This window comes from Procambarus clarkii, chromosome 22 (genome assembly GCF_040958095.1).
Source record: "Procambarus clarkii isolate CNS0578487 chromosome 22, FALCON_Pclarkii_2.0, whole genome shotgun sequence".
Lineage (NCBI taxonomy): Eukaryota > Metazoa > Arthropoda > Malacostraca > Decapoda > Cambaridae > Procambarus > Procambarus clarkii.
Genome location: NC_091171.1, coordinates 45,964,366 through 46,108,544, shown reverse-complemented (window position 1 = coordinate 46,108,544; position 144,179 = coordinate 45,964,366). Strand labels below are relative to the sequence as shown.

Genomic DNA, 144,179 nt, shown 5'->3' with positions numbered 1-144,179 from the left:
GTAGTGACGGACCACTAGAGAGTTAACTTTCGTATTATTGAATTTAGACAAATCAGAAACTTTTTTGTTAACAGGAACATAAATATAAGACCTAATCTTATACTGTACTAAGGTACATTGCTCTCATAGCAATCCTAAGCCTAACGCACACTATCTTAGGCCAAATATAGTACATAGTATTGCAAGACCTTGCATGTGGGGCATAGCAACTCGTGCCACAACTACCAAATTAATAACATTCCATTACAGGAGATTGATGAAAAAAAGGACCTTGGAGTCAATATCCACCACTCACTAAAAGTTGCACAACAGGTGGGGGCAGCAGTCAGAAAAATTAACCAAACCCTTGAAATAATCAAGCGTACCTTTGATTTTAAGGAAATGAAGGTGGCGATTCCATTGTATAAATCTCTGGTGCGGTCCCATTTGGATTACTGTATCCAAGCATGGAGACCTCATCTTCAGAAGGACATAGCTGCTCTGGAGAAGGTGCAACACCGGCCAAGAAAAATAATTCCAGAGCTATCTCTCGTACCATGAACGGTTGAGGACCACTGGGACTAACAACACTTACAAACCAGGCATGAGGGTAGATATTGAAACTTAAAATATTGAATAATTTGGTGGATGTTGGATCTGGAAAATGTCTTCATAAGGTCTAATGTGACACAGACAAGTGTAACAGTTTCAAGCTCGACAACCCGCAATAAAGGACTGAGAACAGGAGATACTTTTTCACCCACAGGGTTATAAACACATGGAATCGCCCTCCCGCCGAAGCCGTAAATGCCAAAACTCTGTTGAATTTCAAAATCAAGCTGGAATAGACAAGCCGCCGGCCTCCTGTCCTCGTCGAGGTCACTAGTGTATATCCACTCACCCTCATATTCACGGCCTCCTAGGTAAATTAGTTAAATATACTGTAATATGCTATACTTAGGTCTGGAATATTTGAAAGTTTTTAGCTTTATTTTTCCCCTAGACTATCAAACTAACTAGTACGAAAAGTGATTTAGTGATGGTTCATCCCCACATATTGGTACTTCCACCAAATAGTTACTGTAAGTACTATTGTTTATGGAGGATGAATTCACCCTTGACAGAGGCACTGGGCGTTGCTTGTCATTAATGTGAAGGTAAACTGCAGAGTCTACCACCATCACAGTCTACAAACCACGGATGGAGAACCAGGCAGTCTCTCCAGTAATTATTAAGGATCAGAAACAATACTCAACCTTTCACCAAGGCACAAGCAAGATCTATTTTACAAAAACAACATATACAAAGACAAAAATGTATGAAACGAGGAAACGGGCCGAATCTATTCTCTAAGAAATATTAAATTAAGTTAAAAATCCAGCTCACTTCGTAATTACGGTGACTTTTTGCCAAAGTTCGGGATATTTACAAGATGATTGAAAAGGTATGACAACTCTTTAGTCTTCAAACTTCCATTCATTAGATTTTCACCAATTCTCAGTGTACTCATTCCCAGCTTCATGTATGTGGGATCTGTCGCTGTGCTGTGAACTGTGCGAGAACTGTGTTCTCTCCTCATTCTTATCCTGTTGTTCACCGGTGACCTGTCTTCCTCCCAGGTACAATTCGTCCCTTCCAGCCTCAGTCATTCCCGCTCTTTATAGTCTCGTCCGTTTGTCTCTCATCTTAACTCCCTTTCCTGTTGTGGCACTTATAATTTATTTACTTTTTTACAATAAAGCCTAGTTTTTGGAAATTACATTAAATAGCAAACTACAGTCGATTTCAGCCTTTCAGGCTTCAGGCAAAGGACTTCAGGAGGTAAAATGTTTACAATTGCTAATGTGGATATCCTCAACACTTTCCTTTCGCAATGTGGTTTGTCTTACCTTAGTATCCCTCTCAATGAGTCAACATAATTAACCCCCTTGTCACCTAGTGCGGGCTAGGTATCCTAAGTCTGTCTCTTTGTTACACTTTTTTAAATGAAATTTTAATTTAATTTTTATTAGTCATTTATTGGACTTAATTAATTGAGTGCATTAATATTTTCTTTAGTTCTTACTAATTATAGGATCATAACTAAACTATCTATAGTTAATAATCATTAGATTAAATTTGCCTATGTTTATTATTCACCTTTTTCCTTGCTTTCATTTATTAGCTAGGTTGCCTAGCCTCGCCATACTCCCTTACTCCATTGTACCTCTGGCTTTGCCTGTGTCTCAAAATGCAAATTATTACTTACAGTGTACCTGAGAGTACTTGTAAGCAATCTACCTCATTTTTTTTGTGTTGTTCATTTTGTGTTTGTCTTGTATAGTCTTGTTTACATTTGTATTATTTCCCCTCTTTTATATCAAAATGTTATTTTGTAATTGCCATTCTTGCCTTGTTTTCCTACAACCAGCCTTCTTATGCAAACAAGTATAGACCCAGAACTAAATCTCTTATCCACTATCTATGACAATCATCACTTTAATGATCGAAATTGCAGATATTACACAATTTGCGTGTCTTTCAAAAATCGCTGCTTTATTTTCCACGACACAGACATGGTGAAGAACTGTCCACCACCCTGTGCTTCCTCCGACACCTTTGTCTCCAGTCTTTAAGCAACTGCATGGAGTTTGTTCTTGACCCGACTTACTGCTTTATTCCCGAGATAATGCACTTTCTGCAATGTTTACACTTGACATGAACCTATTCTAATAAATACAACATAGAGATAAAAAGCAGGAAGGAGGAGGGGCCCTGGTGTGGGGACTGACGGTGGGGTCGAGGTAGAGTGTCTCTCCGGAGTGAGTGGTGACGGCGGTGACCTTGACGTGGAGGGTGTCCCAGGAGTGTACCATCATGTCCCAGCTATACCCGTATGGTCCCTCCGTCCACGTGTTGTAGCCCTGCCGACATAAACAACACCACCATGCAGTCGTCACCCTCAACTCCCCCACGTGTCCAGACTGTATCACTGTGTAAACCATTTATTGTATCACAGTATATCATTTATTTAATCGATGTGTAAATCATTTATTGTATCACTGTAAATCATTTATTGTATCACTGTGTAAACCTTTCGCTGTCCCACTGTGTAAACTGTATCACTAGTTTTGCTTCATTAACAAGTGTTGATAAAAAGGCTCCAGTTTCTAGAAACACAACGAACCCAAGTTCCGACTCTTGTGGTACTCCACTTGAAGTACCAGTAATGTCGACCTTCGTGGTACTCCACTTGAAGTACCAGTAATGTCGACCTTCGTGGTACTCCACTTGAAGTACCAGTAATGTCGACCTTCGTGGTACTCCACTTGAAGTACCAGTAATGTCGACCTTCGTGGTACTCCACTTGAAGTACCAGTAATGTCGACCTTCGTGGTACTCCACTTGAAGTACCAGTAATGTCGACCTTCGTGGTACTCCATTTGAAGTACCAGTAATGTCGACCTTCGTGGTACTCCACTTGAAGTACCAGTAATGTCGACCTTCGTGGTACTCCACTTGAAGTACCAGTAATGTCGACCTTCGTGGTACTCCACTTGAAGTACCAGTAATGTCGACCTTCGTGGTACTCCATTTGAAGTACCAGTAATGTCGACCTTCGTGGTACTCCATTTGAAGTACCAGTAATGTCGACCTTCGTGGTACTCCACTTGAAGTACCAGTAATGTCGACCTTCGTGGTACTCCACTTGAAGTACCAGTAATGTCGACCTTCGTGGTACTCCATTTGAAGTACCAGTAATGTCGACCTTCGTGGTACTCCACTTGAAGTACCAGTGATTATAACAATTTGCTTCTTTCGTGAGTGGTACTGCGTATCTGGCTTCACTGAGCGTCTCCTGTGTGGGACAGTATCACATGTTCTAACACTCGAAGGATATACAGTTATCCCTATCCATTTCTTGTTTGATTTGCATCATCTTGTAGAATTCAAATGTTTGCCTAGGAGGATTTTCCTCGCAAAACCCGTGCTGGTGACTGGAGACAACGCTTAACTCTTCAAGCTGTTTTAAGAGACTGTTTAGGAACAGTCTGACAACTCGCAGGGATGCTTGTTAGTGATGCTGGTCTGTAGTTTAGTGAATCTTGTCTTCTGCCTTTTGTTATAGTGTGTACCCACCTACTTGTGCCTGCAGGATCGAGCATTAGCTCATGGACCCCGCCTTTCTAGCTGTATTTGGTTAATGTTATGACCCCGGTCCTATTTCCCTATCATATCTAATTTAAAACTATGAATAGAGTTTATTTCCACAACCTGCGTCTTTAATTTATTCCATTTTCCCACTACTCTCACACCAAATGAAACCTTTCTAACATCTTTATGATTCACCCGAGTTTCAAGCTTCCAATCATGCCCACCTTGATCTGTTGGTGTTCAGTGTGAACATTTCATTTATTTCCACTCTGTCAATCCCCTTAAGTAGTTCATACGTTTCTATTATTTCTCCCCATTCTCTCCTTTTTTTTAGTGTCGTCAGGTTCAGTTCTTTCAGTCGCTCTTCATCCCATCCCTCGCATCTGTGGGATGGGTCTCGTCGCTAACTTCTGAACCTTTTCCAATTTCCTATTGTGTGTCTTCAAATGGGGGTTCTATGATGGGGCGGCATACTCTAAGACTATTCTCATGCAGGTAGTGTAAAGTGTTTTAAATGCCTCCTTACTTAGTTCCTGAATGATGTTCTAACTTTTGTTAGCGTAGAGTACGCTGCTGACGTTATCCTATTTGTGTGTGCCTCAGGAGGTAGACTTGGTGTTACGTCCACTCCCAGGTCTCTTTCTCGAGTCGTCACAGATAGGTCGCTCCCTTCATTGTGTACTGTCCCTTTTTCCAATTTTTATCACTTTACACTTGCTCATGTTGATCTTCAGTAGCTATTTCTCTGACTATCTCTGCAACTTATTCAAGTCCTCTTGGAGGATCCTACAATCCTCATCTGTCACAACTCGTCTCATTAATTTTGCATCTGTAAACATCGACATATAGGACTTTATTTATGTAGACATGTCATTTACGTATGTCAGAAATAACACAGGTCTCAGCACCGATCCTTGAGGTGCTCGTTACTGTTCTCCAGTTTGACTTCTCGCCCCTAACTGTTACTCTGGCTACTGCCTGTTAGGCAATTCCTTACGTATGTATGTGTGTGTGTGTGTGTGTATGTGTGTGTGTGTGTGTGTGTGTGTGTGTGTGTGTGTGTGTGTGTGTGTGTGTGTGTGTGTGTGTGTGTGTGTGTGTGTGTGTGTGCGCGTGTGTGTGTGTGTGTGTGTGTGTGTGTGTGTGTGTGTGTGTGTGTGTGTGTGCGTGCGTGTGTGTGTGTGTGTGTGTGTGTGTGTGTGTGTGTGTGTGTGTGTGTGTGTGTGCGTATGTGTGTGTGTGTGTGTGTGTGTGTGTGTGTGTGTGTGTGTGTGTGTGTGTGTGTGTGTGTGTGTGTGTGTGTGTGTGTGTGTGCGCGCGCGCGTGATAGACGCGGGGAGCCTCACCTTGGTGATGAAGTGAGAGAAGGGGAGGCAGAGCTGGAGACACAGGTAGACGAGCACCGCCACCGTCGTCGCCTTCTGCTGGCCCGTCACACACCCGTCCTCTCCTGCAACACATACATCTCAAGCGTGTAGTAACCTAACACACACATCCCCAGCGTGTAGTAACTCAACACACACATCCCCAGCGTGTAGTAACCCAACACACACATCTCCCGCGTGTAGTAACCCAACACACACACATCCTCGAGTGCCCCGGGGCACCCGACACACAGGGCATGTTGGCAGGTGCCCCGACACACAGGGCATGTACGCAGGTGCCCCGACACACACGTATCCTCACCTGGATAATAACAGCTAGGATTCCTTTTCAGCGTTCGGAGTATATCCTGGTCGGCAACCGTTTTCCCTGCTTCAGTAAACTTGGGCGCTATTGGCTGTGTTGCGTCAGGTGAGGCTTCCGCTCCTGCCTCCAGGAGTTTCCCCTCACTGTTATCACCTCCCACTGCTTCCCCTTGCCTTTGGGCGTGTGCTTGTTCTCCTGCAGCGGAGGAAGGGCCGTCATTCCCCGGTGTTAGCCCGGATGTGCTGACTGGGTTAGGAAGTGTGTGGCTTGCAGGCAGCAAGGAGCTGAAGGCTTCGAGGAAGGGGCGAGGCCAGGAGGTGCTGCAGAAGATGGGCAGCGTCACCAGACACACCCAGGGGAACATTCCTGTGTGGAAGGTGTAGGTTACACAGGTGTGTAGTGTGGTATAATTTGTGTTTGTGGGGCTTCGATGGTGGTTGTAGGGATAGGGGGTTGAGGGTGGGGGTGGGGGGGTGGGAGCGTGTGTGTAAAATTATATGTAGGTGAAAACATATGTGACTTGAAGCACAAGAATTATTCATTATATTATAAGACCCATATCGGTTTTGACATGATCAGTACCAGCGTAGAGTCCAAACCCGTCACACAAGAGAACCTGAGAAAATCCAGAGATTTTCCACCAGACTTGTTCCCGAGAATAAGGATGAGTTTCGATAACAAGATTGAAGATTTCGCAAAACCAGAGGATCGAGGACACAGAGGCAACAGTTTCATATTATACAAGATACTAAGACGTTTCAACAAGATGGAGACAAACTGAAGGAGGAAGTACAGGATGTAAACTCAATTCACAGATTTCAAATGTTAATTATATGACACATGGAGTTGGGTAGACTTCAATCGGGTGATTCAAGGTCAAGAAGCGGGACCCGTGAGTTATAGGTCAACCCCCTGAAACAGAAATGCGCGCGCGCGCCGGTAACTGACCTATGGAGAAGATTTGAGCATTCATGAGGTGGAACGCTGCCCCGAGGACGAGCCCCACCGGCCTGCTGGCGTCGAAGAAGAGGAGGAAGCCGAGGGAGGAGTCCAGGGCGAAGCCTCCCAGGTGGACGACGAAGAAGTCGATGTTGTCGTCTGTCAGGAAGACTCTGTAGAGGAACACGAAGCCTTAGAATCTATACCAAGGTAATCCCCTGGGAACACTAACTGTTAAATCCTGTCTAGAGATATGAGGTCAGAAAAGAAGGCACTTCGGTCCTCTCAGAGAAAGAGAGAGCAGTAGGATTACCTGAAGGGGGTGAAGACCCAGTGTTGAGCGAGGCGTTGCATGGAGTACCCGCTCAGCCAGTCGAGGTCGACCTTCTTCACTCCTGCCAAGAAGTACAACAGGAACAGCTGGGCCCTCAGGAGGGTGTAGTTCCAGAGGGGGACATGACTTGCCCCCGACAACCCATCTCCCCCTACCTCTGCCGACCTGGAGAGAAGGAGCGGGTGAGTGAGGTAGAGGAGAGGAATTGACTAGACTATTTCTGCAACGATGCTGAAAACCAGAATAAACTAACCTCGAGAATAAATGCAGAAAGCCTAAGCATTCTATTGTATGTAATAACTATTAGAATTCCCCGCTTGGGGGGTACTTTTTTACCATGGGATAGCAGACAGTCTTAAGTGAGTTTCATCGTCCTCAGGAGATAAGCATTCTGCTCCTGTTTGTCCACAGAGCCCTAGCCCTTCCTGATTCCTTTTATTTTACGTTTTGATTTCTTATGCTGTATAGTATTAGGAAGTCTGGTCTCGAAGGCCTTGATTTTCAAGATTATCATTCGTGAGTCTTAACGTCAAGCCTCTACTGCCAGGGGAGCCACTGAGGAGCGGCTGTGTGTATTCATCTATATGTATTCTTTTGGTTCTATATGTAGATCTTTTCATCTATATATATTCGGGGGACATTCGACAAACTGCTGGCTTCCTGTCCTGGTCGAGGTAACTAGAGTTAGTGTCCCCTCAGGTAAAGCAGGTTTCTGCAGGATCAAGCTTTTTTTTTTAACTCTTCCATCCCGCTTGTCCAACTGCCGGCTGTAAACACTAGACCAACTACTGACAATCTCCAGGATGCAACACGCAACATCAGTTTTTGGTCCTAGGTAAAGTATACGTCAAAATGTGACGTGTTATTAGAAGGATTGAGCGAGGGGAAGGTAGAAAAGACGAGGCAAGAATGACATACTTTGGAGTTTTCAGTAGCGTTTTCATTGTACAATGAACCAGCAGAAGATGGAAAGAGATAGGGCTCCCGTACCTGCCCATTGTCAAGTTTGAAACAATACTTGAGTGGTGTACGTACTGACACAATAAAGTGAAGAGGCACTTCATTGCATAAGTAAGAACCTCGTAAGTTTGTTGTGATCAGTGAGCCGTGACCCCAACACCTACCAGCACCTATGGGGGTCGCTAACAAGGAGGATGGAAGCGAGGAGGCCGTAGAGGTAGGAGTGGTTGTTCCAGGTGGTCTTGTCCAGGAGGAAGACGTACCAGTAGCAGGCGACGAAGGTGGTGCAGACCGCCCGCCACCGCCACCCTACCACCATCAGGGCCGCACCTGACCACATACACACGTAAACATTATTCATTATTTATAGTACTTATACTCTTATAGTAACTATTAGTCAAATATACAAAAATGGACTGTTATTATTGGATTACACCAAACAGCAAACCAAAAGGTAGAACAGTTAACTATATATAATCTACCCAAACATTTCCTAGACCTAATATAATATAGACCTGGCATATAATAAGGACTCCTAGTCTTAATATATGCCATCTTATCCCTTATTGTGTACATATATGTGCTATACTACGTCCAGGAAAGTTTAGTTGTTGTCATTCTCGTGCCCTCTACAAGAGTACGACATGTAGATTGTATCGAACAATTGGGAGTAACAGAAGGACGACTCTGGTAATCTCATTAGGAATCATCTTATGGAGAGAAAGTGAGATAGCTAACATCCTCCAGTACGCCGTAGAATGAAATGGGACTTGATTAAAGCGAAAAAAGGTGATAATGCTTAACTAGATGGATATTGTTCTAAATACATAAATCCAAATAAGAACACGGAAAAATCGAGTAACACGAGAAATTTAGGTTATAATACGAACGTAATAGTTGTTTCGGAAATATGGCTACAGATCTATGGAACAATTTACCAAGCAGCATCATAGAAGCAACTCGCTGAAATGTGTCCAGCATAGGCTACCTACACGAGTGGGAGAGCGAGGAAACAAGGGGGTGCAGCCTAGCATCAGCCAAAAGGCTTTCTGCTGTTTCCACCATTCCAACGTATTTTTTTCCGTTATCCTGCCTTTATGTGTCAGGTAGTAACTAAGGTACGTACACAGGAGCAGGAGCCCGTAGAGCAGCACCATGTACGGCAGGGGCGGGGGGGTTAGGAAGGACAGGAGGGGGAAGCGGCAGGTGTTGGGGTCACCCCACTTCACGTCGGCCACCCCAAGACCCCTCTCCTGCGGCACGTCCAGCACCATCAGCACACCTGTAGGGGAAAGTGGGACATATGTTGTTATTGATTCAGCTACTCGGAACAAGTTCCAAATAGCACGGGCTATGGTGAGCCCGTGGCTTACCTGGCAGAGGAGCGGGGCAAGTAGCATGGGTTACAGTGAGTCCGTAGTGGACTCAGCACAGGAGCGGTGCTGTGTGGTGAGGCATAATTATACCTGTATAGTGAAAGGTGGGCCATAATTTCACCAGTATAGTGGGAGCATAATTACACCTTTTTAGTGGGAGCATAATTACACCTGTACAGCGGGAGCATAATTACATCTGATTAGGGGGAGCATAATTACACCTGTGTAGTAGAAGGTGGCAGCATAATTACACCTGTATAGTAGGAAGTGGGATCATAATTACACCTGTATAGTGGGAGGTGAGGACAAACGACTCGTATCTTAGAAGCATTTGCCATGTTATTTTACTAACGTGTTACTCAGTGACTCGTTGCGTACTGATTCAAAGCCTACTCACTGACTCATGTTGTAGGCTAGTGATGTATGAGAAAATAATACGTGTGACTGGGGCCTCACCAAACATGACTCTGGTAGCGGCGAGGGCGGCAGGGTCGCAGGGACGGTGCAGCAGGCGTGCCAGAGCGGTCAGGCTCAACAGCTCCCTGGGTTTGAACCCCAGCACCTCTGTACATTTCTGAAGGGATGAGAAACTACTTAAACATCGCGCAAACGTATGCCAGATAAAATATTATGCATTTATTTTTTCAAAGTAATCCGCCGGTGAATTTGACAAGGAATCATCTGATGTTTTGTTTAATATGGGTCTTTAACGGAGAGAGAAGAGTGTGGTGTCACAATGTTGGTGTGGCGGCGAATCCGTCTCTCCTACCCCCTGATGTCTTGAACACTTACTGAACCGCATGCAGCACTCCTGGAGTCCCGGGGCTCCTCGGCACGATCCTGCGGCTCTCCTGCATTACTCTGACACTCCCCAGCAGGATCCTGGGTCATTACTCCAGGAATCCCGGCCTGGTGTATAGGACGCAGCTTTTTCGCTGTGGAGCCTCCCGCTGCTGGCCCGTGACGTGGCCACTCCATCCGCCTGGAGGGTCACACACCAGTCAATATACTGTGTACAGTACTGACTTTGGATGTGTACTGTACTCATCTTTGTTGTGTACAGTACTCACTTTGTTTAATGGGTTAGCACTTAAAATTAAATGAGAAGTAACTTATCATAATTTAATTGTCAAAAAGATTTACTAAATGATTGATAATTTTTAAGTGAAATTTATATACTGCCGTTTTTAACAACTGCGTAAATATAGTATTTATAATAATAATAATAATAATAATAATAATAATAATAATAATAATAATAATTTTTATTTAGGCAAAGGTACATACATAAAGAGATTTTACAAAGTTTGTTGGCTTTATAGATAAGAGCTAGTACATACAATGCCTAAAGCCACTATTACGCAAAGCGTTTCGGGCAGGAAAAAACACTACTGACTAAAGCTTAAAACTAATGGGTAAAAAGAAAAAAATGCGTTGAGTACAAATAAAAATAGAGGTAAAAGAGGGGGGAACATTGTTGAAAAAACAGCACAAATACAATTACAAATTATTACAGAAAATTACATTAAAACAGCGTTGAATTGTAAAAAAAAAAAAAAAAAAAGAAAAAACATACATGGGTTGACAATAGAGAGGTAAGGTAGGTTACAGGGAATTTATTAGGTATAGCTTCGTTTTTAACTTAAACTGGTTGAGAGAGGTACTGTCTTTAACATGGTTGGGAAGGCCATTCCACATCCTGGGCCCCTTGATTTGTAGAGCATTTCTGGTTTGATTAAGTCGTACTCTAGGAATATCAAAACTGTATTTATTTCTGGTGTGGTGCTCATGGGTTCTGTTACAACCTTCTATGAAGCTTTTGAGATCAGGATTGGCATTACAATTTAGCGTTTTGTATATGTATAGTACACATGAGAGAATGTGCAGTGACTTAATGTCTAACATATTCAGGGATTTGAATAGGGGTACCGAGTGATGTCTGGGGCCAGAATTGGATATTGTCCTAATAGCAGCTTTGTGTTGAGTAATTAGAGGACGTAAGTGATTTTGGGTAGTAGAGCCCCAAGCACAAATACCATAGTTGAGATATGGATAGATAAGGGAGTAATAGAGAGTCACCAGGGCAGGGCGTGGTACATAATATCTGATCTTAGAAAGAATGCCCACAGTCTTTGAAACTTTTTTTGATATGTTTAGAATGTGTCCCTGGAAATTCAGCTTGTGGTCAATGAGAATGCCAAGGAATTTGCCATCTAATTTGTTACAAATTTGGGTATTGTTTATTTTGAGATTTATTTGATTAGAGGATTTATTGCCAAACAGAATATAGAAAGTTTTGTCAATGTTAAGGGTGAGTTTGTTGGCAGTTAGCCACAGATGGACTTTATTTAGCTCAGTATTTACTGTGGCATTTAGAGCAAGGGGATCAGGACTGGAGTAAATGAAGGTTGTGTCGTCAGCAAATAGGATTGGTTTGAGGCGTTGGGAGGCATTTGGAAGGTCAGTAATGTAGATGAGAAAGAGGAGAGGGCCAAGTATGCTGCCCTGGGGAACACCAATGTTGATGGGTAGGGTGGGCGAAATTGTATTATTCACAGAAACACATTGGAGCCTGTCAGTAAGGTAGGATTTGAGGTATTGTAGGGAGTGTCCTCTGACACCATAATGATGTAATTTAAGAAGAAGGTTTTGGTGGTTGACAGTATCGAAAGCTTTACGCAGGTCCACAAATAACCCAACAGGGAACTCATTTTTATCAAGAGCTGTATGAATCGAGTTAAGCATACTAATAAGTGCATCGTTAGTGCTTTTTTTGGGCCTGAAGCCATATTGGCAAGGACTAAGTATATTGAGTTTGGCTAGATATGAGTAAAGCTGCTTATAGATTAGTTTTTCAAAAATTTTTGACAAGTTTGGCAGGATTGATATAGGTTTGTAGTTGTTAACATCTGTGAGATCACCACATTTGTGGACAGGCGTTACTCTCGCTTTTTTTAGAATATCTGGAAAGGTTTGGAGTTCAAGTGACTTGTTGAAGAGCAAAGCAATAGCAGGGGCTAAAGATCTGGAGGCTTTTTTTGTAGATTAAAGTTGGTATCTCCTCAAGGGCACCAGACTTGGTTTTAAGGGAAAGGATTATCTCATTGACGTCAATGGAATTAATAGGCTTTAGGTACAGAGACTGGGGATAGTTCCCTGTAAGATAGTCCTTAATGTCAGTACTGGAAGATGGAATATCATTAGCAAGGGATGAACCAATGGAAGAGAAGAACCTATTGAACTCAATAGCAGAATCAGAGGCTGAAAGCTGACCATCGTTATTAGACAGGAGAGTCGGTTTGTTATTTAAAGCCTTTTTTGATCCCAATATTTGTGAAATTGTTCTCCATGTTTGTTTAATGTTGCTCTTTATTTGGGTAAATTTATCTTCGTAGTATTTAGTTTTGGCTCGTCTAATTATCTTAGATAGCAATAATGAGTAATTCTTTGAGAATTCTTTGGAGACAATCCCTAACCTATACTTTTTCTCAAGGTCATGTTTTTTATTAATAGATTTAAGTATTCCCTTTGTAAGCCAGGGATTGTTAAGCCTTTTGGTTGTGACTTGTTTTGTAAGCATAGGACAGTGGGTATTATAAAGGCTAAGAGTTATTTGAAGAAAAGATTGAACTGCTAGGTTGATGTCCTCTATGTTACCTAACTCGGACTCCCAGTTGACATTATCAGTAGCAGTTATAAAATTGTCTATAGCAGTTTCATTGTGTAATCTAAAACGTATCTCTCTTGACTCAAGAGGTGGTTTGCTAATGTTAGTTAAGAGAAATGTGGGGTAATGGTCTGTAGTGCTATCGGTGATTATACCTGAAGTAAGCGGAGAGGTTATATTTGTCCAGATGTGATCAAGAGTCGTGGCAGTGCTATCAGTGATTCTAGTAGGTCTAGTGATTAAGGGTATGAGGAAGCAGGAATTCATACAGTTGAGGAAGCTAACAGCAGTAGGGTGTTCTGGCTCGCAGAGGTCAATATTAAAGTCCCCTGCGATAATTAGGTGGTTTTTGTTCAGTCTGTTATCAAGTATTAGATTTCTAAGGTTTGAGTTGAATTTAATGAATTTAATGAATTTAATTTGAATTTAATGTTGACAATAACACCAAAACGCAGGTGTACATGTAGGGTGAGGAAAGGGGATTAAAATTGGTTACATGATAATTAAGTATATCTTAGTTTCTTAAACTGGTTGGAAGAAGTTTTTTAATCTCATTTGGGAGGTCATTCCGTAGTTTAGGACGCCTTAAATTATAAAGCAATTCTTTTTTGGTTGTCACACTCTTGGAATATCAAAAGGATATTTGTTTGCCGTAGTTCCCATGGAGTTTGTTACACCCTCTCTAGGAAGTGTTTCAGGTTAGAATTAGTATAGCAGTTCAGAGATTTATAGATATAGAGCACACTAGAGTGTGTCTTTAGTGACGATATTTAACATATTCGAAGATTTCAGTAAGGGTGCTGAATGCTATCTGGGACGAGTTTGTTATTGTTCTAATTGCTTATTTACGTTAAGTAGTTAAGGAAGGGGGAAGGGTCAAAGATAATTTTGGGTTGCAAAACCACAGGCACAGATACCGTAGATAACCGTAGATACCGTAGAATGAATATTAAAAGTGACTCCAAGGCAGAGCGAGATTCGTAGTATCGCATTTATGGGAGAAAGCCTACTGTTTTAGAAACTTTTTTTTTGTTTAGAAACTTTTGTTTTTTGCATATGATAATTATCTATAGCATCATACATAAAGACAGGAATGCATGCATGCACACATGTATACCTGTTTTACCTGAGGGCCACTAACACTAGTGGCCTCGACGAGGATAGGAAGCCGCCGGCTTGTCGAAGGTCCCCCCCAGTTGCCTTGATAAATCTATGTGTTTTTGATGATGCATACATACACAGAAATGTAAACAATGTTAGACCAAAAGAATCAACATAAGAGAAGCAGTACAGTCAGCCCAAGGTGAAGTCTCACTCCACCGCCCGTCAACTGACGGAACAATGGCAAGTGTGTTTGCTAATGAGGGCAAAGGTCAACTAGATTGACCATTAAGGTGCAGAGGGCGAATGGGTGAAGATGTTAATAATAATAATTCATTGTGTCGGGGGACAAGCCGCCAGTATATATGTATATATATGATCATACATGTTATGTATGAACACATGTTATGCTTACATTGAGGTGCCACCCCTCCAGGGTAGAATTACAGACCCTCCCCAGGATGCAACCCCGCAACAAGCTAACTCCTAGATACTATTTACTGCTAGTGAACAGGAGCATTAGGTCATAGGGAACACGCCTAATCATTTCTGCTCCACCCGGGACTCGAACCCGAAACCACTTCCGGGAGTGTATAATATACAGTGATAATTACAACATGGAACAATGAAATTATTTCATTGCGCATTTGAATGCATCATTAAAATATTGACATACAGTATTTCAATCATTGTGCATTCATTTAATAATGCACAATAATGTGCACCATAATTAAAATTATTGTGCATTTCACGCTTCTGGTGAAATGCACAATGAAATCACATTACCGTGATAGAGGACTCAGTGAAATCCTAAGTTCCTGTGATTTGACCAGATCGTGGTGTGGTGGTCTAGGGCGTTTGCTTGGGAGTATCAAGTGAGCGGGTTCGAATCCTCCTCATGGCTCCTAATAATTAATATACAATAATTAATACACACCACATACACAGGAAGTTTCAGAACACGATCTACAAAGGGACCAAATCGGGACTACAAGGGGATCGATCGGGACCAAAGAGCCAGAGCTCAACCCCCGCAAGCACAATTAGGTGAGTACAGAGTCTAGACAAACAAGTAAGACACGTTCCAAATGTAGCATATATTGTAGGAATCAGGCGGGACCCAAGAGCCAGCTCTCGCTCGTGGTAGGCTCTGGGAGGTAAATATAGAGCTCGGAGGCGTAAGACAGGCAGCTCCAGGCTAAGCTGCCAGATCCCCGCCCCCCCACGCCTCGCTGGAGTGTGATGTTGTCATAGTAACCTGGAGAGAGAGGTGGCCGAGTCTGTGTGTTGTTCTGACAGGTTGGCTACACTCTCCTGCAACACTACGACTCCATAAGAACACCTCAGTATAACACCCCCCAGAACACCTCGGTACAACACCACCAGATCACCTTAGTACAATTCCCTAGAATACCTCAACACGACATCTCAAAATACCTTAGAACACTACACCATGAACACCACAACAGCATTACATCACAGCAACAGTACACTACCACAACAACACTGCACCATCAGCACCACAGCAACACTGCACCATCAGCACCACAGCAACACTACACCAACACCATACTCCCAGACATAAGGGGAGACATGATCACCACCTATAAAATTCACAGAGGAATTGACAGTGTGGACAAAGACAAATTATTTAGCATTAGTAGAACACGAACAAGGAGACACAGGTGGAAACTTAGTACCCAAATGAGCCCCATAGACATTATAAATATTTTTTTAAGTGTCAGAGTAGTCGCATGCATTAGGCAGTGATGTGGTGGAGGCAGATTCCATACACAGTTTCAAATGTAGATATAGTATAAACCAATAGACTTAGACATCTGCACACCAGTAGAGTGACGGTTGAGAGGCGGGATCAAAGAGCTAATCGCTCAACCCCCGTAAGCACAACTAGGTGAGTACTAAGACTACACCATCAACACCACACTAACACTACACCATCAACGTCACAGCAACACTACATTAACCGCACAACAGCAAGTAATACACAACAGCAACACTACACTAGAAGATCGCGAGGAAAAGGCTTGTAGAACATCTGGAGAGAAGTAGCTTTGTAACACACCGCCAGCATGGGTTCAGGGATGGTAAATCGTGCCTCGCAGGCTTAATAGAATTCTATAACCAGGCAACAAAAATTAGGCAAGAATGATTAGGTGGGCAGACTGCAATTCTTGGACTGTCAGAAAGCCTTTGACACAGTGCCCTATAAACAGCTGTTACTAAAATTGGAGAAACAGGCAGGTGTAAAATGTAAGGTGCTCCAGTGGATAAGGGAGTATCTAAGCAACAAGAAACAGCGAGAAACTGTGAGGGGGAAGACATCAAAGTGGCGAGATGTCACCAGCGGAGTCCCACAGGGCTCTGTACTTGGACCTATCCAGTTTCTGATATATGTAAACTTATCTTCCAGAGGTTATAGACTAATTCCTCTCAATGTTTGCTGATGGTGCAAAAATTATGAGAATAATCAAGACAGATGAAGATAAACAGACTACAGGATGACCTAAAAGGGAAGGGAACTATCAGGGGAAAGCGCCAAACCACAACAACTATATAGCACTGGGAAGGGGTCAGGATAAGGATATGGGATGGGACGGGAGGAAGGAATGGTGCCCAACCACTTGGATGGTCGGGGATCGAACGCCGACCTGCATGAAGCGAGACCGTCGGTTGGGTCTCTATAAGTCAAAGTTTTTTTTTTCAAAGTGGTTGGGCAGGATGACCTGGAGAAGCTGGAGGAATGGTCTAGAAAATAGCTACTAAAGTTTGACTCAGGAAAGTGTAAAGTAATATAAATTACCATCCACACTTCCGTGGAAATAAACATACCCTTCACCTGGACTGTTTGGGTCTCGAGCCGTAATACAGGTGGTAATAACACCGTAATAATGAGAGAGCTCCGGCCTCACACGCCTGGGGGCCACGGTTTTGCAACCCGCTCTCGCACAAGATAGTACATATATGACTTATGGCTAATAGTCACTATTTGTCTGATTAATAAGTAAATATGTGGTATATGCCAAGTTATATTTTGTTTTTTAGGTACAAACTCTTCCTGTATATTTGCTAAAGACCAGTTTTAATATTTGCGGTTCGAGACCCATACAGTCTAGAAATATGGAATGTAAAATAATGAAATTAGGTGACGGGAGCAGGAGACTGAACATAAGGTACAATCTGGGAGATGATATCCTGCAAGAGTTAAATAGAGAGAAAGATCTGGGGGTTGATATCACACCGAACCTGTCCCCAGAAGACCACATCAAAAGGATATCATCAACGCCATATGCTAGACTGGCCAACATAAGAACTGCCTTTAGAAACTTGTGTAAGGAATCGTTCAGGACCTTGTATACCACTTATGTCAGACCAATCCTGGAGTATGCGGCTCCAGCCTGGAGTCCATACCTAGTTAAACACAAAGACAAAGTTAGAAAAGATTCAGAGGCATGCCACCTGACTAGTCCCAGAACTAAAAGGTATGAGCTACGAGGAAAGGCTACAGGAGCTAAACCTCACGTCCCTGAAAGACAGAAGAGTAAGGGGTGACATGATAACCACCTATAAAATTCTCAGGGGAATTGACAGGGTGGACAAAGATAAACTATTTAGCATGGGTGGAACACCCACAAGGGGACACAGGTGGAAACTTAGTACCCAGATGAGCCATAAAGATATTAGACGGAATTTTTTCAGTGTCAAAGTAGTTAACAAATGGAATGCATTAGACAGAGATGTGGTGGAGGCTGACTCCATACAGTTTCAAGTGTAGCTTTGATGGAGCCCAACAGACTCCAGAATCTGTACACCAGTTAGGCAAGGGGGGAAGGGGGTCAGTTGAGAGGCGGGACCAAAGAGCCAAAGCTCAACCTCCCGCAAGCACATCTAGGTGAGGACTAACACTACACCATCAACGTCACAGCAACACCACATCAATACTACACCACCAACACCACAGCAACACTACACCACGGCAGCACTACACCAACACCACATCAATACTACACCACCAACACCACAGCAACACTTCACCACGGCAGCACTACACCAACACCACAGCAACACTACACCACGGCAGCACTACACCAACACCACAGCAACACTACACCACGGCAGCACTACACCAACACCACAGCAACACTACACCACGGCAGCACTACACCAACACCACAGCAACACTACACCACGGCAGCACTACACCAACACCACAGCAACACTTCACCACGGCAGCACTACACCAACACCACAGCAACACTTCACCACGGCAGCACTACACCAACACCACAGCAACACTACACCACGGCAGCACAGCAACACTACACCACGGCAGCACTACACCAACACCACAGCAACACTTCACCACGGCAACACAGCAACACTACACCACGGCAGCACTACACCAACACCACAGCAACACTACACCACGGCAGCACTACACCAACACCACAGCAACACTTCACCACGGCAACACAGCAACACTACACCACAGCAGCACTACACCAACACCACAGCAACACTACACCACGGCAGCACAGCAACACTACACCACGGCAGCACTACACCAACACCACAGCAACACTTCACCACGGCAACACAGCAACACTACACCACGGCAGCACTACACCAACACCACAGCAACACTACACCACGGCAGCACTACACCAACACCACAGCAACACTACACCACGGCAACACTACACCAACACCACAGCAACACTTCACCACGGCAGCACTACACCAACACCACAGCAACACTACACCACGGCAACACTACACCAACACCACAGCAACACTTCACCACGGCAGCACTACACCAACACCACAGCAACACTACACCACGGCAACACAGCAACACTACACCACGGCAGCACTACACCAACACCACAGCAACACTACACCACGGCAGCACAGCAACACTACACCACGGCAGCACTACACCAACACCACAGCAACACTTCACCACGGCAGCACTACACCAACACCACAGCAACACTACACCACGGCAGCACTACACCAACACCACAGCAACACTTCACCACGGCAGCACTACACCAACACCACAGCAACACTACACCACGGCAGCACAGCAACACTACACCACGGCAGCACTACACCAACACCACAGCAACACTTCACCACGGCAGCACAGCAACACTGCACCACGGCAGCACAGCAACACTACACCACGGCAGCACTACACCAACACCACAGCAACACTTCACCACGGCAACACAGCAACACTACACCACGGCAGCACTACACCAACACCACAGCAACACTACACCACGGCAGCACTACACCAACACCACAGCAACACTACACCACGGCAACACTACACCAACACCACAGCAACACTTCACCACGGCAGCACTACACCAACACCACAGCAACACTTCACCACGGCAGCACTACACCAACACCACAGCAACACTACACCACGGCAACACTACACCAACACCACAGCAACACTACACCACGGCAGCACTACACCAACACCACAGCAACACTTCACCACGGCAGCACAGCAACACTACACCACGGCAGCACAGCAACACTACACCACGGCAGCACTACACCAACACCACAGCAACACTTCACCACGGCAACACAGCAACACTACACCACGGCAGCACTACACCAACACCACAGCAACACTACACCACGGCAGCACTACACCAACACCACAGCAACACTACACCACGGCAGCACTACACCAACACCACAGCAACACTACACCACGGCAACACTACACCAACACCACAGCAACACTTCACCACGGCAGCACTACACCAACACCACAGCAACACTACACCACGGCAGCACTACACCAACACCACAGCAACACTACACCACGGCAGCACTACACCAACACCACAGCAACACTACACCACGGCAGCACTACACCAACACCACAGCAACACTACACCACGGCAACACTACACCAACACCACAGCAACACTACACCACGGCAGCACTACACCAACACCACAGCAACACTACACCACGGCAGCACTACACCAACACCACAGCAACACTACACCACGGCAACACAGCAACACTACACCACGGCAGCACTACACCAACACCACAGCAACACTACACCACGGCAACACAGCAACACTACACCACGGCAGCACTACACCAACACCACAGCAACACTACACCACGGCAGCACTACACCAGCACCACAGCAACACTTCACCACGGCAACACAGCAACACTACACCACGGCAGCACTACACCAACACCACAGCAACACTACACCACGGCAGCACTACACCAACACCACAGCAACACTACACCACGGCAACACAGCAACACTACACCACGGCAGCACTACACCAACACCACAGCAACACTACACCACGGCAGCACTACACCAACACCACAGCAACACTACACCACGGTAACACAGCAACACTACACCACGGCAGCACTACACCAACACCACAGCAACACTACACCACGGCAGCACTACACCAACACCACAGCAACACTACACCACGGCAACACAGCAACACTACACCACGGCAGCACTACACCAACACCACAGCAACACTTCACCACGGCAGCACAGCAACACTACACCACGGCAGCACTACACCAACACCACAGCAACACTACACCACGGCAACACTACACCAACACCACAGCAACACTACACCACGGCAGCACTACACCAACACCACAGCAACACTACACCACGGCAACACTACACCAACACCACAGCAACACTTCACCACGGCAGCACTACACCAACACCACAGCAACACTACACCACGGCAACACTACACCAACACCACAGCAACACTTCACCACGGCAGCACTACACCAACACCACAGCAACACTACACCACGGCAACACAGCAACACTACACCACGGCAGCACTACACCAACACCACAGCAACACTACACCACGGCAGCACAGCAACACTACACCACGGCAGCACTACACCAACACCACAGCAACACTACACCACGGCAGCACTACACCAACACCACAGCAACACTACACCACGGCAGCACTACACCAACACCACAGCAACACTACACCACGGCAGCACTACACCAACACCACAGCAACACTTCACCACGGCAGCACTACACCAACACCACAGCAACACTACACCACGGCAGCACTACACCAACACCACAGCAACACTACACCACGGCAGCACTACACCAACACCACAGCAACACTACACCACGGCAGCACAGCAACACTACACCACGGCAGCACTACACCAACACCACAGCAACACTTCACCACGGCAGCACTACACCAACACCACAGCAACACTTCACCACGGCAGCACAGCAACACTACACCACGGCAGCACTACACCAACACCACAGCAACACTTCACCACGGCAGCACTACACCAACACCACAGCAACACTACACCACGGCAACACTACACCAACACCACAGCAACACTTCACCACGGCAGCACTACACCAACACCACAGCAACACTTCACCACGGCAGCACAGCAACACTACACCACGGCAGCACTACACCAACACCACAGCAACACTACACCACGGCAGCACTACACCAACACCACAGCAACACTACACCACGGCAGCACTACACCAACACCACAGCAACACTACACCACGGCAGCACTACACCAACACCACAGCAACACTACACCACGGCAGCACTACACCAACACCACAGCAACACTACACCACGGCAGCACTACACCAACACCACAGCAACACTACACCACGGCAGCACAGCAATACTACACCACGGCAGCACTACACCAACACCACAGCAACACTTCACCACGGCAGCACAGCAACACTACACCACGGCAGCACAGCAACACTACACCACGGCAGCACAGCAACACTACACCACGGCAGCACTACACCAACACCACAGCAACACTACACCACGGCAGCACAGCAACACTACACCACGGCAGCACTACACCAACACCACAGCAACACTACACCACGGCAGCACTACACCAACACCACAGCAACACTACACCACGGCAGCACTACACCAACACCACAAGGGTACCTGAGAGCAGTAGAGGGGAGAGGTGCAGGGAGACGGTGGAGCGCCTCACACAACAGGTGGTGAGAGAGTGGTGGAGGCGGCGCCCAGCTCCCCTCCCTCACACGCGCCGCCTCACTAACAACCCTCATTAGTAAGGTATTATGGCCACTGATCACAGGAAAAAGCAGGCAGCGGTAACACCAGGCGGCCTACCGCTTCAAGCACCAACATGAATCCAGTATTATCAGCAGAGGTGGAGTGCTAAGTGCACCTCACAGTACACGTCACCACCAGCACAGTACTATGTTCATTACTCAATATGCTCATTAGAAAGAGTATCTTAATTATATTAAATATATCAGCCTTACTGAAGAATTAACTCATGTTAACCCCCCTCTCTCTCATGTTGACTCCCCCTCTCTCTCATGTTGACTCCCCCTCTCTCTCAAGTTGACCCCCCCTCTCTCTCATGCTGACCCCACTCTCTCTCATGTTGACCCCCCCTCTCTCAAGTTGACTCCCCCTCTCTCTCATGTTGACCCCGTCTCAAGTTGACCCCACTCTCTCTCAAGTTGACCCCCATCTCTCTCATGCTGACCCCCCTCTCTCATGTTGACCCCCCTCTCTCATGTTGACCCCCCCTCTCTCATGTTGACCCCCCCTCTCTCTCATGTTGACCCCCCTCTCTCATGTTGACCCCCCCTCTCTCTCATGTTGACCCCCCCTCTCTCAAGTTGAACCCCCCCTCTCTCATGTTGACCCCCCTCTCTCATGTTGACCCCCCTCTCTCATGTTGACCCCCCTCTCTCATGTTGACCCCTCCTCTCTCATGTTGACCCCTCCTCTCTCATGTTGACCCCCCTCTCTCATGTTGACCCCCCCTCTCTCTCATGTTGACCCCCCCTCTCTCAAGTTGAACCCCCCCCCCCCTCTCTCATGTTGACCCCCCTCTCTCATGTTGACCCCCCTCTCTCATGTTGACCCCCCTCTCTCATGCTGACCCTCCTCTCTCTCATGTTGACTCCCCCTCTCTCTCATGTTGACTCCCCCTCTCTCTCATGTTGACCCCCCTCTCTCATGTTGACTCCCCCTCTCTCTCATGTTGACCCCCCTCTCTCATGTTGACCCCTCCTCTCTCATGTTGACCCACCTCTCTCTCATGTTGACTCCCCCTCTCTCTCATGTTGACTCCCCCTCTCTCATGTTGACTCCCCCTCTCTCTCATGTTGACTCCCCCTCTCTCTCATGTTGACTCCCCCTCTCTCTCATGTTGACACCCCCTCTCTCTCATGTTGACTCCCCCTCTCTCTCATGTTGACCCCTCCTCTCCCATGTTGACCCCCCTCTCTCATGTTGACTCCCCCTCTCTCTCATGTTGACTCCCCCTCTCTCTCATGTTGACCCCCCCTCTCTCATGTTGACCCCTCCTCTCTCATGTTGACCCCCTTCTCTCATGTTGACTCCCCCTCTCTCTCATGTTGACCCCCCTCTCTCTCATGTTGACCCCCCCTCTCTCATCTCTCATATTGACTCCCCCTCTCTCTCATGTTGACTCCCCCTCTCTCTCATGTTGACTCCCCCTCTCTCTCATGTTGACCCCCCTCTCTCTCATGTTGACCCCCCTCTCTCATGTTGACCCCTCCTCTCTCATGTTGACCCCCTTCTCTCATGTTGACTCCCCCTCTCTCTCATGTTGACCCCCCTCTCTCTCATGTTGACCCCCCCTCTCTCATCTCTCATATTGACTCCCCCTCTCTCTCATGTTGACTCCCCCTCTCTCTCATGTTGACTCCCCCTCTCTCTCTCATGTTGACCCCCCTCTCTCATGTTGACTCCCCCTCTCTCTCATGTTGACTCCCCCTCTCTCATGTTGACTCCCCCTCTCTCTCATGTCGACTCCCCCTCTCTCTCATGTTGACCCCTCCTCTCTCATGTTGACCCCCCCTCTCTCTCATGTTGACCCCCTCTCTCTCATGTTGACTCCCCCTCTCTCTCATGTTGACCCCCCCTCTCTCTCATGTTGACCCCCCTCTCTCTCATGTTGACCCCCCCCTCTCTCTCATGTTGACCCCCCCTCTCTCTCATGTTGACCCCCCTCTCTCATGTTGACCCCTCCTCTCTCATGTTGACTCCCCCTCTCTCTCAAGTTGACTCCCCCTCTCTCTCAAGTTGACTCCCCCTCTCTCTCAAGTTGACTCCCCCTCTCTCTCAAGTTGACTCCCCCTCTCTCTCAAGTTGACTCCCCCTCTCTCTCAAGTTGACTCCCCCTCTCTCTCATGTTGACTCCCCCTCTCTCTCAAGTTGACTCCCCCTCTCTCTCATGTTGACTCCCCCTCTCTCTCAAGTTGACTCCCCCTCTCTCTCAAGTTGACTCCCCCTCTCTCTCAAGTTGACTCCCCCTCTCTCTCATGTTGACTCCCCCTCTCTCTCAAGTTGACTCCCCCTCTCTCTCATGTTGACTCCCCCTCTCTCTCAAGTTGACTCCCCCTCTCTCTCATGTTGACCCCCCTCTCTCATGTTGACTCCCCCTCTCTCATGTTGACTCCCCCTCTCTCTCATGTTGACCCCCCTCTCTCTCAAGTTGACAACCCCCCTCCCTCAAGTTGAAGTAAGTAATTATCAAAAGAAGACACCAAACCGGTAAGGCTATGTAGCACCACCAAATGTGCAGAGTAATCGAGGGCGCTAAATATCACCAAGGATGCCAATACGAGAAGAGAAACGCATAAAGCGAATGATATCAAAAGTATTCGATTCACCAAGAATTCTACCGAGGGACAATTGACCGCAAGGGACGGTCTGAAAACAAGACACATGTTCATCCTGGAAATCAAGACATTCAACAAGGATGTGCATGACCGTAAGAGGGAAAATGCAATTTGGACAATAAGGAGCAGAGCAGCGCACCATTAAGTGAGTGTGAGTTAAACGAGTATGGCTAATACGTAACCTAGCCAGAGTCGTTTCCCACCGCCGGTTATGGTGGTAGGAGGAAGGCCACTGGGACACACGACTCTTAAGAGTACGCAGTTTGTTACCAATAACAGAAGACCAACAACTCTGCCCCCTCTCTCTCAAGTTGACCCTCCTCTCTCTCAAGTTGACCCTCCTCTCTCTCAAGTTGACCCCCCTCTCTCAAGTTGATCCCCCTCTCTCATGTTGATCCCCCTCTCTCATGTTGATCCCCCTCTCTCATGTTGATCCCCCTCTCTCATGTTGATCCCTCTCTCTCATGTTGACCCCCCTCACTCATGTTGGCTCCCCTCTCTCATATTGACTCCCTTCTCTCTCATATTGACTCCCTTCTCTCATGTTGACCTCCCTCATTCTCACATTGACCCCCCCCTCTCTCTCTTATGTTGACCCCCTCCCCTCTCTCTTATTTGTCCTAGCTCTTTTTATAGCTATAAAGATCAATTATGTGCATACATTTCAATCTTTTTCTATAATGTTTATTTTTAATAATACATGAGAAATGTTGAAATGTTCATAACCATCCTTAAATTGGTACAGACATACTCTATTATTTACACACTTTTTCTGCACCAGCAGTACACTCCAATGAACTGATTTGCAAAACTGCTGACATTAAAATCAGTCATATCTCCAAAAATAAATAAGAAAACGCAAAATGATTATACGCATTTTTACTGTGCCGTATCTTGAGAAGGAAGATCTGATTATGTCCCAGCAGGCAGTGACAGGCCAGACAGCAGAAAGTTCTATAATTTTATTATAGCACCTCTTGTTTATAGATTCTATAATTTTTCATCTATCCTCCCGTTCCACTGGTCTTCCACCTACTCTACACATTCTAACGTGCCTGATTATGATTTTAGGGCCAGCTGACTTAGCAATGGGGTTACTGAGAAGCTGGCTGTTCAGAGTGGACACATTTGTCACATTTAAATACATGAACCCAGTACAGTATTAGGCCTGAATAATGTTTCTGACTCTATCCTCTGAGCTCAGAGATGATTTCTCTGATTTCTTTGTCTGTGAGACATAAGACTCAAAATTATCAAATGTAGCATAATTGGGTTCACAGTACAGTATTTTCTAACAAAAGTTTCAGTGCTCTCATTATGTTCTAAGTTCTCGATAGAATATGGCTGTGTCCATTGATTCAGGTTCTCCATGTTGGTGTTATGTGATAGGTGTGTAAACTGGTCTGGGGTTGTCCTAGGACTGTTCATTGCCTACTACCTCATGGAGCAAGTCATGGTATACCAATTGAAGTCCTCTTTATTTCGAGGTTCTATACTTCACTATTACAGAGTATCATTCATATACACACAAAAAATGCCCACATTTGATCAAGCTCCAGACCTTTGGGTGGTAAAGGTGCTTTACAAACCACACACGATTATTCTAGATTAGTAATGTAAACTTTTTACCCCACCTTCCACACCCATGACAAGGCAGTGACTATGGGAACATTGTGTGTTGAAGTGTGGACCGACACTGAATAACAGCTAGGCATTCCAAGAGCCATTTAGGGGTGCTAGCCTTTATGGGTGCTAGCTAGCCATTATGAGTGCTAGCCATTTAGGGGTGCTAGCCATTAAGAGTGCTAGCCATTAAGAGTGCTAGCCATTATGGATGCTAGCCATTAAGAGTGCTAGCCATTAAGAGTGCTAGCCATTATGGATGCTAGCCATTAAGAGTGCTAGCCATTAAGTGCGCTAGCCATTAAGAGTGCTAGCCATTATGGGTGCTAGCCATTAAGAGTTAGTTTAGTTAAGTTCATTTATTATGCACCCCATACCCATCTTGCGGGCGGTAGTGGAAAGGGTTACAGAGGCACATAATGGGCTCAGGAACTGAACCCCACAATTCATTTAGCTAGGCAAGTTACAATCTAGATGAGCTAGTTACAAAATTCAGTATAAGTCATCACATCAACAATGGGTTCGAGATCGATCATAAGTACAGTTTCTAAATTAAGCAACTGACATATGTGGAGAGCTAGTGTCACAATTGATATGTTTGTCCTGCACACCGCCCCCATCCAGTTGGCAGCGGTGGATAGGTTACAATCACTCTTAGTTACTACCCACAGTTAGCAAACTGAGGATATTTGGCTAAAATTTCTGGTAGCAGATCATTTTGGATGAAATATTGACACATTGTTGGTACATTGGTTATAGAATTGTCTCTGAATTCACGTATCTTTTCGCACTCCATCACATAGTGACGGAGGGTGTGCGAATAATTTTGTTGACACAGTTTACATTTGGTCAGGTCTACATCAGCAGATAATGAGAATTCCCAGAGATACTTGTAACCGAGTCTAAGCCGAGCAGTAGTAGCATCTAGAAGTCTGCTGATTTTATTGGATGATCCATAGATGTGTGGCTCCTCTTGCATGATAGTATGATGATAGATGGAATTACTGGTGTCGATTTCACTTTGCCTCAGATCTACAAGATCTTGTTGAAGTTCTCGGTGTACTGCTGCTCTCAGATTGCTCATTGACAATCCAAGGTTACACTCAACGGCTCCTTTAAAGGCAGATTCTTTGGCTAACTTATCACCTCTATCATTCATTCGGAGGCCAACATGAGATGGAGACCACATGAAATGGACTCTTGTTACCATCCTTAATAATTTTGTTGTAATTGTGTCTAGCTTCGGACACAAGCATGTTACAGTTATGTCTTAAAGAGTTGAGAGCAATTAAGGATGATAAGCAGTCACTTACACTAAGAGTGCTAGCCATTAAGAGCGCTAGCCATTATGGGTGTTAACCATTAAGAGCGCTAGCCATTATGGGTGCTAGCAATTAAGAGTGCTAGCCTTTATGGGTGCTAGCAATTAAGAGTGCTAGCCATTATGAGTGCTAGCCATTAAGAGTGCTAGCCATTAAGAGTGCTAGCCATTATGAGTACTAGCCATTATGAGTGCTAGCCATTAAGAGTGCTAGCCATTATGAGTGCTAGCCATTATGAGTGCTAGCCATTATGAGTGCTAGCCATTATGAGTGTTGGCCATTATGAGTGCTAGCCATTATGAGTGCTAGCCATTAAGAGTGCCAGCCATTAAGAGTGCTAGCCATTATGAGTGCTAGCCATTATGAGTGCCAGCCATTATGAGTGCTAGCCATTATGAGTGCTAGCCATTAAGAGTGCTAGCCATTAAGAGTGCTAGCCATTATGAGTGCTAGCCATTAAGAGTGCTAGCCATTAAGAGTGCTAGCCATTTAGGGGTGCTAGCCATTTAGGGGTGCTAGCCATTAAGAGTGCTAACCATTATGGGTGCACCCATAATGGTTAGCACTAGTGTAACCTAATGGCTAGCACCCATAATGGCCAGTCATTATGCTGGCCATTATGGGTGCTAGCCATTATGGGTGCTAGCCATTAGGGTGCTAGCCATTAAGAGTACAAAAGCTATTATGGATGCTAGCCATTAAGGATGATCGACGCAAGTACAGTATGGTATATTGACTTACCAAAATATACTCTGCACAAAGCAATACAATGGTATAAAATAAGAACACAGGCATTTTTTGGTTGTTCAATCGAGTCAAAACTATGTAAGGACCAATCTTTACTTATACAACATTTGTTGTAACAAAATATAAGAATAAATAAAATGCATACAATTATGACTGGCCCTATTGAGGATTTTAAAGCTAGCAAATATATAGAAGTGTTTACAGTGTATAATATTTTTACCTTATTACACAGAAGAAAATAACAAAAATATAAATTATTTGCATAAACAAAATTTTTATACATTCCTTATGAATTACAGTAATTAAGTTTTTCATGGGTTTCTAATGAAAGCAACAAGCATAAATAATGAACATAAAATACTATACATATATACAATGCTGAAATAAATACCATGTTTAAATATATACAATGGTTAAATATACTGTGTACAATGTTTTAAAAATCCTCCTAAGTAACATTTTAACACTTTCGCTGGTCCGACGGGCAGCCTGCTGGGCACCACAAGGTAGGCCAAGCATTACCCATGAGCTCACCACCACACTCTAATGTTTATATACTCTTTTTCAGCTTTCCCACCTCAATTTTTTGTGCTATGTCGTTCAGTTTGGTATCAAATTTGGAACGGGAAGACATTGGTGCACATTTTAAAACAAGTCCCATATTATTCGGATAATAAATTTATTATTTACAAATTTTTAAGTTAATGACACCGTTTGCGTCATCACTCACTCTCGCATGTTTTGGTTTTATGCAACATAAGGCATCATCAAGGAGCCAAAGTGTTAACACTTTAGTACTTTTAAGAATCTAATACCTACAGCCTCACAATCAATCATTCTTACTCTCTATATTCTCAATTTGAATAAAATATGAAATTATCCTCCTCCTTATTTTATCTGAAGAATTGGCTGTAAAATTAGTTTTCACATGAACACCATCACATAAAATATTTGTGAAAGATTTAAGAGCTCTTACTCTCTTAGATCTTAAATAATTTTTCAAATCAATAAATGGAATATTATGTATTTTCATGAATTTAACAAATTTTTTATTAAATTCATTATATATATTATTATGAGCTTTTATACTCTGCACATAAGAAAACATATTTAAATTGCAATCATGCATCTCAAGACGCTTACTTAAAGCTAAACTATTGTTATATGACAAAAACTCAATTGGATACAAAGAACCCCAAAGAACATACAGATTGGGATAGAGTGCCTTGAGGTTTGTATTTACTTCCTCTACCCTTTTCAAGAGAAACTCAGGTGAGCATGGCATCATGGTTAAATATTCATATGGATTCTTGCAACCACATACTTGCTTCTGAAAAAAAAAAATATTAACAGATGTTAATATTACGGCTTCACTATAATAAAATGATACGGCTTAACTTAGCCTGTAACCAAATTATTTTCATGTACAACTTTATATGGGGCCTTAGTGCCTCTTCTTACCAGATCCAATCCCGAGTCATAGGAAAGTTATTAAGAACTGGCAGTAATAGTCAATCCAACAAGAATGCGGGTAAATAACACCAAACAAAACCATCACACATGTACTTTTTAACCACATATACAGATATGTACAGCACATAACACCGCAGGTGTCACTTTCACACAGGACACTAACAAAAGAAATTCTGCAATCTTCTTTTCCGGCAACAGGGAACAGACATCAAACTCCAGACACGAAGATCGGACACACATGTACTTTTTAACCACATATACAGATATGTACAGCACATAACACCGCAGGTGTCACTTTCACACAGGACACTAACAAAAGAAATTCTGCAATCTTCTTTTCCGGCAACAGGGAACAGACATCAAACTCCAGACACGAAGATCGGAGAAGGTGAATCCAGCAAGGTACACCACTGGACCAATGTTCTGAAAGAGGTGGAAGCACGGGAAAACAGCCAAGTTTGGACACCAAACAAGTAGCACCTGAAACCAAGGCTGGGCTGGTTACTAGGGAGCCAGAAGGGTTACCCTCCTCCCCTTCCTCATGTAAGACTCCAAAGCTTGCTCTAGGAGCAAGAGCTGGACTGGGAAGAAGAGGTACAGAAACCTCCACCTCAACCAGGCCATCCAAAAGGCATTATCTGCGAGAGCCTCGCAATCAGGGAATGGTGTCACAAAAAGAGGAAGGTGCCGGGGAGCCTCCAGGTCTCATCCAGAAAATGGCGTTTCATTTCATTCAACGCTGGTTTTCTGGGGAGTGGGGGCCCTATGGCTCCCCAGAGCTAACTACCCGCAGAGGAAAAAATAGGGACTTACCCGGGAGGAGGTTGCCGTTCACACCTTAACTCGAAGTCGAGACAACTGGCTGCATCCGCCGACCTAAAACGACACAGGCCTGATTGGACCCAGGGACATTAACAAGGTAACAAGCAGCCAGGACCTTGTTTGACCGCCAAAATCCCCGCGGCCGAATGTCAGTCCAAGACATATTTCCAAAGACAGCGGGAAGAGCCGCGAACTTGCGAACATCATGGGCACGGGAATAGACCGCAGGCTGGCTAGCCTTAATAACCCTGCGGACGACCTGGAAGACCTGCAGGGTCTTCCAGGTGCGGGTCCAGGTGCAGGTCCAGGTGCGGGTCTTCCAGGACGACCTGGAAGACCCGCATCCGCGAACAGGGAAGGAGGGAAACCGGATCAACCCAAAGCACGTCCACGGACGTAGAGGCCGTGACTTGCAAATAACGGTGGAGAGCCGCAACCAGACACAAAACATGATGCACCCCCAGCCTAACCAACCAAGCATCAACAACCCAGGGGGGGGGGCCCCTCCGGAAAGCAGCAGTCTCATTCCTCGCCAGAAAAGAAGGAGAAGGCTGCAGACGAACAAACCGATCGCCCTGACCGAAGGAGCAGAAACCCCTACGCCGGAGGAGAGCATGAAGCTCACTAACCCGACCCCCAGAAGCTAATGCCAACAGAAAAAGAGCCTTGGAGAAACAATCTGGAACTGAAGGGGGCCACAACAAACCGAGGAGAAGAAAGAAAAGAGAGCACTCTGTCCAATGACCAGGACGGCTCAGGCGGTGCATGAGCAGGCCGGAGGTGAAACAAAGTCCGAGACAGCTTGCGTAACGGTGCAGAAGTAACATCAATACCGAAAGCAAGCTGAAGCGGCTCCACCAGTGCTGCACGAGACGAGGCGACAGTGTTAGTCATAAGGTGACGGTCCTGGAACAACCAAGAGAGAAAGGGCAAAACCACCCTAACAGAAAGAGAAGCACAGCGACAAAGACGCAAAAAGAAACAGAAGAACCGTCAGGAGACTTCATACCGCCGCCAAGAAGAAGCCCTCAGGTGGAACACTAACAAGGAAGCCACCTGACCACCGTAGAGATGATGATAAACACGAGTCAAAAAGACCATACTCGAAGATTCGAGGAGAAGATCGAACCAGCCATGTGACGCATTGGGGCGATCTGTTGGAAGAGTCGGAGCCGCGGGAAAATCTCCGGGTTCGGACACCATGCAAGTAGCGCCTGAAACCATGGCTGGGGCGGCCACCATGGGGCCAAGAGGACTACTCTCACCCCTGGTGGGTCTCCAAGCGAGTCAGGACCTGGAGCAACAGCGGAACCGGGGGAAAGAGGTAAAGGAACCCTCACCTCGACCAGTCCTGCCAAAAGACATCGACCCCAACTGCCTCGCAATCGGGGAAGGGCGCCAAATACTGGGAAAGGCGCCGTGACCACGCCGGCGCGAAGAGGTTCACCTCAGAGCGCACAAAAGTCTGGCAGAGCTAACAAAACGAGTCGTCGTCGACCGTCCATTCCGTGGAGAGGGGAATGAAACGGGACAGACCGTCCACCAGGACGTCGATACTCCCCGCACATGAACTGCCAGGAGAGCCAAACCCCGAGAACTCAGCAGACGAGTCACATGACGCGACCAGCACCAAAGAGCCAAGGACCACATCGAACCTCCCCGGTTCAGGCAATGAACCGTTGGGGAGCAGTCCAAATGGAGCTGGATTGTCAACCCGTGGGCGACTCGAAGCCTCCGAAGAGCAAACCACACTGCCGCGTACTCCCACACAGTGCTGTGGGCTCAACGGAAGGACGGACCCCACCATCCCTGGCCAGCCTGGTGAGAACTGGTCACAAAGCCCCAGCCGAGAGATGACGCGTCTGTGAACACATCGAGCGAGGGTTCAGGTAGGCGCCAAGGCACTGAACCCCGAAAAACTCGAAGAGGAAGCCAGCGATGCAGCAACCGACGCAAAGCCCCCGAGGTCTGAACCCAGCGATCACGAGATAGGCGGAAGGGATGTCCCCAAAGGAACCAGAACAGCCGACGAAGCCAAACCCGACCTGACGGGTAGACCAGCATCGCAAAATTCAGGCTCCAGCACAGACCCTCGAGCAACCGCCGGGTGACCCGGGAGCCCCCTAGAAACAGGCGCATACAGGACCGCAGCTGCAGGAGAGACTCCGGAGGAAGAGACAAGGAAGCGGTCCGAGAGTTCCACACATGACCCAGGCAGGTCCGAACCTGGGAGGGAACCAGATGGGACTTCCTCCAGTTCACCAAGAACCCGAACCCTGCAAGCTGAGAAAGAACCAAATCCCTGGTCAGCAGACAAGAGGACCAGCTGGGAGCCCAAACCAGCCAGTAATCGAGGTAGGCCAACACCCGAACACCTAGCAGACGCAGACGGGCCACCATGACCCGCGTAAGGGGTGTGAACACGCGAGGTGCCAGATTCAACCCGAACGGGAGACAACGAAAGCAGTAAGCACAAAGCCCCACAACAAAACCGAGCCAGTCCCTGAACCCCAGATGAATTGGGATGTACCAATAAGCGTCCCGAAGGTCCAGGAACACCATCCAAGCACCCGGCTCAAACAGGAGCCAAATCTGGGATAGCAGTCATCTGAAAGGAGGGGCAATGAACCCAAGGGTTCAGACGGGACAAGTCCAGAATAAACCGCAGGTCCGCACAGTCCTGTTTCGGGACCGGAAACAGACGGGAAACCCATCTGAGGGACGTTGTCGTTTCAACCATGCCCAAGCGAACCCACTCCAAGATGATCCAACAGAGCGCAGGGGAAGAAGCCTGCCCCTAACCCCCCGAAGGGGGCAGGGCCACCCAACGCCACCAGAGACAGCACGAAACAAACCAAAACGCCCACGAATCATGGGACTAGGCGTGGGCGAATAGTGCAAGTCCCCCCCCATCGCCCCGTCAATGGGGCGAATCGCAAAAGGGCCAGCGTCCCGTACGAGACCCAGAACCTCGCACAGAGCGAACACCGCGTTGACCAGACAAAAGCTGGGTCCGAAGGAGGGGCCGAACCTGAACCAGACACCAGTGGCCTACCACGACGAGAGGAGCCTTGGCACGACCCTTCTGGGAAGGCCCACAGGACCCCCGGAGAACCAGCAAGTCCGACATAGGACAGCAAGAAGCCGAAGCAGCCTGAAAATACTGCACAACGGCGGAAGCCTCAAACAAGAGAGGACAAAAAGGCAAAGACATCCTCAGAGCCAAGGCCCAAGCAGATTCCACAGAAGAAGCAAGCAACGTCTACGGACATGCGAGCCAGGAAGCATAAAACAGAGCAACCGCATCCAGCAAGATCGGCGCGAAAAGCTTCAGCAAGGTAGCTAACGAGCGAGCAGCCAAGGCCAAGGCACCTGAACCAGGAACGGCCCCAAGCACCCCCACATCCTTCGTGAGCCAGTCCGATGACAGTTCCAGGAGGGAAAAGAAACATAAGGTCAAAGCCAAAAGGCCTTGGGCGCGCAAATCCTCAGCGACCTGCGCCGTCGAAAGGGAGGGAACCTGCACATGGAGCTGAACGACACCAACATCCCGGGAAAGGGCAGGAGCAAACAAGCACTCATTGAGGTGCTCAAGGTCGCCCCCCAGGAAAACCTGCAGCACCATCGAAGCCACAGTGCCACAGTGGAAACCAAAACCCCAGCAAGAGAAGCACTGCTGAGAGCCCCAACGTCCGCTGGGAGCCAATCCAAATGCAGCTCCAGAAGGTTCAAGAAGCACAGGACAACACCCAGGTGCAAACGAGTGCAAAGGTTTTCAGCAACCAGCATAGCCGACAACTGATTAACCTGAACATGGAGATGAAATATCCCAACATACCTTAGGAGAATGGAAGCAAACAGGCAGACACTGAGAAGCACAAAGGAAGCAGGCCCCTTCCCCACAAACACCTGTAACACTGATGAAGCCTCACACCACTGAAACAAGCTGGACCGACAGAAACTGCATCAAACCCCCAGTGAAAACAAAAGGGTTGTCTGCTGGCCAGTACAACTCCAGAACATCATAATACATCCAATAAAGAGAAGAACCGTGGTGTAGTCTCTGTGGTGTAGTGGTAAGACACTCGCCTGGCGTTCCGCGAGCGCTATGTCATGGGTTCGTATCCTAGCCGAGGAGGATTTACTGGGCGCAATTCCTTAACTGTAGCCTCTGTTTAACGCACCAGTAAAATGTGTACTTGGATGAAAAAACGATTCTTTGCGGCAGGGGATCGTATTCCAGGGACCTGCCCAAAATGCTACATGTACTAGTGGCTGTACAAGAATGTAACAACTCTTGTATATATCTCAAAAAAAAAAAAAAAAAAAAAAAAAAAAAAAAAAAAAAAAAGAACTCAAAGAGGCTGGGTCCATCACCGAGGCGAAATCTGAGTCGTGCAGGAGGTACGCACAGAGAGACCCCCAAGCCTCTGCCAGGGAAAGTCGAGAAGTTGGAAATCTCTAGAAGGATGAATCCGAGGAACCAATGGGCACCTGGAGATGAACCTTGGGAAGAGCCGCACCCATAACAAACTCATACAGGGAAAGGGGATACGAGAACCCCGTACATTGCAACAGAAGACCCTCTACAGAAGGAACAAGAGTCCACAAAGTATCAAACAGGACTCAAGGGCCCAATCCCTAAAGACCAACTGGGGCAGCTCTGGGGCATCCAACCAGGCACATGACCTAGATGCTGTAAAACAGAAAACCTGAAGTGTAAAGCAGTCACTGACAAAATCCTGAACATCACAAGGGTTTGTTAGATGAGAAACATGCAGAGAACAATTCCCACATGACTCGGGGGTCGAAGGTGTCACCGATCCAGTAGGCAGCATGGTGGAGGCAGAAGGTATGAGCACTGCCAAGTGGCACAGATGATGCACAACCCTTGAACTCCCACGTGATGAGAGCAAGTTCAGCAGAGAGATCCATTGGACCACCAAACATGCAGGGGTTTTCCAGGGTCTGCCAATAATGGCCCTGTAGGAATTCCAGGCAGAGGGATCACTATGCTGGAACCCCAATTAGAAAACAGCCATCCCCCCCCCCCCCACCACCTCACCCTGTAATAAAGAAGGGAAGTCTCTATATAAGGAAAGACGAATGAAATAAAGTTGTATGGAAACTAGAACAGGCATAATTTGGCCAACCCAACTCACCGGAAGCTGAGAAGGCTGACCTCGGTGTGCCTTGGTTAGGTCACGCACAACCCTAGTGTGTGCCAGAAGCAAAAATTTGCTCCTGATCCCAGGGAAGACCAAATGCCAAAAATAAATGGACTTACCCAGCACAAGGACTATTACATGCAAGGAAGCCCTCTAAGAGAGTGAACCCCAAACCCTCCATAGAATCCTGACAGTGCAAGGGCAGTGCAAGGGCAGTGCTAGGGGGGGAAAAAAAACCTGTGCACATGCAGCTCGAAGCCCCCTATAGTTTGAGCTCCAAGTTTGTGCTTGCTTGCAGCACAAACTTAGTGTTGAAACAGCCACAAAAGGTCAAAAACAACCACTTAGCTGAAGGAGGAAACAGGAGCCAGAGTGATAGAGCAGTAATATTTTACTGCTAATTTTTACTGATAGCAGGGCACTAGTTATCATCGGGAAGAATTGAGGTGACCTGGCCTGCCTCCTTCCTCCCCCCAAACGAGGGGGTGGGAAGTGTGGCAAACGAGCTTGTGCTAGTTTAACACATTTTGTCTCATTTTTGTTACAAAATGAGTTCTTGAGTTTTTGAGTTCTTTTGACAATTTTAAGGTACCAATCTTTCCTTATAACCAGTAGGGAATGTACTTTTTTGGCTGACTTTGTGGGTGCTTTCCTAGTGGTGGTTGACATAATTAACATTCACTAACAATTTTATCATAATGCCATTACTCTCTGTGCCTCTTTAGAGGGGATCAGGTTCTGGCTCATGATCCTTGGTGAAAGATCAGAAGGGGAAGAAGCTTGCCCCACCACCCCCGAACCCCTCAAAGGAGGAGCTGCTGCCCAACATTACCACAAGCCGGAAGACACAACTGGAAACGCCCACGAATTGTGGGACCAAGAGTGGGCAAACAGAGCCAGCCTCCCTCTCCGCATCCTATCAACAGGGTGACTCGCAAAACGGCCGGTGCCTCTTACGAGATGCTTACGACGTGCAGAGCGAGCAGTGGGCTGACCAGACGACAATGGCTCAGAAGGATGTGCCGACTCAGAAACTGGCACCAAGGGCCCACCTCGACCAGAAGAAACCCTAGCCCTGGCATGACCCTTCCGAGAGGCATGAGAATGGCCACCTCAAAGAACAAAAAAATCTGAAAGAAGACGGTAACTAGCTGAGACTGCTTGCAAAAACTGAGTAACAGCCCCATCCATAAACAACAATGGACAGAAGGGCAACGAAAATCTAAGAGCCAGGGCCCAAGCGGATTCTAAGGAGGGAGCATGAGAGGCAAAAAAACAGAGACACCGCCTCCCGGATTATCGGTGCAAACAACTTCAACAGCACAGCCAAAGCCCTGACAGCCGAGGCCAGCATCTCAGACAATGGCCTGGCACTAAATGCCTCCACATCCTCCACAAGCTAGTCTGAGGACAACTTGAGAAGGGAAAAGAAGTGGAAGATTGAGGCCAAATGCCCGCTGGTGTGAAAATCCTCAGCCACCAAAGCAGCTGAAAGGGTGGGATCCTGCATGTGCAAACTGTAGAAGGCTAACACCACAAGGAAACACAGGGGCAAAAAGGCATGCATTAAGGCACTCAAATTCCCCCCCCCCCCTTTCCAAGTAAACCTGCAGAACAGCAGCAGCAGCCTCTCGCTATTGAAGCGTACAGGTCCAACAAAACCCATACCACGCTCCCTGAGAAAAGAAAGAGTAGTTTGCCAGCCAGGAAGACTCTGGAACCTCATAACGCATCCAATACGAGGAAATAGAAGAAGAATCGAACTCAAACAAGGTTTGATCTATCACAGAGGAAAAATCCGGGTCACACAGGAGGTAATCAGCAAAAGCCTCCCGAACCTCCATGGGTGAGGGTGGGAGGCGGAAAACCTTCAGAAAGAAGGAGCCGAGCAACCCAAGGGAACTCGGAACCGAACTGGGGGATGAGTCGACCCCAATTCAAATTCATACAGGGAAAGGGGATACGAACCCCCCCCCCTTCCCTGCAAACAACAAACCCTGCGATGAGGGTGCCAAAATCCAAGCAGGATCAAAAGGGGACCAAGACCCCCCAGGCTGACTTCCCCCCAGCCCCCAGGAGCCCCGAACCGGGGCAGAGCCATCCTCAATGCCCTCCACCCCCTGAAGGAAAGGCAGAGTCCGTGGGAAAGGCAGCAAAGACTGGGGCCTGCTGGGAAGACCCAGAAGCCTCGGCAGGAGGCTCAGGCTGATGACGTTTGCTTGTTTCCTTGTTTCTTTCGAGGGGGTTGTTCTGGCTCCCTGTTTGGTCTTAGGTTGCAATTTTCTACCAAGTGGGGATCTATTTTGGGATGCCTACCTTTCTGGGTGCCTAACCCTGGTCGATGGCAGATATGGAATGCTCCCAAACACAAGAGGATTTCCTTAAACCATTGCTCCCTGTGCCTCTCTGAGAGGGCCAGGGTTCTGGCTTGCGGTCCCCGGTAGGCAGAACTCCATTGATTGAAGCCTCAAACTAATAAAACTAATATCAATCCGATAGCTCCAGGGAGCTGAAGGGATTCCCCACTGAAAATATGGAAATGTAGACATTTGATTGGTCTGTATACAGTAACTGCCCACATTATTCTCACATATATATCCAGAGTTTCATCATTAAAGGGATGAATTTAAGGTGATGAGTGGCAAGCTTTCTCTCCTCCCCACAATGAAGGGGGGGGGGGGGAAGGTGAAGTTAACTAGCAGAGGGCTAGTTTAATGAAGTTTTGGTTGTTTGTTTTCTTGCTGGGGAGAGTTCTTTTGACATTTTGAGGTCACTGATATCATTCTTCAACCATGCAGTAGTCCGTTTTTATTTGCCTACCTTTCTGGGTGCTTCCCTGGTTGATGGCAAAATGACAAACTTTAAATGTAAAGTGTTCATGGGCCATTGCTCCCTGTGCCTCTCTGAGGGGCCCGTTTCTGGCTTGTGGTCCCCGATAGGCATACAAAAAACTCTGCAACTGATAACACTCAAGTAGTATGGCCCTTAATCAGTAAGATAAGGCCAGGGAGTCAAAAAGGCTCCCCACAAAAAAAAAAAAATAATAAAAAAAAAAAAAATAAAAGATGATTAGCATACTCATATTTTTAGTTATGCTGGGATTCCATCCCTCAAAGTGCACAGGGGCTGAGTGAGCTGGAGCACTGTTCATAAATGTCTGTAGTACTTTTACATTTGTTCTCATGTTTAACACACTAACATTGGACAACATTTCTTATCAAGATGGTCACCAGGAAGCTGCTTCACTCAATAATAATAATAATAATAATAATAATAATAATAATAATAATAAAAATAATCATAATAAGCATAATAATCATAATAATAAAAATAATAGTAATGTGAATGATATTTAGCCAATGTAAAATTGCATCAAGTAAAAGCCAAGTCATTGTGACTTTCTGAAGTTATCTCCCTGAAACATGCCAGCCGTAAAAAGTAAGAATAAAAGCTAAGCATTGCAAAACCCGTAAAGGTTTTCTGGCTTTGATTCCAAATAAAATAACATAACAAACAATGCAAAATGTAGCAATACAGTACCAGGGAAGTAATGTCAGCGTGTCCCACCATGATAAACACTGCATTATACGTCTCAACAGTCATTTCTTTAAAGATGATGCTCAAGGCCTCTAAAACTTCCAGGCGAGGAATGCACACAACTTTCTTCGTACTATCTTTGAGAGCCATAGTCTTGGCAAAATTTTCCAACCTGCTGTCTCCAACTAAGAGAACCTTTAGGCGATTCCACACATCCCGGTTCTAAGAATGAAAAATTAAATTGTTAGGAAGCAATCATTCTGCCCAGCAAGCAAAACTCCTGTAACAACAGAGGAAAGGTAATGGGGGTGATGGTCACCCTCTTATGAAATACAAGACAGACAGCCACGTGCTTTGCAAACGCCATGTATACAAAACTTCCAGTTTCCCGATTGGGGCTGGTTTGGATACTCAAGTTCGGGAAGCGCGAGGTTCGCATAAAATAGTTTGGGTATCTTATCGGGCAAGCAGTCCGCCAGGCCTCGCGGCCCGGGGTCGTGGGGAATGGTTGCGTGGGAGATGGGCCTAGTTTGCCCAGTGACATTGACGGGTGCCTCTCTAGAGCCTTCTACCCTGTGATGTCACAGATTCACGGTCCATTGTTCCCACTGTTTTGATTTGTCATGGACTGAAGTGTTCATTCAGTGACTTTGTTGGATATATTGTCAAAATCTATGAACATCAGTGCACCATGTCAGCTCCAAATGCACCCATTAAGTCAGTGAATACGTAAAAGAATGAGGTCAGTGATGACATTTGAGAAGAAAGTTGAAATAATTAAGGTGGAGAGCAGAGTCCCGAGAAATGTTGTGTGTGCTGAATATGGTATTAGTAAGAGTACTAGTTTTGATCATCTTAAGGAGCCGGATGCACAAAAATATTCCTCTCAATATGACAGTGAAAACTGTTAAAACAAATCTCACAGCATTTGGCATCAGCGTCGTGAAAATTTCATTCCAATATGTTAAGAAATAGATTTTATATTAAAAAAAATGCATAACCAGTACTGGTGATAACAATAACACCTAGTTGGTGGAACTCATGGATAATGCAGTGATAGAGAGATGCAAGCACCTCTCCGACGCACAAAGAATAATAATAATAGTAGTAAGGAGGGTCCACAAAGAAATACGCAACTGGTGCCTTCTAGGATGGCCAATTGCCACCTGGTGGGCACAATTTCACACAAATAATAATGAGTAAGTATGTTATGTTGTGTATTTTATTATATATCATATAAATACATTGCCCAATGCCAATATTTCTTATGTCCGCCAATTTTTATATTTTAGGGATTTTGTTTTTTTTCTCCTTTATTTCTCATCTGATTTTGTTGTGGTTTCTACTTCTGGAGAATGCATATCTGACCACTAAGTATGTGAAGTTTTTACGAAATTGGTCAACATGTAATTCAGCCACAGGTGGCAGAACTTGTGACTTGATTTTTTTTGGCCGAGTTATTCACAGATTTCAAAGTATTTTCTGCCTATTTTCTTGGGTTGTTTTTGCTGAATGGGGAGCAGATGAGGGACTTTATCACTTATATAAAACCAGCAATGAATGTAATGAAACGCCATTTTCTGGGCGAGACCCGGAGGCACCACAGGAGCTTACTAGACTAATATGCTAATGTCAGACTTTGGCATCAGTCATGTGTATGGAGTTCTGTGGGCCTACCGGGGACCTCGAGCTAGAACCTGGACCCCTCAGAAGGGCATGAGGGGCAATGGCCTATAGAATGCTTCCTATAGCCTATAGAATGCTTCCCCATGTGGTTGGAAGCATTCCATGTCTGCCATCGACCAGGTTAGGCACCCAGAAAGGTAAGAATCCCAAAACAAACCCCTATTCTGGTGAAATTATTGCTAGCAAAAGCAGAACTCCCCTAAAAGAAACGAGCAAACAAGCATGACGTCATACGTCGCCGCATTGCTGTCTGCACAGCTTCCCCCTCCCCCGGGAGGAAGAGACAAGGAAGCGGTCTGAGAGTCCCACACAAAACCCAGCCACGAACCGAACCTTGGAAGGAACCAGATGGGACTTCCTCCAGTTCACCAAGAACCCGAACCTGGCGAGCTGGGAAAGAGCCAAATCCCAGGCTAGCTGACAACAGGACCAGCCAGTCGTTGAGGTAGGCCACCACCCAAACACCCTAAAAGATGCAGACGGGTCACGACAACCCGCATAAGGCATGCATGTGAACACGCGAGATGCCAGATTCAACCCGAACGGGAGATAACGAAAAGCGGTAACCTTGACGCCCTACAACAAAACCGAGCCAGTCCCTGAACCCAGGATGAATCAGGACGTGCTAATAAGCGTCCCAGAGGTCCAGAGACACAATCCAAGAACCCAGCTCCAACAGGAGCCGAACTTAAGACAGCGTAGTCATCCGAAATGAGGGGCAATGAACACAGGGATTCAGACGGGACAAGTCCAGAATGAACCTCAGGTTCACACAGTCCCATTTCGGCACTGGAAACAAACAGGAAATCCATCTGAGGGACGATGTCGTTTCGACGACACCCAAGAGAACCCACTCCAAGATGACTCGACGGAGTGCAGGAGAAGAGGCCTGCCCCGCCAGTCCAAGTCAGACATAGGACGGCAACTGGCCGAAGCAGCCTTACTTATACTGCGCCACGGCCAAAGGAGCAAAAAGCAGTGGACGAAAGGGCGAAGACATCCTATGAGCCAGGGCCCAGGCCGATTCCAGAGTGGAGGCAAGAACCACCTGCCGACATGCGAGTCAGGAAGAGTAAAACGGGGAAACCGCATCCCTCAAGATCGGCGCAAACAGCTTCAACAAGGCAGCCGACAAGCGAACCGCCAAGCCCAAGGCACCGGACCCAGGAGCGGCCCCAAGCGTCCCCACGTCCACCTCGAGCCAGTCCGAAGACAGCTCCAGGAGGGAAAAGAAATGTAAGGCCGAAGCCAAGAGACCCGGGCGCATGTCCTCAGCAACCTGTGTAGCCAAAAGGGAGGAAACCTACACATGGAGCTGCACAGTGCCAACATCCCGGGGAAGGGCAGAGGCAAACAAGCACTCATTGATGTGCTTAAGGTCACCCCCCCATCCTCCCAGGAAAACCTGAACCACCATCGACGCCTCGCGCCGCTCAAGCGTGCGGGAACGACAGAAGGAATGCCAAGCCTCCAAGGCAAACACAGGACAGTCCGTCAGCCAGGACGACTCCGGAACCTCGTAACGAACCCAGAAAGGGAACGAAGCCCCAAACCTGAATGAGGACGGTCCCATCACCGAGGCATAATCCAGGTCACGCAGGAGGATAGCTGCAGGGGCTGCACGTACTGCAGACGGTTGGATGCAGGGAGCCGAAAACCTCCGGAAAGACGGAACCGACGCACCCAGGGGAACACGGAACCGAACCCAGGGAGGGGCAGACACTAAAGCCAACTCGTACGCAGAGGGGGAAAAAGAGAACCCCACTCCTTGTAACAACAAGCCCTGCTCAAAGGGTAGAAAAACCCAGGCGGGGTCCAGCGGGACGCAAGGCCCCCAAGTCAGCCCCAGGATCCTCCTCCGCAGGACCCAGGGCTGAATCATCCCCCAAAACACCCTAAAGAAAAGGCTGGCGCAGTCGAGTAAGCCGGACAGAAGGAGGCCCACTGGTCAGACCCATTGGCTTCGGCAGGGAGAACCTCAGGGACATGTACACTCATGGGGGCCTAGCAGGGGGCACCACCAGAAGAGAACCGTGCATAGGTCAGGCACAAAGGGGTAAGCAAGGTAGACTCCCCCACAAGACAAAAACAAAAAGAAAAACAAAACCCCGCAAGAGGACAACTTACCCCAAGGAACAAAGCCAGCCACTGTGAATGGTGAAAACAAGCTGCACAGTACCCTGCGCCCCGCACCAGTGCAAACTGCCTCTTACCCTAAGGTAAACAAGGAAGACAAAACCCCAAAGCACCCAAAGGGCAGCCAAAAAACCGAGTAGTAATACGGCCTAGCAGAGGCAGGCCCCGAGGAACTTGTGGAAGGTGGCCCCAAGCTCCAAGGGTAGTACTTACAGGGCACCTAGGGACGATAACCCTAGGTGCATGCAGCCCGAGCACTGTACTGTAGAATAACTCCTGGCTCTTGCACCCCTGGAAGACAGCCACCACACTCAAAGCACAGTGCTGGAATCGCAAGAGCCAGAACACACAACCTCCGCCTCTAGCATCAGCCTGAGAACTGAAGGGTGGATAGCCGGCACGAGGGATCTGGGGCAACCCCCAGTTGTGCAGACAGTGGCGTGGCGATGTGTGACGTCATGCTCACTTGCTCGTTTCTTTTAGAGGAGTTCTATTCACTTGTTCGGCTTTTGGTACTGTAGCAATAATTTCACCAGAATAGGGGTTTGTTTTGGGATGCTTACCTTTCAGGGTGCCTGACCCGGTCGATGGCAGACATAGAATGCTTCCAACCACACGGGGGTTTCCCCTGGCCATTGCTCCCCATGCCTCTCTACTGTTAAATTTATGCTACGAACTTGGTGATTTGTTCCCCTAGATTTATATTCCACTTTTATGAGCACAACAGGTTAACCGATGGGTCTCAGCCCCGAGGGGGTTTGCAAAGAACGTGGTTGTTTGTACTAGGAATACATAAGGAAGTAAAATTATTGAATGACAACAAAATACTGTAGATGCATTATATTAACAAAATACTACACACATTAATTACTTAACATGATATATGATGGGTTAAGAAAAAGTGCAGTTACTCACTATCTTTTTTCTAGCATTTTTTTCACTAGCTGTAAGAAATTTAGGTTTAGAAGCAGCAGTTACACAAGTCTCCTTAACAGCTTGAGCCTTTGTTTCAAGAACTACATCTCCCTCAGGTTCAGAGGCAGCAGGTTTACAAGCCTCAACAGCAGCTTCAGCAATGTGAGCAGCCACAGCCACCTGTGATAGCTGCTCAGGTTCAGGTCTCCAGAAAGAGAGGTCGAAGATAAGGGTGGCTACTCCTACGAGAGAATAAACATGAATTTGCTTTAGTCCAAGCATTAATAATATTTTTCTTAATCAAGATTCAAATATTAAATTTGATATCTGTACTGCATTTGTATACGCCTTATTTTGCAGTACTGTATATACATTATTAATGCATAATATGAAAAATGCAGAAAAATATTTAGCACAATAAATACACAGTACAAGTAGAATACAAAATATTTCTTTTGCTTTAACTAAATACTGTACAATGAAAGCACATACTTGGATCTGGTCAAAGACTGTGGTGTCATCTCATCTGTTATTGATACATTTTCATCAGAAGATGGTGACAACAGGAAATCTAGGGTTGATGGCAGTTCCAGGAGGATATTTTTCTCATTCTGGCAGGAAGAACTTCTGACAAAAAATAAATTAACACATGAACAATAGTTTATAAAGAATAAATCAAAACTAGATACTGTAGTGTATATTTAGATGTATTGCTGTCACTCAAGAGGATAAAAAGAGGGTAATGCAGTGATTACAGGAAAGCGTTGGATATTGACAACAGGGTGTTGTAAATACCAAGTATGAGGAGCATAAGCAGTTAAAAGAATAACAACTAGAGGGAGGTGTAGTGGAGGGTGGTGGTGTTGGATGACTAGTGAATAGTGGTGGCAGTGGTGACTGAAGTGGATGTGGTGATGGCGGGGGTGACTGTAGTGGATGTGGTGGTGGTGACTGTAGTGTATGTGGTGGTGGTGGTGACTGTAGTGGATATGGTGGTGGTGGTGGTGACTGTAGTGGATATGGTGATGGTGGTAGTGACTGTAGTGGATATGGTGGTGATGGTGGTGACTGTAGTGGATATGGTGGTGGTGGTGGTGACTGTAGTGGATATGGTGGTGGTGGTGGTGGTGACTGTAGTGGATATGGTGGTGGTGGTGGTGGTGACTGTAGTGGATATGGTGGTGGTGGTGGTGGTGGTGACTGTAGTGGATATGGTGGTGGTGGTGGTGGTGGTGACTGTAGTGGATATGGTGGTGGTGGTGGTGGTGACTGTAGTGGATATGGTGGTGGTGGTGGTGGTGACTGTAGTGGATATGGTGGTGGTGGTGACTGTAGTGGATATGGTGGTGGTGGTGGTGGTGACTGTAGTGGATATGGTGGTGGTGACTGTAGTGGATATGGTGGTGGTGGTGGTGACTGTAATGGATATGGTGGTGGTGGTGGTGGTGACTGTAATGGATATGGTGGTGGTGGTGGTGACTTTAATGGACATGGTGGTGGTGACTGTAATGGATATGGTGGTGGTGGTGGTGGTGACTGTAATGGACATGGTGGTGGTGGTGACTGTAATGGATATGGTGGTGGTGGTGGTGACTGTAATGGATATGGTGGTGGTGGTGGTGACTGTAATGGATATGGTGGTGGTGGTGGTGACTGTAATGGATATGGTGGTGGTGGTGGTGACTGTAATGGATGTGGTGGTGGTGACTGTAGTGGATGTGGTGGTGGTGGTGGTGACCGTAGTGGATGTGGTGGTGGTGGTGACTGTAGTGGATGTGGTGGTGACTGTAGTGGATGTGGTGGTGACTGTAGTGGATGTGGTGATTGTAGTGGTGACTGTACAGTAGTTAATATAGTGGATTTGTATTGCTGTGATGCTTATACTAGTGGTTGTGGCAATAACTGTTGTTGTGGCTGCAGTGGTGGCTGTTGTTGAATAGGTGGCTGTTGTTGTACAGTATTTTGATTGTATGCGTGGTGGTAATAATGTTTGTCTTGTATTTTGTGGTTGTAGTTGAAGCAGTGGATGTGGTGGTGCTTGCATTGTTTGTATTGGTGATTGTAGTGGTTATGGCAGTTGTACTTGTGGCATTTGTAGTCACCGTTCATCACTATTTATAGTTATAGGTGGCGATAGTTGTATTTGTGGTCACTGTATTAATGGTTATAGGAGATGGTGGTTGTATTTGTGGTCACTGTATTAAAAGTTGTAAGGTGGTGGTGGTGGTGGTTGTATTTGTAATCATTGTATTTAGAGTGATGGTAGTTGTGGATAAAGAGATGGTTGTACTTGAATTTTTCATGTGGTGATTGTATTTGTGGGGGTGGTAGTTTCATGTACAGCGGAACCTCAGGTGATGAGCAGCCCCATCTACAAGCATTTCTGGTAACGAGCGAGCCACTTGCAGAAAATTTGTCTCGATTGACGAGCTTCCGCTTGGTCAACAAGAAAACCATGTGGTGCTTCCTAGCTTTCCCATTCTGGTTCTCGCAAATTCTCGGACACCTTCGACGACGGTGTACATCATAAAATTTCAATTGATATTAGGGGGTGGTGTCAGTGGTAGGGGATGGTGTCAGAAGTCTGGTGGTAGCAGTGGTGGGGGATGGTGCATCTCGACTCACATGCCCGACACTCCCTAAAAATGTTGACTGGGGTAGGGGCTAGCAGTTTTCCTACCCACCATAATACATTCCCCTCACCACTGACACTCCCATTTATTATGAATTCTTCATTTTGACTATGGGATATGATAGAGTGATGTGTTACAAACAACTGAAATGGTAACATTTTCTCAGTTAATTTATTGAGAAGCAGGCAGTGAGTGAAGCATTGAGGCACTAGACACGTGTTGCCAATTTGATGATAACTCACGTCCAGAGCACACCTCCACCGACACCACCTGCCTTCCCTGACCACTTCCACCACCAGCTTCCCTTGACCCTACTATCACTCCCTGCCTTCCCTGACAACTTCCACCACTGACACCACTTGCCTTCCATGACAACTTCCTACTACAGTTTTTTCGTTTCCAAGAGTTTTTCGGGGGTGGAACGGATTCATTGTACAGTATTTCCATTATTTTAAATGGGGAAATTCGTTTCGCAAGACGAGCGTTTCACATGACGAGCTCGGTGCCAGAATGGATTAAATTCATTAACCGAGTCTCCTCTGACCTGCCTCATGACTCCGTACATGCATGCACGAGTAACCACTGAGACATTACATAGCTGTGGTAATACTCCCACATAACTCCGGTCTCTTTCTATCAGGTAGCCGAAGCCTTTTAAGCTTAATGAGGTCTCCAATGACTAACCTTTCCCCAAGACACACCTCCCAACAGTTACCTACTCTTGGATACCTATTTACTGCTAGGGAAACATAGGTATCAGGTTTAAAGAAACATGCTCAAATGTCTCACCCTGCCTGGGAACCAACCTTGGGTTCAGTCAGTTGCGAGCCAACTGTGTTAACCACTGCATTATAGGTTACTCAAGCCAACATAAAGCAGCACACAAGCTTTATGGTGGCTTTTTACAGTAGATACTGTTGCATCTGGCTATAAAATTATAAAATGTCCAAAGTTTACATCTGACAAGATTAGTAGCAGAAGGTAGAGGATGTGAATATAGCAACAGACAAAAGCATATAGACTTGAATCCTATAGCAACTGTTATGGATGCTGTTGCTGAGAAAAATGACCCATTGCTCAATAGTCCCTCTACAGTCTACAGTTTCTGTGCCAGTTGTAAAAGATAGACGACTGATGATGAAAATGGGAACAAGAATACAAACTACACTATCGGTAATAATGATAACAGAAATTTGCACCAAAGAAAAAGTAAGGAAATAAGAAAGGACCTTGGCAATGCAAGACGAATATCTGTCTTGAAAGAGGAATTTCTTCAGAGAGCTGCTAAAGTAAACTGGTGCAGATTATGTAGTACTGTATGTCCTTTCCCTCAATTGTTAGCTATGTGGACCATCTAGCTACCTTGGAACACTCGCAAAGACAGGTACATGAAGTAGCAGTGGTTGTATGGTTATTTGTACACGAGTGGAAGTATCAGTGGTTAGATGGTTATTTGTACATGAGTAGAAGTAGCAGTGATTAGATGGTTATTTGTACATGGAGTGGAAGTAGTAATGGTTGGGTGGTTATTTGTACATGAAGTAGAAGTAGCAGTGGTTGTATAGTTATTTGTACATGGAGTGGAAGTAGCAGTGGTTGGATGGTTATTTGTACACAAGCAGGAAACTGGTTTTACTAGGCAGTTATTTCACATGTGATGGACTCTGATCTACTTTTATTTAGCTCTATTGAGATCTACTTCATTTGAAAGATAAATTTAAAAACAATAGGACTCTGCTGCTGCTTTTTAAACAACAATAAAAAAAATTATTTACCATTTTGCCTAACAACTTTTATTTCCTTAAACACAATCTGTGTTTAAGGAAATTCAGGCTCCTATTCAGTTTTTACCTTATGACTACTTCAAGGAAAAAGGAAGGACTTACAAATTATTAGACTCAGATTCCTCTTCAGAGTGAAGATGGCAACTGTTGTGGTCTGAAGTGCCCTGGTTTAGTCTTTGCAATTCTTGATAATTTTTTTTCAGGATGTTTTCTACCTTTTTATTATTTGCTTTCCGATATTCACCCAAGGCAGATCTAAATCCCTTGGATAATTTACTTTTGAAGTTTTTAGAACCAGATATTCGCTTTCGATACTCGCTCAAAGAAATTCTGGGTCGTTTTAAGGGAGAAGTGTTCACGTTCTCGTGGTGACAAGGGTCATTGTTTGGCCCATTCTTTTCTGTGTGTATTTTTTGTGATATAACACTACTTGTCTTTTCAGTGTGTGTGTTTTGCGATACATCACTACTTGTCTTTTCTGTATTTGTGTTTTGTGACGTATCACTACTTGTCTTTACTGTACGATGACACACTGCAGAAGGGTCAGCATTTTGGATATTGTGGGTAGAGCCACAAGTGACCAAATTATCAGGTTGAACTCTCTTTGCTAATCTCAAATTACCACTAATTGCAACTGGCTGATGAGATAACTGTATGGCCCCTGAACGTTTTAGAGTGTCAAGATAAGAATGATTTGGTTTATCTTCTGTCTCTGCATTACTTATCAGTTCTTCAACATCACTTCTTTCAGCAGTTTTATTTTTGCTTGTGCTACTTACATTATCACACTTGTAAGCAACTGACAGTGTATCCAAGTTTTTCTTCGGGGTCACTAAAGTCTCAACCAGCTTACTGACTGGCAAAGCCTCAATATTATTGACCATTGAAACCTTAACCTTACTGACTGGAAAATTGGCATTATTTTCAGTAGTGTCTACTGAATGTGCATAAATGTTGCCTTCACTACAAATGGCATTAGTTATGGTAATAGTTTTTGATGTAGGTGGAGTGACCTTGGCCGACTGACATTCTGCTCTTTTGATAATCACTGAACTGGAAGGTGCCTTCAATTGGTTTAATGACACTTCACATGAAGGTGTCTTAGAAGCACTTTTTATTATTTGTATAAATTTACACGTTGCTTTGGAGGAAATCTTATTTTTGTCTGCATCTGCTTTCTCTGCTGAATTTGACAACCTTTCTAGTGCTTCCACATTTTGCCTAATAGGTTGAAGGGAATGAGCAGTGCTGGATTTTTCCGGTGAAAGTATCTCAGGTTTAACATTTTCACAAACCAAACGTAGATCATCTTCAAATCTAATGAACTTTTTAGATTTTCTGTAAGGTTTTCCCAAAACCCTTAATATTCTAATATTCTCACAACCCTCATTGTTAGGCCGTCTTACACTAACACTGGATGTAACCAAGGAATCTTTTGGCAATTTGGAAGCTTGCAACACTTGAGAATTCTCTGCAGTTGACATTAAATTTCTTAAACTTTCCATATCCTCTTCAACCCTGGTATCTCTAGGTTGAAAAGAAAAATGAGTACTGGGCTCAGTGTGCAGCACCCTCTTTATTCTTTGAACCTTTTTCCTTTTCATTGCATTTATTGAAGTGCTAGAAACTCTATTAATCTCTGCTGAAGCAGGAAGAGTGTTCTCTTCATCTTCTGAACCTTTACATGGCTCTATGTTTACTACAGTACCTTTTGCCTTGCTATTACCACTTCCAACCTTTTCCAAACTGTTACTAGCAATGATATGAGAATCAAGCTCATTTTTTAATACTATATTATTTCCAAAATTAGGAATGCAAGATATAGAATCTTCTTCATTAGTAGTCACATCGCTGGTTGCTCTAATAGCAGTTGTCTCCTCCTTGACTACTACCACACCTTCGGAAAAATTATCTGTTTGTACTGAATCCATTTGGTCCTCAGGCTGATACATTTCATCTTTAACAACTTCAGTAACTGGTGTTGAAACTGTTAAAGTATTTTCAGATTTTAATACCTCTTCAACACTGTCATGGCTAACTGAAGAATATGAAACAGTATTTTCCTCAGTGCTTTCAACTAATTCTAATTTGTCTGAATCACTTAAATTAGAGTTAAATGTATCCCCTTCATATTTTACCACTTCTCTTAGGCTTGGTACAGGACAAAGGGTACCTCTTGTGGAATATACACTGGAGACGTTGTCATTGCCAGGAAGGGAACATGTTGTAACAATAGTTTCATGAGGCTTCACAATCAGATTTTTCTTTGCTAGTGCTGAAGAGTCTACTTCCTTGTTTAAATTACAAACAAAAGTATTTGCTAGTGGTAACATTCTTTCAGTGAAACTTTGGGAGGTACATTCATGAGATATTACAGGATTTGTTATGTCTCCCACAGAGGATGAGCCAAGTCTTGTATCGACTTTATTATTAGTTGCATCTTTTGTCAAACAAGACAAACTTTGGGTTATACTTTCATCAGCCTCCTCAGGTCTTTTCATATCTGTTGCGATGACAGAAATGTCTGATCTGTTGAGCACATTGGCTGAAGGCAAACACACTGCAGCTGTGTATTCTTTAGCCTCAGCTGCACTCTCTTTAATGCCGACTTGAAAACTAGCCGCGTTTGTGTTGACGTCAGTTCTACCAATTGTTTCAGTTGCTATAGACACAGCTTTGGGGACTGTTCCTTTATCCTTTAATGGTCTAAGAAATTCTGCTTCTGAAGTTCTTATGACATTTTGATTAAGTGATGAACTTAATGTATTTGCAGTAATAAAGCTGTCAGATCCAAGATGATGCTCTGGGGGTATCTCATTTTCTTTGTTAGTTGCATCACTTTCCAATTCTTGTTCTTCACAATAATTCTTATATGCAGCAGTCTTTCTCTGGAAGAAGTTTAATTCACGCTGAACATTTTCTGACACATGCCTCTGTAAACAAAATACGTTTTATAGTAATTTTCATGAAGTATAACTAATCACATTTATGCTACAGCAAACAATGAACTATGCAAAGACAGGGATTATGTACATGAGTTGCGGCAAGCAACCCCTGATACAAACTCCTAGGCTTACAGGTGAATAAGGATGAAATAAAAGTATGAGTTCCCAAAACAAAACTTGCCAGTTGTACACAATTTCTTAACACATATTTTTGAATAACAAGGCTATATGAAATATGGTACAGACTTAATAACACTGTTTCTAGGTAAGCAGAATCCTATAATGCCTTCATCACAATCAGATGAAATGTTGGTGTGTGTCCAATACCTTGAAAATTGCCAATAATTTTGTGTTTCACCGGTGGCAATTTTAATGTAATCTTTTCATATCATGTTACTAAACTCATTAGCAATGAAGTAATCACAACCTTCAATTGGATTGTAAACTGACAATTTCAAAGTTGTTTCTAAAATTGTAGGGATATTTATTGTCATCAGCAGGTGTAGAATATTTGCCTAATTTTAAATTTAAAAACTATGACAATCCACTGTGGGAAATGCTTGTCCAATTTTACTCAAGTTGCCTAATGCCTTTGACCTTAATTAAAGGCAAATAAAATGACAAATATCTAGCACTAACCTTGAAGTTCTCCACATGCTGTGAGCAGCTGGGATGAAACATCACTTCTTCTCTGTCCCAGATGAACACCTCACAAAGGTTACAGAAGAACAGAGGAACACAGTCAAGATACTCAACACCTGAAATGGGACATCACATTTTTTTTATTACAATGTTTAATATGAAATGCAAATACCTGTATAAAATTCTATTAGTGTTGAGGGTTTTAAACATTTATTTTTACATTTTGTAGTTTTGCGAATATTGTACTGTATAATATTTTGCAAATACCATTATACTTATTTACAGATTTTTTGCAATTATGAATAGTCGATACATAATTATTGTTAAATAATTGTTTTTGATGTATAAAAAATATAATTACAAAAATAACAACATAAGTGTTTGAAAACACTTTTTTTTAGAGTGGGCCATTTGGTTGCTTCCCTCAGCAATGTCTTGCTCTCCCAAAGAGGTTCATACAACAGCCATGCTAAATCAATAATTACTTACTGATGTAACAAGGATATTTTCGGACTTCCCATTCCCCAAAGTCATTAGTTGAAGGGAGACACTGGAGATCTCTCTATTCAGCATGGGATGACTAGAAAACTCAGTCATTCACACTCAAAACGCCCTCCAAGCGAGTCTCAAACCTCTTAATACACCTCATGCATCTGCTAATTGCTAGCTGGCCTGCCTGAATTCTATCCCAGATCCCAGCCAGATAGTAGCACTTATATTAACAGTACAATATTAAGCAGCTGCCACCCTCATATTTAACCTAAATCAAATGCCAGAGAGCACAGCCCAGGGAAAATTGTGACCAACTGAGTGGCCTATTCAAGAAGCCCTTCAACTACACTCAAAGCATGTGGGCAAATGGGGGGACCTTTGACAAGCTGCTGGCTTCCTGTCCTCGTCAAGGCTACTAGTGTTAGTGGCTCTTGGGTAAAATCAGGTAAATTGGGTAAAAAGCCTTATTTCTGAACTATACCACTTGGTTGATTCCTTAAGCAAGAAGAGCCATGGAAATATAAACTAGAGTGATTGGAGCCAGAAGCTTTGGGGATGAGCACTGTGACCCTGGAGAGACATCCAGGTACACAGATCCCAACCTAGATGGACAAGCATCAGGAAGGCAGATATCAAAGTGCCAAACACAGAGTGCACCTTCTCTTCCTCACATTTATAGGGTCAAGAAAGTGTGTGGATGTCTAGAAGCACAATTGTTTACTGGTTTGAAAACCATTTAGTCTCAAAAGGTAAAAGAGCACAACTCTTTCACTGCACAAATAGATTTTAGGGGTATCTTTCATTCTATATAGTGTACTCTTCTACTCTGGATGCAAGAGTAACCCTTACAGAAAAGCTTGAATATACAGTAATAAGTTCCGAGTCATAAAATGTACACTTCATTAATAATCGTGGAGAAAATTATTGCTGTGAAATTTAATGGAATCCTTTGTTTTAAGGATAGTTTGCATGCATAACCAACTTGTCAACAGCTATATTATATAAAATATATCTTGTCAACAGCTAGATTATATAAAAAGAAAAATTAAACGGTTACAAAATATTTAAATTTCAATGGCATTCATATTTTTGGGTTCAATCACCAGCATTTTTAAGTTTCAGATCAATACGATGGATAATTTTCAATACTATAACAAACCTAAAGACCAAGAATTGAGAACAAATATGATTAGACTTGAGAAAAGTATACCTAAGGATACCTAATGTGGAAAAGTAACTTATTATAAGATGCATTATCCTCAGGATTTAAAATAATGATATTTCCATTTAAAATGAATTCTGTATTCAGAATAAAAAATAAACTTTCTGGATGATCTTGAGCAGAAAAGCTACAGTATATGGAGCCACAGACCACCATGTTAACAGTCTTCAACAGCAACAGTTATAAGCAGGAACTTTGACATTAATATTTCATTCCTAAATTTTGTGAAAAATAAGTTTACTGAACAACTGTCACAACATTTTATTTATTATCCTCAGCTAAAGTGTAAAGAAAATTTAAATGAATGCTTCAACACAGCTTAAATTCAAAGCAATTTTTATTTAGACTTTATAATACAAATGTTTACATAAACATACCATACACATCCTGTGGCTCTTCTTGCTTAATATGTTTTGATTCCACTTGAGGAACCTTTCTTAGCCAGCTTCCATCATTTATCTGTCACAAGTAAAAGGATGAAAGAAATATTTAACAGACAGTATTGATTTTATAAACATGAGTAATTGTAGTCATAAGTACATACTGTATACCAAATCTCACTAAACTAATGCCTTAAAACACTCTCCCAGTGTGCATACATACAAAACCCACAGCATCTGTAAATTCAGGCAAATTCTTAAAGCACATAAGAGCAACTCTGAACTAAATTCCTTTCAATTACTGTATTAAATCCAAGACAGTAAATACAGTAATTACAACAAGTATTTAACACACCCGGGTTGCCCTTTACATCCTAACACCTACATACAGTACTGTAACTGCTCGTTCAAGTATATAGCATACATTACCTTTCTTCTTTGCAAGTGTTCCAAGGTAGCTAGATGGTCCACATAGCTAACAATTGAGGGAAAGAACATATTACACAGTCTGCACCAGTTTACTTGAGCAGCTCTCTGAAGAAATTCCTCTTTCAAAACAGGCGTTCGTCTTGCATTGCCAAGATCCTTTCTTATTTTCTTACTTCGTCTTTCATGCAAGTTTCCAATATTATCATTAACAACTGTGTAGTCGGTATTCATGTTAGCACTTTCATCATCAGTCCACTTTCTTTTACAATTAGGACGGAAAAAGTAACTTCTTGGGATGAGCTCTACTGTAGAGGAACTCTTGAGCAATGGGTCATTTCTCTCAGCAACATTATCCCTAACAGTTGCTACAGGATGCAAATCCATATGCCTTTGACTGTTACTGAATTCAAATCCTCTACCTCCTGCTATTATTCTTGTATTAGATGCAAATTTTGGACATTTTACAGTTTTATAATCAGATGCAACAGTATCTGGTCTGCCCTCCAGACTGAGCCTTTTATTCAGTTTTATTAATTTATTATTAATTTCAGACATTTTTTCTTTCATTTCTGTTTTCAGCAATTCATTTACTTCCAAAAGCTTAGAGCAGTTACCACTGTCACCTGAAAAACTGCAGAGAATATTGAGTCTTTGAAGTTCAATGCACTCACTCTGTTCAAGAAGCACTCTCTTCTCACGCTCCAAGTATTCTTTCTGTATCAATACTTCTACAGGTGGAAAAGTTTCTTCATTTAGGTGTTTTTGAGTGCACATTTTATTTTGTACAGAGTATTCTTGCACATTATTAATTTTCACTAAAGGCCTGACTGAAGATGGAATACCTGAAGATACTGGTAAAGTAATAGACAACCTTGAAGTTTCACCTGACAGTAATGCCTCAGAATCTGAGTGGATTGTGGCTGCACAATTATTTGAGAATGCATTAATATTCTCAGATTTAAAATCATGACATTCACTATCAAAATCATCTTGTTGACATCCTTCATTTGCACCCAAATAATGGTTATCATTATTTTGTTCTGATGTTGGGCTGTTGTTGAACTGAATGTTGGGCATTCTCTCTCTAAGAGTGTTGCTGTACAAATCTTTATCAATTCCATTCTCATCAGTATAATTATATAAAATCTCTTTTTTAATTTCAACTCCACCTTCCTGCATACACTGCATTTGCAGATTCTGAGAACCTGAATGGCACTGAAAGATCTGATGTGGCCTTGTGGGAGATGCCAAACCCTGGGCCAAGTCTAATTTTGCCAAAAGAGAGATGTCCGAGTCTTCATTAGATGCCGAGAGAAATTTCACACAATTTTGCCCTCCATGGCAAGCTGATGGTCCTACTGAAGATGTAGAAGCTAATTCTTCTCCATTTTTGTTATCATTCCTGAAAAAATCAAACATTTCATATACCCAGTATACATATGCATACTCTACTACATACTGGTATATAAAATTAATTTCTGACTTTTTAAGAGAGTAATTCCTTATAAGACAAAACTTAATGTTTACAAAAGGTTTAATGCAAGTTTCAAAACAGTTCTCAAACCATACAAATACAAGAATTTATATGTATAGTACTTACCTATTTACTAGTGATCCCTTTGCTGTATTTGAAATTTCTTGAAGTGAAGAGAGTGCAGACCAAACTGCAGATTTTGTAGCCTGGCCTTCCAGTTCTTCACTACAACCATTTCCCTGTGTGAGATGGCTATATTTCTTCGCATACAAAGAAAATGTACTATCTCTATGCAGTTCATGGTTGACTGCCTTCCTTTTTTGAGAAGCATCTTCAAGATTATCAAACAATGTTGGCGATTGACAAGACGTACGTGTGGATGGACCTCCCTCTACACCATCGCCACCACTATCGTGATGGGAAGAATTACCCTGCTTGCTGCATTTCTCAGGTTCAATTGATCTGTCTGTTACAGAACTCATCCCAATCTGAAATTTAATATTTTCTGATGCTCTGTAACATTAGTAATACTTAATAAATTAGTTTAAGTATTTTTATCTTAAAAATAATAAACATTAAATTATCTTAAGAAAGAACACTGATTAAAGGATCAGGAGGCAGGACTTGGCAGAAATATTCATTAACATACAGTACATAACAAAATGGCAGGCAGACTCCTAGCAAATTGGTTAATAAACACAGCTAACAAGATCATAACCTTGTTAGCTGTCTTGACCTATAAATGACTTTACTGTTATGGGCTCAGCTTGGTGTCTTATGCTTCCATCGAGATTGAAAATGTTATCCAGACTAGTAATCTGGGTTAAATTTTGAGCTGTCAGAAATTATTATGCAATAATAAAAAATTATAACTAAGTACTACACAGCAGCCAAAACATGCAGTGTCTGCCAATAGGGTCATTATGCTATTTCGGTACTGGCCCATGGGGCAAGGTGCTATACAGTACAATATTTGCAACTGTATCCAGGCCAACCAGACATTGCACTAGTACAGCATTTAAGCATTTTGCATGATAATGTAACAACTTCACACTGTACTGTGCATTCAGAATGAAAATAGTACAAAAAATTAAGTACACTACCATTATAGTACAGTACTAAGATTCTAAACACAATACTGTACTGTACATCTGTGTGATGCAGATCAAGTGCACACTAAAATGCCTGACTGAATGTAAATGACTAACTGGTTGCAACTAACTGTGAATGCCTGACTGGCTGTGACTGGCTGACTGGCTGTATTCACTTGGACGTGCTTGCAGAGTCAAGCTAGGCTTCTAGCCCCGCCTTCCAAATGTTTTTAGATTAATGCAATGAATCATTTCTCATGCTTTTATCATATTTACATTTAAAATTTTGAATCGAATTAACTTCAACGACTTCTGGATTTAACCTATTCCCTTTATTGACAAGTGATGTCTGCATGACTCACTTGCATCTCCAGTTTCCATCTACTGTGCCTGTGACTGGCTCTGGCTGCCTGTGACTGGCTATGACTGTCTGGCTGTGACAGCCTGTTACATAACAGAGGCAGCAAAATCTGATTTTTTTTTTTAACATATTTAGGCACATCTGCATTTATGCACCTACCATGGACTATATAAAGGGGGAATACAGTGTATCAAGAGCTAGCTACATAAATGTTAAAAGATCCCATCATATAGGGCCATGTGATCGGTAATCTGCACTGGCAAACTTTGGATACATTATGAGGATATTACAAGAACACCAGAGTGAATGAAGTTGCAATGATACTGAAAGTCCCTCTTTTGCAGGACTGTTAATTCTACAATAGCCTGCACTAGCAAATTTTGGTTGCATTATAACGATATCCTCAAGAATATGAGAATTAATAAAGTGATTGCAGTGCTCGAGGTACCTTATGCTGGGAGGTACCTGGAGCTTTGTAATCACTTTATTAATCACACTACATTATTGAATGCCCAGTCATTAGACCTTACTGAAAGGTCTAATAACTGGACAGTCAATAATGTAGTGTGTGAGATCATAACACAGTTACTGGTCACTGAGTTTGCACCTGGAGTGCTCAGGATTGGGATGTTCGTCACCAGTAGCCACCTGTCACAGGTGACGGTAACCCAACCTGATCCTGGCAACCACACTTTCTGGTGCACATTTTGTGCTGCTCATATACATAGGTTTCAAATCTAAATAAGTCATAGCTTTTTATAATGGTGCTTTCAGGCCCTCGAAAGTTAGTAATTTCTCTATTAGACCCGAATGCTTGGAACAATATACTGTAGGTGTACTGTTGTCTTAACAAAAAAAAGATGGATACCTAGGTTTAATATAACTTCATCTTTGTTGCCTGCTAATTTGGCCAAATTGTCTGTGTTATTATGATGAGTTATATTTAAGTGAGATGGTACAGTATCCATACAAAAGATTTTAAACTCTTTATTCTGCAGTGAGCACATTATTTAAATTGTTATTATAAGGTTCTTGCTGTCAATCTTCAAGTGTTTGAAGAACAGACTTGGAATCACTGAAAATTATGTTTTTGGATTGGGTAGGAACTGGATAGATGACCCACACAGTCCATACATGCAGGCATGGTATAGTACTATCTGAACCAGCTTATAAAAACCTAGCAGTTTATCTTAACTCATTGTGTACTCCCATTTGTACAAAATAAATTCCTTTAAAATGTCAGTTGAATCCGAAGCTATTTCTTGTGTTGCAAAATACGAGCACCAATATGTGCAGCATGCATTTTTTTTTGTTTTTTGACCAAAATGGGCTGGCATTTATTTTTTATCATAGCTTAAGATTTGCATTGACAATATATACTAGCTACAATAAAAATACTGTAGTTATTACTGTACGTACCATATACAGTACTTTATAGATTTAATCAAAGAGGGTGAAAACTAATCTATGTTTTAAAATCTTACTTATGAAAATACAGTGTAGGTAGAATTTTATGAAGTGTCATCATTGTGCCTCATTAGCCTATATTCAATACACTCACAATCAATAGGCTCAGTAGGGATAAACCAATCTAGGTTTGCACTTCACTCTGTAATGAAGTAAATTTGTTTTCCCTTTTTGATGTGGTTTATCACTGCAAATGACACAATCTCTACAAATTGTCTCCATACAGATGTCTCTCCATGGTGATTTGTATATGGAAATTCAGTTACCACCCTAGAGTAAATACACCTGTACAGTATATCAAACATACCAAATCAGAAAAAGCAAAGTACGGCAAAAGTAGAAACATCATTTGAATAATGAACTTTTTAAGATACGAGTTCATAGATTGCAGCATCTCATTGACCCATATCTAACATGGCCTTACTCACCGAGTTAGGTAAAGGATCATTATTTAGCAGAATCTTTCGTAACTCCAGAGTTTACAAGTTTCCTTAAAACACCATGTAAGATTCTTTTATGTTTCACTCCCAAACGTGCACAGAACAGTGGCACTCTTCTTCAGATATTATTCGGGTCACTTCATACAACTGATGATTTGGATATAGCTTTTTAAATATACTGTAGTCCTAACCTAACCCATGAAATACATTAGTAATGTATGGGGCATAGTCTGTATGGCTCAACTAAGTTATCAAATAAGGAGTCTTTAAAATGATAACTTATGGACAAAGCAATCAACTTGCAAGTCACTGGTTTGTTAATGGCTGTATCCCACAACTTTCTGCCCACAGATAGACTACCGGAATTTGGTTTCTACACAAGTTTAACAAAACAAAATTATTTGCTGTTTAAAAATTGTCATTAACCCATTTTGAAGAGCACAAAATAATAACAGAATTGGCCAGTCATCCTAGCACTAGTTGAAGGTTTGCAGGCTTACCCAAGTCTACTTAAAATGATGTAAATAAATAGCTAAATTAAACATAATACTGTACTATGCACCTCTGAAACTGGAAATTTATGTATATAGTATTGCAATAAAATGTAATTTTTACTCAGAAATAAGGAGATTTTATAACAAATTAAAACATAAATAGGTGATGCATTAAATCAACAATGCAAACAGCTCAGTCTTCATTTTATGTTAGTTTAGTTCATTAATTATGCACCCCATACCCATCTTGTGGGCGGTAGTGGAAAGGGTTACAGAGGCACATAATGGGCTCAGGGACTGAACCCCACAATTCATTTAGCTAAGCAAGTTACAATCTTGATAAACTAGTTACAAAATTCAGTACAGTACAGCATATTTATGTATAACCTGGCTTAACATTTTGCATAACCTGGCTTCACATCACATAAAAGTTCACTTATACAGAGGTCCCCCAGCCCAAGGTCGAATTATATAATAACACTACAGTATCCAGTTTACCAAGGTGCACTTTGCTAAAGCTGCCCATGCAGTCACCCATCCAGTTACTAGTCAGCCCCTAGGGTGCCTTACCTCCCTGAGCGAGTGAGGTGCACGTCCCCCCGACATTGTGGCACTAGTCTGGCTAATGGACATGGCTCTCATAGCACAGTTGGCGACTTACACTCCTGGATACCGGATTAAATTCCCGTGCGGGACAGAAATGATTGGACATGTTTCTTTAACCTAATGCCTCTATTCACCTAGCGGTAAATGAGTTTCCAAAAGACAGTCAACTGTTGTGGGGTTGCATCCTGGGAAAGGCTTCCAGATTGACCTCGGGAAAACCTCGAATGAACCTCTATGTGTACATAAACATACAGGCTTTGAGGAAAAAAGAATTATGAAGGTAACTTACTCCCGCCAAACTTGCACCCAGCTGGCTGTTGTGTACCTTGTCCTGACCCCTGCACGCGGCTCCGGCCTCCGCCATTCACTACTCTCCCTCACTAATTAAAAAATTAACTTCCTTTGCCGCAGTATTTGTATCAAACTGCAAACACTTTTCTGTTTACACACACACACACCTACCCACAGGTCCTACCTATGGTTATCACAGTGACTGAGGTTGTGGTGGATGCATCAACACCTGTTGTTGTTGTTGACGTCACACAAGTATGAATGTGCAGGTTATTACAGGTAACAGTTTACAGGTGTTAATGTATGGGTGGAGGATACCGTGTACCGGGGAGGGAGACCGGTACAGGGTGCGAGGCTCTCCCGGGGCCACTAGCTGTGGCCTAGATATAATTGTCTGCATGGTCACCCATCCAGTTATTGACCGTAGTAAGCATTGCTTAACGTGACTGAGTGGGAGACGCGAGCTTTGCTGAGATCAACGCCGAGGATCTGTTAACAGTAACTGGTGGTAAACTATCCGGGTCTTCAACTCCACCAGGATTCATTATTTAGGTCACCAACAATAGTTTGAATAATTAAAAGTAGGATCCCTTGATTGTTTCAAGCGTAGGTTAGACATGTGTGTGTATGAGATTGGGTGGATATAAATATGAACTGCCTCGTATGGGCTAATTGGCCTTCTGCAGTTACCTTCATTCTTATGTTCTAATTAACGATGTTTTTATCTATTTATTTATATTTTTATTTATTGATTTATATATACAAGAGTTCTTACATTCTCGGCAAGTCCTTAATCCTAATTTTCCCCGGAATGCGACTCACGAAGTCTTTACCAATTTCTGAGGTTGGAAGAAAACGCGCTCAGAGTGGGGACTTGTTTATTTTATAATAGTAAATAATAAATTAATAATAAATTAATAAATAATTATTATTATATAATAATAATAATATAATAATAATAAATAGTATAATGATAAGCAATAATTTTAATGTATCAAATAGCTAATTAGGGTGAATGATAAATAATTAGTGACTGTAATGCATAACAATAAAGTAGTAAAGAATAATTATAATGAATAATCATTATAATGATAGAGTATTAAATCAATTACAATTAATAGTTACATCTATAGTTAGTAATTGAAAGTGAAGCAGCTGCGTCCGTGGCGGGAACAGGGACCCGCCAGACGTTGTTGTTGTTGTTGTTAATTTAGCTACTCAGGACGAAGTGTACATGTAGCACGGGCTATGGTGAGCCCGTAAACCCACCAGACCGCGGGCATAGCTTATATAAACACTGGCTGTTGCGCGCGCAGGTTGGGCGGTTAGACGCATCTCCACAGACCTACATTTTCTTCCATCAGAAAACCCACCGCTTTGGAAAGCAGTGTTCTTTTACTATTGGGTAAGCATCAAGGCAGAACACGAAACAATGGGTGTAAATTGGATAAGTTTAGATTTAGGAAAGACCTGGGTAAATACTGGTTCGGTAACAGGGTTGTTAATTTATGAAACCAATTACTGCATAACGTAGTGGAAGTGGGGTTCTTTGATTGTTTCAAAAGTGGGTTGGACATGTATATGAATGGGATAGGATGGTTATAAATAGGAGCTGTCTCGTATGGGCCAATTGGCCTTCTGCAGTTACCTTTGTTCTTATGGTATTATCAAGTCATTGACGTATATAAAAAATAGGAAAGGGCCTAAAATGTTGTCTTGTGGCACTCCTGTGGTTAATGATAGAGTGGGAGCGGTTATTATCATTGATGGCTGGGTATTGGTGTCAGTTGTTGAAATATGATCGGATATAGTTCAGATTGTTGTTGTGTTGATTTAGGGGCGACGACGATCGTGGGATCGGATGCGCCCATAGTTCAGATTAAAGCCTTACATGTGAAGCAAAATCAACATCACAACAGCAAAATTAACAACATTACCTTGCAGCGTTAGTATGAAAAGGACCTTGGAGTCAGAATCCATAATTCATTGAAAGATTCACAACGTGGGAACTAATTAAAAAAAAGATAACCAATCCCTAGAAATAGTCTAGCAAACCTTTGACTTCAAGGAAAAGAAGGTAGTTGTTATTCAACTGGGATGAGTCTCCCCCCCCCCTCCCCACTTGGATTATTGTATCCAAGCGTGGAAACCTCATATTCAGAAGGACATAGCTGTTTCTATGGCTATGCTATGCCATAGCTGGCATAGCATAGTTGTTCAGAAGTTTCTTTATAGGCTCAACATCGGGTAACAAAACTTATCCCACGACTAAGTCGACTCTCATACTAGGAACGGTTGAGGGCCACAGGACTAACAACACTGCAGACCACACATGACGGCTGATCGCATCGAGACTTAAAATACTGAACAATTTTTATTATATTGATCTAGATGACCTCTTCAAAAGGTCAAACGTAATACAAACAAGGAACAACGGCTTCAAGCTTAAGCCACAATGTAAGCCAGAAAACAGAAGATGCTTTTTCACCTATAGGGAAACCCCTGGAATCGCCTACCCACCGACGCCGTAAATGCCAAAACCCTTTTGGATTTTAAGAGCCAGCTCGATAAAATCATCAAGACAAATGGGGACTGAAGGTGAAAGCTGAAAACAAATAAGAGTAACATTTGCATATTTTCAATCTAGGGGAACTAGCCCTTGATCCAGAGATTTTCTGAAAATGAGTTTCAGTGGTAGGTATAGATCATCTGCCACAGGACCTTTATTTATTTTATATATTTTTTTACTTTATGACTTTAGACTGAATTCCGTCACACCTGGAACTTTTGAGTCTTTTAGTTTGTCAATGTTCTTCCTGATTATATCTCACGTTATAGAAATATATCTTCATTCATTCTCTTCACCAGTTTCAAACCTTTGTATGGGGGATTGGGTTGTTGCCTAAATTCTCTAATATGAACACTGATGTAAAATATTCAGAGTGTTGGCTGCCCTTTTGTTGTCTATTAATTGTAATTTGGTCTCATCTTTTCAGTGTCCTATTGAGTCTTTTGTTTTGCTTTTGCTTCTTATTTACTATATGTATAAAAATATTTTGTATTTTTTTAAGTTTTCTTTCGTAGTTTCTTTTGGCTTTTCTGGGTGGCCGAAGTTAACGCCCTTCTGTACGTCACATAATCTATGTTGTTCTTCCTGGATTTATTCCTCCTCCAGAAGTACCGCTTAGTTTTAAGTCTTTAATTTGTCTATTTTGGTACATATTTTTGAACAAATTGTGATGACCTTCTTGAAGTTTCCCCCATGATGCTTCCGAGTCTTGATCTATTAACTTCCTCCAGAAGGTGTCTTACAGTTCCTCTCCTCCCTTGATGGTCTCCTCAAGGGTAGTCTAAAGTCATCATCCAAGACCTTTACATGGGTTTGTATAACTTTAAACCATCTTAGAATATTGTGATCACACGGGGGGGGGGGGAGGACTTTCCCCTACCTGCATTTGATCCTTCATGCTCTCCTCTGATGTTAGATCTAGAATGTTGTTACCTCGGGAAGACGCTGCCACATGCTGTACTAAGGTCACTTAATTGGCTTAGATCAATAAGTGACGTGTCAATAGTCACTTTGATTTAATTGTTCACCGTCTGCGTGTGATGTTAGATTTACCCAATATATTGCCTCGTGGTTAAAGTCACCCGCGGTTGTTTTCTCTGCCGCATTGATCGTATTATGCAGATTAGCAACTTCCTCTGCTGTTGCCGCGTCAGTCCTCTAGCGTACTCCCACTGTCAGTTTGCTACCATTTTCAGTTACTGTTACATCATATAGATTTTGAGGATCCCATTGTGTTTTTATTCCACATTGCTGTGCGTTCAATTTCTCCTCTATACAGAGAGAATTTGAACATCACCTGCTCTTGTTCTTCAGTCCCTTCTGAATGGTGGATGCTAGGCTGGAAAATGGAAGTTCCGTCAATAATATTCTCTCGTCTCCATGTGTCACTGATGCCAATGACGTGATTCTCAGCCTCAGCGTATGCATACAATCCATCAAACTTATTTACTAGGCTTCTGTCATTTGTGTAGAAGCAATATAAAGTCCTGACGGCGTTCCTAGTGGGCTAAGAGATTGTTACTGCATTCTGCACATTAATTATTGGTTGCCCCTCTTGGTATACGGTTGTCGTGTTGGGGTAGATGTTGTGCACCTCACTTGACCAGTCAGGTTAAAGGTGGGTATTGGGAGTGACCACCACCTGCAGGGTGCGTGACCAACTGGACAGTCTGGCCCTTGTATAAACTGACCTTGATATGCCTAACAGGCTTCCTGTCCCCGACAATGGTGTAGACTTTCCGGTATAATTTATGTTACATGTGGACATTTGCTAATGTTTGCAAGTTTACCTAATGTTTACCTTAACAAATGTACAGTTTACCTTAACTAATGTACAGTTTACCTTAGTTTACCTTAACTAATGTACAGTACATTATACATTTGTAAATTAAAATAATTAGAGCGTGTTCTTTATCTTGCTTAGCATTGCTGTTTTATTTAAAAGTTGTACAGGCGAAGATCATGTCGATCATTGGTAGTCACGAGAGGAAGGAAGTAGACAAAAGCATGTCAATTACCAGGAAACCCGTGTTGAGTGGGTTCTGATCCAAACTAAATTGGGGTTCTCCGGTTCCCATCATTCCCCGGGCCATCATGGAGGCTGGACACCCTCCGAGCCCTAAAGTCTGTCTGCACTCCTTGAGCTAAATGATTAGTTTCACAGTACTGCCTAACGAGCAGTACTGATAATTTACTCTTAAACTTAAACTGTGCCGCTGTCTGATAATTTACTTTTAAATTTGCCGCCTTCTGATAACTTACTGAGAAGTAATAGGCCCTTGGACACAGACTCCCAACATTTTAACACTGCTTCTTGCTCAACACCTGTGCACCCACTACACTCAAAGGTAATGATATTCTTAACTGTGTCTTCAACTTCTATTTGTGTAAACTATTTTTCCTAAGCGTTTGTTTCAACATTTTCCCCACACTGGGTTGAACACTGCCGTCACTGGTGGATAGTTCATTTTCCTGAGACTTTTCCACCCGTGATACGCCATCTTCCTCCTTACTTTCTTCCCCTCCGTTTCACTCCCCACTACACTTCATATGTTTCCTACAGCTAACTTTTGTAGAGCTTCAGTCCTCTTGTCCAACTTTTTGAGGTATTCCAAGGTCTGTGTACCAACCCTAAAATTCACGACGCTGTCCTGCACCTCATTATCATAAGGGTGCACTTTTTCAGCTTTGTTTTCTACTGCCACTAGGCTAGCCTTAATCGTCGCCGTTCCTTTCTCCCAAATGTTGGCCACAGAGGCTATCTTTGTCTCTCCACTGTTTCTTCCTAGGTTAAACATCCCAAAAGGAATCCACAGGAAAATAGCAGTTCGGTTATATACACTACGTCTAGGTTACAAATGCAACTGGGAGATTGGTGAACCCCGACAGATGGGTTATCTTGAGATGATTTCAGGGCTTTAATGTCCTCGCAGCCCGGTCCTCGACCAGGCCTCCACCCCCAGGAAGCAGCCTGTGACAGCTGACTAACTCCCAGGCACCTATTTTACTGTTAGATAACAGGGGCATCAGGGTGAAAGAAACTCTGCCCATTGTTTCTCGCCGGCGCCCGGGATCGAACCCTGGACCACAGGTCCAGTGTTCTGTCCGCTCAGCTGCCGTCTCCCGCTCCCAATGGAAGGCATCTTCTGCTAAACAGTCACAGAAAAGTCACTACTTCACTATCTCCTGGAATGTCAAGCAACCAACAACCTTCATCCTTAGAAAAACTTTAAGAGTCCCTGAATCTTGCAGTAACCACCCTGCTGTTTCGGTCGAAGGTCGGCCGAGCAGACAGCACGCTGGACTTGTGATCCTGTGGTCCCGTGTTCGATCCCGGGCGCCGGCGAGAAACAATTTGCAGAGTTTCTCTCACCCTATGCCCCTGTTACCTAGCAGTAAAATAGGTACCTGGGTGTTAGTCAGCTGTCCACCCCCAGGGCTGCTTCCTGGGGGTGGAGGCCTGGTCGAGGACCGGGCCGCGGTGACACTAAAGCCCCGAAATCATCTCAAGATAAGATAGGTATGGGGCGCATAATAACTGAACTAAACTAAACTAGCTAACTCATGTAGACCTCCTCCGCCATATCCTGGGCACACATTTACACTGGATCACAAATTCACAATTCTCTAGAGAGCTCCAACACGCACCCGTCCTCCTCCAAGGCCGGGATAGAACTGAAGTGCTGTCCTGTTTCTGATATTTGTAAACGATCTCCCACAGGGAATAGACTCGTTCCTCTCAATGTTTTTTGCTGATGATACAAAAATTATGAGGAAGATTTAGACCGAAGAAGATAGGAAGAGGATACAAGATAAACTAAAGGAATGGTCCATCAAGTGGCTACTAGAGTTTAACCCAAGTACATGTAAAGTAATGAAGCTAGGTAGAGGAAATAGGAGGCCAATCACAAGGTACCAAATAAGAGACGAAATCCTCCATGAAACGGACAGAGAGAAGGATATATTTACATGCCAAACCTGTCTCCTAAAGCCCATATAAAAAGAATATTATCAGCTGCGTATGCGAGGCTGGCTAACGTCAGAACTGCCTTCATAAATTTATGTAGGAAATCATTTAGAATCTTGTATACCACATATATCAGACCAATGCTGAAATATGCGGCTCCGGCTTGGAGCCCGTATCTTGTCAAACATAAGACAAGTTGGAGAAAGACAAAGGTATGCCACTGGACTAGTTCCAAAACTATGAGGTATGAGTTGCGAGGAAAAGCTACGTGAATTGCACCTCACATCGCTGGAAGAAAGACGAGTTAGGGGAGACATGATTACCACATACAAAATTTTCAGGGGCATTGACAGGGGTAGATAAAGACAACTAATTTAAAACGAGTGGTACTCGCGCGAGGGGGCACAGGTGGAAACCCAAATGAGCCACAGAGAGGCTTGAAACATTTATTTTCAGTGGCAGAGTAATTAATAAATGGATTGAATTAGGATTGATGTCGTTGAGGCAGACTTCATGCACATTTATTTATTTATTTATTTATTTATTTATTTATTTATTTATTTATTTATTTATTTATTTATTTATTTATTTATTTATTTATTTATCTATTTATACAGAAGAGTTCTTACTTTCTTGTACAGCCACTTTGTATAGCGTTTCTGGCAAGTCCTTAATCCTAATATTCCCCGGAGTACGACCTGCCAAATCGTTTAACAGCCAGGTACCCATTCTATTGTTGAGTAAACAGAGGCTACAGTTAAGGAATGGCGCTCAGTAAATTCTCCCCGGCCAGGATTCGAACACAGGCCACAGAGTCAGCTCGACTCTGGCCTCGCGCCTGGTAAGTACTAGGTAAGGTACACACACACACACGAAAAACAATGGGCAGAGTTTCTTTCACCCTATGCCCCTGTTACCTAGCAGTAAATAGGTACCTGGTAGTTAGTCAGCTGTCACGAGCTGCTTCCTGGTGTGTGTGTGTGTGTGTGTGTGTGTGTGTGTATGTGTGTGTGTGTGTGTGTGTGTGTGTGGTGTGGAGAAAAAAAATAGTAGTTAGTAACAGTTGATTGACAGTTGAGAGACGGGCCGAAAGAGCAGAACTCAACCCCCGCAAACACAACTAGGTGAATACACACACACAAGCACACACACAAGCACAATTGTGACATTGTCACAATTAGGTGAGTACACACACACAAGCACAATTAGGTGAGTACACACACAAGCACAATTAGGTGAGTACACACACACACAAGCACAATTAGGTGAGTACACACACAAGCACAATTAGGTGAGTACACACGCACAAGCACAATTAGGCAGTACACACACACACACAAGCACAATTAGGTCAGTACACACACACCAGGAAGCTGCCCGTAGCAGCTGTCTAACTACCTATTTACTGCTAGGCAACAGGGGCATCAGGGTGAAATAAACTCTGACCATTTGTTTCCGCCTCCGCCGGGCATCAAACCCGGAACCTCAGGATTACGAATCTGAAGAGCTGTCCACTCAGCTGTCAGGGCCGCTAATATAAAATATAGAATATAGAATACAGTATAGAGACGCTTTCAAGCATCTCTATGGCTCATTTGGGTTTCCATCTGTGCCCCCTTGCGCGAGCACCTGTTGTTGTTGTTTTAAATTCAGTTACTCAGAACAAAAGTTCCGAGTAGCACGGGGTATGGTGAGCCCGTAGTGGACTTACCTGGCACAGGAGCGGGGGAAGTAGCACGGGCTATGGTGAGCCCACAGTGGACATACCTGGCACAGGAGCGGGGGAAGTAGCACAGGCTATGGTGAGCCCGTAGTGGACTTACCTGGCACAGGAGCGGGGGGAGTAGCACGGGCTATGGTGAGCCCGTAGTGGACTGACCTGGCACAAGAGCGGTGCTGTGGAGGAGCGGGGCTGCGAGCCCCTAAAATAGGCCCCTAATATAGGATATGATAGAACCCAATTGGCTCAGGAACCAATGAGCCGAAGCTCTATCCCCGAGCAAACACAATTAGCTGAGTGCAATTATTTATTTATTTATTTATTTATTTATTTATTTATTTATTTATTTATTTATATATATACAAGAGGTTGCATTTGGTGTTCTTACATTCTTGCGAAGCTACTAATACGCATTCTGTTTTGGGCACCAGCGATTGCGATATTTATCATAATTGTTTGTATTATTTGTTATATACGAGTGTTCTGTTTAAGCGATATTAATTAGCATGCCGTCAACAACTTGGGCGAGTCGCGTTGACTATAATTTGGAATCACAGGAGAGCAGCAGCAGGATGCGGCGATGAATTTATGGTGACGTATGGCAGTTATGTGTGAGTCATGGGCTAAGAATGCCAGTCGTGCATTTTATCTCGTAATGCCGATTGATTTTATCTCTTAAAAATCGTTAAATTGGTTATTAATATGGTCTTAAGATTTCTAAGAATGTGATTATTAAAGTTATTATGACGCATCTGACACTGGTAACTTGTGGTATAATATTCACGAAAAAAAGGCGAGTTGGCAACAGTCTGGCGGATGCTGGACGATGTAAACAGAGCGGCAGAGTGCCCCGGTGGACGGGGAGGCGTACATGCTCTGCCCCGTCCCCTCACCCTGCCATCCATGCTCTGCCATCCTGTCCATTTGACCGCCCATGCTCCACCACCCCGTCCCACATGACCTCCCATGCTCCACCACCCCGTCCCACTTGACCGCCCATGCTCCACTACCTCATCCCACTTGACCGCCCATGCTCCACCACCCCGTCCCACTTGACCGCCCATGTTCCACCACCCCGTCCCACTTGACCGCCCATGTTCCACCACCCCGTCCCACTTGACCGCCCATGCTCCACCACCCCGTCCCACATGACCTCCCATGCTCCACCACCCCGTCCCACATGACCTCCCATGCTCCACCACCCCGTCCCACATGACCTCCCATGCTCCACCACCCCGTCCCACATGACCTCCCATGCTCCACCACCCCGTCCCACATGACCTCCCATGCTCCACTACCCCGTCCCAATTTCAGACTATGAAATATGCAGTTAGGAGCGTACCAGCTTTCTAAGCTGACTAGCTAGTTGTCTATATATATCCTGTAGACTGTCACCACTGTTCCCTGGACGTCCCCCAGTTTCCGGTTATGTTTCCTTAGAACTGTTTGGTGTTCCTGTGAACGAAGAGCGGTTTGTGATAACCGAATGCCTGAAGAAATAACTGATCCTGTTAGCTGGATGGGTGATGTGATTCTTCTATGACAAGTTGTAAGTCATTCACTAGGACAGGCAGTATGTCGCAGTGAATTTGAAGATTGACAAATTAGGATACGTTTTGAACATTTCCTCTCTATACAATTGAACGTACCATGGTCAGAATTTTTCAGATCCCATAAATCACAATAATTTGTGATTAGGAAACTAACTGACTTATTTCCCCTCCTTCCTTGTCTCAATCTCCCTCCTCCTTATTCACAAGGAAGTCACAATAATGTGATATTTCTGTGAGAAAATCCTTTGACCAGGACGGGGATCGAACCAGCGTCCTGGGTAACCCTAGACACGGTCCTGCTCCAGTGATATTTCCCTCCTTCCTATTCTTCCCTTCTTTCCCTCCTTTTCTTGTCTTAATTTTCTCCTTCTTATTGATCAGGGGCATAAAATCCACTTACAAGATGTCTTTCGACTTTAAGTTCTCTGATGTCCTCAAACAAGCTGACTGACGTGACCTTAATGGGAGAACATGATCTGGATATTTGTCAGTAAATTACAGTAGTCTATATGACTAGTAGATTTAACTTAAGAGTTGGCTAATATGTCTCTTATTAAAAATAATTACAACACATTTAGCAGGGTTGTAGGAGAGGTTATACCTGGCATTGTATCTTTCACACATTACAACACAGTTAATTTGTCCGTAGTATCTTTGGTAAATGTTATTAGAATTATAGATCATCGGCAAAAAAATATCTCCTCAGTATTTCCTAGACGACATCTAGCGCTACTTAATCTTATCTTGTATCAAAGAACCATTAAGGTAGCCAGCAAACAACACAGCGCCTGGCTTGACCCGGGTAACCACTCTAGGACACTCCAGGAAGGATATTATTCCATCTCACAGTGACTGTAGACCAGGTAGAGCAAATGTGGATATCTAACAAGTACTGGTTATGCGCTTGTGTCTGCCAGCTGTAAAACAGCTTAGTGTTCAACGTAGCACGTGCTTAGGAAGCACTGAGAGACACTGTTAGAGCTGCCGTGTGTGGGACTGTGTAGCTTCCTTAAATATCCTGTTTTGTATGCAAATTACACGTAAATTTGTCCCACGTTATCATCTATGGCGGTCAGAGCGACACTGAGTCCAGCCAGCCAGATCCATAGATCTAGGGGCACCGTCTTTACCTGTCAAACTTATTCAATTTATTTAGTTACTTTTAAGATTTCTTCTTTTGTTTCCAGTTAATCTGTAAGGACATCACAGCATGAATTGAAGTAACCATCGGTGTGGTCAATCCTTATCCCCTGGCGCTGTGCCTGGACGCTGCCGGGAGACTAAAATAGATCTCCCTCCATCCACCACCTGTTTCACACCAGCCACGGACGCCACTAGGCTTCCATCCCTTCACACCATACACACCACAGTCTGTCATGTAGGGTTATATTACCCTCGCTGTTTCAGGTCACACACAAGCCACGGAGTATCATACTGGGTTATATTCTCGCCTTGTTCCCAATCACATCCAATATGAACTAGGGTGTTTGTTTCAGAGCACACAGTCATGGGTAATTATACATGGCAGTATTCTTGTTTCAGAGCACACAATCATGGGGTAATTATAAAGGATTATATTGATTTTTCACGCTACACGGTCATAGGTAATTATATAGGGATGCAGTCATATTTCAACCTGTCCTTAGGGAGGAGGTACCCGGGGCGTAATCACTTCAAAACAGCTATGTAATTAGTGCTATTATCTGCTCCATATCCATGGTTAAATTAGGTTAAGGTTACGTTAGGTTAGGTTAGGTTTGGTTTGGTTACGTTAATATGATGTATTATTCTCAAACATGTGAAATATGAAATTCGAAAACTATTTGAAAATCCCCTAGAATGCCCTTTACAAAACCATATTCTTCAGACCATTTCAAAGAAAACGAGTTAGGCATAGACCTTTTATAATTTAAACCAACTATTTATAATACAATAAAGTTAGAACTTAAGGATATGCTGTGTTTAGGACAAAGGATCACTTGCCAGTTTACAAGTAGACTATTATTATTATTGGTACTGCAATATCCTTTCAGACTATCACAAATATCTAAATAGCTATCCAGTTGGTGTGTGAATGGGTTTGGTGTCTCGTGGTAATCACTTTACCCTGAGGGGAGGTACATTTCAGGCCACACCAGCCATGAACGATCACATTGGTTTACACTTCCTCTTGTTACGCCACCCAGCAGTAAATAGGTCCCCAGGAGTTACTCAGCTCGTTATGGGGTTGCATCCTGTGGAGGAGATAATACAAGAGTTGGACCTGGGGGGGGGGGACCTCGATATAAGCCTAACATATACATGTACATACACTGGCTGCCTGTCTCCCGACACAATAGATTATTATTATGAATTATTTCCAACCATCGTATGTATACTTGTATGGCAAAAACTGGCACTCAAGAAGGCTCAGACGGCACTTGCCTCAACACTTCCTGTGACTTTTGTGGGCCAATGGGAAAGGATGAAATCAGGGTTAATTTTGATTGGTTGAGAGCTGGAAATCCTATCAACGCGCCTTGAAGTAATATTTTAGAATTTGTCTGCATGATTTATGAGTGAGGATCATTTGCTTTCAAACTGCCATGGAGGAAGCACGCTCAGTCCAACGCTCTGTTGCTCACAGCCGAGGTCACTTTTAATGATGGTACGCAGGCCTGCACATTTGAAATTGAGCAATAGTGACTCGGGATATTTAGCAGAGACTGGAGCTACCATCTGCAGCAAATTTCGTCACTCGTGCGGAATTTGATCCTCAGTAACAGCCCTTGTAGTACTGCGGTTACCATGAGTAACGTAAGGCAGCAGTACTTGGGCCACCAAGAGTGTCTCAGTGGCTTGCATGGTCTCAGGCCCCAGCAGGAAACAGAGAGAGAGAGAGAGAGAGAGAGAGAGAGAGAGAGAGAGAGAGAGAGAGAGAGAGAGAGAGAGAGAGAGAGAGAGAGAGAGAGAGAGAGAGAGAGAGAGAGAGAGAGAGAGAGAGAGAGAGAGAGAGAGAGAGAGAGAGAGAGAGAGAGAGAGAGAGAGAGAGAGAGAGAGAGAGAGAGAGAGAGAGAGAGAGAGAGAGAGAGAGAGAGAGAGAGAGAGAGAGAGAGAGAGAGAGAGAGAGAGAGAGAGAGAGAGAGAGAGAGAGAGAGAGAGAGAGAGAGAGAGAGAGAGAGAGAGAGAGAGAGAGAGAGAGAGAGAGAGAGAGAGAGAGAGAGAGAGAGAGAGAGAGAGAGAGAGAGAGAGAGAGAGAGAGAGAGAGAGAGAGAGAGAGAGAGAGAGAGAGAGAGAGAGAGAGAGAGAGAGAGAGAGAGAGAGAGAGAGAGAGAGAGAGAGAGAGAGAGAGAGAGAGAGAGAGAGAGAGAGAGAGAGAGAGAGAGAGAGAGAGAGAGAGAGAGAGAGAGAGAGAGAGAGAGAGAGAGAGAGAGAGAGAGAGAGAGAGAGAGAGAGAGAGAGAGAGAGAGAGAGAGAGAGAGAGAGAGAGAGAGAGAGAGAGAGAGAGAGAGAGAGAGAGAGAGAGAGAGAGAGAGAGAGAGAGAGAGAGAGAGAGAGAGAGAGAGAGAGAGAGAGAGAGAGAGAGAGAGAGAGAGAGAGAGAGAGAGAGAGAGAGAGAGAGAGAGAGAGAGAGAGAGAGAGAGAGAGAGAGAGAGAGAGAGAGAGAGAGAGAGAGAGAGAGAGAGAGAGAGAGAGAGAGAGAGAGAGAGAGAGAGAGAGAGAGAGAGAGAGAGAGAGAGAGAGAGAGAGAGAGAGAGAGAGAGAGAGAGAGAGAGAGAGAGAGAGAGAGAGAGAGAGAGAGAGAGAGAGAGAGAGAGAGAGAGAGAGAGAGAGAGAGAGAGAGAGAGAGAGAGAGAGAGAGAGAGAGAGAGAGAGAGAGAGAGAGAGAGAGAGAGAGAGAGAGAGAGAGAGAGAGAGAGAGAGAGAGAGAGAGAGAGAGAGAGAGAGAGAGAGAGAGAGAGAGAGAGAGAGAGAGAGAGAGAGAGAGAGAGAGAGAGAGAGAGAGAGAGAGAGAGAGAGAGAGAGAGAGAGAGAGAGAGAGAGAGAGAGAGAGAGAGAGAGAGAGAGAGAGAGAGAGAGAGAGAGAGAGAGAGAGAGAGAGAGAGAGAGAGAGAGAGAGAGAGAGAGAGAGAGAGAGAGATCAGGTAGAAAGAGGATGACCATGATCCAGCCTCCTTAACTGGACAAGACAGGTCATGAAGAATGACCAGCCCCATGAAGTGAGCCTGGGAGAGACGCCTGGTAATGCTCATGTCCTACCGGGTAATTATTCACGCACGCCGCCGTGTGACCTACATTATAAGTATATTTCTGAGTACAGCCAATATCTCATGGCCGGAAATAACTGGCAAAGTTGCCGATGCTGCCGTGACCTGGCAGCAAGGGCGGAAGGAAGGTCGGGGAGAATGAGGAAGACAGGTAGGAACATCTTGCCATAGGGATCCATAGGTCTGATGTTTAGTCATGCTTTGTACTCACATAGTTGTACTTCCGGGGAGGGGGGGTTGAACCTCGGCTCTTTGGTCCCGCCAAATTATTCATTGACTCATTATGTCGATAATTAATACTTCATTGTGTCGCGGGACAGGCAGCCAGTATGGCTGCCTGTCATGCGGGACATGACAGTACGCGGTACATGCATACAGTACATGTTAAGCTTATATCGAGGTCCTCCCCCCCACATTCGAATTACTGACCCCCTTTCCAAGATGCAGCCCCACAACAAGCTGACTAACTGCTGGATACCTATTTACTGCTAGGTGGACAGGGGGCATTAGGTGATAGGAAACGTGCCCAACCATTTCTGTCCCGCCCGGGATTCGAATCCCGAATTCTCAATTGTGGGTAGAGAGCAAACCCAACTGTACTACCAGGACTGGTGTAATACTGGGACTAATCTGCTGGTGTATAGATTCACGAGCCTACTGGGCTCTTATATCTACATTTGAATCTGTATATGGAGTCTGCCGCCACCACATCACTGCCTAGTGCATTCCATTTAATAACTACTCTGACACTGAAAAGTTATTTCTAGTGTCTCTGTGGCTCATTAGGGTACTGAGTTTCCACCTGTGTCCCCTTGTACGAGTGCCATCCGTGTTTAACAGTTTATCTATCTACCCTGTCAATTTCCGCCTGATAATTTTGTATGTGGTGATCATGTCTCTCCGGAAGGCACTACGGGCTCACCATAGCCCGTGCTACTTGGTACTTTGTTCCAGGTAGCGAATCTTTAACAACAACAACAACAACAGTCTCTCCGGACTCTTCTGTCGTCCAGTGACGTGAAGTGTTTGTGTATGGTATTTGTGGTGACGCATGTTGGCAGTGTATTGTGACAACAGTGTACTGTTGGAGTGGGCGGTGTGGTATGGGTGGGGGCAACGGGGCGGTGTTGTGTTTGTTTCAGGGCGGGTAATTTTGGGGTGGGCGGAGGTGTGGTGTAGTGATGAGTGAGCGGCAGGGGTGGTGTTGTGTGGGCGGGGGCGGGGCAGGCCGAGGTGGGCGGCGAGGCGAGGCAAGAGGAGGTGGGCGGCGGGGCGGGGCAGGGCGGGGTGAGAGGGGCCGCCAGTAAAGGTTCAGTCAGCCACCGTCACCCACCGCACACAGGCGTCCGGGAGCTCTTGCCAACCACTGCTGAGTTACGTTCATCTGTGCCACTGTGGTAAGTGTGGAAGGAGTGTTTGTGGGTAGTGACGGAGGGTGGACGTGGAGGCGAGCCGTGGGGGTGCCACAAGAGTGCCAACCACCACCAAACAGCGTCATACGGAGGAGGCGACGCTGCCTGTATCAGACACCCCAGCAGTGTTGTCAACGCCGCGCCCACCACGCTCCTCGGGGAGAACACCTGCGGCGCCACTCTCTCCTTAGTCGTACCCTGGCGTCAGCAGGTGTTTGTTGAGCTCCAGACTCGTGTGGGACATTGTATTCTCGACACGTGTTATGTATTGAATGGTGAGACTTGAAGAGAGACGAGTGTCAGTGGATTAATTGTAGTGGCGGGGGTGGCCGCCGGGGGCCAGGCTGGGAGCCAGGCTGAGGGCCAGGCTGAGGGCCAGGCCGGGGGCCAGGCTGGGAGCCAGGCCAGGAGCCAGGCCGGGAAGCAGGCTGGGAGCCAGACCGTCATAGGCGGTTATATAGAAAAAAACGATAAGAGATAAATGATAAAACCAAGGAATATATTCACGGAGAGATGTCCTCGCTTCTCGGCGTGTATACACTAAGAGGCGACTTTAGACGCAGGTGGGGCGGCCAACCACAGGGAAATAGCAAAATCAGTCAAATACAGGCGATTGAAAGGTCAATACACCTTTGTTCCCATAGCGTCTGAGACGCATGGCCCCTGGGGCAAGAGTGCCTTGAGATTTCTCAAGGAATTGGGCTCCAAGCTCATTGATGCCACCAGGGACCCAAGAGCTGCCAGTCTTTTGTTTCAGCGCCTCAGTGTGGCGATCCAGAGGGGAAACGCCTGCTGGATCCTCGGTTCCCGTCCTGAAGCGGATGAGCTTCTAGAGATCCATAACCTTTAAGCACTCATTGTATCAACCAATGTATATCTTGTAACCTTTATATATATATATATATATATATATATATATATATATATATATATATATATATATATATATATATATATATATATATATACACACACACACACACACATATGTATGTATATATACTCACAACACACCTCACTTGTTCGGACATATGGCTACAATGACTTTCCAAGTTGGGGAAATTCGTCGTCAACTCTTGGGATTTCCCAAAGAACTGTAAGGTGGTGTGGCCTCGTTGACGCCAGTTCTCCACGAAGCTAAAACAAATCACATACACTAGTTAACATGTATTTCATACTATGGACAGTATCGTTCGTCCGACCATCAGGGTAGAGGTGGTCTTGGTCACTGTCAACCAGGTACAGCGTACTGAATGTTAAACGATGCACGTCCGGCTTCGTAATTATCAAAATATTTTTATAGACAAAAAGGTTATGAATAAAGCTTCATTGTGAATCGAGTCTTAGCGAGAAGTTACAACTTGGAGCACATGGAGACAGCAGGAGCCAGTGCGCGGGCTAGGAGTGGCAGGATGATGACCTCATGCACAGGCATCATCACCCACAACATCAAACTGAACTTAGAAACTATTAATAAATGGTTGTACATTATAACCGACTGCACTCACGATGACCACAGGTACCATCACCCGCTAGTAACAACTATTGGTCTTGACATCAGGCGTCCTCAACCACTTGGAACTATGTAGTTTCAGCTAGGAACTACACTAAGATCAACCACTATGCATTAGGCAGTGATGTGGTGGAGGCTGGCTCCATACACAGTTTCAAATGTAGATATGATAGAGCCCAGTAGGCTCAGGAATCTGTACACCAGTTGATTGACGGTTGAGGGGCGGGACCAAACAGCCAGAGCTCAACCCCCGCAAGCACAACTAGGCGAGTACAAATGACATCACTGTACTGACCTTTGTTTATGGGCAGTACACTCGAACCAGCCCCCAGACAATGTCGTGCATACTAGTAATATCATGGTGCAGCTGGCTTGCCCTCTAGCTAGTGTGGTTATCATCTTGATCTTATCATGACCTTTGATATGCTTCAAGAACAGATTAAGAATAGATTCTGCCCGAAACGCTATGCGTGCTAGTGGCTTTACAAGAATGTAAAGCTTCAAGTCTCTTTACTCTAATAAACCCAATGTACCTTCTTGTATGTAAATAAATAAATCAATAAATTAGGTTGAAACAAGTACAAATAATGAAGTGTAAATAGGAGGTCCGTCGCATGGGACAAGACTGATGCCGCCAAGTGCACTTGAGCCAGTAATGACAGCCAGATGACAGCATCACCAACAGTAGTTGTCAGCCAGGAAAAGCGATGACGAAGCGTTGTCATGGAGACGAGGCTTGAGTGAGCATGTGGCCGTGTAAGGAAGCCTCACATCGCCAAAGCATCCTCAGATCGCACGATTTTTTTTACGTCTGATATTTATCTTTGTTTCCCAGAACGTTTCGTTAGTTTCCGTGCGTTTTTGGTGGCTATAATAGTCGTGAAGCTGGTCCCGACGAACGTGTGGAGGTGGGAGTGAGCGATGTGTAACGGAATGTGTGGTCAAGAAGGAACAACCTGCCCGCGTTGGGGTGCCTTACTCCTGACCAGATTTAGGATGAGGGTTACACACAGTGCTTGTTCACCGTTACACACAGTGCTTGTTCAGTGTTACACACAGTGCTTGTTCAGTGTTACACACAGTGCTTGTTCACCGTTACACACAGAGCTTGTTCAGTGTTACACACAGTGCTTGTTCACCGTTACACACAGTGCTTGTTCAGTGTTACACACAGTGCTTGTTCAGCGTTACACACAGTGCTTGTTCAGCGTTACACACAGTGCTTGTTCAGCGTTACACACAGTGCTTGTTCAGCGTTACACACAGTGCTTGTTCAGCGTTACACACAGTGCTTGTTCAGCGTTACACACAGTGCTTGTTCAGCGTTACACACAGTGCTTGTTCAGTGTTACACACAGTGCTTGTTCAGCGTTACACACAGTGCTTGTTCAGTGTTACACACAGTGCTTGTTCAGCGTTACACACAGTGCTTGTTCAGCGTTACACACAGTGCTTGTTCAGTGTTACACACAGTGCTTGTTCACCGTTACACACAGTGCTTGTTCAGTGTTACACACAGTGCTTGTTCAGCGTTACACTGTGCTTGTTCACTACCGGCTCATGGGGAACTGCGTTGTTTGAATTCAGTGCAACATTTTCCGCCGTAACGTGTGCATTCTGCCCTAAAACATCATATTATAAGTAACTTTTAGATTAAATGATATGAAATACTTTGAGCTCTGTAACTACTTCGTACATTCACAAATGTTGTTAGATTTTCTTTTGCTTTACCCAGAGTTTGCTAGTGCAGGCTGGACTCGCATCTCATGTTTTTTTCCTGATTCCATGTATGACTGTGAGGCGGGGGATATACTCTGTAATCCTTCGTATATAATAGGGTAGCAGTACATTGCTGTGTGTATAGTACCTAGGTTTATTTGTATGGTACCTAGGTTTATTAATATTTTAATAATTAATACAAAAAACGTCACTTCTGACTTCCGTTTATCCGGCAGGGACTGAATAAGTTAAATTGAATAGATTGCGTTCCGTCACGGATCCCACTACAGTTTATTACTAATTGCGCCCTTTCTCTCTGCTTCTCGTGAGTTGTCCTAGACAAAATGTTATTCATTCCCCCCATCATACTCTCTGACTCTTGTGCGTCGCATTTTTCCATGCTATAATTTAAAATTTTACAACACCACACTTTCTCCTCAGAGTCCTTCTCTAACGCCCTGACCACTAGGTCTAACACTTTAAGCCGAATCTGTGTTTCTACATCCGTCCATTAGCGATGGAACAAGCACTCCTTCACTCCGCTGCCCTTCATAGCACCAGCAGCCTTCCTCCCCTGAAGCGCTGCTCTCTTGAGTGTCGGTCTCACATCATAGGTATTTAAACTCAACAGATTCGAGAACGTCTCCACGTTCTGGAATCTGGAAAGTGGCGTTGTCTTCCATCACACCACTTTCAACCTTCATGAATACATTAATGGGTGGCTGTGCGTATTTGTGACGTGAGAGCATGACCTGCATGGGAGCTGAGTGTGTATGGTGTTTCAGAATAATCTTCAAAACAATCCACGAGCCCTCAGAGGATTCATGTGGACCACACCCCACCCAGCGGAAAAGGCGATATGCGGACTAGATAAATCCCAGGAAGGCTGCACCAGAGAATAGGGCTTCTGAATCAAGCTACACAAAATAACCATATATATATATATATATATATATATATATATATATATATATATATATATATATATATATATATATATATGTATGTATATATATATATATAGATATATATATATATATATAACTGAAAACTCACACCCCAGAAGTGACTCGAACCCATACTCCCAGGAGCAACGCAACTGGTATGTACAAGACGCCTTAATCCACTTGACCATCACGACCGGACAAAATGAGGCGATAGCCGAGGCTATTTGAACCACCCCACCGCCGGCACTCGGATAGTAATCTTGGGCATAGCATTTTACCAAATCACCTCATTCTTTGGGGCACACGTGAGGAACACAAATGCGAACAAGCCTGAATGGTCCCCAGGACAATATGCAACTGAAAACTCACACCCCAGAAGTGACTCGAACCCATACTCCCAGGAGCAACGCAACTGGTATGTACAAGACGCCTTAATCCACTTGACCATCACGACCGGACAAAATGAGGTGATAGCCGAGGCTATTTGAACCACCCCACCGCCGGCACTCGGATAGTAATCTTGGGCATAGCATTTTACCAAATCACCTCATTCTTTGGGGCACACGTGAGGAACACAAATGCGAACAAGCCTGAATGGTCCCCATGGACAATATGCAACTGAAAACTCACACCCCAGAAGTGACTCGAACCCATACTCCCAGGAGCAACGCAACTGGTATGTACAAGACGCCTTAATCCACTTGACCATCACGACCGGACAAAATGAGGTGATAGCCGAGGCTATTTGAACCACCCCACCGCCGGCACTCGGATAGTAATCTTGGGCATAGCATTTTACCAAATCACCTCATTCTTTGGGGCACACGTGAGGAACACAAATGCGAACAAGCCTGAATGGTCCCCAGGACAATATGCAACTGAAAACTCACACCCCAGAAGTGACTCGAACCCATACTCCCAGGAGCAACGCAACTGGTATGTACAAGACGCCTTAATCCACTTGACCATCACGACCAGACAAAATGAGGTGATAGCCGAGGCTATTTGAACCACCCCACCGCCGGCACTCGGATAGTAATCTTGGGCATAGCATTTTACCAAATCACCTCATTCTTTGGGGCACACGTGAGGAACACAAATTCAGGCTTGTTCGCATTTGTGTTCCTCACGTGTGCCCCAAAGAATGAGGTGATTTGGTAAAATGCTATGCCCAAGATTACTATCCGAGTGCCGGCGGTGGGGTGGTTCAAATAGCCTCGGCTATCACCTCATTTTGTCCGGTCGTGATGGTCAAGTGGATTAAGGCGTCTTGTACATACCAGTTGCGTTGCTCCTGGGAGTATGGGTTCGAGTCACTTCTGGGGTGTGAGTTTTCAGTTGCATATTGTCCTGGGGACCATTCAGGCTTGTTCGCATATATATATATATATATATATATATATATATATATATATATATATATATATATATATATATATATATATATATATATATATATATATATATATATATATATATATATATTAGTATATTTTGGTAGCAGTCTTTCTTGTAAACATATGTTGTTGAATATAACCGAAAAAGTATGATTAATAATTCTAACACAATTTTTTTCAATATTTCTTAAGTTTTTCTTCGCTGTCGGTGGTAATGAAAATATAGATTCTCCAAAATTCATTTTTTTATTAATGGTTTGACACTTAGAAGCGTTTCGTAAGGGCTTCTTACATTCTCAAAGACTTCTTTACACTTAACACTACACTTATGAACTACATTTATGATACACTCGATGCACTGATTGATGATTGATGAAGATTAAGCCACCCAAAAGGTGGCACGGGCATGAATAGCCCGTAAGTGGTGCCCCTTTTGTGCCATTACCAGTATCAAAAGATGATACTGGAGATCTGTGGAGGCGCGACTGTACCCTGCGTGACGGGAGATGTCTCCCGGACCAAATGGTGCGATGCACTGTGTATGAAACATTTGACATAACCCTCGCTTTTTATTGGTTTGGGCGAGGTGGGTACATGAGAATGGAAGTAACTGCAGAGGGCCTATTGGCCCATACGATGCATTGAAGTGGGTAAAATATGGCTGTGCATTAATTGGCTGTTGATTGCTGGTGTTGACTTTTCGATGTGTAGTGCCTCGCTGATGTCGAGCCGCCTGCTATCACTGTACTTATTGAGGATTTCTGTGTTGTTTGTTAAGATTTCTCTGGTGATGGTCTGGTTGTGAGAAGAGATTATATGTTCCTTGATGGAGCCATGTTGTTTATGCATTGTTAATCGCCTGGAAAGAGACGTTGTAGTCTTGCCTATATACTGAATTCTTTGGGGCTTACAGTCCCCAAGTGGGCATTTAAAGGCATAGACGACGTTGGTTTCCTTCAAGGCGTTCTTCTTGGTGTCTGGGGAGTTTCTCATGAGTAGATTGGCCGTTTTTTTTTTGGTTTTATAGTAAATTGTCAATTGTATTTTCTGATTTTTATCTGTAGGGATAACGTTCCTATCAGCAATATCTTTCAGGACCCTTTCCTCCATTTTATGAGCCGTTGAAAAGAAGTTCCTGTAAAATAGTCTAATAGGGGGTACAGGTGTTGTGTTGGTTGACTCCTCAGAGGTTGCATGGCGTTTCACCTTTCTTTTTATGATATCTTCAACAAAACCGTTAGAGAAGTCGTTGTTGACTAGGACCTGCCTTATCCTACAGGGTTCTTCATCGACTTGCTTCCATCCTGAGCTGTGGCTGAGAGCACAGTCGACGTAAGCGTTGACAACATTCCTCTTGTACCTGTCTGGGCAGTCACTATTGGCATTGAGGCACATTCCTATGTTTGTTTCCTTAGTGTAGACTGCAGTGTGGAAGCCTCCGCTCCTTTCCGTGACTATTACATCCAGAAAGGGCAGCTTCCCATTATTCTCCATCTCGTTAGTGAAACTCAACACAGAATTCCGTTCAAATGCCTCCTTCAGCTGCTGCAAACATCTGGCATCAGGTATCTGCGTAAAAATGTCGTCAACAAACCTGCAGTATATGGCGGGTTTCAAGTCCATGTCAACTAAGACCCTCTGCTTTGGCACGGCGCATAGTGCATCTTTTGCAACTATCTCTATGCGCGCGTATTTGACAATACGTGTGTGTCAGTAATTCAGCACGTCCTCCAAAAATGAGGAGGTAAATGTAAATGCCCCATAAGTACAATTGTGTACTATGTATGACAGAAATTGTACTTATTTTCACTTAGTATTAAACCTTACTGTCAAATATATTAGGAATATTTGAGTTTACCTGAAAATCTTAATAGAAAACCACGACCTAACCTAACCGTCTTAGTTTTTGAAGATAAGCACTTTATTACTTCTTAATTACAATTACCGCTTAACCTATTTTATTTGTTTTACTGCTTAACCTATTTTATTTGTTTTATAAAACAAATAAAATATTTCAATAAACTGTGAAGTAACTTAGGATATTTTCAAATTTTGTATAAAATCTATTGTTTAATTAAACTGAAAAAGAAATTCCTGATATTTAAAACTTGTGTATAGCAAATTTACTCCCGTCTCACGAGAGACATCTCCCGTCACGCAGGGTGCAGTCGCACCTCCACAGATCTCCAGTATCATCTATTGATACTGGTAATGGCTCAAAAGAGCCACCACTTACGGGCTATTCATGCCCGTGTCACCTTTTGGGTGGCTTAATCTTCATCAATCAATCAATCGAACTGAAATTTAAAACTTCATCTTAAAGTTCTGAGTGTCTTCACAGAAAACGAGGAGAATAAATGGGGAGGTAAATGTAACAGCCCTATAAGTGCAATTATGTACTATGTATGGCAGTCAGGAAATGTACTTATTACACTTAGTATTAAAACGTACTGTCAATTCGGAGGATGGGTTGCAGTAATTGCACAAAACCATCATTTTGTGTCCTATTGCAAGTGTTTTGTGTGTGAAGAGGACAGGAAGTCATGGGTGCCCCAAGATAACGCAGGTGTCGGATGGTGTACAGCACCTGCTGGGAGGGCAGTGATAAGGTGGTCAGTATAGCGTATGGCATACTGGGGCCGCTTCTAAGCTCACTCTTTAGAAGAACTGAGATTAAACTTCTTTATCGTGAGTCTAGCCTATTCCATTTTTTTCAGTTGTCTATGCACTTAAATAATATGCTGTATCTTACTAGTGGCGAAGAACAAACCCAATGTATTCTGTAGCAGTGTATCATAAGCGCCTAAGTTTTTCGCATTTTTGTATTTTAAGTATGTACATAATATTGCATGTTTTATGATCTGGTGACCATTGGATTGGTCGGAACATCGACGGCTCGCTTCTTGCCGGTCAGCGTTCGATCCCCGTCCGTCCAAGTGGCTGGGCGCCATTCCAGGCACTCACATCCCAGCTTCTATCCTGTCCTCATATCCCTTCTGTGTGCTATACAGGCTTACTGGCTCAGCGCTTTCTCCTAATAGTTACCTGACCTTGTAAACACCAGAGACCGGCCACAGGTAGGTCACAGATATTGTAAGAACACGCGGATTGCGTTCAGTTGTTCTTTAATATCACGGATTTGATATTACGGATTATTTCTGAATGACAGTTTACGTATTTTAGCGTACAGTGTTGACCATTAGAAGTAAGATGGGAGAGTGATGGAGGAGAATGAGAACAACAGATGTTCAGGCGGGAGGTACGTCCCATTGTTGACCTGTGTGAGGCTGAGGCCTTGGGGAGAGTCAGCCCGCTACACCACCACACCTGTCACTAAGTCCTCACTACACCACCACACCTGTCACTAAATCCTCACTACACCACCACACCTTCCTCTGTAGCACCACTACACCACCACACTTGCCTCTGCAGTACCACTTCACCGCCACACACCTGTCACTATCACTTCTACACCGATTGATTGATAAAGATCAAAGTCACCCACGAGATGGTATGGGCATGGATACCACCCTTGTTGTAAAACACTACACCATCAATATTTCTAAGGGGAAGTGGGGTGACTCCTGTCGCCACACTTCCCCGCAGTCACTGACAGGTATACTATATGACCACCACACCTGCTCTGCTACGGCCGTCAAACAATAACAATACTGTGAAGATAGAACATTCTTTACCAGACTTTCTGTAAACAATAAAATCAGGGTAAGAAAATATTATATTTTTCATACTCGGCAAGCTGCATATCTGGTCCCTGCATCTTTAATCAAGTTTATATTATAAAGTTGATTCCGTAACAATAAGTTGACCAGACCACACACTAGAAATTGAAGAGACGACGACGTTTCGGTCCGTCCTGGACCATTCTCAAGTCGATTGTGTCGACTTGAGAATGGTCACACAATCGACTTGAGAATGGTCCAGGACGGACCGAAACGTCGTCGTCTCTTCAATTTCTAGTGTGTGGTCTGGTCAACATACTTCAGCCACGTTATTGTGACTCATCGCCTGCATCCGTAACAATAAATTAGTTTGTCAGCATTTACGCTTTAATACTACGAAGGTTTAAGCGCACATGCCCGGCATGTCAAGGTAATTAAGTGTAATTATTACCTGGTGTGCCAGGAGGTTGCCGACGATACTTTCCCTGCCAGATGCAAGACGTGTACAGCCTTACAACACATCTGTTGGACACCTGCCCATATGCAGCACATCTGCTGGACACCTGCCCATATATATCTGGCACACCATCAAAGTTAAGATATAACAACGACATCCGTCGTTGTAATTAGTAGATTTAATAGTTACTTCAGAATTAAACACCTTGGTAATAAATAGCGAGGGGAAGTTTGTGTGGTGGAGAGTTGTGTTGACCCGAGAGGTTAGTGTGTCGAGGCTGGCGGGCGTGGCTCACATCTGCTATCTTTTATGTCTAAAAAACAGTTTGTTTACAATAATTTACATTCTTTGTTATTCTTATCGGTGAAAACTGCAACATAACTATCTGTTAAAGCCCTTTTTTACCTGGTAGTGGAGGAAACTGATTATCTTTTGAAGAGTTAACGTGTTAGTATCAAAGTACATCTCTCTTTTTACCTTGATTTACCGGAGTACCACTAACCCTAGTGGCCTCGACAAGGACAGGAAGCCGGCGGCTTGTCGAAGATCCCTCTATATGCCTTGATCTTTTCCAGGTATATTTTGAAATTCAGCACAGTTTTGACAGTTGCGGCTTCGGCGGGTAGGCGGTTCCATTTTCCTTCAACAACAGCAGGTAAGGCAGGCATGGGAACGCCCCTATGTAGATTTCTCTTGTTGTATCTGGGTTTAGACTTCTCAGTTGCAAGCCAAATGAAAGGAAATGTAATTTGTATAAGAAAGAAGCAAGCAAGCATGAATATATCGTACCTGGAAAGGGTACGAGGACAGAAAAGATTAAAACACGCCAGTTACAACAATGTTGTTTAAGATTCAGCTACTAGGAACAAAAAGTTCCAAGAAGCACGGGCTATGGTGAGCCCATAGTGAACTTACCTGGCACAGAAGCGGGGCTGTAACTTGGGCTAGTGGCTAGTTATATCAAGCTAGTAACGGGTCATAAAGAGACACCTCCCTTACCAGTCAGTTTGATAAGCACCCCAGCGGCGTACTCTACCACAAACCCACGGCACATGCGCCAATATATGTGAGAACATTTAAGAGTAATTAATTTGGCGGTGTCGGGGTCTGGCCACAAGCCAAGTCGTTTTTGTAAATGGCGTCCCCAGAACGCACCCACAGCGCACATCTCATGTGCCAGGTAAGTATAGCGGGCTCTGCTTGGAACTTTTTTGTTCTAAGTAACTGAATCTAAAACAACAACTAAAACAGCACCCGCAGCACTCTTACCACGGACTCGGTCTGCTCTTGCCATCACAGAAAATAAATTCTCCCTAAAGATGGGGCACTTACAAAATATTGTGGCAGTGGTTTAAAATTTCCCCCCGAGGGGCGAGTTTATTGGCAGAGGTGTGCATAAAATGCTTCAAAATTTCTTAGAAGTTAGTGTCTTAATGGGTTGGTCTAGAGTCGTACGCATGTGGCTAAAACGCGCTTCAAAATAGACTGAACATAAAAAAAAAGTTAAAACTCGGTTGCATTAACGAAAATGGTCTCCGTGTTGCCTATTCATCATGGAAATGGGGTGCGTGGGGGTGTTAGGGGGATAGGAACAAGGGCGTGATTGTGTCGAGTCAGCCTAGCAACGTGTGACCCAATTACCAGCATGCCACTGACAGCCCGCAACAGGGTTTGAATTTTCCAGGAGTGACAATTACATGTGTTTAACGAGAGACTTATTTAGTTTAAATATATATTCTACGTGCCCTAATGTAGGTCATTTTCACTGATTGGCGTGTGGATGGTTCTTGTATCAACAATCTTCAGATGTACTTAGGTGTTCAGTATTTAAAAGTATTCGTCAGTATCAGAAGTGTTTTACCGTTATACAGTATATGTTTGCAAAAGAAATAAAATACATGTTGCACAATAATCATATTGACAGTGGCTGAATTTTCCCACTTAAAGTTTTCTTGAATGATTTTGAAATGTTAAATAACGATGACTTAATTTTCCTTTTGGGGAAAAGAATAGTCAGGCGGCCTCACCCCCGACAGATCAGGCAGAGTGCCAACTCTATTCCAGGCGCGGGGGTGGAGCCAAGTGAGGTACGGTGCCACCAGGCACTCTGGTGGAACCAAGTGACGTACGGTGCCACCAGGCACTCTGGTGGAACCAAGTGACGTACGGTGCCACCAGGCACTCTGGTGGAACCAAGTGAGGTACGGTGCCACCAAGCTCTGGGGTGGAGCTAAATGAGGTACAGTACCACCAGGCTCTGGGGTGGAGCTAAGTGAGGTACGGTACCACCAGGCTCTGGGGTGGAGCTAAATGAGGTACAGTACCACCAGGCTCTGGGGTGGAGCTAAGTGAGGTACAGTACCACCAGGCTCTGGTGGAGCCAAGTGAGGTACAGTACCATCAGGCTCTGGGGTGATACTTGCTTGCTTGATACCTGTTTGATGGGGTTTTGGGAGTTCTACTCCCCAAGCCAGGCCTAAGGCCAGGCTTGACTTGTGAGTTTGGTCCATTAAACTGTTGCTTAGAGCAGCCCGCAGGCCCACATACCCACCACAGCCTGGTTGGTCCGGCACTCCAACAGTACCGGCACTTGGGTACTTGGGTGGAACCAAGTGAGGTACGGTACCACCAGGCCCTGGGGTGGAACCAAGTGCAGTATGGTGCCTCCAGGCTCTCGGGTGCACCAAAGTGAGGTACAGTACCACCAGACTCTGTGATGGAGCCAAGTGAGATACAGTACCACCAGACTCGGGGGTGGAGCCAAGTGAGATACAGTACCACCAGACTCGGGGGTGGAGCCAAGTGAGATACAGTACCACCAGACTCGGGGGTGGAGCCAAGTGAGATACAGTACCACCAGACTCGGGGGTGGAGCCAAGTGAGATACAGTACCACCAGACTCGGGGGTGGAGCCAAGTGAGATACAGTACCACCAGACTCGGGGGTGGAGCCAAGTGAGATACAGTACCACCAGACTCGGGGGTGGAGCCAAGTGAGATACAGTACCACCAGACTCGGGGGTGGAGCCAAGTGAGATACAGTACCACCAGGCTTCAGAGTGGAGCCAACTGAGGTGCAGTATCACGAAGCTTGAGGGTGGAACTAAGTGAGGTACAGTACCACCAAGCTTATGAGTGGAACTAAATGAGGTACTGTACTGTACCACTAAGCTTGAGGGTGGAACTAAGTGAGGTACATCACTGCACTCTCCCTTTCCCAATGCCTATGGCAACATTAACATCAGAGGTCCACAGTTGTTCAGTATCCTCCCAACAAGTATAAGATATATTGCCGGAACAAAATTGGAAGTCTTCAAGAAAAAACTGGACACTTTTTTTCGGTAAGAAGTGATGGACCAACCAGGCTGTAGAGAATATGTGAGCTTGCCAGCTGCTTGAAGCAGCTGGCAAGCTCCTGGTAAGCTCCTGGTGACACTATTACTCTCTCATCTATCCTTATCTCAACTATGGTATTTGTGCTTGGGGTTCTACTGCCCAAAATCTTTTACGTCCTCTAATTACTCAACACAAAGCTGCTGTTAGGACAATATCCAACTCTGGCCCCAGACATCACTCGGTACCCCTAATCAAATCTCTGAATATGTTAGATATTAAGTCACTGCACATCCTCTCTCGTTCGTGCGTGCGTGCGTGCGTGCGTGCGTGTGTGTGTGTGTGTGTGTTTACTAGTTGTGTTTTTACGGGGGTTAAGCTTTGCTCTTTCGGCCCGCCTCTCAACTGTCAATCAACTGTTTACTAACTACTATTTTTTTTTTTTTTTTTTATTTTTTTTTTTTTTTTTTTTTTTTATTTTTTTTTTTTCCCCACACCACACACACACACACCCCAGGAAGCAGCCCGTGACAGCTGACTAACTCCCAGGTACCTATTTACTGCTAGGTAACAGGGGCATTCAGGGTGAAAGAAACTTTGCCCATTTGTTTCTGCCTCGTGCGGGAATCGAACCCGCGCCACAGAATTACGAATCCTGCGCGCTATCCACCAGGCTACGAGGCCCCCCAATGTGTGTGTGTGTGTGTGTGTGTGTGTGTGTGTGTGTGTGTGTATGTATATATATATATTTTTTTTTTCTTTTTGTTATTTATATACAAATATATATAGTATATATACAATATCTCACTAATTGTGTATGTCTTCTGCTGTGTCTGCACATTTTGCTTTCACAGTTAAGCTGCAATTTATTTTTATTTTGCATTCCTTCTAGGAAAAAATTATTAGCTACTATAAACCTATGAGAAAGACTATTAATGCATTAATATACTCTGGTAACCTATGGCTGTTTATATTTTTTATTTAATCAACAGATAGCATACAAAGATGTCGACCCAGGTTACAGTTCATAGGATGGTGACCACCACCACCACTTCAGCTTTCCTCATTAATGTTGGATACCTCAAGACATTCCCAGGCATTCTTAAAATATTCCAGATTGTAAGTAGGAGAATACATTGCATATGCAGTACTGTACTGTACTTGATGATGTACAATTTTAAGGACCTTTTATAAAAAAATAATACAAAGTTAGTGTTGTATTACAATTTAAATGAATGAACAGTTTTACATTATTATTTTTATTACATTTTGCTATCAAAATTATTTCATGTTAGTAAATATGCAATAATAGGTTGTAAAGTAGATTTCAGCTTAATATTTGCTGCAGTAAACATTCATGAAAAGTTTGGAAATAAAGTCAGCGTTGTTGTTATTGGGCCACTGTAGAACTACTGTACTTGAGAATAAGGTACTGTACTTGCTGATACCACACTTATTTTTTTTTGGTGACATGAAAACAAGTACAGTACAAGGATATTTACATATACAGTACTGTGCTAGCATTGTACTGATAGGTGACAAAATGAATTACAAGTACTGTACTAGTTAGTAATTGGTGAATGGTACATGGTTTGGCATTTCTGAAATTTGCAATAAAATCTAACATGTACATTTTTAACTGCCATACATATATATATACAATGATAAAACACAGGATATATGACAGAAATTAATTGCTGAGGTCAATGTAGTCAGTCAAATATTTGCTGATAAATTATGCCAAGAGTAATACTGTATAGGCACATTTGAAGTAGTAGAAACAGCATAAACTGTTGCAAGTGGAGACTAAATGGTTTGGTTATTATGCTATTAAAGATGACAAGAAAAGCTGGTTACATACAATGTAACTGTAATATGATTACTGTTAAAAGGTAAAAAATTACAATAGGGTTTGACAGAGATGCATACTGTATTTGGAATCTTTTAGAAGGAATCAATCACTTTCCTGTCAAAAGAGGACTTGGTCTTTTTTTTTGTTTAAGTCCTGGAGAAGGGGTGCAGCTGGTTCAATTAGAGATTCAGACATTGCAGACATTGAACAAGACTGTAACAAGGTGGCACTTGGTTATTAATGGTTAGGATGGAATGGTAGTCACGTCTCATATGAGCCATGTTAACCCTAGGCCTTGGAAGAATTTTGTTGGTCAAACAGGATGATGCATTCAGTGTTATTAAGAATATTTTCTGCAAAGTTACTGCATTATATTTGGTCTTATTAATTTTTATAATATAAAACTCAATATGTAGTATAATTGGTTAATTACTATAGAAGTACATGAAGAAAACTTATACAGTACAATAAGAATATTTCAACTAGTACAACAGTTTTATATCTTGCAAAACCTCAAAAATTGGTGTTACTTACCCCCATTCTAGGCTATATCATATAGTATTTATTTATATACTATAAGAACATTTAAAGTAACTTTTTCTTCTCTGATGTGTACAAATCTGAAAGATAATTGATACAGTACCATAATTCCTTTTGCAGATCCTGGGATGTGTAGCAGTTGGCATAATTGGACACTATATCCACTGGTCTCAAAGATCAGACAGTCTTGTGCCAGAGCTCTTTTTCCTGCTGATAGCAACAGCATGCCTCATCACCACCTCTCTCCTCCTCTTCTCCTGCATATGTTCCATTGCTACCGCCTCCATCATCCCCAAGACCCTTTTTGTAAGTTTTCGATCTATTTGCAATAGCTTGAGCAGTAATTATGTAATATTTTTAATATTTTCATAATAGTTCATCAAAAGGAGAAAAATAATAGGGAAAAACATTGTAGCCTCGTACTTTACAGAGATGAGAAAAAAGATACAGTATCAGTATTTGAAATCCAGTAAATTTTTTGTATACTGTGGAAAAATAATTAAATTAAACATCAAAGTCATGGTAAGACTGGAAAAATAATTATAATTAAAAATAAAAATAAAAAAGAGTTGGAGAAATATTTAAATTAAACATTAAAGTCATGGTAGGGCCATTGAAGGATGACATCAACGAATTTATAACCAACAAAAGCAAAGCTTCTGACCCTGAATGATTATATTACAATAGTGTTCACTAGATAACATAGCAACACCTTCAAAGGTGTTTGAAATAATAGAAAAAATGAAAGGGAATTAATAAAAAATAATCAGAAGACTATTGACAGTTTTCGATCTACTTGCAATAGCTTGAGCAGTAATTATGTAATATTTTTAATATTTTCATAATAGTTCTTTCATAATTTTCGTAATATTTTAATTATGATAATATTTTCATAACAGTTTTGGTGATAATGATGGCAGTACAGTAATTTATTGATGAAATTTTTTGTTGCATTATTCTTTAATGTGTGTACAGTATAACAATGTTGAGAGGGAAAATGATCATGCATTGAATAAAAATGGCACTTTCTGGTGTGTACCTTGGTGACCCTGTAAGCTGACCACTGGATACCGGTACACATGTCACATTACACTAGGCCCTTACAAGCCATTAAAGCTTACCAGAGACCAAAGGCTAACACCTGGTCTCTTCCCTGCGGTGCAGGGAGCATAGGATGCTAGATCACCCTAACAGAGAAAATAAACCACCATTAAGATAGGTGAAACAAAATAGACAACAGCAAGGAAAATACGAACAACTCTGACAACTAGGGGCCAGATTCACGAACGCACTTACACAAGCACTTACGAAAGTGTACATCTTTCCTCAATCTTTGACGGCTTTGGTTACATTTATTAAACAGTTTACAAGCATGAAAACTTCCCATTCAACTGTTGTTATTGTTATAAACAGCCTCCTGGTGCTTCGGAGCTCATTAACTGTTTAATAATTGTAAACACAGTCGCCAAAGATTGAGAAAAGATGTAAACGTTCGTAAGTGCTTTCGTGAATCTGGCCCTAGGTTCCTGAACCGATTATGTGCCTCAGTAACCCTTTTCACCACCGCCCTCGGGATGGGTATGGGGTGCATAATAAAGATATTGAATTAGGAACACAATAGTTAGGAGTAATTAGGTTGTTCCCCTCTAGTTAAAACTGCCCCTCTCACCACTAGGTGGTAGCCCCTGAGTTCCCAGCATGACGTGGGTCAACCCGTCAGTCATGAGCCTACCAAAGGCAACTTATGCACCTGAAAGTGAACTCAGCAGAAAGTGGCATTTTATTACATTCATCACTGGTTTTCTGGGAGGGCTCCCTCAGGGGCTTCCTGTATCTAACTCACCATAGAGAAGCAAAACAAATAGGACTCACCAGGAGCAGAGAAAAGCAGTACTGTAGTAGTAATTTCTGAAGAAAAGGGACACTAAGACTGGAATGAACACAAGCAAATTGACCCCACAAGACAAGAGTCCAATGGATGGCCAACACTTATATGGAAAACTATGACCCCCAAAGTGTCCGTGGTGTAGTGGTAAGACACTCGCTTGGCGTTCCGCGAGCTATGTCATGGGTTCGTATCCTGGCCGGGGAAGATTTACTGGGCGCAATTCCTTAACTGTAGCCTCTGTTTAACGCAACAGTAAAATGTGTACTTGGATGAAAAAACGATTCTTCGCGGCAGGGGATCATATTCCAGGGACCGGCCCGAAATGCTACGCATATTAGTGGCTGTACAAGAATGTAACAACTCTTGTATATATCTCAAAAAAAAAAAAAGGATAAACATGACATGAAGAGCGCATGAGAACAGGATAGCATCTTGCAAATGACTGATGGGGTGACCCTGGTCAGACCAGGAGCTCCTGCAGTGTGGAGGGGATATAACTAGCAAGGTTAGGAACCCCAATTATTGGGTTCCTAGTTGTCAGAAATGTAAATTTTTCATGCTGTTTTCCATTTTGTTTTGTTATACCTTTTTTGGTGGCTTATTCTCTCAGTTTGGGTGATCTAGCATTCCCTGTTCTTTGCACCTTTGTGAAAGGACTTAAGTTTTGGCCTCAGGTCTCTGTTAGGATTTTTATGATTTACAAGTGTCTGGTATGACATGGTATGTGTGTACAGCTATCCCACTGTTTACCTATAGGAAGCCATTGAGGGAGGCTTTCTACATATCGGTGTTTAAGCAGTCCCCGTGGCATAGTGGTAAAGCACTCGCCCGGCGCTTTGCGAGCACTTTGGCCTGGGTTCGTATCCTGGCCCGAGGAAGATTGACCGGGTGCCAATCCTTAACTGTAGCCTCTGTTCACCAAGCAGTGAATGGACCCTGTACCTGATTGTTAAATAATTTGGCAGGTCGTATTCCGTGAAAAAAATTTGGATCAAGGACCTGCCCAAAACGCTATGCGTGCTAATGGCTTTACAAGAATGTAAGAACTCTTATATGTGTGTGTGTGTATATATATACAGTATATATATATATATATATATATATATATATATATATATATATATATATATATATATATATATATATATGTATATATATATATATAATACTGTATATATATTATATTCTGCCATGTCAGACCTGAAGATATAAGAAGATAAATCCTAAGGTGAATGGCTTTTTTATACAGAATATGTAACAATGCCCTAAAGTCTATATAAACAACAGTTTTAGTTTCATGATAGGTGTTCATATGATAATTTTTTGGGGGTAATTAATAGAAATAAATTTGCAAATTATTTAAGAGTTGGCTACACCTATGAATTGTTGTTTTTAATGGGAAATGTGTTTTGTTCTCTTGATTATGATGTTTTGGGTCCTGCAGGAGACGATGTATCACATAGTGGCATCATTGCTTTACTTCGCCAGTGCCCTTTACCTCCTCATTTACCTGACCAACAAAACTTACCGGGACAGCCACTATGTAGCTAAGACGGCTGCCAGTGTAAGTATCAGCCGAAATGTGTCCTTCCAACAGGTGATGGATGGTAAATGTTTCAGGCTTTTGTACTGCTGGTCTTAGTAACTGAGTTTGATCAATTTGCTTTTTTGCAATAAAAACTTTTTCACATTCAAAAGTGAAATAACCCAAACAGCATTCCTCTGTTTACTCAGTTCTAAGTTGTAGCTGGACAAAGAACCTGAAATATTAATTTTCTGCTTTAACAGCCCTAGCATCTTGGTTCCTGTGTGTGTTATTCTAATTTTGATCTTTATATTTATTATAAATTATTATATATAATATATAAGGATCAATGCCCTCACAATATATGCTTAAAGTTATTTAAATACAGTAGCAGGAACCAAGATAGATCTGTTTGCTGCCTCACACATTTAATATGAGATGTTTGACAGTGAATTACTAAGTACAGTACAAAAACTGTGCACAATGCTGTACTGTTTATTGAAATCAGAAATGAATTTTATGTACCATACTGCACTAATATGCAATTAGCTAGTCAGTACAGTACAAGAGATGAGCATTTCATATTGTAATAAATGAGGCAGCAGTAACCCCCATGGTAGTGATAGAAGAAAGCAGCAGCAAGGAATGCATGTGACTGAGGTGTGGTTTTTTTTATTCTGTAGGTTGTCCTGTTACATGGTACACTGTCCTACCTTCTAGTGTGTTCTTCTATTAACCTACTGAGGGAAGTGGTGTCCAGGAACGAAGGATATAAAATATACGAGAAAGGCTACAGCTCTAAAATATTTTCAGGGGTGAGTGCATTGTCAGTCATGAAGATGGCCTTCATAAGTGTGAGAGTATGGAGTCATTACAGATGTAATCAGTTGCTTGAGTTTGTCAGCACTATAGAGCTGTGAGCTATTAATAAGAGCAATACACCCATATCAGGACAATGGGTTGTAGCTGCATGGCAGTAAAACTGCTCTGAATTATTCACTCTTATTTAACCACTCATATACATCAGCTTGCATTAGTGAAAATGAAAACTTGCATTAGTCACATATATGAAGCATTAACATGGGTGAGGGAATGCAGCAGGATTCCAATAGTGTTGTATCGTTAGGTTGTTTATCTCACATTCTGGAGTTTCGTCACGTTACTTTATACTCATTCCTGTTCTTCCACTTTCCTTGTGTCTTATTTGGCTTTAATCTCTCTGTAATATCCTCTTTATTTACACCTGTAGCTTTCTTTTTAATATTTTGAGAAGATGAATGTTGCTATACATTAATATTTGTTTTTATTTGAAATGAATGATGGGATGGTGAAGATTATCTGAGATTGTTTAATTGAGTTTTAAATGAAAATGTTCATATAAAATTGAAGGATATATGTATGACAGATGCAATATTTATTGGCTGTTTTGGCTGTTTTCAGGCTCTGGGACTGGTGAACTGTGCTCTCTATATCCTCTCCAGCATCTACTCTGTCAGGACCTTCCGCCGAGGTTAATTATTGACTGCTCCTTCAATTGAACAAGATTCATTGAGGATTGCAGGAAATTCTCCTTAGGAGCACCTTTTATTTAGATCTACTGCAGAGATTGATTGTTTCTGGAATATAATTTATGATTAAAATTTAAAGCTTTTGCCAGAGCTTAATTTTTGGGAGCTAAATCTAGAACAGTGTCATGATGTCAAGGTCAGCACTTCAGTGGGGGCCCCCTTTCTCTGAAAAACATTGGTATCCTTCAGTAAAACCAATGTTATCTATGTTGACATTTTCCATTCATCCAGGCAGTTTGAAAATTTCTTTTATAAGAATTCAATCGGTGATTTGTTGGTTTTAAGTCCCAAGCATAATAAACATCTTAATATATTTACATCTCTACAACTCTGTAACTACAGTATTCTAATTACAGAGAATTAGTTATTATATACTTTATAATAATAAATTACTTAATGCAATAAGATGAGAGTCATTCAGCTTTACAAATCTTTGTATGGCCCAATTTGTTTACTGTATTTAAGTGTAAAGACCTCTTCATCAAAAAGACATTATTTCACTAGAGAAAATTCAACACTGGATGACTATAATTATCCAAAAAATATCAGTAAGTACCTTAGCAGGAAAGGCTGTCCGACTGACAACTTTTGAGTCACTCACACATTTAGGGTATTGGGTAAATTACTGAATATAAACCCTGGCCTTAAGAGGTCTAATGAGATAGGTTAAACATTTAAAGCTATTTTGCACAATAGACAGCAAGAGGTTTTTCTTCCCTTCTAAGAGTAATAAGGAAACAGTCTGTCCAACAAAGCTGGAAAGACTCCTCAGGAAGAGTTGGGGGTGTTCTCTACACAACCATGGGCTTCCTGGCCCCACGATGACCTTCAGAAATAATGGTCAGTAGGTTAATACAGGTAAATCAACAAAGTGTTCTTCATGAATCTAGAAGTGTACATAAATTATTTTCTGTTGAAATTGCAAATAATTAAACATTAATTGTTCATCTTTGTCTTATGTCTGTTAGTGTACATAGTGTATTGGATTTTAAGTTTAAATAAATATTATTTAAAAAAAAAATATTTCTGACTATAAAAATGTTCAGAATATTGTGCAAGACAAAATCATGGTCATGCCGTAGAAAATTTTAATCAAACTTTAATGATTTATGTTAAGTGTGTTTAGTTCTTGCTTTCCATACGAAGCCTAACACAGTGTATGGGACAGCATGCCAACATCATTGTCTTCAGGCTTGGTGTCTTTGTATTACTAGTTGTTTAAGCATGGAGATGACATTTTATTCTCAGAGTTTCACTTTCTCATAAATTTTCTACATACAGTATATTCTACAGTAGTTAATACAATATTTATATTTTTCCACAAAAATGCAAGTGTTGACTTTATACGTCATACAGAGAGCTCTCTTATTTTATACTCTTTTTACCAGTTCTAATAATAAAAGTCAGAGTAATATAAGCTATGTAGTAGAGTGTAATGAAGCATGCAGTGTTTCACAGACCTTCCTTAATATTTATGGGTATAGTGAGTAGGGCTCGGTAGTCATGAGGCTCATTCATGATCATGTGCTGAGACTAGTTGAGAGAGAGGAATGTGTTTAATATTGTACAACTTTAATTAATATTAGCTGACTGCATAAAATGAGCGCTCATATCCTAAGAAGCTTTCTCAATTTCTTGTCTTGTACTACATAGTACTGTACTGTTTTCAATTACCTTGACCTTATTTTCTTGCTCTTAATAAAATTTTCAAAGGTGATCTTTTGTGTTACAATGCATTTATTATGACTACAATTATAGAGATGATTCTCTCATTTGAAGATGTTAATATGGCACTAAAACAGTACAATAATTTGATAATTGACACCATAAGGTATGTCAGTCATGGAACAATGTGCAGTGTACAATGTAACTTATTGTTTAAAAATAAAGTTTTCTTTTTAACGTGACAATTAGTTTGAAAATTGTATTTTGTTTCTGCTGAAGATTATGTTGTTTAGAATTGTAATACTAAGCTGATTTTTTAAAGCAAGTGTGGTTCAGACAAGTTTAATATACAGTAGTTTAAAATGTTTAAAAGCTTTAATTTCCAAGGAAAAATGTTTTGTACAGTAAGTTTAATTTTAATGTAAATTATTGTTAGCAAATAGTTAAAAACAAATTTTTTAGCAAGATTAGCTTTAAAGTCAATTATTAGCAAGTCTGGCTCTTGAGCAAATTTTTGGGCAATAACATTTTAAATATGTGAAATGAATGTTATTGTGCATTTTAAAAACTGTAAATGTCTTGGTACAATACAGTATAGTTAAGACTGTCAAAATGTGTAGACACTGTTCTGTTCTCAATCCAAACAGGTAACTCCACAGAAACATATGTTTAATTTTTTTTATGTGAAGCTGGAAGCAGATAATCTTTGCAGAGTAGATATTGGTATGTGAGAATTGTCCATAATTTGTTTTTCTTAAGTAGATTAAGTTATCATGCAATGTCATATATCACATGCTATAAATGAAGTGACAGATGTCACATGCAGTAAATGACAAGTATAAATATTTTGCATATGAATATATTGAGATAAATGACTTTTCATAATTTATTATTGTATTGGTAAACTGAATTGTTACAGATGATATTCATTAATGTAAGCAAGGACAAACAGTGAATTGAAATGTAAAAATTGCTATGCACATCATTTTGTTCATTTACGGTATGTTGAAAATCTGTCTGTTTTCAAAATGCTTTTAATATATTATGCAGTACTGTACTGTAATTAGTGTCATGATGCTGTAATAAGTATTTAATAAGAAATTTATAAAATATGTAGGTTACCTTTAAAATAAAATGTACAAATTACATTTTGTTAATAAGAAATGTACTCACGTGTATGTTAAAAATTATTGTTTGCCATTCTGAAAGAGATTTTCTAACTTTTCTTGGCTAATATTTGTAATACAGTAAGTATAATTACATTGTATTTTAAGATAATTTTCATTTATTATTTATGTTTTAACCTTATTAATCTTGGACAGATCCTCATTTGTAATAGAAACTTTTAAAGCAAATTTGATAATTAATTTAAATGTCATGGAAATTAATATCCTGAAAATAGATATCACTGAACAATTTTGGGCATCGCTACTTAAAAACATTAATACTTAAATATCAAGAATATTGTATGTCAAGCTGCTGTACTATTCCAGAGAAACATTTACTGTTGCACAAAAATAATGCTGAATGTTAATCCAAGTTACCTGAGGAAAGTTATGGGTGCTAGTCACTCTTGTGACACTATTTATTCTCTACATTACATTGTATTACACATTTTATCTGCACCAATTTTGGCTAAGTTTTCCTGGCATAGTATAAGGCATATCTAGTCGCAGTTCAAGTACAGCACTTGTATTGCCTTAATTGTAATAGATATGTAAAAATAAATATATATAAACAATTCACAAAACTCTATTCTTAACCTTATCCAATCTTTAAATAGAAAGATTTTTCAATTGGCTGCATTTCTGAATGTTAGAACAAAGAATACTATACTGTACAATATTTTTGTATACTGTACTAGTAATTATTTGGGGTTTCAAAATAACTTCATACTATCAGGAACATCATCTCGAGGATTTGGTGCGAAATAAGTAAGTGACATGCATACCACTCACAAAATAAGGATTTAAATTCCTTTTCAAATTATAGTTATTATAAATAATTTATGCATAACTGTCTGCTGGCATTCCTGCACTTTTGCGGATGGATGGGGCCCATTATCTGGGTAAGGGGTCCCCCAGTGTCCATCATGTGGGTCCCCTTCCCAAGTGCCCATCAACTGGGTGGGGGTCCCTAAGTAAATTTAAGACAATTAAAAACATCATTTGGGTAGGGGTCCTCCAGTGCCCATCATGTGGGTAGGGGTCCTCCAGTGCCCATCATCTGGGTAGGGGTTCCCCCAGTGCCCATCATGTGGGTAGGGGTCCCCCAATGCCCATCATGTGGGTAGGGGTCCCCCAATGCCTATCATGCAGGTAGGGGTCTACCAGTGCCCATCATGTAGGGTAGGGGTCCCCCAGTGCCCATCATGTAGGGTAGGGGTCCCTCAGTGCCCATCATCTGGATAGGGGTCTCAAGTGCATTGCTCTGCGCAGGCTACCTACCGACCTTGTGGAGTCTCCAGGGATCAGAGGCTCTCAGCACCCGGCTAGGCGTCTGGTCAACCAGGCTGTTGGACGCGGCTGCTCGCAGCCTGACGTATGGATCCCAGTCTGATTCAGGGCCTACAGTGCTGTTGAGATGGCTTTGAGAGGCAAATAGTACTTTGTATCAATAAGAGGAACACTCTATTTTGTGTTTTTTGAGTCTGTCAGAAAGAGAGCGGCCAGTTTCACTGATGTGCCAGAGACAGGAGCTGAAATTATAATAAATACCATTAACATCGGTAGTGAACTACGACCAAGACTGCTGCAATGTTTGTTAGTTTAACGGAAAATTATTTTTATGTCCGGAAGCAAAGTGTGTTTTTGGGAATCTGCAACAATTTGTTTATGGAATGGCTATATTTTAATGTCACTCGCGATATGTTCACACACAGGGACTGATGCTGCTCAATAAATTCGTCCTCCGGGCACCTTTTTATATATATAATTCTAGGTTCCTAGTAGTCTAAATCCAAGAATAAATTCAACATTGAATCAATGTTGATTCAACGTTGAAATAATGTTACTCTTGGATATTGTGTCCACTTGGGTTGCATTCAGCGGTGTAGAACACGACCTCCTAACATTCATTCATATATTCAGAGTTGCGGAAATAGTCCTCGATATAAAATAAATTTTCATGAAATGTTACAAGTTACACTATAGCCTCGATACGTGTTAATAATTAATATAACTAATGTTAATACAGGACAATTTGTGCTAATAACAATAAAAAGAGCTTAATCTGAAAATAAAAAATGTCCGGATTATTTCTCATAAATTGTAAATATCTTAATATATTTAATTGTTTAAATAAATATCATAAAATTTTAAGGACACTTGCACCGCGTGGACAAGACCTGCGAGCCGGCGCCATACTTCCGGGTCACGCACCTGCTACAGCAACCTCAAAATTGTTAAATAACTCTTTAAAGAAACATCTTTCCTATACATTATAGAAAAAATATCGCAAGGAAATCTATTTTGAGTTTTCCGCTCGTAAACTAAAACACAAAACATCGTTGAGGCCCCGAGGAGGAGAGTAAACCCGGGTCAGGTAGAGGAGGCTGCAGGGGACGCCGTCTCCAGTAGCGGCTCTCAGCACCTGTGTGACACTCTGCACTGTGCCACACTGCGGCGTGCTGTGAAACTTTCGATTGCTGTGGGTGCGTGCCGTGCTGTGCCGCCACGCTGATGCCTTGAGGGGAAAAGAAGAAGTGTTCTGCTGTTCTTTACTACGAGTAAGTAATATAACTCCTGTATAGCTGGTGCTGAACGTGCGTTGGAGGAAAGGAACCATTGGGAGAAAACGCCAAGCCCTTACGACTATATTGCACTTAGAAGGGATCAGGATAAAGATTTAAGATGGGACGGGCGGGGGGGGGGGTGTTATCTTGGTTATCTTGAGATGATTTCGGGGCTTTAGTGTCCCCGCGGCCCGGTTCTCGACCAGGCCTCCACCCCCAGGAAGCAGCCCGTGACAGCTGACTAACACCCAGGTACCTATTTTACTGCTAGGTAAGAGGGGCATAGGGTGAAAGAAACTTTGCCCATTATTTCTCGCCGGCGCCCGGGACCACAGGATCACAAGTCCATCGTGCTGTCCGCTCGGCCGTCCGGCTCCCTGGGGGGGGGGGGAAGGAAGGGTGCCCAACCATTTGGATGGTCGGGAATTGAACGCCGACCTGCACGAAGCGAGACCGTCGCTCTACCGTCCAGCCCAAGTGGCTGGACATGTGTGTTAGAGGCATCATGGTGGCCTGGCGAGGCTTGTGTTGTCTGGGGAGGCTGAAAGACTATGGAAAACAAAATCCTAATATTAGACTTGGAAATAGTCGCTGGGATTCAGGAGCCGAATCTGCTTAAAGGTGGGTACAGGGGCCGGCCTCGGCCCTCTTGTGATTGTTCCGTATCATCCTCGTGTGTCATCTTCAAAAGTAGTTTGAAGTTATCCCCAAGCATCTTGGCTCAAATTTTCGACACAAAAAAACAAACATTCTTTTTTATAAATATTAATTTTATTTTGTTATGTCTTTTGGAATTAATAAAGAATACTTGTAAAAACCTATTAGTGTGCAAAATATTTTGCTGTTAAAATTTGATTGAATATACAAGAATCTTTTATCGCAGTAGTTAGCATTTGGGCTGCAACTGAATGGTAACAGGCACACACACACGAGAGGGAGGGGGGGGGGGGGTGGCTGAGCGGATAGCACGCTGGACGCGTGATCCTGTGGTCCCGGGTTCGATTCTGGGCGCCGGCGAGAAACAATGGGCACAGTTTCTTTCACCCTAATGCACCTGTCACCTAGCAGTAAATAGGTACCAATAGGTACCTGGGAGTTAGTCAGCTGTCACAGGCTGCTTCCTGGTGTGTGTGTGTGTGTGGTGTGAGAAAAAAATAGTAGTACAGTTAGTAACAGTTGATTGACAGTTGAGAGGCGGGCCGAAAGAGCAAAGCTTAACCCCCGCAAGCACAACTAGGTGAATACAACTAAGTGAATACACACATACACAAACTGGACCTCAAATATCCAAGTTTAAGATAACAAATTCACATTTCTGTTGAAATATTTACATCAGTTTCAATTTGCATAACATGCGGAGTTGGAAAGGCTAATCATAGAGCTCAAGTACCGACCCTGATCTCGCATAGTTAGCTAAATTTGAGAGCAAGGCATAAAGTTGTATTTCTGTAGTTAACGTTACAATAGTTATGAACCAAGCAATGTGTTATAGACAGGTTGTGCGAGCTTACAGCCAGTAAGTTAACAACTGTCAACAACTTGTACTATCTACAACTACAATTTTGAATACTTGCCAAGATTTTGGGTAATACGTCATCCCAGATTAAATTCATGGATATTTCCTGAACATTACCTATATTTATAAGAGTTGTATATAAATGCTTTGACTATCTTTTCAAATTCAATTACATTGTGATTAAAGATATGAGAGTAGTCATAATGTCAGGCCTACATAAGTAGGTAGTGCAAACTCCTAGTGAAATATATAGTTGAACTTAAGCCGAGCAGTTATAGATTTATTATTTCTTTGGATGACCCATAGATACGTGGCTTACTTTGTACGGTAGTATGATAATAGGTGAAAGAGTTAGTGTCTGGCTCACTTTTGTTTACATTTTATTAAGTTTGAATGAAGTTCCTGATGTATTATTTTTCTCATTTATTCACGAGCAGTTCAAGGTTAAAATCACAGATTTTAAGAATATACTTTGGTTAACTCGTCAGCTTTATCGCGCTTTCGGAATCCACATAAAACTGACTCTGGTATTATCATTAATAATTGTATACTATGACTAGCTTTAGATACAATCATATTGCTGTTATTTCAAAAGGAGTTGAGTATAATTTAGAGTCGAAAATATAAATGCTCTCTCAATTAAACTCGAGTACTTTTTGTTTAAACTTTAGTGAATAAGCCAATAGAGTGAAGCAAATCCAGCTAATCTTTAGTATCTTAAAGGTTAAACAGATAACAGCCAAAACCCTCATCCTTTTGTATTATCCTCGTACCACCAACCATTGACCTAATATTAACACATCTTCTGTTAAATGCAAAAAATTTGCAAACATTAAAAACAAATAACTTATCTCCTAATAGATATCATTAATTATATTTTGATGTGAACATCAAATAACTTTATTGTCATAAAATACAGAATCAAATATCACCTGGAGAGATGGCATCCGTGGGTGTTTCCTGTGTTGACTGTGTTGGTGTCAAGTTATCAAGAGACGCCTGTAGTGCGATTTTGGCAAGGTCTGAAGAGTGTTCACCATCAACTTTTTTACAACTCTCTACCGCCACCCAACTTCTACCTACCGTAGTCGACCTTCACCACACTCCTATGGTCAGTAAAAACTCTTAACCTGATGGTAGCTGCCGCCTCTCTCCCCATTGTTTCTTAGAGTGAGTAAAATACATGATCGAATGGTTGTTAGTCATATCGCAGAGTACCTGTTATAAATATATTTATAAATCACCAAAGTTTTATGTATTTTACAAATTAATTATTTTACTAATAAAATAGTTCAATGTCGACTAACTCTCAGTGTTCGGTGGGAGTGTTGTCTTGTGTCTCACACTAAGGTTTATGCAGAATTTGTTGTTTTTTCTGGCTTAATTTTATAATCATGTTGGAGGTGCGAGTATTGGCCTGTTGTTTATGAGAATGTTCATAAACATAAACATATGTTTATGTTTGTGTGTGTGTGTTAGCCTTTTGATTTGTGACCTCCTTGAGGTTCAGGTTACTCATAATTTAAATATTAACTAGATTTTCCTTGTAAGTTACTCATAACTTAAATATTAATTAGATTTTCCTTGTAAGTTACTCATTACCTTGAGATGGCCATAACTTAAATATTAATTAGATTTTCCTTGTAAGTTACTCATAACTTAAATTTTAATTAGATTTTCCTAGTAAGTTACTCATAACTTAATTATTAATTAGATTTTCCTTGTAAGTTACTCATTACCTTGAGATGCCCATAACTTAAATATTAATTAGATTTTCCTTGTAAGTTACTCATAACTTAAATATTAATTAGATATCGTATTTATTATTTATCTTATTTATATATATACAAGAAGGTACTTTGGGTTTATGAGATAATATAGCATTGATGTTTTTAAATTCTTGTAAAGCCACTAACACGGTGTTGCATAGCGTTTCGGGCAGGTCCTGAATCTAACAGATAATTTTAAGTAGGTAATTTCTAGCAAAATTGAATTTTTTTTAACAGGTACATTGTAAGAAAATTTGATAAAGATTAGTAGGTACATTAAAGTAAAATTTGTGGGTTATCAACAGGTACATTGTAGCATAATTTGAGGATTATTTCAAAGTATAATGCCGTAAAATATGCGTTCAATATAACAACCATGATATAAGATCCATGATATAATTTTCCTTGTAATTTACTCGTAACTTGAATATTAATCAGATTTTCCTTGTAATTATGGGCTTCAGTTGTAGACCTATTAGCTTGGATTAGGTTAGGTTAGATTTGTTAGGTGAGTCACTTAAAAATGTTCAGATATAGAATCACATTGACAGCTAAGGCAGCTGTGTGATGCGGGTTTTGTTGACAACGCTATTTTCACTCGTGCATATGTCCAGTCCAGCTGTTGTTAGTCAGCTTTATGAAGCATTGGCGTTAGTGACACAATGTTCTTGTGTTTTGTTCACGCTGCTGCAATATGTTGCTTATATTTACGCTAGTTAAAAATTTATCAAATTGGAATGCTGATGCTTGGAATTAACTTTGGTTTCCAAATTTTTGTCACATTTTCATTAGAATTTATGTCCTGCAGTAGGCTATGGTTACCAAACTAGCTCATGGGAGCGTTGTTGGATAAAATAAATATTTCTATACTAACTTTTCTAGATGTAAACTAACTTTTCTAAATGACAAGCCAAGTATCTTATTGCCCTATGCTTACAGTCATACACTGCTGTCTTGGGTTTAATGCTAATCAATACTCCCAAATTATTTATGCATTCATATTTATCATTATCTACATTGTTGAAATGATTTCTAATAATGTAGAAATCAGAAATCAGTAGTGTTTTTCAGTTGTATTTTTGCGCTTGATCTTGTGTATGGAATTGCCTCTACTACTTCCTGCTCCAGTGTGTTGCTCTTTTGCATTAGTGGTGGTGGTATTCCGCATTATCCTCACTGTCCAATGTTTCCTTATAATCCTTTTACTATATTTATGCGCTTGGTCGCGTATATCCTGCCTACTCTGTCACTTTAATCAGGGTTGACATTTAGGAAATCCTGTCCGTCTTGCTTAACTTAGAGTAATCTTGCCACACTCATCTCTTTTCGATACCAAAGGAATTGTTGTATCTGTTAACTGACTTATGTATCACAGATGAACTTACAACAAGAGGAACACATTTCACTTATACTTTAATGTATAAAACCGCAGCACACTTGTCTCTTGGTGGTTGGCTGTCCCCATGGGACTGCCAACCGTTGGAAAGATAAATCCACAACCGTTGGAAAGATAGATCCACAACCGTTGGAAAGATAGATCCACAACCGTTGGAAAGATAGATCCACAACCATTGGAAAGATAGATCCACAACCATTGGAAAGATAGATCCACAACCATTGGAAAGATAGATCCACAACCATTGGAAAGATAGATCCACAACCATTGGAAAGATAGATCCACAACCATTGGAAAAATATATCCACGACCATTGGAAAGATAATTGGTTAACTACTACTACTAGTAATATTGTTTACCATTAAACGTGACCTGTTCCCGTGTCCTTTTTTCTATCATGAAAATATGAAATATTACACGTCTATGGTATGGTCACGTGTTGGTCACACAAGATTAACGCAAGGTCACTTAATGGAGCAGAGACCTGCACCTTACTGTCAGGACAGCATTCTTGCACTTACTGTCACTCATCTCCAAGTGGAATGTCTTGATTTTTCACGATGATCGAAAATTCGGTTTTCTTTGTCATCCCATCACTTATGCCTTATGTCCCTCAATAAATTGAGGGACATCAATGTTATATTAATATTTATTATATTATTATACAGTAATAATAATTATATTATACACACTAATTATTATAGTGAGATACATCAATGTTATAATAATAATTGTTATTCAGAAGAATGTGTGTACAAAGAACATAAGAGTAACGTACAGTTGTAGGGACAGAAGTTACACATACTAATGAAGCCACTATTACGCAAAGCCTTAAGTTAAGACGCCCCAGAGACAAGCATTATTGACTTTTATATTTTTGTTGTCTCAGGGGACACTCCCATTTACACAGGCTGTTCTGAGGGTAAAGTGATGATACCGAAACATTAACTTCCCTCTCAGACCACCTGGATAGTTATCTAGATATTTGTCTGACTCTGATAGCATATTGCGGGTTCTAATAATAAACTACTTGTAAGCAGACACGTGAACCTATGTCTTAAACAGATAATATTCCCAACTTATAACTATTGTATTATGATTCCAGGGTTTAGATTATAAAAAAGCCCATGGGGCCTGACAGCTGAGTGGACAGCGCGTCGGATTCGTAGTCCTGAGATTCCGGGTTCGATCCCTGGTGGAGGCGGAAACAAATGGGCAGAGTTTCTTTCACCCTGATGCCCCCTGTTCACCTAGGAGTAAATAGGTACCTGGGAGTTAGACAGCTGGTACGGGTTGTTTCATGGGGGATGTGTAACAAAAGGGAGGCCTGGTCTATTGTATTGTCTATTGTCTAATCTATTGTACGCTGCCTTGTCTATTTTATGCATTTTTTCATTTCATTTATTATGCACCCCATACCCAACCCATGGGCGGTGGTGGAAAGTTACAGAGGCACATAATAGGTTCAGGAACTGAACCCCATAGTTCGTTTAGCTAAGCAAGTGACAATCTTGTAAAGCTAGTTACACAATTGTTAATATTACATACCTATATATATATATATATATTGGTGTATACTGGCAGCAGGTTTTCTTTTAAACATGTCTCATTGAATATGACCGCATATTCAGCATTTACTATTCTGATTTAGGGCTTCTACCCCTCTAACTATTTTCCTAGCATCAGGGCTTAGCCGAAAGAGGAGTTCTGCAAAACTCATTTTCGTTATTTCAAGGTGAAGAAAAAAGTGAATTACTATAGAATGTATTACACTTATTTATACAATTTGCACAACGTTGTGGCAATTGTATAAATAAGTGTATATACAGTATATATATATATATATATATATATATATATATATATATATATATATATATATATATATATATATATATATATATATATATATATATATATATACATACATACATACATACATACATACATATCAATAATCTTTTTATATCATAAGTGATTCAACAAGAGGCTCACAACAGTCACTATACAAGGCACTTTATATATATGGTGTGTCACACAGTTACTAGTCTTCCTCTACACCCACCCAACTAGGCGGCGGCCTTACAGTCATGTGCATGCATTACAGCATTGAGATTTCACCTTCAATAGGACAACTGCTTTTGAAAAAGATCAGAACAGAGCGAGAATAATCATCTCAGAACTAAGTCAACCCTCATACCAGGAAAGGTTTAGGGCCTGAAGACTACGAATACTTCAAACTAGACACGACATGGCTGATCTAACTGAGACCTGTAAAATAATACAAAAATAAAGGTTTTAATCCAGACCACTTCAAGGACCAGCGAAACTCTCACAAGGGGCAAGAACTTCAAGCTCAAGAAGCCACAAAGTAGAACAGACAACAGGAGATGCTTCGGCACCCTTTGGGTAATAAACCCACAGAATTGTCGAACCGCCGAAGCAGTAAATGCCAAGACAGTACTTCAATTTGAAATCCAACTGGAAGAAACTCAAGAATAATGCAGGACCTTTATTGACTAGCTGCCGGCTGCCTGTCCCCGCCGAGGCCACTAGATATCTCACAACAGTCACTATACAAGGCACTTTATATATATGGTGTGTCACACAGTTACTAGTCTTCCTCTACACCCACCCAACTAGGCGGCGGCCTTACAGTCATGTGCATGCATTACAGCATTGAGATTTCACCTTCAATAGGACAACTGCTTTTGAAAAAGATCAGAACAGAGCGAGAATAATCATCTCAGAACTAAGTCAACCCTCATACCAGGAAAGGTTTAGGGCCTGAAGACTACGAATACTTCAAACTAGACACGACATGGCTGATCTAACTGAGACCTGTAAAATAATACAAAAATAAAGGTTTTAATCCAGACCACTTCAAGGACCAGCGAAACTCTCACAAGGGGCAAGAACTTCAAGCTCAAGAAGCCACAAAGTAGAACAGACAACAGGAGATGCTTCGGCACCCTTTGGGTAATAAACCCACAGAATTGTCGAACCGCCGAAGCAGTAAATGCCAAGACAGTACTTCAATTTGAAATCCAACTGGAAGAAACTCAAGAATAATGCAGGACCTTTATTGACTAGCTGCCGGCTGCCTGTCCCCGCCGAGGCCACTAGATATAGTGCCCGTCAGGTAAATTCAAGTAAGTATATTCACATTTTCACTGTCTACAGAACAGGTCGGTGCGTGAGGTTACAGTGAGCCTGTTGGAACGTGCAGACTCTCTTGGGTACGAGGCTTCTCTCTCAACACCATAAAATAGATATATAGAGGGGGTAGAAATAGCCTAAGCTACTCTATCCCTTTGAGATGTATTTCTTTCTTGTCTCAATAAACATACTTGAACTTGCATTGATATAGTAGAAAAAACTTGTTCTTTTCTAAATCAAACCATGTTCTTTTTCTGAGTTTTAACGGAAACAAATGAATACATGAGGAAGTCTGAAACTCTAAAACCCGTTATATAAATATTAATGTATAAAGTCCGGAGAGTCAGTCGTTGATGCCACATTTCCAGATATTTGTGCCTGGGTGATGGCGGTGATAAACAGGAAGGAAGTGAAGCTGGTGGCTGACGTATTGAGATTACTTACATTTTCCTTCGTCTTAATTAAAACATCGTAGCAAGTTTAACAATAAACTTTCTGTGCATGTTTTATCACTCTGAGAATGAATCTTAAGTTAGGTGGGAAAAATCACGGTGAAGAAGGAATTTGTCATATTTCAATTATGCTTTTAGTGTGTCAATTATTTATATACAGTTTAAACAATATAAATTATTATACAATAATGCATTTCTTAGCATATTTTGAACTGACTTAAATTGTGGATCATGAGTGGTATTGTTACTGCATGTATAAGCAGTAGGAAGCTGATGGTTGCTGCCCTCCACCACAGCCAACAGAAAGATTACAGTTGCTTCATTCCACTGCCAACGAAAGATTACAGTTGCTGCCATCTACCATAACCACCACCAACAGTAAGATTATAACTGCTGTCTTCTACCTGCAACATGAAGATTACGGTTGCTGCCCTCCACAACAGCCACCACCAAGAGTAAGATAAAAGTTGGCGCCTTCCACCACCAACAAAAAGATTATGTATGCTGCCTTCCACCACCAACAGTAATATTATGGTTGCTGCCTTCTACCACAGCCATCACCAACCATGGAGTATCCGCCATTTACCCTCATGAGTAAGTGTAGTTCTACCATGATTATAATGTCTTACACCTTAAATATTTGAAACTAGAGAGCATATTGACTAAATGAAATGTTAATAGCCTCAAATTTTCTCTATACTTCTATGATTCTTTGCTTGGGACGAAAGTTGAAAAATTAAGTCTCTAAATCATGTTTTTTACAATTATAATAGGCCTGAAGTATGCCGTTCAGTTTAGGTTAAATTGTTCGTTAAATTCAATTTAAAAACCTCAAAGGCAAAGGGAAAGTGAATATGACATAACATAGAGATATATTGGTAAATAATTTATATTTTTCAGTTTTAGTCGTGCTTAGTAATGTGGCAAGGTCATCACTACAACACTGTTCTACGTTCTCATCTATAAATGATGATGTTAAGAGCTACAAGTAAGTATTCATGTCTTTATATGTTCTGAGTTATTTGTCGGAATTATGAAATATACAGACATATTTATATTTCTGAAAATAAAATGTTCACTTACCTGTATAAGGGATTTAATATTGATATGGCTGACCACATTATAAATTGTGTTGAACAACTGTCAACAGCTGCTCTGAGTCGTGTCTGGCTTCGGCGAAGGTTCCTACAGAGAAGAACAAACAGCTGCCTGTATTTGGAACTGTATATTATCATAAGGTCAGTACTGGGTAAGGTGTACTGAGGTATTGTGAGTGTTGTCTGAGGTCAGGATCCATCCTGGAGTACAGGCAGAGTAAGCAAAGACTTCAAGCTGCGAAGATGATTGGCAACGTGTCATCCGAACTGGGAACACAACACATCCTGTCTGTCCTGTTGAGCTGTCGTGTTCTCCCTGATTATTGTGTTCTCTGATGTTGTCTTGTTCTCCCTGATTATTGTGTTCTCTGATGTCTTGTTCTCGCTGATTATTGTGTTCTCTGATGTCTTGTTCGCCCTGATTATTGTGTTCTCTGATGTCTTGTTCACCCTGATTATTGTGTTCTCTCATGTTGTCTTGTTCTCGCTGATAGTGTTCTGATGTTCTCTTGTTCTCTGATGTTGTCTTGTTCTCTTATATTGTCTTGTTCTCTGATGTTGTCTTGTTCTCGCTGATTATTGTGTTCTCTGATGCTGTCTTGTTCTCTCTGGTTATTGTGTTCTCTGATATTGTCTTGCAGGGCTCTGATGTTGTCTTGTTCTCCCTGAATATTGTGTTCTCTGATGTTGTCTTGTTCTCCCTGAATATTGTGTTCTCTGATGTTGTCTTGTTCTCCCTGATTATTGTGTTCTCTGATGTTATTCAGTTCATGGGATCCCCATGAACTGGGATCTATGGGCTTTAGAGCATTCAGATCGGAGGTAAGATATACCAGTATGATAATAATTAAATAATAATTTAATTATTATTATTATATATCTTTCCTCCAAATAGAATGTTTGGTCACCTCTGAATATAAGATGACTAAGACAAATGGGAGTCAAAGATCAACCCCAATAGTTTAGCAGAATCTTGATACAGAAGGGGACTACCACAGAGCGACAATAGTGGACGAAGATTGACATGTTTCCGAGTATACGTCAAAGCATAAGTCTTAGTTGCAGAGAACATAAAGTCATGATTGGTGGCCCAGGACGACAACCATCAATCGCCAGTTGAAGCTTTCGTTGGAGTAAAGGAGAGTCATCACCCCGACAGCAGAGAGTGAGAGCAATATAGAGGGCCGAAAAAATATCAGAAGGAATAGAGGGAGAGAGGAAAACCATTTAGGGCAACTAGGAATACAGTAGTGCTCAGACTACTTCCTTGGGGGGGGACATCTTCATATTGTGGAAAGGAGTCAGAAAAAGTAATACCAAGTCTCACTTTAAACGAACAAGAAATGAAACTCTCAGGGAAGAGTGGGAGATTACAACGAAGGTCAAAATAGCGTAGTTGGGACAAAATATTGTATCTCCAGGTGATGTCATAATCTTTTTCCAGGTAAAAAACTGCAACAACGTAGGTTTTCGCAGCAAAGAATGTAAACCTCCAATTACACTAAAACATCCGTTGTGCTGCGACACTTGCGATAGCCAGATTGAGAGGGGGGATAGGTGGCGATACTGTTCTATGAACCACATGAGACATACATTGACCATACGTTCGAAGAGTTTGTACTCGAATTCCTTGAGTACCGGGTCTCCGAATAGAAAGAATTTCTGCCTCAAGCCAGTTCTCGGGGACTGACGACGTCTCCTAAATATGGTTATAAATATTCAGCAAATACTGAAAAGTTCACTGGGAGAGATGGAAGCATCTCATAATGAATACCGTTTGAGCCCGCCACCATAGAACTGCATGGAGCCCGTACCTTGTCAAGCACAAGACGAAGCTGGAAAAATTTCAGAGGCATGTCACAAGGCTAGTCTCAGAACTAAGAGGCATGAGTTACGAGGAAAGTCTGCGTGAAATGCACCTCACGACACTGTAAGACAGAAGAGTAAGAGGAGACATGATCACTACCTACAAATTTTTATAAGGAATTGACAAGGTTGATAAGTATAAACATTTTAACACGGGTAGTACGCGAACAAGAGGACACAGGTGGAGACTGAGTACCCAAATGAGTCATAGGGACGTTAGAAAGAACTTTTTCAGTGTCAGAGTAGTTAACGGATGGAATGCATTACTCAGTGATGTGGTGGAGGCTGACTCCATACACAGTTTCAAGTGAAGATATGACAGCCCAGTAGGGTCAGGAACCTGTACACCAGTTGATTGACAGTTGAGAGGCGGGACCAAAGAGCCAGAGCTCAACCCCCGCAAGTACAAATAGGTGAGTACGTACACACACACCCGTACATACACATACACACACACACACATATACGAGATGCAGCCCGTAGCAGCTGTCTAATGGCCAAGTACCTATTTGCTGCTAGGTGAACAGGGCGATCTGCCCAATTGTTCTTCCTCGGCCGGGAATCGAACTCGGGCCCCATAGGACTACGATCCCTGAGCGCCATATACTCTGCTGCGAGGACTTAAGACGTTAACGTATTTACCTGAGGGTCAGTAACACGCAAGTGGCCTCGACGGGGTCAGGAAGCCGGCGGATTGTCAAAGGTCCCCTCATTCGTGCTTGTATGTACTCGCCTAAAGTGAGCTAGTTTAGTTCATTTATTATGCACCACATACCCATCTTGTGGGCGATAGTGGAAAGGGTTACAGAGGCACATAATGGGCTCAGGGACTGAACCCCACAATTCATTTAGCTAAGCAAGTTACAATATTGATGAGCTAGTTACAAAATTCAGTATAAGTCGTCACATCAACAATGGGTTCGAGATCGACCACAAGTACAGTTTCTAAGTTAAGCAACTGACATATGTGGAGAGCCCAGTGTCACAATTGATGTGTTTGTCTTGCACCAACCCGTTCTCGCACTTGCTTACTGTCAATATTGGCTTATTTAATAAGTGCATATGTGACATACTAATTGATTGTGAATATTTTAGTTTACCTTGAAAAGCTTCATAGAAAACACCGACCTCATCTAACCTTCTTAGTATGTTAAGATAAGCATCTTATTGCTTCTTAATTACAATTATTACTTAACCTATACCGTTGATAGGTTAAGTAATAATTGTAAATAAGAAGAACTAAGATGCTTATCTTAACATACTAAGAAGGTTAGGTGAGGTCGGTGTTTTCTATGAAGCTTTTCAAGGTAAACTAAAATATTCACAATCAATTAGTATATCACATATGCACTTATTAAATAAGGCCAATATTGACTGTAAGCAAGTGCGAGAACGGGTTGCCTGCACACCGCCCCCCATTCAGTGGGCAGCGGTGGATAGGTTACAATCTCCTAGTTACTACTTACAGTTAGCAAACTGGGGATATTTGGCTAAAATTTCTGGTAGCAGATCATTTTGAATTAAATATTTACACATCGTTGGAACATTGGTTATAGAATTGTCTCTGAATTCACGTACCTTTTCGCACTTCATCACATAGTGACGGAGGGTGTGCGAATAATTTTGTTGACACAGTTTACATTTGGTCAGGTCTACATCAGCAGATAATGAGAATTCCCAGAGATACTTGTAACCGAGTCTAAGCCAAGCAGTAGTAACATCTAGAAGTCTGCTGGTTTTATTGGGTGAATCATAGATGTGTGGCTCCTCTTGCATGGTAGTATGATGATAGATGGAATTACTGGTGTCGACTTCACTTTGCCTCTGGTCTACAAGATTTTGTTGAAGTTCTTGGTGTACTACTGCTCTCAGATTGCTCATTTAAAATCCAAGGTTACACCCAACGTCTCCTTTAAAGGCAGATTCTTTGGCTAACTCATCAGCTCTATCTTGCATTCGGAGGCCAACATGAGATGGAGACCACATGAAATGGACTCTTTTTACCATCTTTAAAAATTTTGTTGTATTTGTTTGTGTCTAGCTTCGGACACGAGCATGTTACATTTATGTCTTAAAGAGTTGAGAGCAATTAAGAATGATAAAGAGTCACTTACAATTAATGTATCAAGTTTGGAGACTTGTACACATTTCAGTGCAAGGAGCAAGGCAAATAGTTCGGTCTGACGGGTAGAAGCCCAGTTGTTTATACGGACTCCCCACTCAAAATATAAGCCATCGCCCATTGTCAGGACAACTGCACTTCCAGCTGCACCCGTGGGCGGTGTAGGGAACCATCAGTGTATATGATTTGAGAGAGAGAATGCTCTGTGGAGAGAGCATCAATATGGCTTAAGGCGTTGAGCTTTGCCTCAAGACGAAGCTTGGTCTGATCTAAAGATGCTTAAAAAGTCTAACGCTGATTACCGAGTAAAGCCTCACCAGGTGTTAGATATATATACTTCATTGTATTATAATTACATGAATATGGTGACAAACTGGTCGTCGGGGAATTGTTGTAATTATCATGGGGTATTGTAAAGTATAATAGGTAACATAGTGACGCATTGCAGGAGTCAGATGTGTGCCTCGCTGCCTTACATGCAGGAGCCGTCAGTACCCGGGGAGGACCTGTCACCTTCACCAGAGATAATACTGCTCATAACATCCGGGGCACCATACAACACCGTGTTGTTTCACGATCAATGCCGTAAGTTTACCTTGTGTGTACATGAACTGTGGCTCCACACAGCGATCATCCAGTATGATACTTACTCACCTTATAAGTGTGCTTAGTGTCATGAACACAAGTGTGTATCATGTGTCTGGATCACAAGTGTGTCTCATCCTAGGTTCACAAGTGTCAGCCAGGATGATAAGTATGGTGCAAGATCCACACACGTGTGTCTGGTGCCAGGTCCACACACGTGTGTCTGGTGCCAGACCCACACACATGTCTCTGGTGCCAAGATCAAGAGTATCTCTGGGTACTCTTGCATGTTTTGTGTGTGACAATTTTTTAAAATTTTTGTTATTTTCTTCTAACATGTTTTTTGTGAAGAAAATTAAATATGCAAAAACCTTAATAGTAAAGAAAATACTTTAAGAAAAGACAGGTCCTAGTTTATATCTTAGTAGACAGGTCCTAGTTTATACCTTTAAGTAGACAGATCCTAGTTTATACCTTTAAAGTAGACCGGTCCTACTTTACATTTTGGGAGTTGGCAAATCGTAGTTTGCACTTTTAGAGTAATCATGTCCTAGGTTACATGACGATAGTAGACGGCCTAGTTTATGCATTGTGAGTACACTATTCCTAGTTTATGCATTGTGAGTACACTATTCCTAGTTTATGCCTTGAGCAGCCCATCCTCCTGTTTAGATGTGGATCATACACAATGTGCGGATCATCGTATATATATTGATGTAAAAGGCAATTAAAAGGTAGAATTTTGTATTATTAAATTTGTACAAACCGGAAAAGTTTTTATATTTATGTTACTAATAAAACCTAACCTAACTATCCTAGGCTTAATACACAATAGCTGAGGCCTATATAGTACATATAATAATGTACACATATTTCTTAATCATCAACGGAAGCGTGTTGAACAGTCTCAACATCAGAGGCCCGAGACTGTTCAACACGCTTCCACTACACATAAGGGGCACAACTGGCCGACCCCTCACAGTGTTCAAGAGAGAACTGGATAAGCACCTCCAAAGGTTACCTGACCAACCAGGCTGTGACTCATACGTCAGGCTGCGAGCAGCCGCGTCCAACAGCCTGGTTGATCAGTCCAGCAACCAGGAGGCCTGGTCGACGACCGGGCCGCGGGGACGCTAAGCCCCGGAAGCACCTCAAGGTAAGGTAACGGACAGAGTCAGCCAAAAGTGCGAGGGAATTAGTGCTTCAACAAAGGACAAAGAAGGTAACCAGATTAGAACTAGAAATTAATGGAACTAGGATAGTAGGTAGGAAGGTGGGAAAAGCTTACTCCAGATGACAATTTTCCCTGTGTAGACCAGCGTGGTCTAGGCCTGGGAATATTTAAGTTTGGTTTTCAGCTTTATTGTTTCCGAACTCTATCAAATGAGTAGTGTCAAATTCTACTAATTGTTCATTACATCAGAGCATGTACATTGGTACGTTGAGCAGGCCCTAGTTTACATCTTGAGAGTAAACAGGTCCTAGTTTACACCTTGGGAGTAAACAGGATTTAGTTTACACTTTGAGAGTACATGTACTATGATGATGAAGCCACACACCAAAAGTTGAAGAAACCGCGACGTTTCGGTCCGTTGTGGACCATTATCAAGTCGTATGTCAGTACATGTACTAGCTTAGACCTTGAGGGTACAGGTCCTGGTTTACAACATGATAGTAGACAGGTCCTGGTTTACACTGTCAGTATACAGGTCGTAGTTTCAACTTAGGTGGTAGGTTACAGATTACACCTTAAGAGTACACAGATTCTAGATTACATCTTGCAGACTAGGTTTTAATTTACACTTTGTGAGTAGACAAGCCTTAGTTTACAGCTAGAGGCTACTGGTCCCAATTTAAGCGTTGAGAATAGTCTGGTCCTACATCTTGTCAATGAAAGTTATTAGTAAAGACGGGAAAATAAAGCTGTCAGAATAGTATTATAAAATAACAGTGAAAGTAATGCTCTGCTTCACGTCTGACGTGTTACATAGTGATCTTAATATATATTATTATTATTACAGGCGAGAGAACTCTGGTGGGAACATTACTTACAAGTTCGACAGGATAAGTCCCGTCATTTCCCAGCAAGGTAAGACTCATCACTCCTATTTTGAAATACTCTCTGTTGGTTTCTGCATATGGGGTATATCTTATGTTGCAATACCTTATCTGTATGTATATATATATATATATATATATTAGTATATTTTGGTAGCAGTCTTTCCTGTAGACATATATTATTAAATATGACCGAAAAAGTAAGATTAATAATTCTAACACGAATTTTCTCAATCTTTCGTACATTACGCTTCACTGTTGGAGGTAAATAAAAAATCACTTCTCCAAAATTCATTTTTATTTTTAGTCTGACGCGACATGGCATGGCTTTTCACTTTCCTTCTTGACATCATAAGAAGGAAAGTGAAAAGCCATGCAACCTCCGAAGAGACAACTAACACAACACCTATACCCCCTATTAGACTATTTTACAGGAACTTCTTTTCCACAGCTCATAAAACAGAGGAAAGGGTCCTGAAAGATATTGTTAATAGAAACGTTATCCCTACAGACAAAAATCAGAGGATACAACTGACGATTTACTATAAAACCAGAAAAACGGCCAGCCTACTCATGAGAAACTCTCCAGACACAAAACAGAACGCTTTAAAAGAGACTAACGTCGTCTATGCCTTCAAATGCCCACTTGGGGACTGTAAGCTCCAAAAAACCCAGTATATAGGCAAGACAACAACATCTCTTTCTAGGCGTTTAACGATGCATAAACAACAGGGCTCCATTAAGGAACATATAATCTCTTCCCATAACCAAACCATCGCCAGAGAAATCCTAGTAAACAACACAGAAATCATCGATAGATACAGCGATAGCAGACGGCTTGACGTTTGCGAGGCACTACACATCAAGAAGTCAACACCAGCAATCAACAGCCAATTATTGCACAACTATATTCTACCCACCTCAAGACTCCGCTCCAATATAGAAGCATCAAGAAATATGGACCAATAGGCTTTCTACAAACACTTCTATTCAATACCCATTGTTTCTGTTCTGTCTTGTGTTGATACTTTTAATACCCTATTAATATCCCCTAGTGTTCTGTCTTGTGTTAATGCCACATCACCCTTCCCACCTCACTCAAATGTAATGCCACATCACCCTTCCCACCTCACTCAAATGTAGATATAAAATCAGGGAAACGCAAGTTCTAATCAGTTGTGTATTTGTGAAGTCTTTGAAAATGTAATAAGTTTTACGAAACGCGCCCGTGTCGCGTCAGACTAAAAATAAAAATGAATTTTGGAGAAGTGATTTTTGATTTACCTCCAACAGTGAAGCGTAATGTACGAAAGATTGAGAAAATTCGTGTTAGAATTATTAATCTTACTTTTTCGGTCATATTTAATAATATATATATATATATATATATATATATATATATATATATATATATATATATATATATATATATATATATATATATATATATACACATATAACTGAAAACTCACACCCCAGAAGTGACTCGAACCCATACTGCCAGGAGCAACGCAACTGATGTGTACAGGACACCTTAATCCACTCGACCATCACGACCGGACATAAGGAGGTGATAGCCGAAGCTATTTGAACCACCCCCCCACCCCCACGCCGGCACTCGGATGGTAATCTTGGGCATAGTATTTTATTAAATTACCTCATTCTTTGGGGCGCACGTGAGGAACACAAGTGCGTAAATATCTTATTTTTATAAATAACGATGAACTGATCAAGAACATAATTACAAATACGCATTTGTGTTCCTCATGTGTGCCCCAAAGAATGAGGTGATTTGATAAAATAGCATGCCCAAGATTACCATCCGAGTGCCGGCGGGGGTTCAAATAGCTTCGGCTATCACCTCCCTATGTCCGGTCGTGATGGTCGAGTGGATTAAGGTGTCCTGTACACACCAGTTGCGTTGCTCCTGGCAGTATGGGTTCGAGTCACTTCTGGGGTGTGAGTTTTCAGTTGCATATAGTCCTGGGGACTATTCAGGCTTGTTCGCATATACACATATATGTTATACAATTGAGTAAAATTTAATGCTGGCTATTGTGTTTAGATTTGTTTGAACTTATGTTACTACTTTTATACTAAAGCAGTTAATGTCAACAGACCTGGCTGAGGATGTGATCATTGTCCACAACTCGTACTACTGGGAACAGCGGACCAACTGCACCTCACTTGCTTGGACCAGCGACACCAACAGAACGCTCTCTAAGGAGGATATTACATTTTGGCAATATAATACACCTGGTTTTCCAACATCTATGACTCGTAAGTATTCAGTTTTATCTGTAAATTTATATATTCTGACAAATGTTTCCTTAATAATTTTCATTTATGTTTTCAACACATGACTAATTTTCATTTATGTTTTCAACACTTGACTATGACCAGTTTATGTTCTTCGTCACAGTCGAATTATTAACATAATGTAGAGTTATGTTCGGGAGTGAGCAGTGGTGTACAGGGATGAGTAGTGGTGAGTACTGATGAGCAGCGATGAACTGGGATGAGTAGAAAACCATACAATTCCAGACCCAAATATCATATTGCTTGTGGACTTCAACCTTTGGCACCTAAAATAGAACAACGTAGCAAATACAGTTATATCAGAGAGAATACCGGGAAGTATCCTACATAAACAGTCACATGCAAATGACCTACTACGGGTGTGCGTCAGATTTGCACTAAACCAGCAAATAATAGATCCAACTAGAAAAGATAACACACTAGATCTTATTTTCATAAATAACGATGAACTGATCAAGAACATGATTACAAATACCTGTTACTCAGATCACAATTTAATTGAAGTTCGGACAAGCATGGGACAATAGACCTGCGCAGCCAGTCACAAATTCTAGAGGAGGAGAATTCAGCCAATTTAATTTTAATAATAAACAGATTAACTGGGAACAAATAAACCAAGACCTCACAGATATAAGTTGGGTTAGAACAACTAGAAAATGCAAACCTAAACCAGTGCCTCGAGAAAATAACTGAGTAGCACTAGGAATATATTCAAACCGCATAGCTAAGAAAAGGAGGAAGAGATGCAGACTAGAACGAGAACAATGTTCCCTCGATAGACGAAGAAAACGAGTCGCAAATCAACTTAAACCCTATCTCCAGAACAACAAAGTAGGCTATGTAGAGAAATAGAAACGATTGAACAAAAGTTATGAGAATCATATGAAATCTAGGAGAGGCAGAGAGAGCAAAAGATCACCAGGGAAATAGAGAAAAATCTGAAATACTTTTTCTCCTATGCAAAATCTAGAACAAAAACTACATCTAGTATTGGGCCCCTGCAAAAGGGAGATGGCCCTTTCATTGATGACAATTATGAAATGTACGAAGTACTGAGACAACAGTACAATTCCGTTTTCATTCAGCCCTTAAACACGCTGATGATTGATAACCCAAACGAATTCTTCATGAATGTGATACCAGTATAAAGTCGTATATCGAATGTCACCCTAACTTCTCTTGATTTTGAAGCGGCCATAGACAGTATGCCTATGCACTCTGAACCAGACCCTGATTCCTGGAACTCTCATATTCATCAAGAACTATAACCAAAAAAAAATCGCAGGTCCTAAACATTTTTGGGAAATGGAGCTTAGATACTGGTGACATACTGGTGATACCCTGACATACTGAAAACAGCAGAAATAGCACTACTCCATAATGGAAAGATTAAAGCAGAGGCAAAAATCAATAGACCGACAGCACTACACATTATAATAATCTTTGAAATAGTAATAAGAAGAAAGATCATAAAACACATGTAATCACAGCGTCAACATAACCCTGGACAACACAGTTTGAGAACAGGACGCTTTTGCTTATCACAATTGCTGGACGACTATGACATGGCCTAAGATGCCATGGAAGACAAGCAAAACGTTGACGTAATATACACAATTTCACAAAAGCCTTCGATAAATATGACTATGGTGTTACCACGCACAAAATGCGAAAAAAATAGGAAGATGGATCTACAATTTCGGAACTAACCGAAACCGATGTGTAATAGTCAACAAAGTAAAATTCGGATCATCAACCTTGAGGAGCTCAGTCCCCCAGGGGTCTATGCTTACTCCAGTACTCTCTCATTCCCATATCGGACATTGAGAAGAGCACAAACTATAGTACCGTAGCAACCTTAGCAGATGACACTAGGATTTTTGAGAGTAGCCAACATAGAGGACACAACAAACCCCGAGACTGATGTAAATCTGGTCTTTCAGTGGGCCACTGAAAATAATGTGGTATTTAATGAAGTTATGTTTCAACTCCTGCGCTATGGAAAAATGAAAATACAAAAAAGGAAACCACATACAAAATGCAGTCAAATCATACCATAGAACGTAAAAGCAATGTAAAGGATTTGGGCGTAATCATGTCAAACGACCTTACCTTTAAAGAACTCAATAAAGTAAGTAGCACGTCACAACTGCTAGAAAAATGACATATTGTAATAACAAGAACCTTTCAAACAAGAGATGCCATACCAAAGATTATACTTTTCAAGACGCTAGTGATCTCTAGAGTGGAATATTGTTGCACAACAACAGCCCCTTTCAGAGCTGGAGAAATTGCTGACCTGGTGAGCGTGCAGAGATCCTTTACTGTTAGAAACCATGCAGTAAAACATCTAAATTATTGAGACCGACTAAAATGCCTAAATCTGTATTCTTTAGTGCCGTCGGGAGGAATACTAATAATTTACACATGGAAAATATTAGAGGGGCTGGTCCCAAACCTGCACACATAAAATAACATCAAATGAGACCAGAATGCATGGCAGGATGTGCAGAGGTGCAATAGGTACGCTGAGGGAGAACTCTATCAACATCAGAGGCCCGAGACTGTTCAACACGCTTCCACTACACATAAGAGGCATAACTGGCCGACCTCTCAGTGTTCAAGAGAGAACTCGATAAACACCACCAAAGGATATCTGATCAACCAGCCTATGATTCATATCAGTTTTGTCAATATGTATGTTACATAACCAATTTTCAACTCTCGCTGTAAACTGTTGCATCACTGGGAAAGTTTTCAAGATCTGCAGTAAAGCGGGACGTAAAAATGGTTATTCAGAATATTGCAAGTTTCTTAATTTTCTATCAGTTTACATGAACTTGCTTTGAATGGCACAATGTTTTTTACAACTTGTACAGGACATAACTGGACAAGCTTATAACTTTTAACTTATAAATTATAACTTAGACAAGCAAGACTTTGCATGTATGACTACTCTTGTTTCATAACCACTTTGCTTTTCTTATTTCTTATTTAACTTTTTTTTCTTGTTCTTGTAATTTATAACAAATTAATTACCTAAAATTCTTTGTATTATTTTTAATATATATTCCTTTTCTTCTGACAAACTTAAGATTTTGGGTCATATATTTTGGATCATTCCTTCTGATATAAGTAGCCTTCATTAAATTTTTTTTTTCTAGCTGCACGTTGCTCAGACTTGAAAATTTAATATAATCCTCATCCACTGCGTAGAGTGCATGGGACAAGGGCTTTGTCCCAAGCCTAAATCTCTCAAACTACTTGCCTTAGACTATGTCTTCATTAATCATCATTTGCATTTGTTATTCTGGGACCTTGACAATATTTTCTTCAAAAGAAATTGTCCATGGGATAATTAAAACTTATATGTCAATGATCACTATTCCCAAAGTTGTGGGGTAATCCTAGCAGGCAGTAATGTGCTTTATAATTTGAGAATATTTATTTTTTATTTTTTATTTACTTTATAATTTCTTGTTTAATTGATATTTATTATTGCTTCAAATAGTGGACTGTATTTAAGATTCAGCCTGCCAGGTTTTACCTGCACATGGCGGGGGTGGGGGGGGGGTAATTGTGCACAGCTTATCCCACTATTGGTGGAAATAAATAAGCCATATACATTTACTGTTAATTTTATAATTATAGTTTATGCCACATATGGTGGTACAAACAGGCTACTGTGGTTAGTACTACACAATATTATTGTAAACATAAGTTAGTAAAAAGTAATGGGTTCTCAACTGTGAGGTTGATATGGCCTCATTAGGCAGTGTGAGAGAGCTGTTGCAACATCTGTGTTTGGTTGGCCACATGTAGTCCAGAGTGTGTCATGTAATGGCGTCTGGCACTGTAAAAATTGCGTCTGTTGGGGCCTTCCAAGCATATAAAGGTCTATGGTGTTTTTCAGGTGGTAAACCACTCAACTTGATGTTTCTCCCGTGAGCCACTCCTGCGGAAAGATTACGAACTAAACTGCATTCACAAATGTGCTATAGCAAAGAAACGTTATGTTATTTATTGTAAACCTGGCTTACCCTGGCTGGGGCTTCTTAGCCTGCTTAACCATATCAGTAATACTACACAATGAATAAGAGCTCTAAAATCATTTCTATACTGTACGGATATAATTAGCACTTCCCGTTGTTAGTGTAAGGGTCGCTGTGGCAATTCTCGGTTGGTCAACTTATAATTTTGAGTCTATGACGAGGTGTGCGTGTCGAGATATCCCACAAAAGCCCTCTCATAGTCTTGTGTTTATGTTCTGACCAAGACAATGACTGGCCGCCTCCTCTCAGCGGTGTTCCAATATTTTTTTTGGGTTCTTACTCTGTCTTATGGACTTAAGGAGGCAAACTGTACTTTTACTGCTAATTATCTAAGAACCAGTCATAGTGACTACTATTTTATTAAGTTTAAACACTAAACTGTTGTTTAAGGAAGGGTTGTGGAGCTTAAATATAATTGTTGTTATGACGTCACGGACCCGTTCTCCTTAAACTTTTGATTAACTACAGAAAATTAACTACATCTATGATGGTAACTAGGTCAACATGTTATGTGTTGGATTTACGACAAAAGTCGCTCCCTGCTTTGTAATTTATAAATAATTAATAATTCATTGTGTCAATTATTATTCAATAATAATAATTCATTGAATAATAATTCAGAGTATATTCATACACATTAGGCTTATATCGAGATCAGAGGTCGAATTACTGACCCCTTCTAGGAAGCAACCTCACAACATGCTGACTATCTCCTGAGTACCTACTTACTGCTAGGTGAACAGGTGCATTAGGGGATATGAAATGTGCCCAACCATTTCTGTCCTCAACTCAAGTCCATTACATCCAGCAGTCGACCCCCACAGACACGCTCATAAATTTTTACATGCTGTTCATTCAAAACAGGAATTTTCTCAAGTATAAATTAATATTATAGTATATTACCGTATTGTGTATATATAGGCATAGGTTAGGTTAGGTTAGATGTTTAGGTTCTGTTGGCGATTATTTGTATTTGTAGTACGTGGGTGAAGCACTTATAACATTGTGCAACCCGTCCTCGACTCAAGTCCATTACATTCAGCGGTCAACCCCACAGACGCATTCATAAATTTTAACATGCTGTTCATTCAAAACGGGAATTTTCGCAAGTATAAATTAATATTATAATATATTAACATATTGTGTATATATAGGCATAGGTTAGGTTAGGTCAGGTGTTTAGGTTCTGTTGGCGATTATTTGTATTTGTAGTACGTGGGTGAAGCACTTATAACATTGTGCAACCCGTCCTCGACTCAAGTCCATTACATTCAGCGGTCAACCCCACAGACGCATTCATAAATTTTAACATGCTGTTCATTCAAAACGGGAATTTTCGCAAGTATAAAGTAATATTATAATATATTAGCATATTGTCCATATATAGGTATAGGATAGGTTTGGTTAGGTGTTTAGGTTCTGTTGGCGATTATTTGTATTTGTAGTACGTGGGTGAAGCATTTATAGCGTTGTGATTCGAACAAAATTCGTCAGTGAAGCACTTGTTCCGGATATGTTCGAACGTTCGAACAGATTTCTTACTATGCTATAATTCAAACGGCTTTTCATTTTATATACCTGCATTTGGGTGAGGTGATATGTTACAACAGTTTTGGACGAGGTGAAAACAAACTTTCAACACAAGATAGAACAGGAAATATTGGGTAATATTGGGTAAAGTTAAAGGGGAAGAATGGAAGTAAATGCAAAGGGCCTATTGGCCCATATTTCTTGATGCTTCTATATTGGTGCGGAGTCTTGAAGTGGGTAGAATATAGTTGTGCATTAATTGGCTGTTGATTGCTGGTGTTGACTTCTTAATGTGTAGTGCCTTGCAGATATCAAGCCGCCTGCTATCGCTGTATCTATCGATGATTTCCGTGTTTTTTGTTCAGACTTCTCTGGTGATGGTCTGGTTGTGAGAAGAGATTATATGTTCCTTAAAGGAGCCCTGTTGCTTATGCATCGTCAATCGCCTGGAAAGAGATGTTGTTGTCTTGCCTATATACTGAGTTCTTTGAGGCTTACAGTCCCCAAGTGGGCATTTGAAGGCATAGACGACATTGGTCTCTTTCAAAGCGTTCAGCTTTGTGTCTATAGAGTTTCTCATGAGTAGGTTGGCAGTTTTCTTGGTTGTATAGTAAATCGTCAATGGTATCTTCTGATTTTTGTCTGTAGGGATAACGTTTCTATTAGCAATATCTTTCAGGACCCTTTCCTCCGTTTTATGAGCTGTGGAACAGAAGTTCCTGTAAAATAGTCTAATAGGGGATACAGGTGTTGTGTTAGTTGTCTCTTCAGAGGTTGCATGGCGTTTCACCTTCCTTCTTATGATGTCTTCAACGAAACAATTGGAGAAGCCGTTGTTGACTAGGACCTGCCTTACCCTACAGAGTTCTTCATCGACTTGCTTCCATCCTGAGCTGTGGCTGAGAGCACGGTCGACATAAGTGTTAACAACACTCCTCTTGTACCTGTCTGGGCAGTCACTGTTGGCATACGGCGAAACGTTCACCTCATTTCATATTTCTCTGTGGATTTTCCGCATATATATATATATATATATATATATATATATATATATATATATATATATATATATATATATATATATATATATATATATATATATATGCGAACAAGCCTGAATGGTCCCCAGGAAAATATGCAACTGAAAACTCACACCCCAGAAGTGACTCGAACCCATACTCCCAGGAGCAACGCAACTGGTATGTACAAGACGCCTTAATCCACTTGACCATCACGACCGGACATAATGAGGTGATAGCCTAAGCTATTTGAACCACCCCACCGCCGGCACTCGGATAGTAATCTTGGGCATAGCATTTTACCAAATCACCTCATTATGTCCGGTCGTGATGGTCAAGTGGATTAAGACGTCTTGTACATACCAGTTGCGTTGCTCCTGGGAGTATGGGTTCGAGTCACTTCTGGGGTGTGAGTTTTCAGTTGCATATTGTCCTGGGGACCATTCAGGCTTGTTCGCATTTGTGTTCCTCATGTGTGCCCCAAAGTATGAGGTGATTTGGTAAAATGCTATGCCCAAGATTACTATCCGAGTGCCGGCGGTGGGGTGGTTCAAATAGCTTAGGCTATCACCTCATTATGTCCGGTCGTGATGGTCAAGTGGATTAAGGCGTCTTGTACATACCAGTTGCGTTGCTCCTGGGAGTATGGGTTCGAGTCACTTCTGGGGTGTGAGTTTTCAGTTATATATATATATATATATATATATATATATATATATATATATATATATATATATATATATATATATATATATATATATATATATATATATATATATATCTATGTCGTACCTAGTAGCCAAAACGCACTTCTCAGCCTACTATGCAAGGCCCGATTTGCCTATTAAGCCAAGTTTTCATGAATTAATTGTTTTTCCACTACCTAACCTACCTAACCTAACCTAACCTAACCTAACCTAACTTTTTCGGCTACCTAACCTAACTTAACCTATAAAGATAGGTTAGGTTAGGTTAGGTAGGGTTGGTTAGGTTCGGTCATATATCTACGTTAATTTTAACTCCAAGAAAAAAAAATTGACCTCATACATAATGAAATGGGTAGCTTTATCATTTCATAAGAAAAAAATTAGAGAAAATATATTAATTCAGGAAAACATGGCTTATTAGGCAAATCGGGCCTTGCATAGTAGGCTGAGAAGTGCGTTCTGGCTACTAGGTTACTAGGTACGACATCTATATATATATATATATATATATGTCGTACCTAGTAGCCAGAACGCACTTCTCAGCCTACTATGCAAGGCCCGATTTGCATAATAAGCCAAGTTTTCATGAAATAATTGTTTTTCAACTACCTAACCAACCTAACCTAACCTAACTTTTTCGGCTACCTAACCTAACCTAACCCAACCTATAAAGATAGATTAGGTTAGGTTAGGTAGGGTTGGTTGGGTTCAGTCATATATCTACGTTAATTTTAACTCCAATAAAAAAAGTTTACCTCATACATAATGAAATGGGTAGCTTTATCATTTCATAAGAAAAAAATTAGAGAAAATATATTAATTCAGGAAAACTTGGCTTATTAAGCAAATTGGGCCTTGCATAGTAGGCTGAAAAGTGCGTTCTGGCTACTAGGTACGATATATATATATAAATATATATATATATATATATATATATATATATATATATATATATATATATATATATATATATATATATATATATGTCGTACCTAGTAGCCAGAACTCACTTTTTGGCCTACTATTCAAGGCCCGATTTGCCTAATAAGCCAAGTTTTCCTGAATTAATATATTTTCTCTAATTTTTTTCTTATGAAATGATAAATCAACCCATTTCATTATGTATGAGGTCAATTTTTTTTATTGGAGTTAAAATTAACGTAGATATATGACCGAACCTAACCAACCCTACCTAACCTAACCTAACCTATCTTTATAGGTTAGGTTTGGTTAGGTAGCCGAGAAAGTTAGGTTAGGTTAGGTTAGGTAGGTTAGGTAGTCGAAAAACAATTAATTCATGAAAACTTGGCTTATTAGGCAAATCGGGCCTTGCATAGTAGGCTGAGAAGTGCGTTCTGGCTACTAGGTACGACATACATACATATATATATATATATATATATATATATATATATATATATATATATATATATATATATATATATATATATATATATATATATATTCCTATCTTCATGTACAGCAACCAACGAATTGGTAGGGCAGATCCTACCAGAGCGTATGAGAGAGACAGTGGGAACTCATGATCAAACGTTCATCGAAGCAGCCAGACAATGGGACACCATTGCACACCCTCAACCCCGACCACAAGTCCCAAAAGACCACAAGCAGGCCCACTGGGATAGCCCCATAATGGAAAAGACTGTCACAGCAATGATTGACAACGCTGATGCTGAAAACAAAGCCCGCCTCCTAGCGGTAACAGCACCCCACGCCGGGGATTTTTTATTTGCTGTGCCCAATGCAGCCCTGGGAACTCGCCTCAGTCATGACGCTCTCCGCATTGGAGTTGCCCTTCGCCTTGCCGCCCCCATCCTCACCGAACATAGGTGCATCTGCGGAACTGCGATGGCAGACCAATATGGTAGTCATGGTCTGGTATGTCGTAAATCACAGGGTAAAATTGCAAGACATGAAGAAGTCAACGACATCATCAAGAGGAGCCTCGCCACAGCCCGCTGCCCGGCACAAAGAGAACCACACTTATCCAGACCTAACGACCCTCAGAAGCGCCCTGATGGGGTCACCTTGCTACCTTGGAAGGATGGTAAGCAAGTGGTATGGGACTACACGTGCGCTGCCACACTGGCCAGTACCTACCTCCACTACAGCACACGTGAAAGCGGTGGTGCTGCTTCTTTCAGGGAATCGCAGAAAATTATTAAATACAGAGGTCTAACACACTGCTACAGCTTTGTTCCGATCGGCTCGGAGACCCTCGGTTCGTGGGGAAAATGTGCATTGAAGTTCCTGAAGGAATTGGGGGACAAATTGATCAGCGCTACAAAAGACCAGAGAGCAAAAAGTTTCTTGTTCCAGCGCCTCAGTGTTGCGATTCAGAGGGGAAATGCTTGTTGCGTCTTGGGCACTAGTCCAACTTCAGAGGAATTCGAAGAAGTGTTTGACTTGCAACAATGATCGAACCCGTCTGTGACTTTCATCAATGTTTCCCATTGTTGTGTTTTTCAAGAGATCCATAACCTTTAATCACCTTTTTGCATTATTATTTTTGTATCAACCCATGTATATCTTGTAACCATATATATATATATATATATATATATATATATATATATATATATATATATATATATATATATATATATATATATATATATATATATATATATATATATGTCGTACCTAGTAGCCAGAACTCACTTTTTGGCCTACTATTCAAGGCCCGATTTGCCTAATAAGCCAAGTTTTCCTGAATTAATATATTTTTTCTAATTTTTTTCTTATGAAATGATAAAGCTACCCATTTCATTATGTATGAGGTCACTTTTTTTTATTGGAGTTAAAATTAACGTAGATATATGACCGAACCTAACCAACCCTACCTAACCTAACCTAACCTATCATTATAGGTTAGGTTTGGTTAGGTAGCCGAAAAAGTTAGGTTAGGTTAGGTTAGGTAGGTTAGGTAGTCGAAAAACAATTAATTCATGAAAACTTGGCTTATTAGGCAAATCGGGCCTTGCATAGTAGGCTGAGAAGTGAGTTCTGGCTACTAGGTACGACATATATATATATATCTATATCTATATATATATATATATATATATATATATATATATATTAATATATATATATATATATATATATATATATATATATATATATATATATATATATATATATATATATATATATATATATATATGTATGTATGTATGTATGTATGCTGTGCTGTGGCCCTGCATATATATATGAGCCACAGCAATGCATGGCAGGGTACAGCTAGTATGTATATATATATTTTTGTGTGCAAAGAGACTGTGCTTGTAAGCTGGATTTAGGACACTATTGCAGCATTATGTAGAACATATAATAGTCGATTTAATGAGGTTTTAATGTTTAGTATTGACAAAATGCAGGAAAATAAAAAAATACAATAATTATGCTACTTGCTGATTACTTTTGTGTGTGGATAGGCAGGCAGGAGGAATAATGGGTAGACAATCTTTGAAGTTTTTGAAAGGTAGGGTAAAGTATAACTTTGGGGAGTATGGTTTAAAATTACTGTATATATTTGATATATACTATAAACTATATTATAACCATACTCCCATATATAGTATAACATATATGGGTGTATGGATGAAAATTATATAAACTATATACAATTTAGTGTTTCCTTTATAAAACATTACAAAAAAACAGTTTAGTGTTTCCTTTTTAAAATATTACAAAGAAAACAATGTAGTGTTTCCTTTGTCAGAGTAGATGTTAATGGGACTATCATAGCTCCCATTGTTTAGTTTCTATGGTCTTGAAACTTAAGTCTAATTGTTTAGTCTCGCGTTGTTTAGTTTCTTCATTGTATAAATTCTTTACAACTGTCTCAATATTACAAGTGTTAGTGGAGGGGTTTAACATTAGGTTGAAGATATGGTCATTTCTCACAAAAAGCTGTTACAAAATCATATATAATCTGCTCTATGTATGGACATTCTGGCTTAGTATTTTCTATTAATATTTTCTTACTAGCTGTACCAGGTCACGCGTTGCTGTGGCTCAGCAAAGCATGTGCGTTGCTGAGCCACAGCAATCTTCCCTTGTCTCCCAGTCCTCCCCACCATTCCCCCTCCCCCCCATCCCCTCGTCCTCCCAACCATTCCCCACTCCCTCGTCCCCTCGTCCTCTTAACCATTCCCCACTCCCCTGTCCCCTCGTCCTCCCCACCATCTCCCACTCCCCCGTCCCTTGTCCTCCCGACTATTCCCCTCTTCCCAGTCCCCTCGTCCTCCCCATAATCCCCCACTCCTTTGATCCGCCTTGTCCTCCCCACCATTCTCCATTCCCCTTTCCCCTTGTCTCCACCATCCCCAACTCCCCCGTTCCCTCGTCCTCCCCACCGTTTTACACTCCCTCGTCTGATGCATTCTCAAATGATCTGATTACTTTGCGTAATCAAATTATCTGATGTTCCAATCACTGAAACATAAGAAAAACAGTTAAAGAAAGAAATGAAAAAAATGAAAAAATAAAAAAATAAACTGTACTCACGAAATGAACGGTTTGATAAATAACACAGCTCAAATCCAATGCAATGTCACAAAATAATTAAATCAAAATTAAAATAAATGGTAATCTATGAAAATTCAATTTGTCAATGCAATCGGAAACATTGAAATGGAATCGTAACATATTTAGTATAGTATGTGATGCTCTTACATGCAACAGATGGCGCTGAATCTTAAAAAAAAACGTTATTTCCTGTCACAGGTGTGGCATCTATACTTATACTCACGAAATGATTGGTATGGTAACTAACACAGCTCAATTCCAACGCACTTTCACACAAAATAATGAACTCAAAATGTATGAAAATTCAATTTATCAATGAAATTGGAAACATTGAAATGGAATCGTAACATATTTAGTATAGTGTGTATTGCTATTACGTGCAACAGATGGTACTGTTTTTTAAAAAAAGTATGTTTTTACCGGTCACAGGTGTGTCATCTATATAGCAGGTATATAAAAACACGCGTGTATCCGAATGAAACGTCAAAATTTCAAAGAATTCGGTGAAGAACTTACGTCCAACAGATGGCGCTGTTTTTCAAAATGCAGTTTTTTTCCTGTCACAGGTGAGGCATGTATATAGTAGGTATATAAAAACTTGTGCCTATTCGAATGAAACGTTGTGTCAAAATTTTAAAGCAATCGGTAAAGAGGTTTCAAAGATTTCCCTCACATGAAAACCCATGTAAAACAGTTTTTCAAAAAAGCATGTTTTTCCCGTCACAGACGTAACATCAATATAGTATGTATATAAAACCCTGCTCGGATGCGAATGGAATGGCGTGTGAAAATTTCAAAGCAATCGGTGAAGAACTTTCGGAGATTAGCGATTTTGAACAAACGAACATTTATATTTTTATTTATATAAATATAAGGGGTGGGACTTCTTTATTGATAAGGACAAAATAATTGCCAATCTCCACAAAGTAAGTAGGCATTTTTCCTATTCAGAATTTGACTTTCGATTTAAATTTACCAGGAAACGGGGTTCACCTGCAACGATATAGAGATAAAAATATCCGAATTATAAGATGTCTGGGAAGGACTTCTGCTACAGATGTTTTGGCCGTGATACAAACTCCTCTCCGTAAGTTTTTACATTATGTTTATGAAGTTTCTTTTATTTGTTATTTAGGATATAATAATTTCCCATTCATTTCGCCTAGTTAATTTTAAGGAAAGTTCGATGAGAGAAATGACATAAATTACAATTTGTGTTCTGTTCGGGGCGTTGTATAATAGTTAATGTGCGGAGGTGTCACGTGGTACAGCCTCACCCTTGGCTAGGGAGACCTTATTCAGTGTTGAAAGGCATCCTCATCCCATCAGTGGTATACCAGTATATTGGTATATTTCTAGTTCGGTGTCTTCATCTAAATCATTTGATATATCTAATATCTTCTCATTTTATCAAAAACGTTTTACAAGGTAATAGGGTCCACATATAATATACAAAAATAAATTAAAGCATATTATCAGGCAGCTGTTGTAGTGAAAGTCCCGTTGAGGAATATGACTCGTCTTTATTGGTGTAATGAATAGTGGTGGTGAGGAAGATTTCTGGTTGTTATGAGGTAACAGTCCCCTCATAATATCCACCTCACACAGTATGAGAGTTATTCCTCACAGTTTGAACTGGTTTATAACCATTTAGTATGTTGTAGAGTATATGTAGCCAGGTTAATCCAGGAGTATTGATCTGTTTTGGATTATTATTATTATTATTATTATTATTATTATTATTATTATTATTATTATTATTATTATTATTATTATTGTTTCACATTTAACATTATATTTGAGTTATGAACAACTGACGTATGCATGACGCAGTGAAAGTAAGCCATTTGTTTTTGATTCATCATTAATGCTATGGTCTTATTTGTTCCTCTTCACTGATATTGATCCATGTGTTCAGGGCGGTTGTCTGGTGTATGATGCTCATGATTATTACCATTTTTTATTGTGCTTTATTCTATACACTTCAAATAGACGGTAGAGCGACACTCACGCTTCTTGCAGGTCGACGTTCAATCCCCGACCGTTCAAGTAGTTGGGCACCATTCCTTTCCTCATCCTATCCTAAATCCTTATACTCATATCCATTCAAAGTGCTATATAGTCGTAATGGCTTAGTACGTTCTCCTAATAATTATCTTACCTTATTATATGCTAATGTGAGTATTCAAGCATAAATGTATCTAAGCTGAAGCTGAGACTATAAACACAAAGAGGACTCTAATTTAGCTTATTGTAATGATTGATTCGTAAGAAGAAATTCAAATATTTGGTGAGATATTTTTGTATACTATAAGTTTGATGGTAGTGGAAGCAGGTGCAGCGGTCCAAGAGGTCAAGAGTTGCCATAGGCTACAGCATTGATTGTGCAAAAGTTTTAGTTTATTGCTTATTAATTGTCCACGGATTGTTTGACAAAGTTTTTCATTTATTGTCTCTGCGTGTCTGGTAGGTGCAGGATGATGGTATAGGGAATCATGGCTCTTAATAAAATTACGTTGGCATAAGTGAGGCGAATCTGAATAAGGATTCATTGAGAGTAAGCCTGAGGAACTATAATAGGAGAAAGTGTCCAAGACTTCACGTCCATTCGGGCGTGATGTTATGAAGGCAGGTGAGCTTGAGTTGGTCTACCCAAGATTAGGCAAGTCAGTTCCCACGGCCTGGTACACTTTCTATGAATAATGTTGTGAGACCATCCCGGTAACTCCCGAGAGCAGGAGCTGACACTTGAGAAGTGTCACAGTTGTTATTATATTTGCTGTTGTGGGACAGGTAGAGACGGGTACTAACACCCTCATATTACCCAGTACAACATAAGATGAAAAGACTCGATGCCTCCTGGATAAATGTAAAGTTGAACCCCTAATCTTTAAAGTGGCAAACTTGGTGTAATGAAAATCCTGGTGATAAAGATTACTCGGTGAAAGGTGTAGTGAAAGTCTTGGTGAGAAGTATGAGTGGTGCAGAGAAAGTTCTGGTGAGGAAGATTACTGGTGCAGAGAAAGTTCTGGTGAGGAAGATTACTGGTGCAGAGAAAGTTCTGGTGAGGAAGATTACTGGTTCAGAGAAAGTTCTGGTGAGGAAGATTACTGGTGCAGAGAAAGTTCTGGTGAGGAAGATTACTGGTGCAGAGAAAGTTCTTTAGTTGCTTTGTTCACATTGACTCCGAGTCAGGCCCTCAACACCTTAGTTTACTGTACACCACCCCAAGCCCTCCCCTCAGTCTTCTTAGTTTACACCAGTTCTATCGCTCCTCTCAACCTTCTTAGTGTACCCAAATCCTCTCTTCACCCTGGTCAGTTTACACCAACCTTCACAAGCTCTATCAGTATCTGAAGTGTATAATGTACCTTGATCAGTTTTCTTATACATGGAATATAAGAAGTACATTTGGCTTCCAGAAATATCCGAAAAATCTTTTAAGGAAAAATAGAAGTTCATATGAATGGGATATATTTTGTTTAACAATTTATATATTTATTCAGAGAACTTACGCTATTTTACCTTCCAGAGTTTTACGTGTCAAACACAAGCACCATTCGCGCCAGTCTTGGAGACCACTTGAGGGTTCCCATCACCAAGACTAAGGATCTGCCCGATGAAGTGTTCATCCGCAGACTTCCAGATGGATGGGTGTACAAGGCTGGGACCACTGCTGATGTTTCCCTTCCTTTGACCTTTGACCCGGTCACACTCGGAGACGTGGGAATATACATCCTTGGTAATGATGGCACATCTCAGGAATCGAAAACCTTTTCTGCAGCCAAGGTCGAAATTGAATACAATGGAGCATATTTTCATCTAATTGTACGAGGTAGAGTTGTACTCCTTGTAAATATTATCTGAAGTGATGTACTAAATTTTTCAATGGCTGTTGTCTTCACTGCACTGCACTATGTTGTGAAGATGGTTGCCTGCAGTTTAATGCATTTTGCAATGATCATTGTGTACAGTGTTGTGAATGTTGCACGTGTGATGTAGTGTGCATGTTACAAATAGTGATGATTCATGATCTATATTGTGAAGATGGATGTCTATAGTGTGATAAATAGACAACCCACAATGCATGGTGCATTGGGGGTTGTCTGTAGTATGGTGTATGAGGCAGTGATGGTTGTCTAGTGTGGTGCATGGTACAGTGATGGTCGTCTGTAGTGTGGTGCATGCTACAGTGATGGTCGTCTGTAGTGTGGTGCATGCTACAGTGATGGTCGTCTGTAGTGTGGTGCATGGTACAGTGAATGTTGTCTGTAGTGTGGTGCATGGTGCAGTGATGGTTGTCTAGTGTGGTGCATGGTACAGTGATGGTTGTAGTGTGATGCATGGTACAATGATGGTCGTCTGTAGTGTGGTGCATGGTGCAGTGATGGTTGTCTAGTGTGGTGCATGGTACAGTGATTGTTGTCTGTAGTGTGGTGCATGGTACAGTGATGGTTGTCTGTAGTGTGGTGCATGGTACAGTGATGGTTGTCTGTAGTGTGATGTATGGTACAGTGATGGTTGTCTGTAGTGTGATGTATGGTGCAGTGATGGTTGTCTGTAGTGTGGTGCATGGTGCAGTGATGGTTGTCTAGTGTGGTGCATGGTACAGTGATGGTTGTCTGTAGTGTGGTGCATGGTACAGTGATGGTCGTCTGTAGTGTGGTGCATGGTACAGTGATGGTTGTCTGTAGTGTGGTGCATGGTACAGTGATGGTTGTCTGTAGTGTGATGTATGGTACAGTGATGGTTGTCTGTAGTGTGATGTATGGTGCAGTGATGGTTGTCTGTAGTTTGGTGCATGGTACAGTGATGGTTGTCTGTAGTGTGGTGCATGGTACAGTGATGGTTGTCTGTAGTGTGGTGCAGTGATGGTTGTCTGTAGTGTGGTGCATGGTGCAGTGATGGTTGTCTGTAGTGTGGTGTATGGTGCAGTGATGGTTGTCTGTAGTGTGATGCATGGTACAGTAATGGTTGTCTGTAGTGTGGTGCATGGTACAGTGATGGTTGTCTGTAGTGTGGTGCATGGTACAGTGATGGTTGTCTGTAGTGTGGTGCATGGTACAGTGATGGTTGTCTGTAGTGTGATGCATGGTACAGTGATGGTTGTCTGTAGTGTGATGTATGGTGCAGTGATGGTTGTCTGTAGTGTGATGCATGGTACAGTGATGGTTGTCTGTAGTGTGGTGCATGATACAGTGATGGTTGTCTGTAGTGTGGTGCATGGTACAGTGATGGTTGTCTGTAGTGTGATGTATGGTGCAGTGATGGTTGTCTGTAGTGTGATGTATGGTGCAGTGATGGTTGTCTGTAGTGTGGTGCATGGTACAGTGATGGTTGTCTGTAGTGTGGTGTATGGTACAGTGATGGTTGTCTGTAGTGTGGTGCATGGTGCAGTGATGGTTGTCTGTAGTGTGGTGCATGGTACAGTGATGGTTGTCTGTAGTGTGATGTATGGTGCAGTGATGGTTGTCTGTAGTGTGATGTATGGTGCAGTGATGGTTGTCTAGTGTGGTGCATGGTACAGTGATGGTTGTCTGTAGTGTGGTGTATGGTACAGTGATGGTTGTCTGTAGTGTGGTGCATGGTACAGTGATGGTTGTCTGTAGTGTGATGTATGGTGCAGTGATGGTTGTCTGTAGTGTGGTGCATGGTACAGTGATGGTTGTCTGTAGTGTGGTGTATGGTACAGTGATGGTTGTCTGTAGTGTGGTGCATGGTACAGTGATGGTTGTCTGTAGTGAGGTGCATGGTACAGTGATGGTTGTCTAGTGTGGTGCATGGTACAGTGATGGTTGTCTGTAGTGTGGTGCATGGTACAGTGATGGTTGTCTGTAGTGTGGTGCATGGTACAGTGATGGTTGTGTACCTTAAGGTCTATGGTGTGTTGTTACAGTGAGTGAGAGTGACTGTTATGGACCACAGTGTGGTGACTGTACCTTAAGGTCAATGTTGTGTTGTTACAGAGTGTGAGAGTGACCGTTATGGACCTCAGTGCCAGTCTTGGTGCCCTGACTGTCAAAATGGTGGCATATGTCATGCTGTGACTGGCACTTGTGTCTGTGCTCCAGGCTACAGTGGTCCCACCTGCCAACATGGTAAGCAACTTAACACGTTTTACAGTTCATATCTTACATAAACAGTTGCTATTACATCATTATCTAAATTACCATTTATCCAAACACTAACCAAAAGCCGGTTAATATATATATACTTATATATAACACGCAGTATCCGGTGTATTTGTGTATTGTTTATGTTTTGACAGCGTGTCCCCGAGGCAGCTTCGGGAGCTCGTGTCAGTTTATATGCCAGAAGACCACTCTTGGCTTCAGTCCTGCAACTAAGGGTCAGTGTGAGAAGTTGATCATATGTCTGCCTGAACCCTATGGCTGCTCCTGTGCTCCCGGCTACACCGGCCCCTTCTGTGACCAAGGTAATATTCCTCTCTTAAAGTCTCGCAAGTGTTTATAATGAGTTGGTTATTTCAAACACACAAATTTTATTGGTAGCGGGACACACAAGACTGTTGGGTAAATGATTAAATATTATTTTACATTGTAAAATACAGTCTCAAGTGGGTGCGAGTGTGTGTACTAATTGACATCGGGAGGTTTCTCGTATATAAATTACTCGGCTGCGCCCGGGTCTACCCCCCTCCTGTTTCCATCCCCTCTTTCCCAATCTCCCTCTCTCCCCTCACTCTCATCTCTTGTCCTATTCCCTTTTCTCCCCCGTTCCCCCTTCTCCCCTTTTCCACCCAAACTTTCCCCCTCTTCCAATCTCTATGAATACTACTTGTGGTGGCAGTATGACTACTGCCACCACAACGACTGTGACTACTGCCACCACAACCACTGTGACTACTGCCACCACAGCCACTGTGACTACTGCCACCACAACCACTGTGACTACTGCCACCACAACCAGTGTGACTACTGCCCCCACAACGACTGTGACTACTGCCACCACAACCTGTGTGACTACTGCCACCACAACCACTGTGACTACTGCCACCACAACGACTGTGACTACTGCCACCACAACCACTGTGACTACTGCCACCACAACCACTGTGACTACTACCACCACAACCTGTGTGACTACTGCCACCACAACCACTGTGACTATTGCCACCACAACCACTGTGACTACTGCCACCACAACCACTGTGACTACTGCCACCACAACCACTGTGACTACTACCACCACAACCTGTGTGACTACTGCCACCACAACCACTGTGACTACTGCCACCACAACTACTGTGACTACTGCCACCACAACCACTGTGACTACTGCCACCACAACCACTGTGACTACTGCCACCACAACCTGTGTGACTACTGCCACCACAACCACTGTGACTACTGCCACCACAACCTGTGTGACTACTGCCACCACAACCACTGTGACTACTGCCACCACAACCACTGTGACTACTACCACCACAACCTGTGTGACTACTGCCACCACAACCACTGTGACTACTGCCACCACAACCACTGTGACTACTGCCACCACAACCACTGTGACTACTACCACTACAACCTGTGTGACTACTGCCACCACAACCACTGTGACTACTGCCACCACAACCACTGTGACTACTGTCACCACATCCACTGTTACTACTACCACCACAACCTGTGTGACTACTGCCACCACAACCACTGTGACTACTGCCACCACAACCACTGTGACTACTGCCACCACAACCACTGTGACTACTACCACCACAACCTGTGTGACTACTGCCACCACAACCACTGTGACTACTACCACCACAACCTGTGTGACTACTGCCACCACAACCACTGTGACTACTGCCACCACAACCACTGTGACTACTGCCACCACAACCACTGTGACTACTGCCACCACAACCTGTGTGACTACTGCCACCACAACCACTGTGACTACTGCCACCACAACCTGTGTGACTACTGCCACCACAACCAGTGTGACTACTGCCACCACAACCTGTGTGACTACTGCCACCACAACCTGTGTGACTACTGCCACCACAACCACTGTGACTACTGCCACCACATCCTGTGTGACTACTGCCACCACAACCTGTGTGACTACTGCCACCACAACCTGTGTGACCACTGCCACCACAACCTGTGTGACTACTGCCACCACAACCTGTGTGACTACTGCCACCACAACCTATGTGACTACTGCCACCACAACCTGTGTGACTACTGCCACCACAACCAGTGTGACTACTGCCACCACAACCTGTGTGACTACTGCCACCACAACCTGTGTGACTACTGCCACCACAACCACTGTGACTACTGCCACCACATCCTGTGTGACTACTGCCACCACAACCTGTGTGACTACTGCCACCACAACCTGTGTGACTACTGCCACCACATCCTGTGTGACTACTGCCACCACAACCTGTGTGACTACTGCCATCACAACCTGAGTGACTACTGCCACCCCAACCTGTGTGACTACTGCCACCACAACCTGTGTGACTACTGCCACCACATCCTGTGTGACTACTGCCACCACAACCTGTGTGACTACTGCCACCACAACCTGTGTGACTACTGCCACCACAACCTATGTGACTACTGGCACCACAACCACTGTGACTACTGCCACCACAACCTGTGTGACTACTGCCACCACAACCTGTGTGACTACTGCCACCACAACCTGTGTGACTACTGCCACCACAACCTGTGTGACTACTGCCACCACAACCTGTGTGACTACTGCCACCACAACCTGTGTGACTACTGCCACCACAACCTGTGTGACTACTGCCACCACAACCTGTGTGACTACTGCCACCACAACCTGTGTGACTACTGCCACCACAACCTGTGTGACTACTGCCACCACAACCACTGTGACTACTGCCACCACAACCACTGTGACTACTGCCACCACAACCTGTGTGACTACTGCCACCACAACCTGTGTGACTACTGCCACCACAACCTGTGTGACTACTGCCACCACAACCTATGTGACTACTGCCACCACATCCTGTGTGACTACTGCCACCACATCCTGTGTGACTACTGCCACCACAAGCTGTGTGACTACTGCCACCACAACCACTGTGACTACTGGCACCACAACCACTGTGACTACTGCCACCACATCCTGTGTGACTACTGCCACCACATCCTGTGTGACTACTGCCACCACAACCTGTGTGACTTCTGCCACCACAACCACTGTGACTACTGCCACCACAACCACTGTGACTACTGGCACCACAACCACTGTGACTACTGCCACCACAACCACTGTGACTACTGCCACCACAACCACTGTGACTACTGGCATCACAACCTGTGAGACTACTGCCACCACAACCTATGTGACTACTGGCACCACAACCTGTGAGACTACTGCCACCACAACCACTGTGACTACTGCCACCACAACCTGTGAGACTACTGCCACCACAACCACTGTGACTACTGGCATCACAACCTGTGAGACTACTGCCACCACAACCACTGTGACTACTGCCATCACAACCACTGTGACTACTGCCACCACAACCACTGTGACTACTGGCATCACAACCTGTGAGACTACTGCCACCACAACCTATGTGACTACTGGCACCACAACCTGTGTGACTACTGCCACCACAACCACTGTGACTACTGCCACCACAACCACTGTGACTACTGCCACCACAACCACTGTGACTACTGCCACCACAACCACTGTGACTACTGCCACCACAACCACTGTGACTACTACCACCACAACCTGTGTGACTACTGCCACCACAACCACTGTGACTACTGCCACCACAACCTGTGTGACTTCTGCCACCACAACCTGTGTGACTACTGCCACCACAACCACTGTGACTACTGCCACCACATCCTGTGTGACTACTGCCACCACAACCTGTGTGACTACTGCCACCACAACCTGTGTGACCACTGCCACCACAACCTGTGTGACTACTGCCACCACAACCTGTGTGACTACTGCCACCACAACCTATGTGACTACTGCCACCACAACCTGTGTGACTACTGCCACCACAACCACTGTGACTACTGCCACCACAACCTGTGTGACTACTGCCACCACAACCTGTGTGACTACTGCCACCACAACCACTGTGACTACTGCCACCACATCCTGTGTGACTACTGCCACCACAACCTGTGTGACTACTGCCACCACAACCTGTGTGACTACTGCCACCACATCCTGTGTGACTACTGCCACCACAACCTGTGTGACTACTGCCATCACAACCTGTGTGACTACTGCCACCCCAACCTGTGTGACTACTGCCACCACAACCTGTGTGACTACTGCCACCACATCCTGTGTGACTACTGCCACCACAACCTGTGTGACTACTGCCACCACAACCTGTGTGACTACTGCCACCACAACCTATGTGACTACTGGCACCACAACCACTGTGACTACTGCCACCACAACCTGTGTGACTACTGCCACCACAACCTGTGTGACTACTGCCACCACAACCTGTGTGACTACTGCCACCACAACCTATGTGACTACTGCCACCACATCCTGTGTGACTACTGCCACCACATCCTGTGTGACTACTGCCACCACAACCTGTGTGACTACTGCCACCACAACCACTGTGACTACTGGCACCACAACCACTGTGACTACTGCCACCACATCCTGTGTGACTACTGCCACCACATCCTGTGTGACTACTGCCACCACAACCTGTGTGACTTCTGCCACCACAACCACTGTGACTACTGCCACCACAACCACTGTGACTACTGGTGTTACGTACTCCTAGCAGAATACGTATATAAATTTAAAATAAATATTATTTTATTTTATCATTGCATGTATATGTACACACATTGTGTTTTGGGTAAATTGTCGTATGGTGTGGCAGCGTCAGCGGACAAGAGCGCGGTTGCCTTTGCACACGTCTATTTCCTGATTGATACGGGAAAGCTGGACCTGTTCAGTTGAGAGTTCCAGATGTCACTTTATTTTAGTTAGAAAATGTTTTATATACTGTAATTAAACAGGTGTCATTATACTTATATATTTTGTAAGCAACTATTATATGTAACTTGCAGTCTTATGTGTTTTGATAACAAGTGGTTGTTCAATTAGTTTAAAATATTAAAAAGTCCTTAGTTTCCATCCCTCATCCTGGGATGAGGCAGACGGGAGGTGAGAATGTGGGTGGCGACAGAGCGAGAGTTCAGTAGCTGATACTGGACCAGGAGAGTAACATGTGGGAGATAAGTCTATTACATTCATTTTGTGCCATAATTACTATTATATATTACGTGCCATGACAATACTTTCATATATTCTACAAGTTAACTTTACCATCTGTGTTTTTATATTATACTGTTTTGAATATATTTATGTAATATTGTTTATCTATTCTTCAGTCCTAAGGAAGATTTTATTTTTGTGCTCATTACTTATCAAGGGGTTATACTGGTGATTCGCTATTGAGAACAGCAGTTGTGTCGTATCCCTAGACGTAATTAAAGTTGGCTGCT

The 144,179-nt window shown here is 42.4% G+C and overlaps 4 protein-coding genes across 11 annotated transcripts in view; 2 read left to right on the top strand and 2 right to left on the bottom strand.

Annotated features, from left to right (window-relative positions):
• GC (gamma-glutamyl carboxylase) overlaps positions 1 to 22,391 on the bottom strand; it is a 28,323-nt gene extending 5,932 nt beyond the window's left edge. Inside the window, exons 1-10 of the mRNA XM_045743898.2 lie at positions 22,240 to 22,391; positions 10,204 to 10,393; positions 9,868 to 9,985; positions 9,162 to 9,317; positions 8,200 to 8,365; positions 7,055 to 7,240; positions 6,751 to 6,914; positions 5,800 to 6,168; positions 5,460 to 5,563; positions 2,751 to 2,882 (exon numbers count right to left, since the gene is read on the bottom strand). Coding sequence (XP_045599854.2) covers positions 2,751 to 2,882; positions 5,460 to 5,563; positions 5,800 to 6,168; positions 6,751 to 6,914; positions 7,055 to 7,240; positions 8,200 to 8,365; positions 9,162 to 9,317; positions 9,868 to 9,985; positions 10,204 to 10,393; positions 22,240 to 22,367 — 1,713 coding nt within the window. The 5' untranslated portion in view covers positions 22,368 to 22,391. The remainder of the gene's footprint in view (positions 1 to 2,750; positions 2,883 to 5,459; positions 5,564 to 5,799; positions 6,169 to 6,750; positions 6,915 to 7,054; positions 7,241 to 8,199; positions 8,366 to 9,161; positions 9,318 to 9,867; positions 9,986 to 10,203; positions 10,394 to 22,239) is intronic.
• A 4,562-nt stretch (positions 22,392 to 26,953) lies between these two features.
• Positions 26,954 to 78,490, bottom strand: LOC123759080 (uncharacterized). Of its 4 annotated transcripts, none has more exons than XM_069328946.1 (10): positions 78,443 to 78,490; positions 56,543 to 56,904; positions 54,943 to 56,344; positions 54,511 to 54,592; positions 52,417 to 52,535; positions 48,935 to 51,765; positions 44,908 to 45,042; positions 44,416 to 44,657; positions 39,682 to 39,900; positions 26,954 to 30,008 (listed from the first exon to the last, which is right to left on the bottom strand). In XM_069328946.1, the coding sequence occupies exons 2-8, from the start codon at positions 56,896 to 56,898 to the stop codon at positions 44,615 to 44,617; spliced, it is 4,968 nt and encodes a 1,655-aa protein (XP_069185047.1). In that variant the 5' UTR covers positions 56,899 to 56,904; positions 78,443 to 78,490; the 3' UTR covers positions 26,954 to 30,008; positions 39,682 to 39,900; positions 44,416 to 44,614. The 4 variants fall into 4 exon arrangements, with proteins under 4 accessions (XP_069185047.1, XP_045599879.2, XP_045599870.2 ...); XM_045743923.2 differs by lacking the exon at positions 78,443 to 78,490 and adding an exon at positions 61,351 to 62,001; XM_045743914.2 differs by lacking the exon at positions 78,443 to 78,490 and adding an exon at positions 61,165 to 61,328.
• Positions 76,466 to 100,467, top strand: LOC123759087 (uncharacterized). Of its 5 annotated transcripts, XM_069328948.1 has the most exons (6): positions 76,466 to 76,619; positions 90,672 to 90,798; positions 92,192 to 92,377; positions 95,404 to 95,523; positions 96,168 to 96,299; positions 96,925 to 100,467. In XM_069328948.1, the coding sequence occupies exons 2-6, from the start codon at positions 90,685 to 90,687 to the stop codon at positions 96,997 to 96,999; spliced, it is 627 nt and encodes a 208-aa protein (XP_069185049.1). In that variant the 5' UTR covers positions 76,466 to 76,619; positions 90,672 to 90,684; the 3' UTR covers positions 97,000 to 100,467. The 5 variants fall into 5 exon arrangements, with proteins under 5 accessions (XP_069185049.1, XP_045599902.1, XP_045599893.1 ...); XM_045743946.2 differs by lacking the exon at positions 95,404 to 95,523; XM_045743937.2 differs by lacking the exons at positions 76,466 to 76,619; positions 95,404 to 95,523 and adding an exon at positions 76,721 to 76,909.
• A 10,476-nt stretch (positions 100,468 to 110,943) lies between these two features.
• The window catches only part of LOC123747618 (receptor-type tyrosine-protein phosphatase F-like), a 160,679-nt gene continuing 127,443 nt past the window's right edge, over positions 110,944 to 144,179 (top strand). Inside the window, exons 1-10 of the mRNA XM_069328944.1 lie at positions 110,944 to 111,336; positions 111,643 to 111,730; positions 111,893 to 111,980; positions 116,276 to 116,412; positions 118,434 to 118,501; positions 120,589 to 120,750; positions 133,631 to 133,738; positions 136,184 to 136,486; positions 138,618 to 138,749; positions 138,920 to 139,087. Of these exons, the coding sequence (XP_069185045.1) occupies positions 111,309 to 111,336; positions 111,643 to 111,730; positions 111,893 to 111,980; positions 116,276 to 116,412; positions 118,434 to 118,501; positions 120,589 to 120,750; positions 133,631 to 133,738; positions 136,184 to 136,486; positions 138,618 to 138,749; positions 138,920 to 139,087 (1,282 nt within the window). The 5' untranslated portion in view covers positions 110,944 to 111,308. The remainder of the gene's footprint in view (positions 111,337 to 111,642; positions 111,731 to 111,892; positions 111,981 to 116,275; positions 116,413 to 118,433; positions 118,502 to 120,588; positions 120,751 to 133,630; positions 133,739 to 136,183; positions 136,487 to 138,617; positions 138,750 to 138,919; positions 139,088 to 144,179) is intronic.

Excerpts from the sequence above, each read along its gene's own strand:
- LOC123759080 (XM_045743914.2), bottom strand. The coding sequence starts at position 61,239 with ATGGCGGAGGCCGGAGCCGCGTGCAGGGGTCAGGACAAGGTACACAAC. Across the intron at positions 54,593-54,942 it reads AACACTTGCAAAGAAGAAAG|ATAAATGATGGAAGCTGGCT; the intron begins GTAATGTATGCT and ends TACTTGTGACAG. Across the intron at positions 44,658-44,907 it reads CAGTCTTTGACCAGATCCAA|GAGTAGCCACCCTTATCTTC; the intron begins GTATGTGCTTTC and ends ATTCTCTCGTAG.
- LOC123759087 (XM_069328948.1), top strand. The coding sequence starts at position 90,685 with ATGTCGACCCAGGTTACAGTTCATAGGATGGTGACCACCACCACCACT. Across the intron at positions 92,378-95,403 it reads TCATCCCCAAGACCCTTTTT|GAGACGATGTATCACATAGT; the intron begins GTAAGTTTTCGA and ends TGGGTCCTGCAG. Across the intron at positions 95,524-96,167 it reads TAGCTAAGACGGCTGCCAGT|GTTGTCCTGTTACATGGTAC; the intron begins GTAAGTATCAGC and ends TTTATTCTGTAG.